This window comes from Tetrao urogallus (assembly GCF_951394365.1).
Source record: "Tetrao urogallus genome assembly, chromosome: 7".
NCBI classification, from domain to species: domain Eukaryota; kingdom Metazoa; phylum Chordata; class Aves; order Galliformes; family Phasianidae; genus Tetrao; species Tetrao urogallus.
This window is the reverse complement of record NC_136820.1, coordinates 9,579,950-9,723,157: the sequence shown is the minus strand read 5'-3', so window position 1 is coordinate 9,723,157 and position 143,208 is coordinate 9,579,950. Positions and strand designations below refer to the sequence as shown.

Here is a 143,208-nt window from a genome sequence, read left to right as displayed (position 1 = left end):
GGGAGGGGGAAGGAAGTTCGGCGGTTCCCACTTGTTGCGGCTGCGGCCCGGCTTCGGGGGGAGGAGCCGCAGGGACGGGGGATCCGTACTGCGGGCCCCCGGGGGGGGGGGGGGGGAGAGCGTAGGGCGGCCGGGCCCGGCGCCGTCGGAGAGGCCCGGTACGGGCGGGGACCGCGGCCTGGCCCGGCTGCCCGGGGTGCCGTCGCCGCACCCCCCGAGCCGTGATTTCGTTCCGGAGTAAACAGCTCCGTCTCGTCGCCCCTAAATGCTACCCCCAAGCAGGCCCTGCCGTTCCCCTGGCCGGTCACCGCTGCTCCCGGAGGAGTCACGGGGCCGGGATAGAAACCAAACACCGGCCTGCGCGGTGCCTCACCGGGTGCGCAGTGCTGACACGCAAATATTTGCCCGGCCCTAATCCCGCTCGCCCTTGTGTCGGCAAATCTCTGTCGGATGACAGGGGCGGTTTTGCCGGACGGGCCTGTCTCCAGACCAGGTACAGGATCGCAGCCGGCCCTCCTCCCGGTACGTTGTGCAACAGGCGGCGAGGAGAATAAGCGAGGCTTTGGCGAAAGGCGTGAGCGCCCGGTGAGTCAGTGCGCAGAAAGGCTGTGCAGCTTGCGGGCTGGTGGGCACGCTGCTGCCCCAGCTGACGGCCAAGGAACGTGGGGCGCTGCCTGTTTGCTGTGCGGGCTGTCGGCTGGTTTTTGCCGGCGCAAAGGTTTGTTTGGCTTACGGAGTTGGTCGGCCGTAGCTGCCACGCTCCCCCTCGGCCTCCCTGTGCACCGAGTTACTTCCCAAGTGTAAACAAAGGAGAAAGAGCAGCAGGCGTTCTGCCTTCACGTTCTAAATAGTGAAAGTGGCTGTTTGGTTTTATTCAGCTCTGATGGAGGCAGACTGCAGTTAAACATCCAGGGTACAGCCTGGACTCGTTCTTGTCAGTAACATGGCAACGAGTCTTCTGTTGGTGTTTTGCTTGTTTTCAGTTCTGATGTTATGTAGCAGGAGCACAGCAAGAAAACACGTTGTCTTCCAACAACAGTGCATGTTGTACATTCCAGATATTGTGTGAAAGGCGTTAATTTCTTCACGTCTTCCAAGGATCCTTGTGGGTGTGCTTAAATTTAGAAGATGTTCCAGATGTTCCAAACAATGTTTCCAAACATTTGCGTTTAGAAAACAGGCTGCACTGCTGTTCCAAAGTTGTATCTGCGTTATCTGTGGTGGAAAACATGCAAGCTGGTTTTCCTTTTCTTTCCTGTCCTAGTACATATATTCAGCAGTGTTTTGTGTGAACGTGGTTTCACTACTTCTTCTCAAGGGCCAGTTCGTTATGAAGCCTGATTTTCTTTTGCACAGGAGCCTCTTTTGTACAGCACCTGACAATAATGAAAGGGTGTATTATATTTGCAGTTCCTCTCTCTGCTGTCAGACCATTACATAAAAGGAATGGGAATTTGTCTTCATGCCCTGTAAGCCAGGCTCTGCTAAGACTTGGTCAGGGAGAGATTGAGACCTGAGGGGAGAAAAAACTATTGAAAATACATTTTACGGAGTGTTTGTAAAATTACAGAAAATATCAAATTGGACTGAAGGAAAAGCAGTGCTGAAAATTATTTATAGCTTGGATTGTTATTTGTTTTGCTTTAGAAATTATAATTACCCCTTCATGGAATGAACACTGAGCCCTCTGGTATTTTTTAGGTATTGTTTAGATTATTGAACCAGAGAGAATTGTAAGAACCCTAAGTGGTTTTATTATTGCATATTATTATTTTTGTATCTTTACACACCGTGTTTATATTTGTTTGGTTTTGCCAATGCGAATATATATATATTTTTAGCAGTTTGAATCTAGTCTGTTTTCTTTTCATGTTTTTCTGTAGCAATTCCAATTTCTCCAGAGACTTTTGGTTGCTTGTGTCCAACAGTGTTGGACATACTAGTAGTAATTTGAAGTTTGTTGTTCAGATATATTCAGAAGGCTTCACATTTTGTAACACTGATAGAAGGAATGGAAAATTACATGCACACTCTCAGCCTCACAATGCACGGAAACCCTGTGAAACCTGCACAGCGCATTTGCTGTTATACCCTCTTGTTAATTTGATATTTTTGTCCATCACAGTGTTCTTCAGTTGCTGATGGAATAGTGACCTAAGCAGAGATGTTTGTTAACCTGCGTGTGTGTCCACCATGACATTTAATTTCCTACTGGGAAGGAGGATGGACACACAAAAGGTCTCCCTACTGCTGCGAGCCAGCGTAGATTTTGAAAGTAAACAGGTTGGATCAGTCTCTCCTCAAATAAATTGTCATCTCTGGGCTTGGCATCTGTCAGCCTGCCTGTTCCCAGCAGGTGTGATGGTTGCAGTATTCTACAGATTTCTCTTCCAAAGGCTTCCTAAGTGTTTGGGGTTCATAACTGCAGTTCCTCCTTTTCCCCCAGAATGATGACCACTGGGAGACTCTGAAGAAAATGGGTAGAGAGGAAATGCTCAGTGTTTCCTGCTGCAGAGGAAAGAAGGCAGGAATCTTTGCTATTGGCCCAAGGGTGGCATGATTCACCCAGCAGCCAGTCAGCCTCTGTTGTCTTAGCCTAGTTTTTGCTTGATGTGCTTGCCTCCTGTTTGATCTGCATTTGCGTGTCCAAAACCTGTAATTTTTAGCATTGCTTGTTGCTCATTTTCTGGGAACTACATAGGTGAGGAGTTGCCCTAAGGAGCTACTGCTCCTGTTGACGGGATGGAGGACAGGTGGAGTGCTACATGTGGGCTGTTCTCAACATCCAGCTGCCACACTTCCCAGAGCTATTAGTTGGAGGCAGCCTTTTTAAGTGCGTCTGAAATCTCTGCTTGGAGGCACAGCGTGGAGCAGTAGATACCGAGGTAAAAAATCCTGCTGAGCCAAGCCCCCATTTGAATGGAGGCAGTTCAGAGTTGTGATGTGATTGTTGCTGTTTTTAACACTCCTAAAGTCTGAGAGGTGCCTTAGACATAATGGTCAGGCCAGGCTTGCTCAGGATGTTAATATGGCATCTGTTTCTCAGAGACCAACTTTGGTGACTTGAAAATGAGGTTTTTGGAAGGCTCCAGGCTTACATGGTGAGCAAGTTGAGCATCATGAATCACTAGCACTCCTCTGCAGCTGGAAGTCCTCTTTCTAATTCTACAGGTAACTTTGTGATGCTCCCCTGAATAGCATCTGAGCATGTGGTGCCTGGCTTGAAGAATGTGTGAGAGAGATCTCAGTAGTTGGGCGAGTTATGGGGAGGAAGAGTGGCTTGGAAGAATGCAACTGTAAAGGGGGAAAAATCTTTTCACTTTTGAATTGTACTTGTCTTTTCAGCTCACCAGCTGAGGTGGGAGGGATGCTTTTCCCAATGAAATAGGTTTGGAGCAGCTGAGGAGAGGCCATGGTATGGGTATGGTTAATTTAGGGGTGCTCGTAAGCAGTGGCATAGCTTTCCTGACATGGGATGAGATGTGGCATGCCTTAGGGAGAAAGGACAGATGAGTTTGTTGAGAGCGATACCAGAGCAATTCCTGTTATCAGAGGAGCACTCTTCTCTTTATGAACTGACTGCTTCCTCAAAAGCCAGTTTCTCCCGTCATGAAACAAGGTTGTCTTTGTGAGATAAACACAAACACATCCTTGTTTTGTAGCTGCTGAAAGCAGTCATTTGGATTCACACTGTTCAACAGTTACCAAAGTGAGGCAATGCACTGTAGTCTCCACATTAGGAAACTGTGTCCCTGGCCTAACACATCCGTCCTGTTTGTCCATTTGGTGTGATGTTTTAGACAGGGTTACATTAAGCCTTAGAGGCCTGATTTGGTAGGTGCAGTGTTAAAAGAAGTTGCTATAGTTACTGGCTTTCCTTACTAAGGGTTAAAGTTTACTGTCTTATGGAGTTTTTAATGCTACTGGCAAACCCAGATGTGTTGTTTGTTTGTTTTCTAAGAACCATTCTGAAATACAATGAGTAAAATAGAGAATGCAGGCCAGTTGTCCATAGCATGGTGAAGTTTGCACAGGGATCATACATATCTTTACTGACTCACTGTTGGCTGTTCTGACAGCGAACAGTATTTTAGGAATGCCATTAATTTGAGTTGTGAACTGAAAATATCTGTGGAGCGCAATGGCTTACCCACCATTGGGCTTTAATGTAAGGAACCCTGTCTACTTTTCAACGATGCATTTGCAAAATATGAGTGTTTTTGTGCATTTCACCTCATCATTTTCACCTCTTTTCTGCTATACTTTGATACTCTGACTTTTTTTTCTGGATGTGCATTTCCTGCAAGATTCTTGTTACTACTGTATGTTTATATGTCCAAACACTTCAGAACAAGGTTTTCATGTTGATGGCAGTGGGAATCCAGCATAGGTTTGCAGTGTATTCTCCAACAACCTGCTTGTAGTACTAGAAGAAGTAAAAAAAAAATATATATATAGTCTAAAAACCATGTTTTTCTAACTGAAAGGTGAAGGTTTGTTGGTGTAGAAAATGAAGGGGGAAGATTCACTTAGAATTTCACTTCTCAGAATGGAACCTAATTTCAAAACTCAGAAACTTCAGCTGGCATTCAGGCTCTGCCTGCCTTTTGCTTTTAGTCATCCGATCCAATGTAGTCCAGCATGCCTTTTGAGCAGCCATGTATCTTTATGTGATACTAAAGCACAAAGGGTTGAGCTTCCCAGCGGAGTTGCAGTTATGTGTGCTTGAGAGCACAGTCATGCTGCCTGTTTTGCAGTTCACCTCAGACTCTTCTTTGCTGCAAACAGTTCTTCAGGTGCCTGTGTGGTACCAAATGAGAAGCTAGCAGCTCAGCTACGGTGAAATCCACTGGGACTACATATTTCTTGCAACATCAAAATAATTTTTCCAGGCAATTACTGGAATGAAATTACTAACTTAAATCAGTGGCATTGCTGTCTTGAGAGGTAGACTTTCTTTTCCCACTTCTTCCCTTGTCTTTGTGATATTTCTGTGCTGTGTTCTTTAACCTGTGTATCTCATAGCCATTGCGTGTAGTTTGTTTTCCTCTGTTATATTCCAGAAGCATTGGAATATAGTCCCACAATCATTGTTCAGTATCTGCTTTTCTTCACGCATTACACAAGGGAATAACACAGTTAAAATTAACGTGACTCATGGACATAGGATTTGGCTCAGTGTCAGCACTTCCCTGTTTTGTTTCATACAGTATTTCTGAGTAACAGGTATAGAATTGCAGACACCAAATAACTGAAGGTCTTGTGATCTCTGTAAGGACAATCTCTGTAAGGGAGATGTGATGAAGGGTCCTTGTTTGGAATGGCTAGATCAGAATAATTAGTTAGCATTTCCCTGAGAAGTTGGAAGTAGTAGAGTTTGGTTTCCAATGAATTTGTCTTGCAGATTTGATGTACTTTTAATCTAGATTACCCTAGGACCTTCATGTTAGCTCTGCTCTTGGTGTGTGCTGAAAATACACTCAACTGAGGTAGGGATTCTCTGACGTCAGGCTGTAACCAAAGTAACAGGCAGCCTCTTAGCCAGGGAAGAGAAACTCTTCTTACTCAGTTCCTCCCAGCCTCTTGGTTGGAGTGCACATGGAGGTGAGTAATATTTTGAAGACTGCTATCTAATGTCAAGGGTGAATAAAAGTGACCAGTGAATTCAAAAAAATGTAGCTTCTGGAGATGTAGGCATGCCCACAGTAATACTAGGAGAGATTTCATGAAATCAGAGTAAAAGTAGGTCACACTAGCTATACACCACTAAGCAATTTAATTATGGTCATTAAGTTTTGCTTGTGGCTTCTTCTGTGTCCCTCTCCCCTTCAGCTAAATCTTTTCCTGTGAGTGGGTTGTTTCCTTTCTGCTTCTTTCCTTAATCTCCAGGACATCCTCCTCTGCAAAGAAGATTGTTACCTCCGCACGGATACTTAAGCCTGCAGGAGATGGAATAACCATCCTCAGATATCAGCAGGCACAGCCCAGGGGACTAGCGATGTGCCTTCCCTTCCCTGCCATACTCTGTGTCTGCTCCGTGTTGCAGCTCCTCTGAGTCCTTTACACTGTTCTGCAAGTTAATGCCCTTGGCCTTAGTCAGATGCTGTTATGTAAGAGGTTGTGATACATCACCTAAAAAGCTTTTGACCCTAAGCAGGTCACTTGTGCCTCACACATATATTATGCTGCTCTGACGGGGCAGATAATTACTGACATACAAAAATAGAATAGGAAATGCTTGGTCCTCTGAGATAATGACCACAGGGTTATGCCCTAAACAATTCTGGGCAAAGTGTTCTGTGATCAGAAAGGACTAGACCAGGTATTTACAGATGTTCTTCCTATTTTGAAGCCTCAGGAAACAAGTTAAGGTACATTGGTCAGCTTTCCTTGCTGATGGGAGGTGAGAACTCTGCACCCTTCTGTGGAATGTGTTGTTTTCTAAGCACATCTCTGGAAGGACCATGGGTAGGAGTGCACCTTTCTCCCTGTTTAGCAGAGAAGAAGGCAGTTAGAAAAGTGTTGGCACATTCTCCTTGTGCAATAGCCCAGGCTGAAAAATACCCTCACAAAGGACAAGCTAGATCCTCCTTCTTGCCCTTGCTCTTTTCTCCTATTGCATGATGGAGAGCATTTGGTTTGGCCATGCCTTTTTGGTTTGCCATCACCCACATTGCAGTCTTTTCTTCTTTCTTATGCTACTTTCTGTAACAGTTGTCAGACTGGACAGATATGGCTGATATTGGAAGAGGAAATGTTGACTCACTGGATTTGTTATTCTTGCCTTTTTTCATTGCTATCTAAACTCAGCAGGTTGCCAGGAAGTTGCATGCTTTACATGATCTCTAAGTAGAACCAAGATAGAAATATTGTATATATGATAAGATTGGTTTTGGTGTCCTGTTTAGATTGCACGTGGAAGAATATAGTATTTTGAAGGTTTCTACCTTCTGTCAGGGTTGGCTTTAAGGTTTGCTATGAGCCACTTCTACCTTGCATCAAAAAGAAAAGAATGCAGTCATTTCCAAACAGCACCATTTTATGTAGCACAGAAAGATGCTTCTTTTCTGATCCATTCAGACACCTGCTCGAGCACTGCCAGTGTAGTTAATTTGGAAGTGAAAGAAAGAGATGAGAAATGAAGTAGGATCGCTTGATGTAATCACATTCATATTTCAAAAGCTCGTTAGCTTTTATTTGCAACTTAATTTCATTGTAGGTCAGTTTGAATGCTAATAAAACCACAGAAGTTGACCTGCAATTTTTCTAAAGGTTCAGTACTCCTGATGTTGTGCTCGCTTGAAAATTTGGCAGTACCATTGCAGGTAGGATTCTGAACAACTTATGAAGGCGTGATACTTGGTAAGACCCCAGTGGCTTTTTTGGAATGATTGTTCCCATGAGCGTTTGAAAAGTTGGGTAACCAGGCATGGTTATTTTACTAAAGTGCCTGAGGCTTTTAGTTGATTTTTTAAATTCATTTATTTTAAATAATGAAATTTCTCTATGAGTGCTAGGTATAACTTACTCATCATTGTTTTGAACAAGGGAAGTGGATGTTCTAATGCATAAGGTATCTTTATCCAGCCAGGGATGCTGTAGCAGAGCTTAAAATAAAGTGGTATCCTCTTACACATGTCGGGAACAGTGGGTTCTGAGGCGGGGATGAGGGTTGTTTCTCCTGATAGAACCAGTCCCAAGTAGTAGCTCTGATTAGTAAAAAACACATCCTGTGGTGCCAGAAGATCATGATGGATCATTTTTGGACACCTTGATCTGTGCCTGCTCTGCATCCCTGTGATGGCAGTGGTGTTGCGTCTTCTAATTTTGCAGGCTGTAGGGAAGGTCAGGCAGAGGATTGTTGCAGGGAAAGTCCCATGTCATCAGAACCTTCCTCAGGGTCACGAGATCAGTTGTGTGAAATGCCAGCCTGATCTGAGCTGTAGGACTGTGTTGTAACTCCAACGAGAGAAAACTGCTCTCTGAGGTTTGCTCAGTAGTTTTGAAAGATGGAAACAGAAATAACTGAAAAGGAAAGTGAAATCTAGAAAGAAATATAGAGGAGGTTCCTGAAAAAGAGTTGACACTCTGAGAATGTATTCCTAAATGGGATTTAAATTCCAAAGCATCTCTGTTCTGGTCATTTGAGGTGATAAAGTCTTGCATTTTTTACAGAATTGCAGGTGTCACAGACAAGAATAATCGTCATCAGCCCAATGATCATCAAGAATATGAACTTTGTTATCTAGATGGAAGAAAAGATTAACAGCCCAGAGGGGGAGCCCTTTTGGTTTTCAAGATGGAGGCAGCTACTGGTGAAAGCCAACTGCAGCGAATTATCAGGGACTTGCAAGGTATGCTGACATAGTGAAACATCCTCCGTGTTTTAGGTAACAGAGCAGCTGTGTTTTTGACTGCATAGTGCTTCTGTGCCGCAGTTGTAACAGCGCAGTCATGGTTTGCTAGGTGCTCATTATAGTTGTGACTGATGTTTTGTGAGAGAGGTGCTGTACTGTTTTCAAAATCCTAAATTCTGGAGTTCTGCATATTTAAATAAACAAGCTTATAAATAAGCCTTACAATTACAAAAAAAAAAAAAAAAAAGTTTGCAGAGTGAAATTAAAATTATTGTGTTGTGTGGTGTGAGCTAGAGCATGTTTGCATGAGTAGAGCTAAGTTATAAGACTTCATGTGAGAATGAAAAGGAGGTCTGATTTTTATGCCATCCCTTGGTGGAAAGCTGGTGTTGAGTTGCTCCTCGTATGTGAGGGCTAAAAAACAAGGGCAACCCAAAGTGGGAATGGAGATCCAGAGGGAGAGTATTGCACAGCTGGATCTGCTCCATGTAGCTAGAGCTACATGCTTTCTGTGCATCCGCCTTATCCTCTACTAGCAGTAGCCAACCTCATTTTTCTCCAGCTCTACTATGGGCAAAATTGGCAGCAGATCCATAACCATTTTTCTGCTCTGTCTCTGTCTCAATCAGCTGCCTATACTGAGATCTGAGTATTTTTCTTTTTCATATGTACTAAAAATAAGGTGTAATATGCACCAAAGCTTGGAATCCGGATCTTCCTGTAGCATAAAAAGGAGATCTACATGCTTGCTAACAACAATAAATTTTAATTTGCAAAGTGGATTTAATGGGATTGGGTGCCAAGGCTCAGTCAGGCATCCAAAAGGAGTACAAAGTCATGTGGACAGCACATTCAGAATCAGTAATTTCTGGTGCTGAGAAGTGAACACTTTGGGGAATAGAGCATCCAAGGACACGGCAGTTTGCTTTGACTTGATGTTTCCTCACCCTCCCATGGTAGTAGGTTTTAGGTGAAGGGAGTTGCTGCATGCTTATTTTTATGTACGTTCTTTTCCCATTTGTGTTTTGTAAGCAGCACAAGCTGAACCTTCCTGAATATTGCATGGAGAAGATAAATGTGCTGACTGAACAACTGTTCTCGTTTTACTGATCCCCTTTAGCAGATTACATGCTTTGTTGTTTCTAATCAGAATTCTGTTGGCATGTGGCAGTAGCAGAACCTTAACGTGCACATGAGACAGTGAAAATGTATTTCCTTCTTCTGCTGAACAACCAGTTAGCAGTTATCTGATAGCGCTTCTTTGGTAAGTGTAAGGAAGAGGTTTTGTTCTTTTTAAGAATAAAATAGTAAGTCAGTGTGCCAGACTGACAAAACCTGAGCTCTAGTTTTTGTTATGTGCGGTATTAAATTGCAAGCACATCAGCAAGCTTTTTGCACTGTGATTAAGACATCTGAGCTGAAACTAAATACACGTGCATGATATCCAGGCGAAAAACCTATTTACTCACTTGCCTGTGAATTCACTGTTATATATTTCTTACATTAGTTAATCATTTTGGTGTCTTGTTTTAAAGATGCTGTGGCTGAATTAAGTAAGGAATTTAAAGAAGGAGGGGAACCAATCACAGATGACAGTGTCAACTTGCAAAAATTCTCCTACAAGCTTGAATATCTTCTACAGGTAAAAAGTGATATGTGTCATTTATAATCAACATTAAAGTGAGGCCTTATTTTCTGTTGTTGCCTCGTTAGTACTTAGGGTTTAACTGAAATGATCACAAGTTTCCATTTGAGTCTCTTTTCAGGACTGCCTGACGTGTGCAGCTTATTGTATATATTTTGAGTGAGAGCAAATAATTGTAATCAAAAGGCAATGCTGACAGGCTGATTGAAGAATAAAGCATTTTTCTATTGATTTGAAGGATTTGAGCTTGATTTTGAAGATGTACACTTCTAAATTATCATGAAAAAATTGTAGTAATGACATCTTGACAACAGCAAAATAAATAGTAGTAGACAGCCGATAATGCAAATACAGTGGCATGAGTAATTTACAATATTTTTAACAATTTCATTGCAGAAATTCATTTTTATTGTATGCAAATCTTAATGCCAAAGGCTGATTTTTTTTAATCTGAAACGCTGCTTATGGGCTAAAATGTCAGTGAAAGGCGACATTGCTGGGCAAGGTGAAATTAAGTTAGCACTGTCTGTGTACACATACGTTGTAATCGTGCCACTGGCAAGGTAGTTCTAATTGGGTTGAGAGGCTTCAGCAGGTGCTGAAGAAAACCCTTGGGATTCGAATGCTCCAAGCTGTGGTCTGTACCCTCACCACATCACTGCTCTCAGTGTGGTTTCACAGCTTGTTCAGGTAGGTGCATGTGTCGTATTGCCACACTTGATTGAAGGGCTCTCAGCAACTCAATTTCTTTTCCTGAACACCTCCTAAAACTGCTGCTAAACTTAATTTGAACAATTTTTAATGGCCATTTGTATTTAAACTTAATCAAGAACTTTACTGTCTGTTACTGTCTGTAAAGCATGTTTAGTAGCCACTGGATTATATCAGTGCTTACTATACAGTGTTACTGTACTTTCTGAATACATTGTCTAAAACTGAAGAGGAGCTCTGAACACAGATATTGGTTGGAAAGGAGTGGAATTCCACAGTAAATATATGTAAGTATATTTATGTTTAAGTTTTGTTCATAGCTTTTTGTTTTCCTTGCTTAAGTTTGACCAGAAAGAAAAAAGCACATTGCTGGGGAACAGAAAAGACTACTGGGATTATTTCTGTGACTGCCTGGCAAAAGTCAAAGGAGCTAATGATGGAATTCGCTTTGTCAAGTCTATTACGGAAGTAAGTGCATCAGTTAATCATCACAATCCATGCTTTGTGTTTTGGTGTGTCTTTGCAGAAAGCAGAGAAATAAAATTTACTCTTTTAACATAGGATAAAATATTTGCACTTTTTTTTTTTAAAGTTCTCAGGTAAAGTATAAAAATGCAAGGTTACATCTTTTTGGTAGAGTACTTATTTATATTTATATTTTGTAGAATTAGATAATCTTTTATTTATTTTGAAGACCACTTACACAAATGAATAGTTCTATTTGTGTCTGGTTGTGCCATGCCTTTTCATTAAATAAGTGTCATTTTCTCTAAAAATGAATGAACAATAAGCCAAGGGTAGAGCCTGTATCTTCAGTATACTCCAAGAAGGGACTTAGTCTAAGTGTAAGAGAGAAGAACCACCATGTTTGAACATTCTTAAGACTTTCTCAGTTGGTCAGCAGAGTTAAAGAGAAATGACTGAGAGCAGAGTTTCATCTTCTGACTCAATTTTCTTCCTTTATGTCAAAAATCATGATACAATGGCTCAGGATTGTTGGCATTATTTCTTTGAGAAAGCTCATAGGAACAAGACAAAAACTTTTATTTTTATTAGAAATAGTAATAAAAGTGTAATTTTCTAACAGCCACATTACATCGTCAGCTCAGTCATTGGGTGAAATAAATGCTGTGAGAAGCTTTCTATGCTGATTCTGTCTTTAGAATTGTTTGAGAGAGAACTTTCCTTCTGGGGAAAAGAAGTGGTGGTGCAAACCAGCCCTGTCCTAACACTCAGTTCTTTTACCTGTAAGCAGTGCTAACTTATATTAGCAAGTTACTATTCACAACATGTTTACCGATTCTCTCAACAATTCCACCACAGCATCATCTCCAAATAGTATTAACTTGAGTCATATGAAAGAGAACCATAGTACTGCAGCAGAGGCAGGCTTTGTATTCCCTGCATCTCTTATTTCTCACAGAATCACAGAGTTGTAGGGATTGGAAGGGACCTCTAGAAAACCTCCTGCTAAGTCCAACCCCCTGCTAAACGATGTCACCTACAGTACATTGCACAGCAGTGTGTCCAGATGGATCTTGAATATCCCTAGAGAAAGAGACTCCACAGCCTGTCTGGGCAGCCTGTTCCAGTGCTGTGTCACTCTCATGTTAAAGAAGTTCTTCCTTGTGTTTATATGGAAGGGGAAGTGTTCCAGTTTCTGCGTGTTGCCTCTTGTTTTATTATTGCACACCATCCAAAAAAGTCTACTCTCATCAATTTGACTGCTGCACTTTTGGTATTTATAAACAGTGATGAGATCCCATCTCATCTCCAGGCATTGATTTTGCCTAAATGATCTTTGACCAGCTCCTCCTCAACCTCCTCTTTTTCTCTGATCATGTGCATTCACTCTAGTATTTCCATGCCTAAAAAATAATTGCTGTTCAAATTGATAAACCAGTGGGAATAAGAAAAGTATTCTTCCAATGGCTTCTGGTGTTGGGGTTTAGTTTTGTTTTTGTTGTTTTTTTTTAAATTCTTCTTAAGAGATTCACTGAATGGAGATGCTCTTGGTCTGACAAATCAGATCTTATCAATTTAAGGGTTAATTATTAATAAAGAATTTGTGCATTTGGGAGGTTATTGTATCCATGGGTATATACATCTTGGTTCTATGGCTAGACTGGCTCTAAGGCTCTTCCAGCTGTGGCCATACACACCGTAAATTACTTGAGCAGTCACTTTCAGATATGGTACGCACACTCAGATTTTGCCTTATATCAGGAATTGCCCTTAGCATAGCCTGTATTCATGTACTTGGAATGTTAGAAGATTTTGTTGCTCTTGTGATGTTTTGACATTATAAAATGGACAACTGCTGATTGCAGTTATAAATCTGTCATTCAAAAAAGATTTGTCCCAGTGACAGTACTGGGAGAATGTATCTATCAGTGGCACTTCTTGTTACTTCCTTCACAACTAGTGGCTTGTTGTGTCTTTTTTGAGTATGTATGTATGTATGTATGTATGTATGTAGACTGTCTTCATCATGCCTCCCTACATGATTGCAACCAGTATTCAGGTGTTTTTCTCTGTGGTTTCTCTCTTCCAGCTGCGAACATCTCTTGGGAAAGGAAGAGCATTTCTGCGTTACTCCCTCGTTCATCAAAGGCTTGCAGATACCTTACAGCAGTGTTTTATGAACACCAAGGTGACCAGGTGAATAGAAGAGTAGCTTGCTAACTGATAACTGTTTGCTCACTGTGAACGAGCAACGTGACCAGGCAGCTACTGAGAGAAATTGAAACCTTTCCAAATGGTTAGCTTACAGGACTGGTAATAGGATACAGAGGATAATAGACCTCTAGCCTGGGTCACTGGCTCATACTTATCTTAGACTGGTAAATACTGAAAGTTGTTACAACTGAATGCTTGTAAAGTGGATGGTGTAGATGCATCTATATGTGGGCTTTGAAGATGACATGTTTATAAGCATTGAAGATCCTTGGCTGGATCTTCTGTACTGTATATCATAAGGGAGGATTAATTTGCTAGCGTTGCACAAAGCTTCAGGAAGCATTTGCACATATTCCTGGCTTGTCAGACAGAGGAGCAGCTTGCTCCAGCCAACGAACACCAAAGACAACTTCTAGTTAATTGGAAGGGACACTTGCAAGGCTTTTAGAAAAAGCCAAGTCATTGTACAGTGTATTTAACTTTGTAAGCTGTTTTCTGTCCTTTATCCTTGACATATTAAGTGTGTGCTTTATGTATTTAGTGTGATTATCCATTGTATAGTAAATATTTTGTCTTGTCAGTGTTTTGCCCAAGCACTAGAGCAAAAAATGTTTTGTACAGGGACTCCTTTAATGATATTTCTGTGAGCTTCATTCAATCTGTTTGGTTTCATTTGTACCAAAGGATCACTTTCAGTTTATACTTAAAGTATCGTGCCAGTTTTTTCTGGGTAAGAGTGAATAATGATGTTTTTTGTTTTTGTTGTGTTTTTGTTTTTTATTTTTTTGCAAGTGAAACTGCTGCTTCTTTTTTACGTATGAATGAATACTACTTCTGTTTTTTTGTGTTTGTTTTCAAGTGACTGGTACTATGCACGAAGCCCATTTCTGAATCCCAAAATGAGTTCTGACATTGTGGGTCAACTCTATGAGCTCACTGATGTTCAGTTTGACTTGGCATCACGAGGCTATGATTTAGATGCTGCTTGGCCAGCATTTGCCAGGTAAGATAATAACACATTGTCATCTTCTGCTTTTAAATGTAGGAAAGATGTGTTGGAGCAGGTATACGCTTTCTCTGTGTAATTAGTCAATGACCAAACTGGTATTTTTTCCAGACCAGAGGAAAGTATAAAAACTTGTAGATTTGATCCAGATTTATGCCTATTAGTGGAAGTTTTCCGGGGCTGCATGCTGCCACCATCTGGTTGAGCATCCACCACACTGTAGTACAGTTTCACAAAGCTAAGTTGCACTGATTCATGTGAATATGGAAAGCCACAGCTCCAACCTCATAATCCTTTATAGGTGCTTTTGACATTCCTGTTTTGTTTTCCATCAGCTTCAGTGGTTTTTAGCCCAGACAACAGGCACAGTTGTGAGTGGTAGTTATAACTAGACAAATCCTACACACAGCAGTAGAAAGATGTGTACATATGATGTCTTTAGTCTTCTCTTACATATTGTATCTCCGTGTGATCGACAGGAGGACGCTGTCCTCACTTGGATCTTCAGCATACTTATGGAAGCCCCCAAGTCGCAGTTCCAGCATGAGCAGCTTAGTGAGCAATTACTTGCAGGTAAGCAAAATACAACTAAATGTGTGGCAAAGGTAATCTTTAAATAATGGCATTATTCCAAAGAGATTGGAGGTTTTATGATAATTATGACTCGTAATGGTAATCTACAGTACTTTAAATAAAGAGTACTTTAAATAAAAGCCAATTAAAATCGGTCCAGTAGCTGATTCAAATGCATGCCAATCTTGTAGATGAAAAAAATAGATACGTTCAGAAGGCAACATAAAGATAGGTATGTTTTCATTCATTTTATGTGAAAACATACCTTTTCTCCTATAAGTTGATGTCTTGTAGTTTTACGAATCCAGCACAGAAGGTCACTGTGCATTAAGAGCCTGAATTTGCTATCACTTGAACATAGCATGTGTAATTCCTCTTGAAGCTGGTAGGTCTACATTTTTTTTTTTTTCTGGGTTAAATTTCATTGCAAACTTACCTTACACTAACAAATGGAAATAATTTTTAAAAAATTGGGTGTTCAGATGTTAAGGTGCTACGTACTATAACAATGCCTCCTCAGTGTTCTTGTCATCACCAAAAAACAAAAGCAAAAAGTTGAGTCATCCTGATTTCTGGAATGTTTGAGTCTTTTTCTTTGAAAAATGCAGCTCTGATTCAGGTTATAAAATCTTTTTTTCACATTCTGCTTGTTTAGGCTCCAGAGTTTCCCTCCAGCCCTGATGCAAATAACTCACTAAATGCTGAACACTTTGAGGGCTTTGAAGAGATGCGTGTAGAACTTGACCAGGCTGAGCTAAGGCAGAAGGAACTTCAGAGAAGTATTCACCAGCTAGAATTGGAAAACCAGGAGCTCCAGGCAGCTGTCAGCCTTCAGAAAGAACAGTTGCAGCTGGAAAAAGAGAAGAGCAATAACTACAGTGAGGAGAACTCCCGGCTGACAAAGATGATCACAGAGTTACAGAAGCAGTGTGAGGTTTCGCACTCCACTCAAAGCACTGTTCATGACCTGCAGAAATGCCTTCAGTCACTGGAACTGAATGCCGCGGAGCAGCAGAAGGAATATTCAACAAAGCTGGCGCAGTTGGCAACCAGTAAGGAGGATTATGCCTCAAAACTGCAGCTGTTGAATGAGGAGTTGGAGGTCTGTAGGGCTTTAGTTGCTATGAAGGAGCTGTGCATCGATGAGCTTAAAGCAAAGCTAAGTTCCACAGAACAGAAGAATCTCAACCTCCTCGCAAAAGTTGATGCTGCCTTAGAGGAAAAAGGACAGCAAGCTATGGCCCAGTGTGACTCTGCCCTACAGATACAGGCATTATTAGAGAAGCTTCAGCAGACAGAAAAGGAAAAGGCAGAGATGCAAATACTCAGTGATGAACACACATATCAGCTGAAAACTGCAAAAGAACAGCTGCAGCTGAAAGAAGAGGCGCAGAAGGAACTGGAGTGCAGATATAATCGCCTTACTGCTGATTCCAGAGAAGAGAGTGAAAAGCTGCTGAGGAGCATGGAAACCATGGAAAAGGAAATGGATGCACTTCAGAAGGCCCTGACCCTGAAAGAAAAGGAGATGGCTGAGCTCCAGACCCAGGTAATGGGGTCGCTGGCTCAGGTGGGGTCACTGGAAAAAGGTCTTGAGGAGGCAAGGAAAGAAAAAGAGAAACTCAAGGAGGAGTATGGTAAGATGGAAGAGGCACTTAAGGAGAAAGCCCAGTCACAAGCAGAAAAATTTGAACAACAGGAGGGTCATTTAAAAAAGGTGAGTGAGACTGTGTGTAGCCTTGAGGAGCAAAAGCAGAAGCTCTTGTATGAGAAAGAGGATCTCAGACAGAAAGTCAAGGAGCTGGAGGATCAGATGAAGCAGCAAAACTCTGCAGTAAATGAAATGAGTGAGGAGAGCAGGAAGCTGAAAACTGAGAATGCAGATTTGCAGCAGTCCAAGAAGAGGATGGAAGAGAAGCTGAAAAATCTGGAAGCCTCTAAAGATTCTCTGGAAGCTGAGGTGGCCAGGCTGAGGGCCTCTGAGAAACAGCTTCAGAGTGAGATAGATGATGCCCTTGTGTCAGTTGATGAAAAAGAGAAGAAGCTTCGAAGCCAGAATAAACAGCTGGATGAAGATTTGCAGAATGCCAGGAGACAAAGCCAAATTCTGGAGGAGAAATTAGAGGCTCTGCATTCAGACTATAGAGAATTAAAGGAAAGAGAAGAGACCACCAAGGAATCTTATGCCTCACTTGAAGGACAGCTGAAGAGTGCTAAACAGCACAGTTTACAAGTAGAAAAAAGCTTAGACACTTTGAAGGAGAGCAAGGAGTCACTCCAGTCACAGCTTGCAGAGAAGGAAGTACAGTTACAAGGCATGGAGTGCCAATGTGAGCAGCTAAGAGAAGAAGCTGAAAGACATAGGAAGAAAGCTGAGACTCTTGAGGTAGAAAAGCTCAGTGTTGAAAATACATGCCTTCAGCAGACAAAGCTTATTGAATCCCTCACATCAGAAAAGGAATCAATGGAAGAGCACCAACTACAGCAGGCAGCTTCTCTGGAGAAAGATGCGAAAGAGCTGGCCTCCAGGCTTACAGTAAGTGAAGAGCAGCTGCAAGTCAACCGAGATGAAGTGTCTAGACTGCAAACAGAACTCCTTGATGTGCGAGTCAAGCTTCAGCAGACCGCTGATGAGAGAGAGCAGTTGAAAAGTGAGCTGGCAATCAAAGAACCTGTCTTGGGGGAGCAGAAAGTGCTTGTCCAGCAGCTGAAAGAGCAAATAGAGTCCCTCAACAGAAACCACGTGCAAGAACTGGTGCAATGGAAAGAAAGAGAAGAAGTGCTGAAAAGAGAACAGGAGACAGTAGCCCTTCAAAAAACTGAGCTGGAAAATAATTTGCTGAGTCTAAAGGAAGAACTCTCCAAGGTTAAGCAGTATTTGGAAGCTGCTAGAATGGAAAATGTAGAAAACAAAGATCTCCTCCATAGGACCAACACAGATATGGCTGAACTCGGTATTCAGATTTGTGCCTTGTCCTCTGAGAAGGTGGATGCAGAAGAGCAGTTAGCCCAGGCCAAAGAGAGGCTCAAAGAATTGGAAGAACAGGCAGCAGCGCAACAGGAGAAACTGAAGCATGACATTTCTAGTCTCACACAGGAGAACAGGAGCCTACAAGAGAAACTAAAGGAGGCTCAGATATGTGTCTCAGCTGTCCCAAGTCTGCAAGCACAACTGGAGACAGCAAAGAAACAGGCACAGAGCTTTCAGGAGACCAGCCAAGAAGAGCTGTCTGCCATAAAATTTCAAATGAGCACAGAGATTCTAAATTATCAGACAAAATTCAAGGTAAATTAATGTGATTATTACAGCTGAAAGAGCTGTGCAGGATTTCCCCTGCTTTACCATCTGCTGCAGAAATCACAGGGCAGAATCCTAGGGTTTATGTTGGCCAGGCTCTGGGACTAGTGTGCAACTAGCCTTAGCCTGGGAATCTAAAAATATCTCAACATGGAATGGCCTGGCTTGAAATGTACCTCAAAGATCATCTATATGGATGAGCTAGGATGGTCTGGAGATAATATAACGTTTGGTATAATGTGCAGATAATTCCCTTGTCTGTTTTTGTGTTCAGTTGCTCAAGGTGGCAGCCAGGAAGACCACGTTTTTTCTTCCATAAAATCAGAAGTTAACTTTGTATATGTGAAATGACATGCCTTGTGGTTAAGGACTTTATTGTGTTCTGCCATTCTGAGATAGAGTCTAAGATTAATCAGTTAATCTGGGCTCTATGCGTGCCACTGGTACTATCCAGAAATCTCACCAGTTTGAGAAAATAGTGTACATTCATTTATGTTTCTTCTTCATAAACACTTCTTAAATCTCAGTACAGAATCATGGATTCATGAGTATGATTTGGGCTACCTCACTCTTTTGAGGCCCATTAGGCTAAGCTGCTTTTTTGCTGACAGCTGTAATAGCCCATAGCAAGTAACATCAAACCACAACTAGTCTGTGATCACAGAGGGTCTTGAGTCCATAAGATGGGTTTCTCATAGCTGTATTTCATGAGTATTGCTTTTATACCATACAGGGCAGTATGGTCATGATTCAGGATTGGAAATTTTTAGGTGAAGTGGGGGCAGCTAGAGGAGTGCTAACTTCTGACTCGATCTCTCTGCTAGGCTGCCAATGAAGAATGTGGGAAACTAAAGGAGCAACTTGAGGAGCAGAAGAGACAACAGCATGCTACAGAGGAAGAGATTGCAGGTTTACAAGTAAGTGCTTGATCTGATTAAGCAAAGACAGAGATTTTTGTGTCAGAATGCATTAGTGTTAAAAAGGGAGAAAGAAGGCAACAGAAATGGGTGTGAGTCTAAGAATGTCCTTGAATAAATACAGGTGTATCAGTCTAAAGTTTTCCATGGAAATGGAAATTATTAAAATCATAATGGCACTTAGGACTTTTTAAAGCTAGTCAGGTTTCATGTAGGACCTGAGCATGTGCACATTAGTTAAATGGGGGATGTGGGATTGGAAGGTATCAGTCTTACACCCATTCCACACAGTCACACATTTGGATCCAACAGTTTGCAGGCTGCAAGGAGCACTGCATCAGAGAATTGATCTGACTGAGAAATAGCCCAGCTGGAAAAAAAAAGCCATGGGATTTTTGTGATGTGTGTATTGAACAGTTGGGATGGGAGTGTCAAGTGTGAGCAAGGGATAGGGAAAGAAGGGAATTAAGATTATTGAACCTGGCCGTGCCTGCTGGCAGGTATTGGTGAACCTACACAGTGACAGTGCTGTGTCAGTATGTGCCTTGAGGACTCGGTTTGGCAGTTTTGTCTGCAGAGGCTAGCCATGAAATAAGTTGTTGGTTTTATTGTCCTTCATGTTCCATATAGCTTTAATGAACAGGACTCTTTTTTTCACTTCTAGGTGGTAAAAAAAAACTTAATAATGGCTTATTCTTTTGCCATTATCTTTGAGAGATTTTGCTTACTATGCGGACAAAAGCTGAAATGGCAGAATAGTAAGAATTGGAGGCACTGCTTAATACCATCTTACTTTTGAGTTTATCCCATACTCAGTGTGACAGAAATAAGCAATCACTAGTACACAAATAATTTATGTCTATGTATACATATCTTAACTGGTGGCTTGGTTTTAACTGTCTCTTTCAAAGCATGATTTAGGTGTGTTGGTAGTAGTCCAGTGCTTGCTGAAGTGTTGTTTTTATATGTCAGTAAATAAAAAATATTTTGCTAGGCTGAAAACACAAGCTTGTCTAGAAAGCTGGATGAAGCAAGAGAGCAGCTGTCTGAATTGCAATCTGCTCGGCTGCAGAAGGAAGAGGAGGTGACATCTCTGAGAGAACTCTTGGAAAGGTGGGAGTTCTAGTTCTTTTACACAAGCCATTAGCTGCTAGCTGAGTGAGGGACCAGTAAGTGAAGTGTACTGAGAATTGCTGTAGTATATTATGTACCCCAGGTTTTATATAGGGGAAATAATGCATGGGTTCTGTGGGGAATATCAAATTGATGCTTCAGACAAGAAACACATAAATTATACAGCACACACGAATGTAAGGTTTAGGTTTTAATACTTGATTAATTTAGCTAATGATGTAAATTTATTGTTTGTCTTCCTTTATCAATCTGCAAGAAATTTCATAAACCTCTTACCTTGGAGTTTAGTTATAACATTTAAAAAATTTTTCTTTTTTTTTTTTTTAAAGAAAAAATCAGCATTTTTTGACAGCTTGTTCTTCTGTCCTTTCCTTGATGCTTCAGGCTCACAGTGAGAATTATTTAAATGGGACCACATCCTGCATGTCTTATCTTAATAGCTTTCTTTGTTTCAATCATCTAAAGCAAGCTACATTTCCAAGGACGTGAGTCAGTGTGATGTGGATTGTCTGGCAGTCCCAAACTGTTCTTGAGTCATGAATACTGATGGGTTAACAAAATCCTATGTATTTATACATTTTTATACTGATATCATCTATTTTCATGAGAAGGCTGGTGATTCTTACCTATGATGGAAATTGTCAGTACAAAACTCAGCAAAATATTTGAATTCAACTGAATTGGCTGAGTCTGTTCAGACTAACTGGGCCCTTTGTGTTACTCTGGTGAAGCATTTTTGGTCCATTGCTAGGACTAAGTACTCAACTTAGAATGTCATCAAGCCACAACCTGCATTCTGCAAGGCTTTCTGGTGACACTTCTTACCACTGACTGTGAGCAAACTGGGGTCTCATAACCTTATGGTTTTTAGTTGTTCTGTGTTTGAAGAACATCTTGAGAAACTGTTTTGCTTTTCTTTTGTGAACAAGAAGGCTATAGAGGGGTGTTAAACGCTTTTTTGAGTGCAAGCTGCAAATGCTGGGCACCCTGTGTCTATAGGACTTTGTCTCTTTCACTCAGCTTGCAGCTGCTAATGACATTAGTTTCAAAGGAGACTGATTTTGTTCCCTGTGTAGCAGCCATTGTAATGTCTGCTATAAGCAGGGCATCCAAGAAATTACTGATTGCTGACTGTGTTCACTGGATAACAAATCTGTGTGCACTGTCAGTGATGCAGAAAACTGGGAACATTCTGGTTAGGTATAAAAAAAAAAATGTGTGTGCTGAGAACAGTTTCATTGATACCACATTCCACGGGAAAGTCTTGAATGCACCCGAACTAATAAAAAGATTTTTAATCACCTTTATATTTGATCAGGACCCAAAAGGAAGCGGATGAAGCAAAAAAGCAGGCCCTGGATTACAGTGAGAAACTCAGCAAGGTGGCAGCAGACAAAGACAGCAATGACCAGAAGTTGTTTGCCGAGCTGGATGACCTGACAAGAACAAAACAGTTCCTTGAAGAACGTTTAATAGAACTTATCAGGTTGGCATAAAAACAAACATCAAGCAGAAGTTAAAATCCTAGTTTAGGATTATAAGGGATACTGCCTGGGTGGTTCACTCTTGTATTCCTGATCTGAAGATGGAGGTAATAGCCAAGATCATAAGAAGATTAAATTTTACATTTCCTTAACAAAGTCAAAAATATAACAAGAGTGCAATCTCCTTCTTAATTTCCTGTCTGTTTGCAAAAGCATGTAATTCTCTGCATCACACGTACTTTTCCTCCATTCCCAACAATTTCAATAGGTTTCTTGATCTATCTTCATTCCTGGAAGTTTCTCAGAAATTACAGAAAAAGCAATTTTTGGTGATGAAGCTTCACTGGCATTCAAATTGAGGTTAGTTAACAGTAAACGAGCATGAATAATTGATATGCTTTTCATTTCTGTAACTGTCTCTCTGTAGAGATAAGGATGCTTTGTGGCAAAAATCAGATGCTCTGGAGTTCCAGCAGAAGCTTAGTGCAGAGCAGAAGTGGCAGGGTGACACAGAGGTTAACCACTGCCTGGACTGCCAGAGGGAGTTCTCGTGGATGGTGCGCCGGCACCACTGCAGGTCAGTTTGCTGAACTCTGTTCAAAACCAAAATCCACTATGAGCATTTACACTGATGGAATACTTCTTGAAATTCGTAGTTCATTTGTCAAAATCATTGATAGGAGTTGTGTCAGAGCCTGAAAGAGCACAAGTCTGTGAAGGGCTGAGGCATTACTGGAAATGTCTCTATTGGGAACATTCAGTAGTGGTTAGTGAACAGTGAAGTGATTTCTAATTAACAACTTTCAAATTGGTCGTTTCTAGTTAAACCTGTGAGATCTGCAAGTGTTTTTACCAGCACCCATTGATGATCTAAATGATTTTGAAAAACAAATCTGTGACAACTTCATAAATGTGAAGTGCGCAGAAAACAGCATGGTCTGTATTATGACCTCTGCTTTGGAGGTGACATTTGGGCTTTTCCAGAGAGTGAGACCATTATGACAAAGCCCCAAGCTGTGTCATGTAAGTGTGTTCCACCTGTATGTGGTACTATTCTAATACCCTTGGCTTTGAATAATTTTTAGAATGTGCGGTCGCATTTTCTGCTACTATTGCTGCAACAACTACATGGTGACAAAACCTGGTGGGAGAAAGGAGCGTTGCTGCAAAGCCTGCTTTAATAAGCCCAGAGTGATTGTGGACAATGCAGATGACTCTGGATCTAGTGCCAACCAGGAAGGATCCCCAGGCTCACTGGAGTCACCAGTGTCACCAGGTGAGAGGGCTATTAGTGTGCTTTTTGCATGCCACAAGTAGGTGGGTGTCTTAGACATTCTCTGCGTAGCCACCTTGGTTCCAGGGACCTTCATATTCATGGACTGTTTTCCATATTAAATTGTTCCCATCACTGTGTTTGAATGGTACTGACAGAATTCTGTATGTATGTTAAACACGTGTCTGTCTGCCTGAGGATTACAGTTGGTTCTTGGTAGTTTCCTAATGCTTCTGCGAAGACAGAGGGATGGCCTAGCCTTACCCTTAAGGATTTAGGTTGCTTTTTGTTTTCTAAATTAGTTAATACTACTAATGTTTCTTTCATGTCCTTTTATGGCACAGTTGCAGGCGAAGCCTCTAAACCGCCAGATGATGCAGCATTTGATATAATCACTGATGAGGAGCTGTGCCAAGTACAAGAATCAGACTCGTTCCACAGTGAAAGTCAGATGGATAGAGATTCTCTGGATCAAAGCGTGACAGATCTGTGAGTAAACACTGTTTTGTGGAGAGGGAGCTCTTCTGAATTTTGCTTGTTAGGTTCTTTTAACCATTCAGTGTAGGTAGCCAACCTCTGCAAAAGGAGAAGACATGTCTGTGCTCAGTCACGTGTTCACTACACAAGATAATTGTGAGCCATTTGTGCAGTCAGCATCAAATCTAGTAAATCCAGACAGCTCCACCATAGCCTTAGAGCTTTCTCCACAGTGCAGAGGAGTAGTCCCAGGTCTGTGCTCTCCCAGACCAGCTATCACCATTAAAATCAGTGTGCAGGCTGCCAAAGGTTGCTGGTTGTTCACACCTGATTTATAGTAAGAGCTAAATGATTCTATTGGATTCACAGATTCGCTGGTGCTTATTATAAAGAGAACAAGAAGGGAAGGGAAATGAGTACATATCTTTTCTTTTTGTGACACTCTTCACTGAATTGAGTGTGAAATAATTGGTCTGTCTCTATAGGATTCCTAAATACTTAAAAGATATTGCTTACAGAGAAGAAAAAGAACTGGAAATGTGCAGCTAAATCTGGCAGAGGTTCTTTTTTTTTTTTTTCCCTCCATAAGAAAATTAGAATAAACACAGCTTTCAGAAAGTTTTTTTTACATCTGTTTCTACAAAAGTTAGCAGCAAAGAGAATCTAAGACCATCTGGATATCTGAACACTTGGTTTGAAAAGTACACTGTAGTACTATAGCTTGATGTATGTCCATGCTTATATAAAGCTATTGTTCAAATATTTTCAAACGTTCTCCAAAAATTTCGTTTTGTATAATGCATCATCTTTCCAAACAGTAATTTTTGCCAATACGTGTTTCTTGAAAAAGCTACAATTGTTATATATCTGAGCAGGGGGGAAATAGAGCAATTTCACCTAATTTTATACTTCTTTTGCTTCTGAGAGGAAAAGCAGCTTGTTTTGAAAGCAAATACCTCACAGCTGAAATCAGATAGGATTACATGTAGAGCTGGCTGTAATCTCAGTGACCCCTAGACAACACAGTATTTAGGATCTCAGGGATAGAGGCTTGCCTGTATTTCTAGTACTGATTGTGATAATCATTGTTGCTACTTGCTGCTGGGGATGGGGCTGAAAAGCACCCCGATAGTCCCAAGTTGCTTATTTTGAAATCTATTTTCTGAACTTCTTGCAAACACTGTATTTGCCTAATGATTGACAGCTGTCTTAATCACAGAGTCTTGCCAAGCTTCTTCCATATCACAACAAAGAAAAAATCTTGAAAGATTTTGTACGCTGTCACTTGTTGTACAGAGATATCTCTTTACTTTGACAATTTCCTAGCTTGCTTTCTCTGGTTCTCTGTTGCTTTCAATGTTACATACAGAGTTTGGCAGTTGTAAGGCAGGGAAGGGCACTTTTTATGTGGGGGGGTGGTTTTTTTCCTTCATACTAGATGTAGCATAGTTAAATCCTAAAAATTCTGAGAAATAGCTGGGATTTCCTGCATACCAATGTGTGGGTCACTCACAGCATGTAGTGGCAGATCTTCAGGTCCATTCATTCTTTTTCCTCAGCTGTCTGCATGTCACTTTCACATGCCCAGCTATGTCATGGGTCTGCCGTGGCCCCTCTGCCCACTTCTGCCCATGTGTACTCCTTCATACAAGGATTCTTGTGTACTCTGTCTCAAATTCAGAGAGCTCCATATCCTCCATGCTTCATCCCAGATCATTCTCTTCCAAGAGTTGTCAGTGCATCCATTCTTCTAACCCTTCTCTGTACTAGGTGTTATTTTTTTCTTTTCTCTTTGATGGGCTGGAAGGGAAGGTAGATAACTAATTTAGACTTCCTGGCTTGGATCTGACCTGCTTGCTAGCAGCAAGCCCAGTAAATCATTTATGCATTCCATGATAACGTCTTCACTTTTTGTCTTGGCATTAGAGGCATTCACAGAGGTGATTCCTGGACTAAGCAGCAATGAGGGGGCTTTGCATATTTTCCACTCTCCATTTCAGGTTTCTGATTTTCAAATAATTCAGTAAGATTCTGACTTTGGTTGACTAAATTTCTTTCCTGAAGTCACTGCACTACTGACAGCAGACAGCTTATGAGTTTTTGGTGCTCAGCTACATGAAACCAGCCACTCAGGCACTTAAGCTGCAGCTATCAGAGCTCAGGTGCTTCTGAGACAGAAAATCTTCAAGAGCGAAGTTGGACCAGCTGTTTTCAGGTTTGAATTCTGAAAAGGTCCTTTAGTTTATAACTCCAAAGCCTTTCATGATGTTGGTCACAGCATTTTTAGTATCATTTGAGAGAAATGCTTTCCACATACAGGAGAGTCCTGCTGTACTAGACCATGCAGCTGGGAGACAGTGACTAACTATAGAGACCTGAGGGTAAGCATAAGAATAGGGTAAGAATGAAGTGATATTTTGTTTTCAAAATGCTCTTCCAGCCTCCAGCAGTCTGTGTCTCAAGGATTCTCTGAATTGTTCTGTTGTTGTAGGCTTTTTCCATGCTTCAGTTCTTCCTCCTTATCAGCCCCAATTCATTTCACTTTTAAAAGAAAAGGAAGTGAAACTGGATTTCAGCAGATCCACCAGAGGTCTGCGCAGTGGTGCATGCTCACAATGCTCATAATGATCCCCTGGCTGCCACCTAGCGGGAAAAAGTCATACAGGAAGAAATGCTACTGTCAGGGGGATGAGAACAACTTGTGGGATTGCATCAAAAGCTGCTCAAGGAATGAGAGAACTTGAATACCACAGATAACAGTGCTTTATCAGTTCAGGAAATGTGTTAGACAGTGGATAAAGTTGAATATGCAGTTTTATTAGCAGTCACAACAGTAAATTCTTCCTAGTTCCAGCCAGTGTTATGGTGTAATGATGTAACAGTATGACTGCAAGTACTGATGCAGTTTATCCAGATGCTGCTAATGACCAGGTGGATGCACTGTTACCTGGGGTTGTTCTTTCCCTTCTCAGTATTGTTTGTAGAGCAAGATCCCTTAGAATTTAAAAAGAATTGCTAAACTGTGTATTGATTTTGAGATTAGTCTACAGGAAGTGTAACAATTCTGCCCTTGCTACATGATTACACCTTATTGTTCAAAAGCACATGTAAGTGATGTCATGTTTTATTAGGTTCCATTGACTTTTGAATGAACCAGCTGTTTGATTCTCCGTATATAAGTGCCTCTGGCATTTTCTGGCAGAATTAGTTAGCCTGTCTTAGTTACCAGCCTGCTGCAATGCAGAGAAGCAAAGCATCAGTTAGAGAAGCTCTAACTCACTTGGAAACTATCAGAATTTGTTTACTGACTCTCAAACTCATTCTTTTCTTTGCTGCTTACACATCTGCCTCAGCCCTGTAATTCATAGTTGGTGGTATTCCAGACTGTATCCAGTGCATCTGCCTTTTTTGAGGTAAGGAGTGGATGAGAGATTCTTCCTCTTACCATGGTGTGTAGCAGGCACACAGCTCTGTCATCATGTGGCGGCTTCTTCAGTGTCTTTGCTTGAATCATCCAATATTTCTTGTATGGGAAGAAGACGTATAACAGTGATTCTAGAATCAGGAATCAGGCTGGAGAATGTATTTGTAAAATGCCTCACCGACTAAATCCAGGACAAATGTCATATCCCAGGGGAGGGTTTGTTTAAGAGATGAGGCCAGACTGTGCTGCTTGTCTCTGCCACCCAACTCTAGATTTTCACCTTTGATGAAAGCTTTTAAACCTGGCAGCATCTCAGTAGGGAGTTTATCTTAAGACTGTTGAAGGGGTGTTCTGGATACATGCATTCCTCTTAGCTCATGAAGCCAGGATGGAAGCTGTTTGCATTTTGCACGGTGATTAGCAGAACAGGGCTGCAGTTCTGCCCTGGCAGTTTTGTCATGAGAATGTGCAAAATAGAAATGACGTAATTTGTCATTGTGGCTATTAAATCATTTCTGTTTAAGGAAGACCTGAGCTTCCAAATAATATTTGACCCCATACTATTGAGAAAATCATCGCTTTCTTTTTTTCTTCTCCTAGAAACAGCACGTGTAATTCTTCAACCTTTGATGAATCAGAAGAGTGGCAGGTTGCTCAAGATGCTGAGATAAGCTTGTTGAAGTCAGGAGAAATCATGTAAGCAGAACAATTTCATTACCACCAAACTGAACAAATAAAGGCTGAACTCAGATATCAGCTATGTGAATTGTGCAGACTTCTGGAAGCTCAGATTGATTGTGTCCCACAGCAGAATTTGGTCTGAGGAGGAGCAGAGAATGTATCTCAACTAAGCAGAGCAGCAGCAATGAGCCAGGTCCTTTCTCTTAAAAAACTTATATGCGAGTGGGGAACAAGAAGGAAAGATTTTGGTCTGTGTCACATCATAAAACCTTCCTTCCTGTTCTCACTGCAGGAGGTGTTGTGAACAGAGAGGGGGCTTAGAGGGAAGTCTGCATAGTTCTGATAATCTCTGAGGAAACTGTAAGGCAAAGGCAGAGTGCTGTGCTACTTGGGCCTTTGTGATGGAGAGGGAATTGGTGAGCTTTTGAAGTATGTGCCTGTTATTTATTGGTAACCCCAACCTATTGCCTCAAAGGAGCCATATTCCTGATTGATTCTTGATTGGCATAAAATGTTCAGCAAATGATCTCTCAAGCTCTGTGAGCGGTGTGCACACAATTCTTGCGTGTACTCTGCTCAGAAATTGACTGTTACGTGCAGAAAGTGACAGAATGTCATTTTCACTGCCACAGAGGGAATCTAATGCACAAAAACGCTCATGACCTGGAGTTACTCCCCTTTGCTCACCATTCTCTTGAGCCTTGCTTGGAAATGCTGGCCTTTTGTGGTGAATGTTTCAAGCTTGTTGCTACTGTTCAGAGAACCAGAAAAATAAGTGGTGGTTGAGCTGCAGAGCAAAACCAGGAGTTATCATTAGTTTGTTAAAATTAAAGATCAGTTGAAACAATGTAGTAGCTATTTCAGTTAAGGGCAAAAGTAACACTGTAAATAAAACTTAGTATAAAGCTTTATCTCTGAACAAATTACAGAAGCTATAGTAAATGAGCTGTCTAGCCACAATGTCTGGAAACTGAACTCTTTAGGACAGGAAATCGTCATGGTGACTGAGTGGTATCTTATGGCAAATGAGTTGATTTTTTGCTTGGGAAGCAATTTATTTGGCCTGAAGGGTGATGTTTTAGATCAGTTTTAGTTAGGATAACATAGGTGAGCTACTCAGCATTTAGAAACTGCTGGTTTCCTCTGAAGAAGGCAAGCAACATTCTTCTGTTAAAGGTCCCCACCGCTTGCTGTCTGAAATAGATATCAAAATGAAGTAGGCTAATGAAATGCTTCAGGAGTCAGGATCACCTAGATGCTGAGTACTTCCTTTTTAATTGGAGGGTTATTAAATCAGCTTTTATCCAGCTTATTTGGGTAAAACAGAGCATGCAGTAAGAGCTCCAGAGGAGCTAGACAAAGCTGTTGTTACATTCCATCCTTCTGCCCTCTCTGAACTCTTGATCCCTGTTTTCTGTGCAAATAATATCTAGATGAGAGCAGTACATTGACAAATTTCTGTTTACATTTCTGTGAAAGGAACAGTAGAGGGCAGCAGACTTTTTTTAAATCACAGGAGCTCTAAAAAGCTTTATTCAATAAAGATTTTTCTAGTTAAAGTGAAACAAACAAGTGAATAATATCCATATTTGATGAAACAGTGAAAGTGCTTTCATCTTTTCTACAGTTCTTGCTTTCTTCTGGGGCTGAATTTTCCTGCGTCTTGTTAGACCTGTTCAAAGTTGCTGTGGAGGCTGCCTCAAATAAACAGAAAATAAAAAATGGCTGTTGTTTTTGTCACAGCTATTAGATTGGATCTCTTCAAGTGACTGTATTTTTCTCTCTTACAGGGTCAAATTACCCCTTACAGTGGAGGAGATTATAAATTTTGGGGAAGGCAACAGAGAACTGTTCATCAAATCCAGCACTTACAGTATCATTCCCATCACTGTTACAGAGATTGGGCTGACAATTAGTTGGGTATTTTCATCGGACCCTAAAAGCATCTCCTTCAGCGTCGTCTACCAAGAATCAGAAGACACACCACTGGATCAGTGCAAAGTAAGGCTGTTATTTCCCTGTGGGATCTTTAGTTTCTTTACTGCCTTAGGAAGTGTAACATACTTCAATAGGCTCCCCAGAGGAATCAGCCAGCACAGCCAACTGATTTCCACAATAGTGCTAATTACTATTGCATTGTAAGGAGTTCTTTTTTCCAATTACGTTTTCCTGGAGGCAGAGCTACATCTTTAATTATTTGACATTGCCTGCAAAAGTTGAGTTGAAAAAGCCTATAGCTTCTACTAGTCTCATCATCACTCACTATTATTAAGCAAAAATAAGTGCTCAAGCTTGCAAAATTCTTCTTTTCTTCCTCCTCAGCATAGCTTGATTTGTAGCTGCTTAGGGCTGATCTTGCCAGGCTCTTAAGCAGAGACTACAAGGAAACAGATAAATGGACTGGGTTGTTTGAATTTCTTAGAGTCAAATGTGTGTTTAAGGGTACTGATGATTTGTGCTGAATTCCAGGTTCTCATTCCTATGACCCGCTGCAATTCTCATAAGGAAACTATCAGAGGGCAGATGAAAGTCAGAAACTCTGGAATTTACACACTGATATTTGACAACACGTTTTCTAGGTAGGTCCCACCTGAGTGTAAAAAGTGAAGTAAACTTGCTTTTACAGGCTGTGCAAATGTTTAGTTGTATCCTTACTCTGCTGTTTAGAAGTAAGTGTGAGAAACTGCTCCCTGCTTGCCAAAAGATCTTCAACCTGAGTTTTGGTTTTTGTTCTTTTTTGTTTTCGTCTCCCCACCGTAGCAGACTTTAACTTGTTTGTCTTGACCTCTGAGAAGATAAATAGAATAGTCAGAAATGTTATCTTTGAAACAAGAGACTTGACAGCCTTTGTGAAAAAAATCTCTTTTTAAAACAAGTCATTTTTTTGCCTGACTGTAATATGAAATAATTTTTAGGACTTTCTGTCCAGTTGATTTCAGCTGACACAGTCATCTTCTTCCTTTTGTTTCTTGACAGATTTATTTCAAAAAGAGTGTTTTATCAGTTGACTGTTGAGCGACCTGTCATCTATGATGGAAGTGATTTTCCATAGCCTTGAATATACTGTGTTATTTTTAATTAAATTTGTAAGAAATGCTATTTATGTAAGCATTGTGGTTACCACTATTTGAAGACTTTGAAACTATGCAATAGTTATAATGCACATAGAGAGCATGTATACACTAGAAAACAAAGCCTTTTTAGGAACACTAATGGTTCTGTACCGTGTACAGATTCCTCAGAAGCCATCTTGTTTGATTCAACAGGGCAAGTAATGTTCCAGCCAAATTTTTTTCAGTGGGGAAAAAAGTAAGTGTGGAAGTGACTGAAATTCTCTGCTGAAAATTAAACATCTCTTACAAAAATATCCTTCAAAAGGAAATTCAAATAAAAATGCATTACTTTTGTTGACTGAGGAATAAACATACCCATTTCCGTTCTGCTCTACTGCTCTCACAGTCCGAACAGCAACTATGCAATCCTTCAGTCTTTGCAGACACATATTCTAATTCATCTAGAATTTTTTATCTCTTTCAAGTTTTATAAGCAGCAACTATAGAGTTTTTTACATTTTGAGCTAAGATTTGGTAAGTCTTAACTGGCTTTTATAAATGCTTTGGTCTTTAATGCCAGTTACGAAGCAATAAAACATGAAGCAACAATTTATTTCACTTTTGCTCTTCGTACTCTGTAAGTTGTTCCACTGAAATCAGCTCATTTGGTGAGTACCAGTGGCAGAATCAGGTGTATAATTTGTAGAATAAAGTACTGCTCACTGTGTGACACTTGGAAGAAGAGCATTTCTGTTCCTGCTGTAGCCCCTTGGTCAGCAGCATTCACAAGAAAGCACAATCTCTGAGGAGGCCAGCAATGTCCTTTCTCTCTGTAGACTAAGTGGAAAGCAGCCATAAGTTTTGAATCGGTCTCCAGAAATCCATTTGAAATTGAATACATACCCAGCACTTATGGAACTCTCCATGGGGTATCTGATTCTACAGCAATAGGCTGGTTGCTAAAAGATGGATGTGAGGCAGTGTTTGACTGTAGGGAAGTTTCTGGGAAAAAAATACTGTAGATAAAGCTAACAGTTGCTAATCATTCATTCCGTTGTTAACAATGTGTAAACACACTGATCCTGAAGAAGATTGTGAAAGAATGACTGCCTTTCATGGATCACCTGGACTTTAAGTTGCATGTTCAGGGCTTTCTAACAAGGACTTGCACCAAGCTGGAATCGGGGCCTTTTCAACGAGGCTGTCTGGCTCCTGGATGGTTTACTCTTCCAACGTCTCTTCCCAGCATGTGTGATGTGCTGTGCTGGGCAGAGGAGTTGGCGAGAGGTGTGCGCTGCCTTACTCCTCCTGAGTAACAGGATGCAGTATGAGACCCTTCCCTGGCTGTGTGCATGAAAAGGAGGTGGACAAGAAACCAAAGTGGGCAATAAATGACACAAATACAGACATAAATGCGCTGCTCTGAATTATGGCATATTTCAGTGTTGAAGCTATGTTTTTATTTAATTGAGCAAGAAGAGTTTATTTATTGCTGAAGAATGGATACTGTATGCCGTTTGCTATGCAATTTCACACAGCTGTTACTGAAGTCTGCTGCAGTTTTCCTTTAAGCTTTCAGGTGTGATTTTTAAAAGCATCTTGTTGCTGTTTTACTTAGAATACTAATCTTACTAGGAGATCTTTATTAAAATGCCAAATGTAAGTTAAAGGGATGCCGTCAAATGTTTTAGGCTAAAATATGACATCTCTGCTCAGAAGTATTTATCTGTAGTCAGAATCGTTTGACAGGCTTGCCTCTGGATTTCTTCTCTGCATCCTTGTTCTTAAGATTTTTTCATTCAATAGCAAATATTTTTAAGGCACCATTTATTCTTAAAGAAACTGGCTCTGTGTAGTAGGCCAAATTTTTCCAAGCAAGTTTTTCATGTAGACAGGCCTGAGGTTTGCCAAAACCTGTGTTTGGAAGGTGGGTAATAAAAACACTGGATGATTTTCTTTTTAGCATTTGAGTCTTTCTGTTAGCTTTTCTTTAGGTTTTCCTGTCACGTGAGAGACAGGAAAACCTGGCTTTTTTGCTCTCCAAAAGAGGACTAAGAGGAGGAGGAGCAAGAACCTATAGGTTCAAGATAACAAATTATTGTTTGCTTCTCACAGAGGAGAGCATTTAAACAGAAGTCATTTCAGAAAAGCAAATATTCCATCAGGTAAAGATGCAACAAGTGGACATGAGCTCAGCTGTTAGAAGGAACTGTTCAAGTAAGGGAACCCACTGTGTCACCTAGATGAGGGAGTCTTTTCCACCTCAGGGGCTGTGCAGAGAACACAGCAAAGAACGTGTTCTTGTTACAGAGCTGTTGTGTGACTGTCCCAGATCATTTATTGCTGGAGTCACGGGGCCCCGGTGTAGGACTGCCCACAAGCATAGGTTTGTGCAAGAGACTTCACTCAAGCACTTTATACCCTCATTTGTAAAGAACCTGTTCATGTGAGGTATGCCTTCAGTGCTGATAAATCTGTTTGCCTACAGAGGTTCAGGTGTGTTGTTGCACTGGGCCTTTGGTTAGAAGACCATCCCCTGCAGTACAATTAAGAGAAATACTTAAAATCAATCACAAAACTGATTTAAGGGGATGTCATGCCTGTGACCTTTATATACAAAGAGTGCATAAAAAGTCAGCATATCTAATTGGGTGTTTTTTTCTGGGTGCTAGAATAAGGAAGGGTAATTTGTTTTTTGCTAGGCAGGGATTTATGCAGAGGAAAGAACACAGTTATTTTAAGAAAATGACATAATTCCTTTATTCAGCATTACTCAATGCTGCTTTATGAGACATCACTGAGATTTGCACAGTAAGAAGTAGCACCGCTTCAAAAGCCTGAATTTGCTCTTTTTAAAAATCAAAATTGCACTATAGTTTTAATTATACTCAGACACTTATATTGTAAGTTGTTCAGAAACGTTTTCTGGTTTTAGCTGCCAAAGAATTGCAAATCCATTCACATCAAATTTCACGTTCCACGAGGGGGAAAAAAAGAGATTTGTGTATCCCAGCATCTGTGCAGTTACAGAGGTGTAGACAGTCATGTACTGGAATGTTTGTTTCTTGATGCTTTTTTTTTTCCTTTTATAACCTCAGGAATTAAAAAAAATAAACTTCTTTATCATCCAGCGTGTATGTCTACTTTGTGCCAGGCAGAGATCACAGAATCACAGAATCACAGAACTGTAGGGGTTGGAAGGGACCTCCTGAGATCATCGAGTCCAACCCCCCTGCCAAAGCAGGTTCCCTACAGCAGGTCGCACAGGTAGGCATCCAGGCAGGTCTTGAACATCTCCAGAGAAGGAGACTCCACCACCTCCCTGGGCAGCCTGTTCCAGTGCTCCGTCACCCTCACTGTACAGAAGTTCTTGTGCACGTTTGTGCGGAACTTCCTATGCTGCAGTTTCTGGCCATTTCCCCTTGTCCTGTCTCCACTCACCACTGAAAAGAGTCCGGCCTCGCCATTCTGCCCCCCACACCTTAGATATTTATAGACCTGGATCAGGTCCCCTCTCAGTCTCCTTTTCTCAAGGCTGAACAGACCCAGTTCACTCAGCCTTTCCTCATAGGGGAGATGCTCCAGGCCCTTCACCATCTTCGTGGCCCTCCGCTGGACTCTTTCCAAGAGATCCCTGTCTTGACTTTGTCATGAAGATAAATCAGATCTACTTCTAGGCTGGAAAAACGTTGGGAAATAAGGAAAAATTAGAAGGTTAGAAAATAAGATTGAGTCCATTTATACTGAACGATTGTGCGAGTGAGAGGCATTTGGAGGGGTTGGAGAAACATCTGTTTGCATTTGTAGACTTGGCCCCATGTAGGCTAACCTGAGCTGCTGGGGCCGTCGGAATGGGGACAGGGGGCCCCACCACCATCAGTCATCACTTCTTCTTTTCAGTTGCTGTGTCCTTGTAGATTTCTTCTGGGGGCTGCAAGAAGAAGCTCAGAGGCACCTCTGGAATCAAGCCTCAGCCATGCTTAGCATGGAATACAAGGGAACTGCAAAGACCAAATACATCCGAGCTGCTGTGCAGCTCTAAAAGGGAGGCTGTAGCTGTTGAAAGTCTCTGTGTAAATCTCCAATAATCAATTCTCAGCCTTATTAAGCAATGCATCCTCCATGCTAAAGGCAAGATAATCTGAGCCCTAATGCTGTCTTACATGGGATTTTAACCCATCTATGTCCTACTGTCAATCCCAGTTACTGACCTTAGCGCACCCAGTACAGCACTGCTGTGTGGACCATGTGAAAGTGTATGGCTGCACGGGGCAATGATATACTCTCCATTAGTCCTTGAATTGTCACTTTGCAGGCCAAATACAAGGTCTCAACATTCCTATAGCCCAGGCTCAGAAAAAAAAAACAGCTCTCAAGGGCATGGAATCTATGGTGTCTGAGCAGTGAAATCACAGAGTGTTGAACCTGGAAATGATGATTTTACGTGTACCAAACTCACATCAGTAGTTCAGGTTTCAGGATGAATACAACCATACTACATAGTGTGACTTTAAGCGATGTTTGCAGCAGCCATGGCGATCCTCACTGTCCCGTAGTTGCTCTGCTCCCTGGAAGAGGCAGGGGCCGTATTCCTGTACCCCCCATCTGCGTTTGAGGTGGGAGCTGCTGTCGGTTGAACAGGTTTGTCTGCAGGAAGTGGCATTTCCTCCCCAGCTCTCATGCGCTTCCTCTCCTCACACCGCAGACAGGCTGCTGCGATGCTACGTGACAGCCTGACGGTCGTGGCCACCTCTGGGGCCTTTGAGACATGGAATTAATGGCAGTTCAGAGCTACTGGCAGCAGTCCCCATTATGGCACGGCTTTGCATGGTCTGAGGAATCTAGGAATGAGGCAGTGGGCTCCTGGCCTGCTTGAGGCTCTTGGAAGCCTGCAGTCATTTCACCGAGACCTCATTTTATGCACACAGATGTTTTTGTGGGTGACTGAGGCAAAACCCAGCTGGCTGACTCACAGGGCCTCAGGAGCACCTGGCTGTGCTGCTCTGCTCTCTGGTAGATGGAGTGCCTCGTCCTCGGCTTGAGGCCTCTGGACTGTAACGCCTAACAGGTGCTGAGGGGTGAAAAGGCGAGGATGGGGCCACACTCCAAAATGTGATGTGACACACAGACAGCACAGAGGCCCCTGAGGAGCAGCACCTCCGTGCTGAGCCCCGCTGGGAGCGCGCACTGCAGGCACTGCCTGACTCAGAGCGGGACGTGACCGGGGGACGACCCGGTGCCCTGACCTGCTGAAAGTTCAGCGCCGTGTCACCAGCCTCAGCAGTTTCACTCGCCGGCCCCGCATGAGAATTTCCCACTGCGCTTTTGCTGCGTGAGGGCACAGCACTCACCTGTGTGCTGAAACACGGGCATCCATCCCTCTTTGCTGCCCGCTGCTCACAGCCACCAGGAATTCCATGGCTGAAGCTTGCACAGCTGTTTTTAAGGAGGACAGCGTTTCGGGTAAGTCCTCTTGCTTTATTGACTTCACTACTTCACTGACACTGCTTCACTATGTTGTGTGTCTGCTGTCAGTTACTGGGAATTGCAAACATAGGGAGGCTATTTGCTTCTCCTCAGACACGGGAGGAAACAGGTTGGGTGTATGGATGCAAAGGTGGAGCGGGTTTGTAGGCAAAGACACTACCAGTCCATCCCCGCGGTGGATGTGTAAGTGACAGTGCTTTATTGAAGGGAATTTCAGCTTCTGCTCAATTTGAGCTCCACACAAATCACAAACGCCGCCTTTACACATACAGGAAAAAAATGCATGTCTCTTTCAGCACTTATTTCTCTAAGGCAAAAATGAAGAACAATAAAAAACCCTCAAAACATGTATGTCAAAGTAGAACCCCATCTACCCACATTTACTGTGTTAGTTAGGAAAGCAGTGCCAAGCCTTGCAGAAAACTGGTGTTTACTCAGATGCTTTAATGAGTGATAGTCACCTAACGCCAAAGCAGATTATTAAAATTGGTTATTTACAAGAAAGCCTCCTGGGCACTAAAACAAGCAGCATAAGCTTGGGGTGCTTGGGGCGGGAATTGGCACTGCTGGGAGCCTTGCGGTGCCGCAGACCTCCCGTACCCTTATGGTGCCAGTGTTGGCCCATCTGCAGTTCCCAAGAAACTGGTAGGTTTGCTGCAGGTCCCACCTAAATGCATCTTGTACCCCACCAGCCCCAAGAGGAGCATCTCAACCGAAATGTGCTAACAATAGGTTTGAGGTCTTATGACTCTCTGTCTCATCAATTCTGGGTTAAACATCTTTTGTTGTCTTTGCAAAGGTGCCGTAATTGATGGCTTGTTGAATCATCAGTTTGGGGTTTAAGTGCTTGGGGACAGAAAACTCAGAGCATCCAGTGGCCTTGAATTCTTACTGCGAGTTGTGGCTTGTCAGTGCAGAGAAATACAAACTGCAGCAAATACATTGCACCTGCTCTCACCCTACACCAAAGAGCTAAAATACAGGAGAAGGATTTAATTCTGTAGTGAGTACAGAATATTAGCTTTCCTTTGACTGTCCCACAAAGCAGCATTGTGTCCATTTGTGCAGGGAGCAGCCTTCACTTTCTGAAACCAGGCAATGGCCAAAAATTGAGTTATCATGGAGCTGTCCTGCAGCAAGGGCCCAGCTCCTTCTCACCACTTCCCATGGATGGCTTCTGAGAGGCTTGCTATTTGGGCTGTGTTTTGAGCAATGGATGGGTTCTAAGAGCTGCCTCAGAGATAGCTCTTATTCCTTGTCAGCTTGGCTCACAACATGCCTGGCTCCAATTTTGCTGCATGGTGCAGAAGGTTTCACTTCTCTATGTGAGCGAGGCCTGGTCTGGCTTGGCAGGGCACGAAGGAAGCACATGTAGGGCCCTCAGTGTCCCAGCTCAGTCCTGGACACAACCAAGGAGGCCAGTCCTCCTCCAAGGCAATCTTTGGGGTGCAGGAGTGATGTCTAAAAGGACATGCTTGATAACCCTCAGGAGACACTGGCTTACACAAAGACTTGGCATGAGGCAGGAACAACAGAGGAGGCCAAATGGGTGCTGAGGGTGAGTGAGTTCCTCACCCGCCGCCGCCCCAGCATGGCAAAGGACCAGTTGGAGCTGTGCTCCTGGCTGTCACCCAAGGAGGAGCACTGCTCCTGGCCTCTAGACCAGTAGCGGCCAGTGCTCCGCACCATTCTGGCCAGTGCCATCCTGAAACGCTCCCCAGCAAAGACATAAAGGAAGGGGTTGAGGCAGCTGTGGAGAAAGGCGATGCTCTGGGTAACCTGCAGCCCAATGTCCAGCCCGTTGATGGTCTGGCAGCTGTACACCGCCCCGGTGTACATGTTGATGGTCTTGATCAGCAAAACAATGTTATACGGGAACTGAGAGAGAAGAAAGGCGGTGATGATCATGGTGATGATCTTTAATGATTTCTGCTTTTGGCATCTTTTGGCTTGGAGGAGGGTGTGGATGATCAGGGTGTAGCAAATAACCATGACCAGAAGCGGGAGGAAGAAGCCTATAGTGACCTTCAGAGCCAGGACGGCAACTCTGAAAGCCATGCCAACGTTGGGTGGGTACGCCATTTTGCACACCGCCACAGAACCGATCTGCTTGCTCTGGCTGTACATTATCTCAGGGAGGCACAGGCTGACAGATGCCAGCCAGACAGCCAAGCACACGAGTTTGCTGTGCAGGATCCGCCTTTGCTTGGAAGATTTAGCTTTTGTTGCTTGAACAATGGTGATGTACCTGTCAAAACTGATGCATGTTAGAAACAAGATGCAGCTGTAGAAGTTGATCTTATACATGCTATTGACGACTTTGCACATGAAATTTCTGAAGATCCATCCACTGGAGGCAGCCGTGGCCCAGAAAGGGAGGGTGAAAAGGAGGAGCAGATCTGCAACAGCTAAGTGCAGCAGGTAGCGGTCCATCATGCTCCTCCTGAAGCGGTATTTGCAGTAGATGAGAACGACCAAGGCATTTCCCACCGTGCCCACAAAGAAGATGAGCCAGAAAAACACGGGCAAGAAAGTTCGAGCAAACTGCCAGACCTGCCTCCTGTCACACATGAGCTCTGTGTCGTTGGCGGGGTTCCCAATGACAGACAGCCCTGCGCTGTCATTCCTGTAGTAATCCAGGCTGGTCTTGCCAGTGTGGGGAACCTGTGGTGGGACACTGGGTAAATTCACATTGAGGTGGCCCATAAGAGCATAAATTCACCAGATGTAGCTTAAGATCCCCAGCATCACCCATTTTAGTTGGGAAAAGCCATCAGCAAAACAGTGGTTTTCAGATGGCTTGTAATGCACCCACGCCCAAGAGAAGATTCAAATACATAAAAAATCCAGACTCAGAAAGACGTGGAGAAGAAAGCTTTGTAACATTGCTATGGTGGGGCAGCACAACTGGCTCTTGGGAGTAGAAAACTGATGTTGGGGGAAGGAAAAAATGAGATTACATAGCAACATTTGTGTGTACTCACTGTGCCTGCAAGTGCCATCTTCACTCGATTTTTTCCTTGTATTGAAGGAGATACTGCACTCTGGAGAGAAAAGATGGGAGCAAAACAAACAATTTGAAATATCTCTAAAATAGGACTGTGACTCTCTTCTTCAATTATTTTATTTTAATGTAAACCTCAGTGGGATTCTCAGCTAGCTTTCTGAACTGAAGCTTTTTAACCCTCTTAGATGTGTCTGGCTGGTAGATGGGCAAACCAAGCAGAAACCAGTGTCTCTGAGATGTTTCCATTTTGCTAAAAGATGGGCAGAAAAGATCCTTAATGCAGGAAAAGCTAAGGGTAAATTAGGGCCTCAGCTTCTCTCTGCTGCTGTGCCGATTACACCCTTTGACTTACTAGGGTCAGTGTGATTTCATTTTTAATAAGACGTACAGTCCCCAGTTCACACATCAAAAAAGAAAGCCATCTCAATGCGCCATAGCTTCATGAGAATGTTTAACGTCTCTCACGAATTGTCTAGCAACTAGCAAGGAAAAGTACCTGCCTTATAAGGGTGGCTTGCAGTACTAAACTATTTGCATCCCCTGCACTCTGCCTGCAGCATCTCCTATCTGTTGACTGCCATGCTCTTCGCTGGGCCCCTCACAGCAGCTTGTTATGCCCCCAGACACTAGAAAGACTGTTTTTTACTGCAGATTGCTTTGTACAGGAGCCGTCACAAAAGTCAAATGAGCCAGGTCACACAGCCACCACTGAGCTCAGCCTTTCCTTGGGGGAACAGCCCACATTCAGATGCTTTCTCTTGGGTTTCTCCCATGCACCAGCCAAAAGTACCGTCCCCAGTGTTAACCAGGGCAGGAGCTGATGCAGCAAGCTGGTCACCTCTGCATCTTGCACTCATGTTGGCTGTGCATTGCCCAGCATAGGATGTTTGCAGCAAACATTTGTGAGGTTCTGGAATTTAGTCTAAAATGTAAAGTGGTTGTTATTGGATATTGAAAGCACAAACTGGGGACCAAGGCTTTTATTTCTGTCTCCATGCAGTAACTCCAGTGAATATGGAATGAGATTTGCAGCACAAGCTCTTTTCAATGAAAGAACAGAGTACTGAGAGGAGATTGAAGAAATAAAAATAGCCACAAGCGTGTGCTCATAGTTTCTTGAGTTTTCTACCAAGACACAGAACTACATGGAGGATTCTGCTGGCCCCTGGAGGATCAAATACAGATATCAATTTGGAACAATGTCATCCATGCCCTGACGCACAATTTTTGAAGTGCAGAGCTCAAGCTATATGCTGTTTGCTGTCTATCCAAAGCAGCCTGCCATGGAAAGTATGTGGCCAAAGCATAACAATGCAACTGCGTGGCTCAGAATTCACACCAGCAAAAACAGGCTGGAAAGAAACGCATGTGTGTAACACATACATTCAAATATTAAGACATAGCAGTAAAGACCAGCTGTAGCTTTGTACATGCAAACGATGATGGGCAGGGCCGCGTTAACTGGAGAAAAATGAAAAATGTTCTCATCCCTGTCGCACATGGCAAAGCCCCCATCCCCATCCCCTTCCCGTCCCCACCTGGCTCCAGCCGTGTTGCAGCACACAGGCTCACTCACATCACAGTAAATGCAGAGGCAGTTGGAAATCAAGCTGGGTTTGTACTGTCTGAGAAGCAAAGCGTTGCGAAGTCGGCTTCAAGGCAGAAGAAGCACTGTGCTAACCACAGCAGTGGCCTCTCACTGGGGTTTTGCCGCTGTGCTTGCCAGAGGTTATATTAATAGTAGCAGTCATTTGGTTTGGGGCATAATGGCCATTCAGATGCTACAGCGAGCACTTGATTTTCTCCTGCAGTGACCTCCTACTTGCTGCAGGCTTCAGAGTTCCTCAACACATCCAGATCTCCTTGCAGAAAAACTGGGAGATTTCACCAAAACTACCCATGACCAGGCCAGACCTCAAGAAATAAGCTCTAAGAGCTCGGTGTGCATTGGTGAGTGCAGGGAGCAAGATGCCTTCTCAAGGCCTTGTTTCCAAAATGTTGCTCTGGCATCTGCTGCCAGAGCCGGTTGGTTGTAGTCACTCTGGGAGCACTGCAAAATACCTGCGTTATCTCCTGCTCATCTTTGTTGCAATAGAAAAGATCCATCCTAACTTTGCGAGGTCAGTGGCTGCTTTTCCAAATTAAAGAGCCTGTTTGTAACACAGATTCCTGTCCACTGAGGAAAGCGAGTTGGCTGAAAGTAGGGCACTCACCGGTGGTCGCTGCGGGGAGGTCGGCCGCACTGCTGCACGCCCTGCTCTGCGCAGCCACGCTGAGCCCCAGGCTTTGTAGGTTGCGTTGGGTGTGTGCTCCTGGACCCAGGCCCAATCAAACCTGTGAGCGGCTGTTCTCTCTGTGGTTTGCATGGTTTAGGTGGCTCAAACACACACGGGTTTTTTGTTGGTTTTTTTTTTTTATTTTTATTTTTTATTGTTGTTGTTGTTGTTTTTGCTGTTGACTTTTCTGGTAAGCTCCTTCAATAACAAAGGGGAGATGACTCTTTTATCACTATTTCCAGCTGAGATGCATCAAGAAAAGCAGGGGCTGCTGCCAACATGGTCACATCCCAATGAACAAAACAATCACCGTGAAAAAAAAATCCCCAAACAAGAAGAGGGTCACCTGGGAGCCACCAGTGTGCCCAGAGAGTGAGCAGCCGGGTCCCATTCTTCTCAATCTGAGTTGGCCCTTGGCCACGGACACTCAGTGATGTAGTGCCACTTGCCAGTGGCATCTGAGTGTGTCCAGAGGATGTGTCTGAACGCATCAGGGTGGCTTGGTGTGTGCAGGAGGGTGCAGAGTCACTTTGTGAAACCAGGGAAGCATAGGGCAGGACTGCAGGTAACAGCAGGATCACTTTGCTGGTGGCACACCTTGTGTGAGGGCACATAGAAATTCTGATGAGAAAAGAAGGGATAAGTGGTAGATAAATGCATGAACCTGCACATCGTGCACATTGGCATACAAATCACATTTATGTTCCCTTCTCTTTAGGACCCCCCAACACTGTGATCTTTGCTGAACTGCTGTACGGCTGATACTGGTTTCACTCATCCCCAGCAAAATTTCCTCAATGCCATTGAGGCCCAGCTCTAATTACTAGCCAGTAATTAAGAGAACAGCAACAACTGGGACAGACTCTGGGCTGAATTCAGCTGTCATAGGTACCATCCTTCAACACTGCCATTATCGTCACCTCAGGGACAAGCGTGGCCACAGGGAAGCACCCGGTGCTGCTAATGCCTTCTGCTCAGCAGCAAAACCTGCCCCAGTGTTCTTCCATCACTAGAAGGAAGAGGGCAAGGACAGGGATTTCCAACCATACAGGAAGTGTGTTAAAATCAGGCAAAGTGCTCAGCTGGTTTGTAGCTGGGAGATGAAAACCCTCAGAGAAGCAAACAGGACCAGGGAAAAAAAATTAAATCTTAAATCTCAGAGACCAGAGCATGGGCTGTTGTTAATCCTGTTGGTTATTTTTTTCCTACCATGCCCCATTTATTGTCATTGCAAACATGACATTTTTGTCCACCACAGTGGGAACTGGGCCATAATGGCTTGAACATTACACATCTTGCCACATTTCTGTCCAATTGCATACATACCCACACTTAGTGCTGTCCACACATAATGAGCCTCAAAGCAAATCCTGTAATTTCCCTTCAGCTCATATCATTATGAAATTGAGAATCACTGCTTTCCTCGCAAACATGCTGCTTTCACTCCTGCCAAAAGAACTCGAATTGCAGAATTTTTGTTTGTTTAACACATGTGGGAAACAAAGACCACTAGCATTGTCTTCTTTCTAACTCCAAGGTGTTTAAGACACAACTTGGTAGAGAGCTTTTAACTCCCAGTTTATCCCACATATTAGCGACTGAGATGTGCTCGGCTTGATACGCTCATCAGTGCTGGAAAGATTTTGCAGAAATAGGCCATAGCTTGGGGTTACACCCTCTTCTGGGGCTGACCTCAAAGTTTCATTTTTCACAGCCAAAACTGTACTGTGCTCACACTGAATCTGAACTGAAATACACACACCCCTCTGGAAAAAAAATACTGATTTTCCCCTGTGCTCTGCTTGGCCTTTTTATGGGAGGCTGTGGCCAGAATTGGCTCTTGGTGCTATAGGTGTCCTCTGGCCAGTAGCTATGCCATGTTCCCGTGGAGCTTCCCATACATCATGTGTCTGCTTCTGGCCTCTGCCATGAGTGCAGAGTAATTAAAATGATCAGACTTGTTTGTGAGTTAGATGTCAATTTTTGACATGTTTATGACCTGCTTGTTTGGGGTTTCTTTGAGGGTGCATCCTGTTTTCACCACTTTCCTCACTAACCCAGTTGCAGGTGGAAGTGCAGGCTGCCTTTCTGTGACTCCGATCCCAGAGACAACGTGCTGGTGCTCCAGAAAACCTGAAACTACCCACTCTGTCCTGTGAATGCATTAAACATCCAGGCTCCCAGGGCAGCAGTCATGGTACTGAGTTCAAGAAACATCTGGACAGCACTCTAAGCCACATTGTCCGATTTTTGGGTGGTGCCATGAGGAGCCAGGAGTTGGATTCAATGATCCTTATGGGTCCCTTCCAACTTAGGATATTCTATTGCAGTTCCAGCTCAGTTCAGACCAAGAGTAGGGTAAGCTGCCACTGTGGGTGCCATGAAATAGGTGATTTTTCCTTTGGTTGATGATCACTCTGGTGCTCTTCATCACTTTTCCTAACCTCAGACCAGCCAAGCTGAATGGGAATAATGTCTGGGCTGTGGCTGTCAAAAGGCAGGCCTGCTATCATGCACCTACCTGCACCATCACCAAAAAGCAACCTTTACCATGTCCAAAAAGTCTCTACCTTCTTTCTATTTACATAGAAATGTAGGGACTCCTTAGCTGAGAACTGAGTTCAAAAGGCACTTGAGTCACTTTGGTCGTCATCACTTTCTCAACACTTACTCAGAACTGCACTCCTCTGCCTCTGCCTAAACTTTTAACCCCTGAGAAGCATTTCTTAGTAGTTTGGAGCGCTATAATGTCAACAAGATAGCATTCAGCTGAAATAAACAGGCCAAGTCTCAGAGAAGTCCATGTATGAAGGCCAAGAAAAACAGCTGTTTGAAGCTAGCTGCAGAGAAATGCCAGGGGAGCAGCAACAGCTGGCTATGACTGCAAGCTGACCAATGTCAGACATACTTATAAGGGTGAAGAAGGTGCAGTCTTCTTAGTGTCCTACAAAGCATCATAAAAACATTCTCTTAGCAAGGTTACTGCTGAAACCCATAGAAGATTTGGTGGCAAAGAAAGCAGACCAGAGAAAGGCTAATTACAGGATCCCCACGGAAACACCAACCCCTGACTCACTGGCCTACCTCCCAGCAGTGCTATGAAGGGGGGCTCTCAGTCAGTGCAGTGCTGAGGTGAATATTTCCAGGAGACAAAGCATTCAGCCTGTAGGTGAGCATCCTCCAGCAAAGCAGGCACCATGACTGCCAGCACACCTTGCTATTGGATGCAGTGGGCCTCAGCACATCGGTGCCTCAATGCAGTTAGGGATCAGAATAACCAGAATTATGAGTTAGATTCTTCACACTCACAGCTGTTTAAGATCTCATATCAGGGAGGAGGGCACATCAAAATACTGATTTGTGTTGATCTTTTTCTTTTCCCTTCCTTAGAGAATTACTTTCACTGGGACAAAGTACAGGTCTTTGGCTTCCTTTGGTACTACACCATTCAATTCAGCCTTCATGCAAGACTCTGGAAGGTGTAGAAGTGAGGTGAATCTGAAAGGGCTTTGTCCTAAATCTGGTAGCCCTGTCACACTACGAAATATTCACTTGCTGAGGGACCTCGTGTGTCCCACAGTAATGCTCAGACTGCATGATTCTGAAATTGGTAGGAGCTCACATAGTCCTCTGGGAACAGTTATCTTCTGAAATACAGTCACAAGCTTTTGAACCCCAAGCATTAAAAAAGTAAAACAAGTAAAACACCAGAAAATGTCAGTAAAGTATCTAGCATTGTGAGTGTAAGGAATGAGATGATCTTTAAATAACCCTTCCAATCCAAACCATCCTATGATTCTATCTTCATGTCAGCTGGATCTCTAGGTGCAGGTATGTGGTTGCATCAGTCCACACTTCTCCCACAATTGGCTGCTTGTTCCCAGCTCCACTCAATCTTTTTCAGGGAGCCAGATGCTGTAACCCAGAACACCATAAATAATCTATTACCTTCCTATTTGTAGTGTAACTTTTTATGAGAGGTCATCACCCTTTTTACCCACTGAAAAAAGCAATTGTGAACTCCCAGATAAAAGGAGTGAGCAATACTGAAAGTAAAGTTACATCTGTGGCTGCATTGGCTGTAGAGCCAGCTCATTTTGCAATTCATCACAGATTCAACTGCATCCTTCACCTGCTCATTAAGCCACAAGCCTTTGAGTGTGGTTATGAGATACAAAGCTTGTGAAACTCCCTCTGTTGCAGGAGAGAGGTGGGGAGAGGAAGGAAGAGCCCCATTTACAGATGAAGTGCCATTTCCTAAATTCACACCATCCAGCAGACGCCCAGCATATAAAATGAGCATTTTGCTTGACAACGTAGAAACCTTCCCAAAATGTTCTCCCCCAGCAGTATCTTCAAAGGCACCACAGTGAGCTAAAGAAGCAGGCTTTTGCTTCTTGGGTCCCCAGGAACTTGGGAGACCACAGTGTGGCTTCCCAGGTGCATCTATGTGTGGGTATCCATAAATACCCTTCACTGTGCAAAACTGAGACAGCAGATTGGAGGAAAACAGAAGAGCCAGGTAAGACTGGACCAAGCTATAAACTCTCCTTAGGATGCTGGATGTACACTTGTTGCCATTCTTTGTCAACATATGTTTTGAATACATATGTGGAATCTTACTGAATGTTTCCACCCGGGAGTGGAATTAAATTTGGCATCCCGTGCCATCACTGTCTGCCTGGTACAGCACAGACAGTTGTGAAGCAGTTTCCACAGAAAAGTCTCTCAGAAAACAAGCACCACGCTCACCATGCTAGAGAGAAGTTGTATCATTTCAACTGCAACCTCTTTGCTGGCTGGATGGCTCTGCTCCTCCCAGGCTTTGGGCACACATTGCAGAAGTCAGTATTCTGTTCTTGCTCCATTAGCTCCTCCTCAACTGCCCAGACGGAACCTGCAGGCTTGGTGCAGAGCTGCCAAGTCCTGCTCAAGTGCAGAAATCTTGATGGTAGTAGCACTTAATACTGATGAGCCATAAGATGCTCATACAAGGTGCTTCCGACAAAGGAATCTCAAAGCATTTTAAAAAATTCAGTAAGTTTCCAAACACCACCTCTGCAAAGTCCTGGAACAGAGTCATTTGTATTTTATGGAGAGAAAACTGAAGCACGGCAATTTGTTCAAGTTGACCCAGTAGGCAACTGACAGATCTAAACACGAGTTGCAATTCCCCACTGACTTCTGAACGCATTAATTAACATCATGAGGGACCAGAAGCTCCCTGGGCATTACTCTATGTAGTCCTGGACATGCAGTTCATCTGTAGGCATCTTCATTCCTTGACTGCAAAACTAAAACAGATCAAAAGTGCAGGTGCATCAGTGCACTAATGTATTCACTATTACAATGTATTTTGAAGATGAAATTGTTGTAGTAACTGAAAAACAAAGATAAAACTGGTGCATTTTATAAGAACAAACACGTCCTGGTAATAGGCATGTTATAAACAGATGCACTAGGTTACATAACATCTAATTTTTACCAGCTTTACAAAAAGAATTGAAGAACTCACAGTTTTTAAATCTACTGTACAAAGATACAGGAAAAAAAGCCATGTTAATAAATGATGACCTATAAATAAATCCCACTAAAAGTGATATGCAAATTCTAGATATGAGTAAGACTGATTATTTCAAGGTTTTTTTTTAAGAATGTTTAAACTCTTTATACCCAAGTACTACCATTTCTGGGAAAACAACGTTTATTTTGTCAGTATATTTTCCATCTGGCTTTAATGACGATCATCAACATGATTTCTGTTTGCTGCTTTGGTTTTGTGTTTGTTTTATGGAAAGCAAGTAAAGCAAAACTTTTAGGAGTGTCCAGGTTTCAGTTTTAGTAAGCACTAACCATCATGTGTGCATCTGTCCAACACAACATTACAAAGTTCCCTGACAGTTTCGGGTTCTTTCATAAAAGAGCTATTAATACGTATTTAAGGGTTACTACTTTTGTGGCAATTATTCACTGTGGCTTCAACAAGAAGAGACTCCAGTAGATCACTAGATCTCAACATTTGTCATGCCAGAATGGTATGAGATTGCTAGGTAGAGAATCAGAGGTACTATGTTTCAGCAGGATTACTTCGGCAACTTAGAATCACAGAATCATTAAGGTTGGACAAGACCACTAAGAACACCACCAACCCACCCCACCATGCCCACTGCCCACGTCCCTCAGTGCCACATCCACACGGTCCTCCAACACCTCCAGGGATGGTGACTGCGCCACCTCCCTGGGCAGCCTGTGCCACTGCCTCACTGCTCGTCCTGAGAAGAAATTCTTCCTCATACCCAACCTGAACCCTCCCTGGTGCAACTGGAGGCCATTCCCTATCACTGTTACCTGGGAGCAGAGGCCGACCCCCACCTCACCACATCTCCTTTCAGGCAGCTGTAGAGAGCAATCAGGTCTCCCCTGAGCCTCCTCTTGAGGCTCCTCCAGACTGAACAATCCCAGCTCCCTCAGCCGCTCCCATAAGACTCGTGCTCCAGATCCCTCACAGTTTCACTGCCCTTCTCTGGTCACACTCCAGGGTCTCGATGTCCTTCTTGTAGTGAGGGCCCAAAACTGAGCACAGCACTTGAGGTGTAGCCTCACCAGAGCTGAGCACAGAGGGACGATCATCTCCCTGCTCCTGATGGCCACACTATTTCTGATACAAGCCAGGATGCCGTTGGCCTTCTTCGCCCCTTGTGCACTCTGCTGACACACTTTCAGCTAGCTGTTCACCAACATCCCCAGCTCCTTTTTTTCCCCAGCTTTCCAGCCGCTCTGCCCCAAGCCTGCAGCCCTGTATGGGGTTGCTGTGGCCAAAGTTCAGGACCCAGCACTTGACCTTGTTGAAGCCCGCACAACTGCTTCAGTCCATCAAACCATCCTGGCCAGAAACCCCTGAAGAGCCTTCCCACCCTCAAGACCAACACTTCCTCTCAGTTTGGTGTCACATGAAAACGTACTGAGGGTTGGTCCCCTTGCCGAGATTCTCAATATACATATTAAATGGGGTCATCCCCAACACAGATCCATGGGGAACATCACTTGTGACTGGACACCAAGTGGATTTAACTCCATTCACCATCACTCCCTGTGCCCAGCCACCCAGCTAGTTTTTTACCCAGAGAAGAGTACACCAAATGGGATGAAATTTGCAGCATGTCACGCTGTAACATGGTGCAAAAATCTCAGTGCCAAACAGGGCTCTTAAAACTGGTTTACCAATTAGAAAGCTTACAAACTCATGTCTGCTTAATTTTTTTTAATCATAACTTCCCACCCATTTTGCACACCTCTACCCACATGCTGTGATTTCTGTTTTCAGGGTTTTTGGACAAGGAGGTGATGTGGCATACAGCACAGCAAGCCAGGAGAGAGGTGGAGGACAAGAAAGATTTGCAGTGGTGCTCAGCAAAGCGTATCGGCTGTGGCAAGGAGAGAATCGGATCAACTTTCGGGTGACAGGTCAGCCTGCTGGTAAGAGGTCAACCTTCCTAACCACAGCCCGATGGCCTTGTTTTCCTTAGCCATGCGCTGTAACTGAGATTAAACTGAGATTAAAAGCATCCCCTAGGAAGACTGAAAAAAACAAAACCAAAAAAATTAAGATGCTCATCGGCAACGCCACCTGGGCTGCGCGGCGATCGGCGCGCATGCGCACAGGGTGACGCGCAGGGGATAGGGCCGGCGGGGCGGCCGGCGCTCGTGACGTATGCGGGCCGCAGCCAATAGGAGAGCGGCGAGGGCGCTCACGAGGCTGCGTTCTCCATGGCAACGGCCGGCCTGTAGTCATAACCGCCCCAACCGCCGCCTGGGCTGCCGCGTCGCCATGGTGAGTGCCGGGCTGTGGCGCTGCCGCGGGGCGCGGAACTCTGGCTGGCCGGCTGACCGCGGAGCTTGCTTTATTTCCCCGCGTTGCCTTTGCTCTCGAGCTCCGTGCTCCGTTTCCAGCCCTGCAGGACACGTTGTCCAGCTGCAGACCTGTACATTCCTTTCTGCTTCTTTCAGTGAGTGCTCTCTATATGCTCCCATCCTTGTCCGCAGGCGGAGCTGGGCCTTAACGAGCACCACCAGAACGAAGCCATCAACTATATGCGCTTTGCTCGTTTCAAGCGTGGCCTGTGTCTCAAAACAGTGGATTCGTGCTTCCAGGACCTTAAGGACAGCAGGTACCTCTGGGGGTCTGTGTTGTGTGGTACGATGGAGCATAAACACAACCAGCTCTAATGGAAACAACCACAGGTTGAGATGCTTTAGGGGATGGCTTTCCTTACCTTACATTTGTATGTTCTTATTGATGAAGGAATGCTTTAATGGTTTAATTGCTTTAATGGTTTTAAGTTGAGGGAGGGAAGATTTAGGTTGGATGTCAGGGGGAAGTTCTTGACTATGAGAGTGGTGAGGTGCTGGAACAGCTGCCCAGAGAGGTTTGGATGCCCTCTCTCTGGAGGTGTTCAAGGCCAGGTTGGATGGGGCCCTGGGCAGCCTGGTCTGGTATTAAATGGGGAGGTCGGTGGCCCTGTCTGCAGCAGGAGGGTTGGATCTTTATGAGGTCCCTTCCAACCCTGGCCATACTGTGGATCTATGAAAAATCACTCAGTGATTTTTCCAAATGTTAAAAATCAAATCTTTTTAAAACTTAGTTATGCGAATTCTTAGAAGTTAACACAGGTAGTGTGACATTTCCTTATACCTTTCTTCTGCTGCGTGCATTTCTGTAAGGAAATAATAGTCATGATTTTAGTGTTACTGACAGAAAATGTAAAGACAACAACTAGCTACTAATCTCATTAATAACTGCTGACAGTGGACATCTTCAGAAGGCTGCTGCGTTACATACAAGTAATATCTAATGTGGTGAGGTCTCATAACAGTGCAAAATCTTTATCTTTGTCAGAGGTGACTCACCTTGACTTCTCCATTCAGGCTTGTTGAGGAGACCTTCACAGTTGATGAGGTGGCAGACATGCTGGATGGGCTGCAGACCATTGTACACAGTGAAGTGGAGTCCGAGCTCATAAATACAACGTACACCAATGTTTTACTTCTGCGCCAGCTCTTTTCACAGGCTGAGAAATGGTACCTTAAGTTACAGACAGACATCTCTGAATTGGAGAATCGGTAATGTATATTTGGCCACATAGAATGTCTTCCAATAACAAAAAGACCTTCCAAATACTGATTATCTGCATGCTTTTCCTAACCATAGAAACCTATGCTTTTTCTCTTATATCAATGACAAATTAGTGTCAAGATTTCTATCAATAAGCTGGGGGGGATACATGAAACTTTCAAATTTGTCAGGTAGATGCTTTTATTGGTTATGTTTGTACTTGTTAATCAGTTGACAGCAGGTGGTAGGATTTAACTAAAAAGTACTTGTTGTGTATATCTTACAGTTCTGGTGCATTTTTCCATACCATTGGATGATGTTATCTATTGCACTTACTGTACCTGCATGGGATTTCTGTACTTCTCACAAGGATCTTATGTGCAACAAAAAGCATTAGCCTGGTAAAATGTTTCTTAGCTTGGTTCATTTATTAAATAAATGCCTCCCTTTGCTTCTGTTTTCAAGAGAACTGTTGGAACAGGTTGCTGAGTTTGAAAAGTCGGAATTTACATCTTCAAACAAGAAGGTAGTTCTATTTTAAAATATAATAATATGGAGTCATGACAGCTGTTTGAAACAGTTATTTAGTATTTCTTCCTCACACTGAAAATAGCAAAAAAGATATTCAGAGTAATCTTAGAAGTCTTCAAATAGCATTTTACAGTTCAGCACCAAGGCTCACACTGAGTTGTCTCAGCTGCTTCCAGACTGCAGATGTTTTGCACTCTGGCGTGCCTCATAATCCTGATCCCAGAGTCAGTCAGACCAGGGATGTGTTGGAGCCTCTGCTCCTGGGTTCCCTTCCCCTGCAGGCTGGGGTGAAACTGGGACAGGTAAGTGTGCTGGGCTTTGTCCCAGCCTGGGGGACCTTCACCCTAACCCTGCAGTACAGGTGTGACTCTAGCTTATTTTGTATGATTAGCAGTGTAGTATATTTGTTTTGTAGCTTAAGTGTATATTTAGTTAATATATATTTGAATACTTAAAATGGTAATTAAGATTATTTTGACATCTGAAATTATTATTATTATTTTTTTACTTACAATCAATAAAAAATTTTTTCTCTCTTCTGAACTCTTCTGTCCTTTAGTGGTTATGGATCAGTAGCCTTTTGTAAATTCAGGTTTGCACACCCTTTCCGACTATGTACAGTATTGTTGTTGAGCTTTAGCTGAATATGTAATTTAAGAGCCAAGGTACCACTAAAAATGAAACTGAAATAAAAGACGGTTCATTTAGTTTGAAAAAGAAAATTGAATGGACTGTTAATAGTTATTTTACAGACTAAATGAATAGTTCTCTTCCTTCTGTATAATTTAATGCTTTAACCTCTATTATTTCTTTAGCCCAATGCAGAGCTCATTAAACCAAAACTGGCTCCCATAAATGAAGGAGGGTCAGAGCTGCTAAACAAGGTAAGAATTTGTCTCTTGATTCAGAGACTGGCTGCCCAGGGCCCCATCCAACCTGGCCTTGAACACCTCCAGGGATGGACAGGGCATCCACAACCTCTCTGGGCAGCTGTTCCAGCACCTCACCATCTCATTGTCAAGAACTTCCCCCTGACATCCAACCTAAATCTCCCCTCCCTCAACTTAAAACCATTTCCCCTTGTCCTGCTGTTATCTACCCTTGTTGGTAGAGTTGGCTCCCCTCCTGTTTGTAGGCTCCCTTTAGGTATTGAAAGGCTGCAAGGGGCTGCAAAATATTTACCTGCCTATTGATTGAAAATACAAGTGATAAGCAGCAATGAGAACTGCGTGTCCAAATGTGCAGTTTGGTTTACTGGGAATCTTGATACTCACAGGAGAGTGACTGCATCATTCCCAATTCAGTAAAATAAGGACTAATTTTAAGTGAGAGGACTTACAGGTTCTTACAGGTTACAGCAGAACTGGAGATTCACATTTCTTGCTGATAAAGACAGGAAACAATGATTTGCAGGATAGGCTTTAGGAAGAAATCTGTAGTCCTTATCAGCAAGGCTATTTTTATAAGCATTTACAAGTGTGATTGCTTTCATAAGCCATGAAACACATTTTCTTACTGGAAGTATTTGGAAAATTCAAAATAGCACGAGTCTGTAAACTCTTTCTTTTTTATTTACCCAAAGACAGTTGCTTGTCTCCAAGAAGAAAACGAAAAATTGAAGACCAGACTTAAGACAATAGAAACACAGGTAAATTTCCTGTAAGCTTGGATGCTTTACTGCTGGTTACATATTATTAAAAAATCTAAATAAGAATTCCATGGCTATTATTTTCATATTTTCAATTAAAATACATATATGAGGCGTTACATTTTCCGTGTGTTACAGGCTACAGCTGCACTAGATGAAAAATCCAAACTAGAGAAGTCCCTGAAGGATCTGCAGATGATCCAGGGAGATCAAAAGGTAAATATAACTAGGATTTGTACCCCAATCACTGCTGTTTTACACTATTGCCCACGTTGGTCTGCGTGGTATGTTTCTTTGCTAGCAGGTACAAAACTTCAGGTTAGTATTGTCGTGTTCCTGCAAGCATTGTCACACTCGTGCTGCTCTGTCAGTCAACAGATAATGCAGTCTGCTGGTTTATTTTATGACATAGGTTTTGTGTCCAATAGACCACGCTACATTCTTACCAAAGTATTATTCCAAGTACTGTCACAAAGTAGTATTCCAGAGTTGATACTCTCAAGAGCAATGCCTGTATTAACAGATACAAATACATTTTTGTGTTCCTTCCCACTTAATCTTTTTTATGGCAACAGCAAAACACTAATTCTTTCAAACATATCAATCAATCAACAATATCAATATCAACATGGACTTGCTTCATCTCAGTTCAGACTTTATAAACCCAAATGCTTACAGATGTGTCCTGATCCCATATTCCTGAAGTTTTACTACAGACGTCAGTGAGCATGGGTCAGATGACAGAGGTTGATCATCTTTCTACTTGAAGCTGTTAGCCTTTTCTATAAATGTTGATTCAGGCATAGTGATTATTTGCTGCAGAAAAACGCCTAAAAAATTAACACTCATGTAAGTTGGCACATAAATCCTTTCATGTCACATTGGTATTTTTGTCTGTACCCTTATTTTGATGATTAGAATTTTCTGAAGTGTGTCAATTTATAGTTGTTTCTTAAATCTAAAGCATTTCAGTGCAAACTTTTAACAAAATTAGAACACTTTAATCCCAGCCTTTTGAGAGCCTTTTTGAATTCCACTGTATTGACAGACTTGAAATTCAGTGTCATGAAACATTTCCACTTTGATTTTTCTCATTTTAATCTTCATTTCTTTTTATTTTGCTTACTCACTGCTTTATGGTATGTACTTATTTTTCTTAGTACTTTTCAGTTATATCTAATAACTTTCAAAATCTGTATTCAGTAATACTGTTTAATAGGGAACTTGATATATCCATCAGGACAAATGTTTTATCTGTTTTCTTACGCCTTACATTATTAAAGGTTTACTATTAAAGGATTTTATTAAATCCTGGACATTGGTGCTTGTCGTTTTAAAAGATTGGAAGCAAATCTCTTCCTACTTTTCTGGTTAAATCTGAATTTGCCTGAATGTCAGGGCAGCCAAGTACCTGCAGCATTCGTGTTCAAACTTACTCTCTCCTCATCTGTCACTTTCTTCTCTAGCTTTCACTCTGTATTGCTGCGTGTGTGTATGTACTTGAAACTAGCTAGGAAATACAGTCCTAATGTATAGAGCTTAATTTAATTAATGAGTGTATTAGTTATTTGGAGAAAATGCTACATTTTGTCTGGTTTCTTCTCATATCTTTACGAGATGGGTGACAGTACAATCATATGAACCCAGATGCACGTTAAGGAGCAGTTCTCAGCTTCTGTAGACAAACAAATGACTGCCGAGTCACAGCTTGTTTTAGTTCAGCAGACTTTTCTTCTGGTTTTTAATAGTTTAATAAGGTTCCACAGGCCAAGTGTGTTCCACACGAGGGGAGCAATGATTCTGGTGGATCAGGTTAGCACAAGGACATAGAATTTTTTGCATCATTGTCTGATTTCAGTGGTACAGTTCAGAACAGATGGGGATCATTCCTGAAACAAAGTGTGGTGCTTTTCAGCATCACAGTTTTGAACTCAGTCCCAAAATTCAAAATTCACTTTTTTCTGTGCAGGTACCATAATCAGTTGGTGTCTTACACTGACTACAAAGGAGCAGAGCTTCCTTAGTTCTAGATTTCTGTTCTTTTTAAGGTTCTGGTAGTTGAGCCTCATCCTGAGTCACTGTATTTTTGAGAGTATGAAGTTTACCTTTTGTACCTGAGAGTGATTTTTCAAATGGAATCCACAGAACAGTTACACAAGTATGTTTTGTTACCTGGGACTGATTGCCAGAAGAGTTTGGGTTGTTTCATGTCAAAAGGATGTGAAGATTCCTCTTGAACAGTGCAGTATCAGTACCTGACTGCTAACATGGTCCTTAACACTTTCATCCTTCCCTTCATGTGGTATGTTTCATCATGTGGTTTCACCTCATGTCTAAAGAAGGGAAACACAAGATCTTGAAACCTCAGCTGGGCAGAGGAGCCATTTCAGCTGTCTGAAAAATGCATTTATTTACAAATTGTTGTTGTTTTTTTGAGTTAAAAATTACCCAGTGCTTTAACCAACTTTGTTAGTTAACTTCCTTTGTTAAATGACTTTCTCACTGTAGCACTTTTAGTTTGTGCTTTAGAGGAACAGGGCAAATGTAAGTCATAAAAATTAAGGCGTACCCATTTCTGTGGAGTTTTGCATCTGACACTTCAAATATTCTTTTTCATCTAATGTACTTTAAATATTTCTTCTTTTGAAGACTGATGTAAACAAGGATATCGTTGAACTGGAGAATAAAGTGGCAGCTTTGAAATGTCAGTTTGAGAAGACTTTGAGTGATTCTACTGCAAACCAAAAGTTCCTGGAAGAGAATTTGGTGACAACAAAACATGACTTGCTTAAGGTTCAGGATCAGCTATCCACAGCTGAGAAGGTTGGCATTTGATTGTAATGTAAAGCTCCTTACTCACTTCTTACCTGATTAATAAGTGAACAAGAACACAGAATTTATTGGGTCATGTTTGTTACTTAATTTTCGTTGTTTACTACACATTTTTGTTACTTCATTGGAAACATGTTATGTGTAGAACAGCAAAACCAGAGTGAACATCATGATTTTAATGAAATAACATTTAAAAATTGTGCATGTGTTTGCATAGAAACTTTTAACTTAGAACAGTGTTCCCAGTCTTCAGAAGATTTGTGTGATTTCCATAGAAAATGAGACTTGTGTTTGTCCTTCCCACTGATGTCCTTTAAATCTACCAGCTGGTTTCATCTACATTTGAATAAGGAATAGAACTGCTGTTTTGAAACTTGAGGAGGAAAAGCTCATATTTTAGAAAATGTATTAACCTGGTTTTAACAATGTGTAAGTAATATGTTGGCACTATTATGTAGGAATTAGAGAAGAAGTTTCAGCAAACAGCTGCCTACCGCAACATGAAGGAAATTCTTACTAAGAAGAACGAGCTGATAAAGGATCTACGAAGAAGGCTTTCCAAGTAAGTGCTGTTCAGTCTGTCTGAACAAGATCCACATTCTGCTCCTTTATGTGCTTTTATAAATACAAAACTCTCTAAAACCAGACTACAAAATTTCCCTTGGATTTCTAGTAGGCTGTTCCCTGGTTTTTGAAAAGCCAGTCCTTTATAGCTAGATGTTAGGCGTGTGGGATTGAGTTGTGCCTGCACGACATTAGTGAGTGTGGTAGCTAACCACAGCAGCAACACAGAGGTACAGGTGGGATATGTACCAGCTACTTTGACATTGTCTTATTTCTTCCACATTTCTTTATGGGAATTATAAATGGCACAGTATGCAAGCAAGGTTAGGCTCATATTGAGTAAATAAGGATATGTGCTGGCCTTGTGTCAGGTAGGAAATTATCCTTCTGCAAATGGCAAGTGAGCACTGGCAACATTGATGCCTTAGATGTGTTCTGTAGGAGGACAGAGGTGGAACTTCTAAACTTCTGTTTGTATACTGGGATTTGTAGATAGAGTCTTATTCATGCTTTCAAGCTACTATTTGGTAAACTGGCCAATTTTAAAAGCAGAAAGTACTCTGGAAAGTATATACTATAATATTGTATTGTCTGTGCCCTTAGGCACTTGTTGAATCTTGACAGGGCTGCACCACTAGTGGGAGCAATTCATTACTTAGGTTTCATATTTTCGTTAGAGACGAAGTGTCTCTCAGCTATTTTCTACTCTGTTTTGATTTGATTTTATTTTTTTATCCTCAGATATGAGCCAGAAGACTGAGCTACCAAAAGCTGACATAGGAAGAGCATGGAGAGTGGTGTTATTTTTAATCAAATTTTGTTTAAAATAATGTACAATTTGCTTCTAGTGCTTAAAATAACTTTCTATTAATACTAAAAGGATGCTGAAACTTCTACCCTTCCTTATAAACCCATAGTTTATTACTCTTAGTTTCTGTAGTCATGTTTTAAGTTAATCATCAACATTCCTTGAGAAATAACAAGCAGCATCTTATTGAAGATCTGAGGCGATTCTTTACAAAGAAAGGAATTTATTTTTGTTAAGAAAAGGGGGGGGAAAAAAAGTATTAGTTTTTTAGTGGTGTCTCTGAGGTGAAAACTGGAGTGGTTTTATGAAGTATGGTTCATGTAGCCATGAAGTGGCATCGTTTGTGAAAACTGTGTTGGTAGCAGTAAAAAGTAGGAGGGAAGAAGAACGAAACGTGCTGATTCTATAGCATAAATTCACACTGAGTGTCTGATCTCTCTGCAAAATGTGACCAGTAACATTTTGCTAGAGGCTATTCATTAGGTAGTGAGAGAAATATGCTTCACAGGAGAAGCAGTGGACTCTTTAAGGGGGGAAAAAAAACCAAAAACAACACTAATTAGAGCTATGCTTTTTCACTTTATTTGAAACAAATATTCACATTAGGATACAGATTCTGATTTTCTTCATTACTTTTGATGTTAAAGTGACAATCTGAAAAAGCATGAGGAAGTGGCTTATAGAACAGCTTTCTTAAGAAATAAGTTATTGTAGATGTTTTCACCTCCTTTCTTATTGTAACCTCACTGGAAAACAGTTTACTCAAGCCTTCAGAGAAGACCTTGTGTTTAGCTGACAGCCTCTTTATAGTGCATTGTACTTACTCGTTTTTTTCTGTTCATATGTATGTTGTATGTTACTCTAAATAAAACCATTATGTTTTAAATTATCCAATCTTTAAGGAGCTTTATTTGGATAGGGTTGCTTTAAATGTATTTTTAAATACTCTTAAATATTTGTAGAAAATAGCAGCAGATCAGTAAAAGCCTTGCTAGTAATATAAAGACGGAAATGACAGGTCCATGCCAAATTGTACAGCCCATCAAACAGCTCCAAGAGAAGCATTTCAGTAGCAGGGCTGGGAAGAAATCTTTGGGTTAGAGATTAGCTGATGTTTACAGTGCTTGTCTCGGGAGCTGCTTGAGCTGAAATGGATCCTTTTCCTCACTCCTTCTCAGTGGCTAGAGCTGTTGACATTGCTCTTGTAGTCATGCCACAGGCAAATCTGCCATGCGAGTTCTTTTGCTGCCCTTTTTCCACAGTGGTTAAGAAAGCCAGGAGTGGGATGGACTTCTGTGTCTGCAGCATACACTGACATACAAGGTCAGTTAAATTCAGGAAGGTATTATTTTGTACAGTAATTAAATGTTATTTTCTTAATAGAGAGCTTCCTGCCTTGTGTTTTCTCAGAGCAGTAATTTTGACACCAACACTTGTGTGGACGAATACTGTATTTTCCTTTGCAATGAAACTCATTTTAACAAGATCAGTTACTACTTCTAAAACAAAAGGGAAGAATGCTGTTTTTGGTGTTTGGGTTTTGTTTTTTTTTGTTTGTTTTTTTTGTACATCCTTTGCTGCTGACTTTGCTAGAATATTGAATATCTGATACGCTTTCTTTATCTGCTTAAAAACTCTTCATTAGGAATGCATGTTCTCAACTGCAGTACACGCATAGGTCTCAGTAAGATTAGTTGGCCATAGGCTATCATGACTACAGACCCGATTATCTCAATGAGAAAGGCAAATCACGCAGAGAATTGTGCAGCGCAGAATCGAAGCACCAGCTTTGATAACTTATCTTGCAGATTTCCAGTTTAGTGAATATGAGGTTAGTGTGATTGCTCAGTTGTTAAGAGAAAGGTTTCATTTGCAGTTCCTGATAAAAATGTATTATCTGTCTGCCTGCCAAATACCTGAGTGTTATACAACAGCAGTTCCCTTTTTGCTGAGATAGGCACAATAATCTGAACATTCTAAATAATAACCAATAATCTAACATTTCTAAAACTTTGTTTCTTTTTCTACAGTGTAAATTCTAATGCTGCTTTCACTAGCCTTTGTTCTTGGAAGTTCATTGTACTGCTCAAGTGTACATTTCCTGTTTCCTTCACTCCAGCTGTTAATCCCCTAGGTATGCCTGAAGGAAATGTTTAAAAAGAGGATTTCTCCATAACTGGCTGATCTGCAGGAATCAACTCTCTTTCAAGTCAGTTGGGGTTTTGGTTTTTTGGGGTATTTTGGGGTTTGTGGTTTTTTTTTTGGTTGGTTGGTTTGGTCTGTTCTGGTTTTTTTGTTTTTTATTTTTTGTGGGTTTTTTTTTTTTTTTGTCTGTGTTGGGTTTTCTTTCTTGCCAAACTGAAGCATGTTTTCTATGGGAAGAAAATCTAGGCAGCTCAGTTTTGCTAGTATTGAGTGTGACAGCCAACAAATAACCCTGCGCTGTAAGCATGATGTGAGCGCAGCAGTTCATCGTTAATAGATGAGCCAGCAGTGCTGCTTGCTACCTTCCTAATGAGACACTAATATTGCAGTGCTCTTTAACTGTTCGTAAAGTAGTCCTTAATCTGTTTCTCTCTTGTGGATAATATACTGGTTTCCTAATGTCATAAAATGAATATTTGTACATAACACTTAAACTGCAATTGCTTCTCTTTCTTTTTTTTTTTTTTTTTTTTTTTTTTTTTAATAGGCTGATGTCAGAACAGCTGCAAGTTGTACATTTCCCACATACCTTGCTTTTGGGATGTGCTGCAGAGATGCAGTGATGAGCTGGAGGAGTAATTGCAATCCTGCCATCCTAATCACTGCCTGGGGGAATAACTGTAATCTCTGACTACACAAAAGACAACCAACCCGCGGTTGTTGTGGCATACAGGTTCTCAAAGATCTAGAAATCCAGCAGGATGCTTTCTCTCTCCAAAAGAAACATGGAGCTTAGAGTAGTAACTGTGAACAGTATATCCAAGCAGAAAGACACTGGAGCCATGTGCTACCACATGTGGGAGCTGCTGCTAGCTTAGCTGTGTACATGCTTGATAGGCTATAGAATGGCTTGGGTTGGAAGGAACCCCAAGGTTCACAAAGTTTAACACTTTGCCACAGACAGGGCCACCAATTTCCAAATCTGGTACCAGACCCTGTCTGTAGAGACTCCTCTGGTGCTTCCTCATGGTAGTCCTCTAACACGCAGCAGGCAGTGTACTCCACTCAGAATGGAGTGCCTCCAGGAAGGGCAGGTACTGAACAGCAGGCATGGCCCTCTCCCACATCTTGCTGACAAAGGAAAGCCCACCACAAGAGATAGTTTTTTAAAATCTATGGGATATTGTCCTAAATGTTGAGTGTAGTTTAATAAAATGCAGACCACCAGGTAGTAGAATTATCTAGGAACTGTTCTATATCAGACTTCTTTAGCTGCTTCTTTTTACTCCTTCCCTGATTTCTGTCTCTTTCAGCAATATAATGAAATAAATCTTCTCTCCCAGTCTAGAATCATGGTTTCCTATGACTAGGAACCTATGACTAGGACACCAGACTCCCTTCTGGTCTGCATTTTAAGGAGCTGGGAGAAGTAATTCTTACTGTACTGGCATTAACAGGTGCAAGCCCGTGGTTGGTACCTTTACCAAGTAAGGTTAATTTTACTGTATGAGAAGTGGGGTTCTCTTCTCTGTTTATCAGTTTGTGATTCGGTTTACATGGGGCAGTTTTCATGTTGTCCCACTAGTCCCTGCACTGCTCTGCAGATGAACCCCTATCCTTTCTCACCTCTCCTCCAGACTCCAAACTCTTGAATCTGTTAGATACAGGGGACATTGTTAATTGTTCTTTTAACAAACGTCAGCAATTAAATAATAAAAAATTCTTGTGTATCTATTAGAGACCTCTGTCCCTCCAGATAAAGCAAGAGACCTCACCCAACCCAAAGAAAGGAAATGCAAAGAAGATAACATTTTGATTGCATAAGAAATAGCATCTGGGTTATCTGAGGTGCATGTGGAAAGTCCTACAGCAAGATATTGAGCTCTGTTTATAATACTGGCATTCAGGAGAGAAGCAATGATACATTTCGTTGCATCTGAACTTTCTGATCTGGCCTGAGCTGTGCTAAGGGCACCACACCTCTTTGCCTGCACAGCCTTTCATGTCAACTAGTTTGAAATGTAATGGGGAGGAGGGGCAGAGCCAAAGAAATGTTTAACTTGATTGTCCTCATCAGTAGCAGTAATCTATTCACACAAAAGCATCCCAAGTGCTAGCAATGTGCTATTTTTAAGGCTCCCCTTCCTGTGAGTTAGTTATTAAATGCTCTAAGTTATTTATAAGAATCATTTGTAATAAACACCACAGGCAGTGAGGGACATTTTGGTTTTCAATCACTTACAGTAGTTTGCATGGTGTGAGATAGTTAACTGTATCTGGAGCTTCTCAGTGTGTCCTTCAGTTTAGTGGCTTTCAGCCCTAATTTTTCCCCAGATTGTTCCTTTCAGCAGAATTTGGAGTTACCATGTAATGTATTTCCAGGGTGGGTCATCGCCTTGCACTTCTGCAGACAAAGCAGGAGCATCAGGGATGTTGCACAAGAAGCATCAGCTCCCTCAAACTGTACTGTGGAAAGGCCTGGCAAAGCCAGACACTAACACAGTGACCACCTCCACTTCCAACAGCACTCAAGCACACCATGCAAGCTGTTTTCTTTCATGTGAGATGCATAAATCTCTCATGGTCACCTTTTGTGGTTGGCTGACAGCAGCCAAGAGGGTGTTACTTGTAAAATGGATCTAAAAGGGGCCCAGTCCTGCCCTGAAAGGAGACACATTTTTAGACATCTGAAGAAGGAAGCTGAGTCCTTGGACTTGTTCAGCCCATTTTTATTGCTGGAGATGCTGCTAGTCGCTTCCTTTGCTGCAGTGCTTGAGCTCAAAGTGTACCTTGGCAGAAGCCCAAGCACACAGGGTTCACCTCCAGGCCTGGCACTTCAGTGCACCTTCTGGCAGCCCAGGGACCTCCTCAGGTCTTCTGCCTCCACAGTGGGCCACGTTTTCCCAGTGGCCTCTCTCTGTCTGCTTAAAAAACTGCTTTAAATTAACAGCCCCTTGGAAACATTCGTCTGCAGCAGAGGGGTTTGGGTGTGAAGGGAGAAGAGCCTGGGCTGTGGCTCAACCGAGTGCTGGACTAAAGGCTGGAGTCTCCCTGGGTGACAAGGACACATCTGGGGCTGCTTCCAGATGCCCAATGACCTCCTGAGGACAACGGACACTTTTAAGTAACAGCCAGCTCTGACAACCACTGCAACCAGCCCTGATGGTGCAGAAACATCTTCCCCATGTGGATCCGGGCACACAGACATCACACCCAGAGAAGGCAGCCATGTGGAGAAGCCCTTTTCACTGTCCCAAACCAAGCTGCAGCCCAACCGTTGCTCCCTTCCACTGTCAAGTCAGCAGGTGAGCAATGAAAATCCCTGGGCTCGCCTCCTTCCCAGAAACGCCCGTCAAAGCCCAGGCAGCTATTCACCCCAAGTATCAATTTTATAGTGCTGTGTGTGTGTCTATAATCTATTTACCAGCATTCCTACTTCAGTATGTGCCTGTTAATAAGATTAGTAATTAAAAAGCTTGATAGGAATTGGCAAGCATGCCTCTGCCTTGCCCTCCCCTCACAGCCAGGCTGGCGTGGAGGCGGTGCATGGCTGGCAGAGCACCTGTGGGCCGGCAGCAGCAACAGGACGGCTGCCCACCTGCAGGACATGGAGAAGGCCCGGCCGCTGTGGGACAACCCCTTGCAGTTTGTTTTCGCCTGCATCTCTTATGCCGTGGGGCTGGGGAATGTCTGGAGGTTCCCATATTTGTGTCAGATGTACGGTGGAGGTAAGTGCAGTTTGCATTTCTCGCTTTCTGCCTCTGGAAGTGTGATGATGAGCTCCAGAGGCGTTTTGTCCTTGCTGACCCCACCAGGGTCCAGAGCAGAGCAGGAGGTCAGGTTTTTCTTCTGCGTGTTTCAGGAGGAAAGTTCCTTGTGCTGTGCAAGAAGGGCACAACATACAGCTGGCTCAGACTTTGTCTGCTTTGTTTTATGTGTTCTTTAGCATAAGATGTTCACCTGACCGCTGCTCCCACACAGCACTCACTTCTCAGAAGTACAGTGGAACAGTGGGAAGCCCCATGTTTTGTAAAAGCAGAGTGAGAACTGTAGGTCCGTAGGATGTTTATGTATTGCTTTCCTGCCCCCTCGAGCCACTCTGAAGGCACCAGAAATGAGCTCAGATCCTCACAATTTCTCTGAGAAGTAGCTGGATCAAGTAAGAGGTGGTAAGATGTTCACGCTGAGTTGATTGAAGGATGTGCTGTAACACATCAAGGAGCTGTCATTAGTGTGTTGTCCTTTATACAAACCTTACTCCAGGAAGTGATAAGTTGTCTGCAAAGCTGCCTTGAATTTGGATGAAAATCCTCAATCAGCAGGAGCTCCTGTGCCAATGCCTCAGAGGAAACTTTGAAAATAGGGAATAAATGGGCTCAAAAATGCCCAATCACCATCTTTGAAAGTCCATCCCTCTCCCAGGTCCAAACAGGAGAAAGATGATATCCAAATCGTATAGCAGCCATGGATGTTATTCCTTAGAAATTGACAGTCAGTTAATTAGTTAACTGAAAAACACCACTAACAATCTCTTTTAGTGTATAACTACCTCTGGTTTTCTGGCATTTACTGAAGAACTACCTGTGCAGAAACTGTCTGTTTTCATAAACCATCCCAGTTTTATATTATTTCCCAAGCTGTATCCGTTGTCAGAGCACTGGACCCATCTTATACATGCATTAAGCAACATGATCAATATCTGCCTTATTTACTGCTGATCTGCTTCTGACCTGTTCCTTTCAGGAAAGAAACACACAGGTGTTTCAGTTCTTCTTATTCATTTTGTGCAATGAACGTTGACTCATGGCTTGCTTTTAAATGCAGAGGTGGTGGGATTTAGTTCATGCTGACTGTTGAGAAGCCAGCTCAGTGCCAGGACCACATCAGAGCTGCCATGAGGGATTGGGTCAGAAAAACTCAGATAATGCAATGGACAAAACTACAGCAGAAGCAAAATGCTGCTGTGTCTGAAGCTTTCTTAACCATTGGTTGGCGACCCTGCACACAGCAGGGGGGTTGAAACTAGATGATCATTGTGGTTCTTTTCAACCCAGGCTATTCTGTGATTCTATGATTTCTGAGATCAGAAGTGATGGAAGGGCTGGATTCTGGGAATACTTATCAAGGCTTTTGGAGAGTAAAGGCTTCATGTCCAACACTGAGTTCTGGCACAACACTCAGGTGCCTGTATGCAATTAAACTGCACGTGATGAGTGCTCCAACAGCTCATCTTGGCAGACACCCTGACAGACAGCAGAACTCAAACACTGACGAGGAGGTTCTGTGGTTTGTCCTTATGTCAATAGTATAGTAGATGGCGAAAATTCTCTGACATGTAACCCAAACTGGAACACTGATCAACCATAGAAAAAGAGTAAATAAAATCAAGTGTTTTCTGACAAGCATGTTTTTCTAAGAGCAGTTTCTCCACTAGTTCTGTCCTCCTGATTAAATTTTCCAGGGGAGCAGCAGTTCTTATTGTTTGTCCAAAACTCCTGACAGCGGGCTTTGCTTCTCCTAATTACTTTCAGTGCCCTCTTAGAAGCATTGAGTGCCCTTCCAGGGGGCCACAAGACTCACACCAAACAAAGCAGTGCTGCAGGAATTCAAGCGCTGGGTATGCCAGGCACCCAGGGATGCTGGCAGCTGCCCCTTGGCCTCCTCTTTGCAGGGAGCACGGCCTGCCCTGTCCGGCCCAACAGATCGATTGCCTCCCTTGTGGCATAGGAAGTTACCTAACAGGCTAACAAAGGCCTTGTTAGCAAAGACAGAGCTGGGCGGTAGGACATTAATTCCGAGAATAAACCGGATTATTGCTCAGTGTTTACTTCCAGTCCTTTGCCTCGGCCACTGCCGGAGCCCATTCTTCTGTGCCACTGCACCAAGCCCATCGTGAAGAATGTTAATGCCACAGATTAAATCCTACATAAGAGATATTTACGTAAATTTTTTGGCACGCTGTAAAAAGAGAGCCAGGAAAGGCTTCAGGAAGAAATCCAGGGTTTGACTCAGTCAGCAGCTCTTTCTTGAAGTGAAGGGGAAGGATTTTGTCTTCCCACCAGAAATTCAAGCTGATGAGCATCCTGCCCCTCACCTTCTTCCCTCCTTCCTGCCAGGCTTCAATACATTACTTAAAATTTCCATTCTATGTGGTTATTGCTGTTGCTTTGCTCCCTATCACAGAATGGTGCATGTAAAGCTCTCTTCTACTTGCCTTCATTTGTCTTAGCACATTCAGAGGTCAGCGTGGCATGTTGTTACCTGTTAACAGCTCTGCACATTGCGCCAGCCGTTGATGACCCACAGTTGAACAACAGAAATCCCAGCCCTGCCAAATGCCCATGGAAAATTCCTGGTCCTGGCCAGGACACCTGCTGAAACCCCAAGAGATGTCCCTCAGGCTGTGTCGTGCTCCTGAACAAATGAGGTGCTGGGACAGGAGCCAGCCAGCCACCACCACTAGGGCAACTTGGCTGCTGAGAGGGCAGTGCGGTATTTACAGGCTGATGGTATGCTGGACACCACCTGTTTTCCCTTGCAGGTGGCTTTTTGATCCCATACGTCATCATGCTGATCGTGGAGGGGATGCCGCTGCTCTACCTGGAGCTGGCGGTGGGGCAGCGCATGCGCAAGGGGAGCATCGGAGCCTGGAAAATAATAAGCCCCTACCTCTGTGGGGTTGGTATGTCCTCTATTTCCATCTTTTGTTTTGTTGCTTTTTTTTTCTTTTTTTTTTCTTTTTTTTTTTTTTTTTAAGTACCTAAGGAACAGAGATAATTTGTCCTTCATAGATGAAAGCAGACAGGAGATGGGTTTCCAGCAGGCTGGGGGCATTTTCCTCCTCCCTTTCCTAGCACTGGTGCTGAACCTTGCTCGGGCACAGAGGCCTGAGTCCCACTGCCCTGGGGCAGGCTGCCAGAATGGTGGCAGCCTGAAGATCAGAGCCAAACTCAGCCCCAGGCTGCCCATGCTGAGCATCAGCCCCACAGAGCAGCAGGATGGGGCTTTGGCTTCCACAATACATCTTTGTGTTTATCAGAGCTCAGATCTTCCAACTTTATTAAGACATTATATCACCCCCATGGCCCAAGTGAGCTTGCTTACATGCATGTTTTGTTGTAACAGTAAATTGAATGTTCACTCTCCAGAGTGACTGAAGCGTAGAGCTCAGTTCAGGCCAGCCCTGACAGGAGGAGGCCATCTTGCCATGACTGGCTTCTGGGCTTCGCCACTGACCGCACACTCTCTCCCACCTGCAGGCGTTGCCAGTGTGGTCGTCTCCTTCTTCCTCTCCATGTACTACAACGTGATTAATGCCTGGGCTTTCTGGTACCTCTTCCACTCCTTCCAGGTAAGTGGGTGCCGGGTGGTATGGCTTAGCCCCATGGAGGACCCCAAGGGCTTTGCACTGCTACTGGATGGACATTGCTCAGCCCTGGGATAGTCCACGTCATGTGCTCCAGGGCAGGAGTTCAGTCCTCTGGGAGAAGCTCAGAGCTAGGAGATATGCTTGGCTCCAGCAGAGATGGCCAGAGAGGTTGGTCACGGGGGAGAGGGTCGGTCCCTGGGGAGAAAGTCATCCTTGGAGATGGAGTTTGCTTCAGGAAAGATGCTCAGTCCTCCCTGGGAGAGAGAGGGCCATCTCCAGAGGAGAGGTTCAGCCCTTGGAGAGTGAGGCCTCGCTACCAAGGGATGGTGTCAGCACAGGGCCAGGTGGTACAACATGGGGACAAGCACCCCCAAGGGAAAAGCTTCCCTAACTTCTATTTCTACTGCTGTCTGTCCTCTCTCCCTTCCAGGACCCACTGCCATGGGCCACCTGCCCCTTGAACAGCAACCGCACGGGGTACGAGGAGGAGTGTGAGAAGACATCTTCCACCCAGTACTTCTGGTACCGGCAGACCCTGAACATCTCCCCCTCACTTGAGACCAGTGGGAACCTGCAGTGGGAGCAGGCACTGTGCCTGACACTGGCCTGGCTGGTGGTCTACCTCTGCATCCTCCGTGGCACCGCGTCCACAGGCAAGGTAAGGGGCAGGCACCACCCCTGATGGTACTGATGGTGGCAGGAGACACCTATTCCTCAGGCTTTGCAAGAGAAAAAGAGAAAAAGAGGTCTACTTGGTCTTTTTGCTTTCTTTTTATCTGCAGCAAAAGTTAGGAGGAGGGGGAGGAAAGAAATGTCCTAAGAGCCTACACTAAGAACAGGGCTGAGTGCTGTAATCCACAAATCGCATTAGAAAAGCACAGAAGCCCAAGAGACTGCTAACTAAGAGTAACCTCTGAAACTTGCTGCAGCTGGGTTTGTGGGCAAAAATGACCCCAATAAAATAGCAAAGATGTACTGACAATGCATAGCAATGGAAGGGGTGCCTCAGTGCAAGAAAGAGGGCAGTACAGATAACAAATACAATAATAGCAGTTCTTCATGTGCACTACTGAGATGTTCCCCTTCCTTCCCATAGGTCGTCTATGTCACAGCCTCCTTGCCATACTGTGTTCTCATCATATACCTCATCAGAGGACTGACACTTCACGGAGCTGTCAACGGGTTGATATACATGTTTACTCCAAAGGTATGGAAAAACAGCACTGAACTTTTAGCTAAATGTTATTGGTGACTGAATGTGTAGGTTTTCAAAAGGTGGCAATGCTGCCTTTCTTCTTCACAGAGTTTTTCCATTGGTAGCCCTGGTGAGATGTCTCAAAGTCCCCAGCAGTGAGCTGCTGGTGGCTTCCCTACCACATCGCCCACTCCTCTTTGCTTTCCTGCAGAGAAGGATGCCCTCTAACGCCACTTGCAGTGTACTGCTTCCAAACTGTGCAGTAAACCTGCTAGAACTACGGCCCTGAGTTAAAAGGAGTGTGCAAAGGGACCCAAGCCAGTTCCCTTCACTCCTGGGTGTGGGCGTAACCTCATCAAGGTCTCTGTCCCGGTCCCCGTCCCTGCAGTCTCCAAGGGGCGGTACAGTGTGCAGCCTCACAGCCCCATCCACCTGTCTGGTTTTGCAGCTGGAGCAGCTGTCGAACCCCAAAACGTGGATCAGCGCCGCCACACAGATCTTCTTCTCACTGGGTCTGGGCTTTGGCAGCCTCATTGCCTTTGCCAGCTACAATGACCCGAGCAACAACTGTGAGCGGCACGCCATCATCGTCTCCCTCATCAACAGCACCACGTCCATATTCGCCAGCATTGTGACTTTCTCCATCTATGGCTTCAAGGCAACATTTAACTACGAAAGCTGCATAAACAAGTAAGAGCTGGGTATTTTGTTTACTTCTTTGCCCCCAGAAGCCATTCCTTGCAAATTAAAGGGGAGGTGAACAAACAACAGCATGCAGCACCAGATCTAGGACTGCTCTAGTAAAGGTGATGATGCTGTTTGGACTGGGCTGTCCCCAGGCAGCACTCCCCAACCTCCTTCCCTCACTTGGCCCTGGCAGCTCCATTCCATCTGCAATGGGCACTAAAACTATGCCATCCACCACAGGGTGATCCTGCTGCTGATGAATACTTTTGATCTGGAGGAAGGCTCCTTGACAGCAGACAACCTTAGTGAGATGAAGGACTACCTCATGGCTGCCCACCCACAGGAGTATGCCCAGTTGTCGCCCCAGCTGAAAAACTGCAGCTTAGAAGCTGAGTTAGACACGGTAAGAATCACAGAATAATTAAGGCTGAAAAAGACCTCTCAGACCACCTAGCGCAACCACCAACCCACCCCCACCATGTCCACTGACCACATCCCTCAGTGCCACATCCCCATGGTTCTTGAAGACCTCCAGGGACGGTGACTGCACCACCTCCCTTAGAAGAAATGTTTTGTAATATCCAACCTGAGCCTCCCTTGGTGCAACTTGAGGCCATTCCCTCTCATCCTATTGCTGTTACCTGGGAGAAGAGGCCAATCCCCACCTCACCATGGCCTCCTTTCAGGCAGCTGTAGAGAGTGATCAGGTCTCCCCTGAGAGACCTCTTTTTCAGAGGTACACTGCTGGCTCATGTGCAGCCAGCTGTCCACTAACACTTCCTGGTCCTTTTCCTCCATGCAGCTTTCCAAAGGGGCTGCTTTGCATTTTGTCTGGGCTCCAGTCCCCCCTTGCTTGGCACATTCTGCATCCCTGGAGCGTCAAATTGAAAGGCACTACAAGGAATTTGACTTCCCTCCCCAGTGAAATTATTCCTTATCATAAGCTTATAGGTAGTCAAGCCCCCAACTCAGTCACTGTCTCCTTCCTGTTGGCAGGCTGTCCAAGGAACTGGGCTGGCATTCATTGTCTACTCAGAAGCCATCAAAAACATGGAGGTGTCTCAGCTGTACTCTGTGCTCTACTTTGCCATGCTGCTAATGCTGGGCATTGGCAGCATGCTGGGCAACATCGCCGCCATCCTTACGCCCCTGACTGACAGCAAGGCCATCACCTCACGCTTCTCTAAGGAAGTGATCTCTGGTAAGTGCCTGCAGTGCGGTACCCTTGGCCACACAGGGAGAGCAGGCATGCATAGCATGGTGTCCCTCAGCATCCCTCTGTCCTCGAGAAGAGAAAGGCGTGGAATCACAGAATTGTTAAGGTTGGAATAGACCTCTAAGATCATCAAGTCCAACTGTCAACCCATCATCTCCATGCCCATTAACCATGTCCCTCAGTGCCACATCCACACGGTTCTTGAACACCTCCAGGGATGTGACAACCAGCTCCCTGGGCAGCCTGTGCCACTGCTCACTGCTCTCTGAATAGACTTTTCGTAATATCCAACTGGAATCCAAGTGCAGGACCAAGCACTTGGTCTTGCTGAAGCTCATGCAATTGGCTTCAGCCCATTGATCCATCCTGTCCAGACCCCTCTATAGGGCCTTTCTACCCTCAGAGAGATCAACACTTCCTCCCAACATGGTGTCATCTGCAAACTTACTAAGGATGCACTCAATCCCCTCATCCAGATAATCAATAAAGATATTAAATCAGTCCAGCCCCAGTACTGACCACTGGAGAACACCGCTCATTGTGTCACCAGCTGGATTTAACTCCACTCACCAGCATCCAGCTGGGCTGCCAGCTTCTGCAGGAGAATACTGAGGAGGACAGTTACAGCCTGTACTAAAATTTAGGTAAATTACATCCACAGCTCTTCCTCAACCAATGGTCATCCAGTCACAGGAGATGAGGCTGGTGTCAGCCAAGACCTGCCTCTTGTGAACCCGTGTTGGCTAGGCCTGGTTCGCTGGCTGTCCCACACATACTGCATGATTGCATTGCACAAAGGGCCAGGAGGAAGGCCAGGACGTGTAGCAAGTGGCTCAGCAGTTTTGCATATGTCACCAGCATCCCTAGATGTGAAACAGTGGTCAAAAGCAGTAGATGCTCCCAATCAAGCATCACATTTAAGAACTGTTTTACCACTGTTAACTGTCAACCAGAATTCAGAGTGCTCCACACAGACAAAAGAGTGCGGGGGGAAGCATTTAAAATCCGTGTTTTCATCAGGCAGAGAAGAAGGATGAGTGCGAATAGCTCAGTAATACACACCGTGCCCAGGAGCTGCAGTAGCTCACAGCTGAAGAGCCCAGCAGGAACAAGGGGCTTGCCAAGGCCATGACAGCACCCAGTTTTCCTCACTCAGTGGTGAGGGTGTGCTGCAACTGTGCAGTAGACTGGCAAATAAAGGATACAGCAGGGCATTTACAAACACGCACATGGGCCATACCTTTGTCAGAGGGCAAAAACTTGCCTCTCTTTTGCAACCTGTGGCACTTTGAGATCTGTATTAAGAGCAAAGAATCACAGAACGGCTTGGGTTGGAATAGACATCAAGGATCTAGTTCCAGCCCCCCTGTCACAGGCAGGGCCTATCAGAGCTCCAGCTCTGATACTAGACCAGGCTGCCCAGGGCCTCATGCAACCTCATCTTAAACACCTCCAGGGATGGTGTTCATGCCTTGTGTGCTGCCATGTTGCTAAGTACTGAAATACAGGCCTGATATATATAGGAAGTCATTCAGGCTTTCTCCAGCCCCTGCAGCAGCAGGCACGCCCATGATAAATACTAATGCCCCTCACGCGGTTTGATTTCCAGGTACAAGGGCAGGGTCTCTGTTTTATCCACGCAGGTTTTGTGTGTTTCATCAACTGCATCATCGGCCTCATATTCACCATGGAGGCTGGGAACTACTGGTTTGACATATTCAATGACTACGCAGCCACCCTCTCGCTGCTGCTCATCGTGCTGGTAGAAACCATTGCTGTGTGCTACATCTACGGGCTAAGAAGGTAACAGCTCAACACCTCCTTTTTTCTCATGGCCTGAGCGAGGTGGGATGGCTGCAGGCCAGCACTATGAACACCACCTGGGGCTGCTTTTTTTTCTGCTAGGTTCTGTGCCCAGCAAGGTGATGGGGCCCCTTCATTCCAACCTCACTCTCTAATCCCCATGAAGCAGTTTTTCAGGCAACAGTTCTTTGCTCGTTACCCCTCCTGGCCAAGTATGCTCTCCACTCCCTCTGCTCGCATTTTCTTCTGTAGGTGCTTCTGAAGTGACATGGATGAGGGTGTGGATTGAACTACGCAGGAATGCCTTGTGTTTTTGTTTCTGTTTTTAAACACAGATTTGAGAAAGATCTTCACATGATGATTGGACGCAAGCTAAACTGGTACTGGAAAACAATGTGGGCTTTTGCTAGCCCTTTGCTCATTATAAGCCTGTTTATATTTTACCTCACGGACTATATCCTCACAGGAACCCTTCAGTACCAAGCATGGGATAGCACACAGGTAACAATTGCTTTGTTTTAAAACAAACAAACAAAAACACTTCCATTAATTCCCTCAAGACCAGAATATCAACTTAAAAAACACACATTAAATATAAAAATAATAAAAAAAGATAGTTTAACTGAACAAAGCTGCTGCTGGCTTTCACAAGCTAAAAGCTTTCAAGATTGGCATAAACATTTTTCTTCATGGCCAAAACATATTTTAAGAATGCTTAACTGTGTATTTATTCCAAAGGAATGACTACTGGGTAAGCAATTGGCTCATAACCTTCTGTGGAAATGTTCCTAGCATGCAGAAACAAATTAGGAACTTTTGGAGCCTGCAGAGGGCCTGCCCTGCTGACCGAGTGTCAGCGTGAGCCCACAGGCCCAGGAGCAGAACGAAGGCACATGTCTACATGGAGCCACCTCATTAAGAGAAGCAAATCAAAGCCAAAAATCACACATAACAGCTACAGCAGCTCTGTTCTCACTATCAGTTTTAAGGCTGTGAGGTAGGAGAAAGAAGAGTGCTGAGGATACTCATGAGCAGTTCCGCCTCAGGCAGCAGTGCCTTTGCTTCTCTGCCGGCCCATTTAAATAAACACGTGGCCAGACTGATTTGGGATGTAGCAAACCAGACCCAACGCTGCTTCTCTCTCTTGTAGGGGCAGCTGGTGACAAGGGACTACCCCAGCTATGCCCTGGCAGTGATAGGGCTGTTGGTGGCCTCATCCACCATGTGCATACCCCTGGGGGCACTCCTAACTTTCGTAAGGAAGAGACTGAAGAGGGAAAGAGTCTCCACTGTCGCATGAACACAGAGAACTGGATTGGGAAAGGCCTCACCCGCACCACCAGTGACCGGGCACTTCTGGAAGCCAGCAGCAACCATTACTTGTAGCAGCTACTTAGAGATTGGAGTATCTTGGTGCTATATTTACCAAAAAGTGCTCTTGGGAGGTCCCTCAGTGGTTCAGAAAACAAGCTCTCCTGTAACAAGATGAAGCTTTAATATGGCCTCTGTAAGAGGGGGAGAAGCAAAACAGCAGCTCACAAACGCTCTAGCTAGCACGAATTAACCAATGCCATCTATTAGGCGATCTTCCCCTCTCTGCTGTAGCACTGCCTGTCTGGAAACAGGAGCAACCAAGCAGGCACGTTCCGGCACTGAAGTACAGGCACACATCCCTACCACTTCAGAAAACCAACACTTAACCACGTGTATTATATCCATGTTCAGCAACACAGTTTATATCCAAGCTGCAGAAGATGTTGTCTCCAGAAGTAAACTTACAATTCCAGTGCGCAGTTCTGCCCCGTGCTGTACATTTTGCTAGGGATGCACTGAAGAAAGTGCCTGTAATTAATAAGCTGCCCTATAAGCCAACCAACACCCAGTATGCCATACAACTAGCTTTGACAAAGGTCATATCCAAGTGTACTTTAATTTTAATCATGAGATGCAACAGTCCAGCAGTTCCACAGAACTGTTTCATTTGCTCGTGTTAATGTTCTATGGAAGTACCATGCTTAAATTTTAAGCATCGTGTAGCAGAAATCAGTAAAATTTTATCTATGAACTTGCAAAGAGGTCAATGAAGAACACAAGAGACACACTCATGGGACACAGGTTCTAAATGCAGTGCCTTGATTATGTAACCATTAGAAGATGGCAAGTGCCTTATAAAAGAGGGATTTTGTTTCAAACGTTTTCAGAGTGCATCAACACAAGTCTATCTCTATGGGGCAAAGAGAAGGAGGTCATTTCACAGCCCTCAGGGGTGGATGAAATCTTGAAAGTCATAATCAACACCAACAGGACACGCTTAGTCTGCAGCAGCCTCTAGAAATGCATGCCTCTTTCCCATACTGAACTAACAAAGGAAAGACACCCGTTTCACTTTTCAGTTTATTAAAAATGGATACCATAAACAAGACCTGTACAAAAAAAAATCCAAAGTCGCCCAGCATTTGGTAACAGTTGCATGCGAGAAGTTATCGTCTTGGGCCTCCTCTTCCTCTTCCGCGGCCCCGGCCTCTTCCACGGCCTCGGCCACGGCCTCTTCCAGCAACTGAGCAAATAAAACAGGAAAGACGAAGCAAGTGAGACCTTGGAATACTTTAATTTATATCAGAACATTCTGCTGCAAGCACGAACAACCTAACATCACATGGAAGCAGTAAGTAAGATATTAAACCTGTTAATTCCCAGAATGTCTTAAGACAGCACTGTCATCTTTTGTGTTAGGTGTTCCAGTGCCCAGCTGCCATGGGCTACTGTCTGTCTCTGACCTGGCTGCAGACAACAAGGAGCTGAAACATCACTGCTTCCAAATACTGTGGGAAGACTGACAATTTCTCTTCTCTGCTTGATAAAACCTTGTTCTTCAGGAATCAGAAAAAGAAATTGCAACATTTTGCTGCACAGAGTATTTTAGTTATTACCCATCTCCCTAGAAAGGTGTTTTTTCTTCTTTCTTTCTTTTTTTTTTTTTTTGCCACAGCTCACACCATTTCATTAAGTACAATGTTTAAGAAAAACATGCTCTAAGATTTCCAAGCCCCTTCTCCCAGGTTGCAGCAGACTAAAAGGCAGCATTTCTAAAGGGACCGAGCACCAGACAGACCATTCTGTTTTCAGAAATGCCTGTGCCAGTTTCAGACATGATTCCCAGCCCACTGCTTCTCAGTGCTGCCATGTTGTGACACACAGAAGGAAGACAGAACCACAGAATGATTCAGGCTGAAGGAAACGCTGGAGGTTCTACGGTCCAGAAGATGGTAACATCATTTTAGCCTATGATGTACACACCCAAGGGCTCCTTATTCCATTTTATTAATGTAAGAAGATTAATTATGATGCATTTTTGAAGCATCAAAGACTGCAGGTCCGTATACTTAGGCATAAATTACAGGAGAAACAGCAAGCAGTTACTTCAGAGCACAATTACCTTTAACTTATTTCTTGAAAGATACACTGATTAACGCTGCTGGGCAAAACTTTTACTGCCTGAGGACACATACAAACTTTGTGGAGTTTACTGGACATTGTTAACGGCGTAGAATAAAAACAGAAGCATTCCCTACTCGGTTAGGCTTCTAAGGAAAAGAAGGAACATGGCCTCAGCTCCTTCTGCATTCTGAAGCCCCTCCAACTCAGTTCTCCAGCAGATTATTTGTATCCACTACCACATGGGATTTCAGTTCAGCACCACTCCTGAGGCTATTCTATACTTTCTTATTAGGCTAAATATGAAGTTACCCACAGAACCAGGGAAGCTGAGTAGACATTTTGAAAACAAGAACTGTACATCTCATTGGTGTTACCTCTGAGAACGTGATAGGTTAAGATTTACTTGCACTTGAAGACATTTACATGTTAAAACAGATGCATGAGAAGCCATATAAACAACTTCTCATGAAAGGAAACTACAGACACAAAGAAGGCAGGCAAGGCAGAGTGAGTGAGTTCAGTACAAACCCTGAGATGAAAGCAGTACAGAAATTAAGATATTCCAATCATATGCCTTCAGACTGAGAGCACAAAAACAAAGACAAGGCAAAACAAGCAGAGATTGGGAAATCACGCACTGACCTGCTTCTCTTTTCTTGGACTTGACTTTTGGTTCAACATCCACCAGCAAAGTGTCCAGGGGCAAACTGTCTGGCAGAATGAAGTATCGGATGTTATTCCCCCGAATGCTCAGCGTCTCCAGCTGTACAGGCTCCCTGTTCTTCAGTGTCATTTTCACAGCCTTGAGATGAGTATTCATACTGACATCCACTCCTGAAATGGCAGAAGTCTGATTTCAGAGAGTGAAAACACACTGGATGACTCCTCTCTGGCTATTAATTGTGCACACGCTTCAAGACTTTGCTAACACGCACTTCTGGATCTGTGCCATTCATTAATTAATCCTCTAACTGGAAGAAGAAACTAGATCTTTTTTTCTCTGTTTAAGTTATGCTGATTTATCAGCTGCTGCCCTCAGCACTTCACTGATATATTTCCAATGGAAGAGCCACTTGCTACCAGCTGTAGGGATCTGTTCCTAGGTCTTAGTCACAGCAACACTGTGCACGCTTAGAATGATTCCTCTGGACAACAAATAAACTGCCACTTATTACAAAAGCATAACAATTGTCTTTTTTACTCCTTTAAAAAGAAGGAAAACAAACTTTTGAGTAGGAAAAAAACACTGCATTTCCTTGTTAAGTTCAACCACTATTTTCTGATCAAATACACCTAATACCAGCATGAGAAGCACCAACTGCAGGTGGCACTGCAGCTGCAAACATGCTTTGTGCACCCATGTACAGGGATGACTGTCATTTTAGAGCCACAGATGACACTGTAAGGTTGTAAAGGTTCTTAGCACAGCATGAGAGAGACTCTGCTCAACAACAAAGGCAGCCAGAACACCAGGGTAGGAGACACACAGACTGCTGCCATCAGAGACAGGTTCTAACAAAGCTGATGGATCTGGCTGCAAAATGACACGCTTTTAACCCTACCACATCTCAGTAGATTGCTGCTGGCCAATGAGAGCACCTAAGCAATCCCCTGCAATACAACTCTGTCATGTTATGCTATTTTTAATAAATCTTTATTATTAGGTGGCTTTTGGGTATCTTTTTAAAGTTAGAGACCAGCAACAAGACCGAGCAGAGTCATCATACATCACAGGCTTTGCTTTACTGAGTACTGCACATCTTGATGTCTTTTGAGCAACTCTAAAATGAGTACTCTTGGAACGCTATCAGGCTCTAATCTTTCTAAAGCAAACAACATCTGCATAATTTTCTGTGCATGAGAAGCAACTAATCAGCTAAAAAGGCTTTTCTCAAAGCCTTCAGCTCAGGGAGGAGGAGTACCCTCACTGTGCAGACCTGCATAAGAGGAGCACTTCCCTACGCAGACACACACAGACCTGTTCTCAGGACAGACCTTAAGCTACTGCAGGAGACCTGGATCTCTTTAACTACACATTCTGAAGCCAATTTAATGAAACCTATGTGTGCACATAGAAATGTGTGTTTCCATACCTTAAGCAGAGTAAAAACATCCTCCTCAAAACCAACTTTCAAGCTTTCAGATTTAAAATCTTGCTCATCTCAAAGCCATAGCCACATTCATCATTTACTATTATCTGAAGGGACCTTCAAGTTCCAGCCCCAAGATGTACTGAAACATCTTACAAACACATAGGCTGTATACCCACTGCCCTTTGATACAGCACTAATGCTGCCTCACCAGTGCCTGCATGCTGTTGCAGTAATTTCAGGTTACCACGCTTATACCAGCAGCGGCAGCACTGGTCTCCTTTACCCCACACAGCTCTGGTCAGTCCGTGGGGCTGCTGGCACACCATACCTGTGATGGTGCCATGCACCTGTGTCCCGTTCTTCAGCTCGATAGTCACAGTCTCGTGACTCAGCTTCATCAGAAACCTAGGAATTAAGCATAGGGTGTTCATTATCACACTAAGCTTTACCCCTATCCAACCACATGCTGCTACAGAGAACTGATATGCACCGAATGCTGCACTCTAAGGCAAACGTTCCCAACTGCCGTCAATTCCACTGAAGGAGCTCATCGGCAAAGGCAAAGCCCCAGACGGCGCCTACTGCCAGGGGCTAGGAAGGCGGCACCGGGCTCAAGCAGTGCTGGGCTTTCAGACACAGGGTTTGGGTTTCGGGCGCCCTGAAAGTTGTGAGTTGTGTTCCCTCGTGCATCCCTTCCAACTCGGGATACTCCGCGACTCCATGGGCTCAGAGCCGCGCTAAGGAGAAGCCATTTTAGAAGTCGGTACCGCGTGAAGGCGCTTCTACCCGGCTCCGCCCCCAGCCGCACGGAGGGGTTTCCCGGGCACCCCGCTCTGCAGGCCCGGCCGCCCGCCGCAGAACCCACAGGGGCACCGAGGCCCCGCTAGGCCGGGCGGCCCGAGGGTGGGAAAGGGCGGGCTGCACGCGCGGGCTCCCCGCCGCCTCTCTCCGCGATCCGCCTCCATCCGCTCACCTGACGAGCTTCATAGCGCCGGCGGAAAGGCGCGGGGGCCGCGGGGCCTTCGGCGGGCAGCGGCGGCCGCCCCTGGGGGCACGGAGAGCCCTCGGCGGGAGCGCCGCGAACGCGGGCAGAGAGGAACGGGGCCTCCGACGAGCGGGCCGCGCCCCAGCAGCTCTAGCGGCCGCCACCGGCTGCGATCAATGGGCGGAAGCTGCGCGGCGGAAGGGGCGGGCCGCAGCGCGCCTGCGCGGGGCTGAGGGCGGGCGGGCGCTGGGGGGGGGCTGCACTGCCGCCATTTTGGAATTGTGAGGTGAAGCTGGGGGAGGACCGCCGGCTCGAGATTATACGGGTCTAAGCACCAAAGCAGTACATGTAGACCGCACCAGGGATGCTTCCATGTTAAGTAGTAGATAAGGACCTCAGGCACAAAACGCAGCTGCCAGGATCTAGAAAAATCAGATTTTTTTTATTGTCATTGATGAGTACACTGTTGTGATTTCAGCAATACAGACTCTTTGCAAAGCACTGAGCTCTGGCTGCCCTCCAGCTTTGAGAATCCACATTAACCTGTCTCTCCCTCCATCCGTACACACACTGCACAGCTGGTCTTTGCCACAACAAATCTGTTATTGTGTTTATTTTTTAAAAAGCTGCAAAGATTCAGTTCTAGACTGCAAGACAACAGAACAGAGTTTCAAGGGGCAGCTGCCCAAGAGCCATAAGAACCGTTACATATTGAGTCTATGGTGTTCCTGCACTTTGTGTCCATGACAGAGGTGACATTGGAAAAAGAAGTCAGAGGAGGTTCCAGTTAACCACCAACTGGTATTCCCAGCACAGCATCTAGAAGCAGACAGAGGCATGGCGAGTACTGGTGTTTATGCACAAGTTATGCTCACAAAGAACCAGAGGCCTCCAGCAACATTCAAGGTTAAATTGAACAGATAACTGCAAGTCTGTACACGGTTTCAGTCATAACACAGTGAAATACTGGAGTATGAGTGCTTTGTGTTCTAACCTCAGTAATGACAACTGTGCTAGCTCTAAGATTCTACACATTTCTCCCCTCATTTACATTTTATAACTGCAATCTGAATATACAGCTGTACTTACAGGAAATATTAAACAATGCGCGGTGCCTTAAGCAAGTTTCATCGCTGGTTTTGAACAAACCATATAAAATAAGTGACAAAATAGTTTAAAATTGGTCCTCGAGTAGGATTACTTATTTTTATACAGCTTGGAAGCACTAAATTTAAAGACACACATTTATTGTTAACCAGCACATGTTATTTTGTAGCTTTAAAAAACTTTTTTCCTTTAAAGTGTGTTACATCATCATGCATGAAAAGCAAGAAGCTGCTCCCAAGTGCAACATGGCATTAGGGTGATATTTCCTCCTCCGATTCATACTCCTTTTTTTGTAAATTATTCCAACAACAAGAACAAAAAGAACAGAGGCAGCTGATTAGGAAAACAATACCAAGTTCACCTTTTGCATTGCGACCATTCTTGAAGTGATGGAGTACTTTGGGCCTTTAGCATAAGGAGGGTTTGATAAACCCCGCAAGGAGTTTTACATTCTTTGATTTCATTTACATCCTTAGAAAAAAAGAAAGAAGTATTTTCATGAGCTAACTAATGAATCATCATCTGGAGACTGCAGTACTGAAACAGTGCAAGACGTTTGCAACTTCAGGAGCATCCAATTACAACTCTCACTCAAACAATGATTAGTAGAATATTGCATCGGTCATAGACAACACAGGACAAAAAGGTCATTCTGGATGAGCGCTAGGATTCAAAAAATCCTGAATATTTAGTGAAAAAACCCCCCACACAAATATGCATGAAGGACTTGGACCTTACCACAGCAAAAGCAATCCAGCTACGAGCCTTGGAACAAGACTTTCTGTTGTTATGAAGCCTTATTTGGTCAGAGAACACAATTAGAAGCTCTTATTACCGCTTTAACATCCGGGTATTTTGACACATGAACAGCAGAGCTCTCTCCTGCCAACCGAAGTTCAGTCAGAACTGCACACACAGACAATGAGCTTAAGCCATTCACTTTACACTCTACAGCATTCCAGAAACCGAAAAGCTGCCCTTAACCATTGAATTCTCAGTAAAGTGGGTGGAGGCCCTTCACTAATGCAATATTCCAAAGACCATTGCAACTGAGACTGTTTCTCTCCCCCTCCAGCGCTGCCAATGAAGAATGTCCATAAGACCACTATTTAGTGTGGAAAGCAGGTCAGTAGAGACTCCAAGTGTGGCTTGAGGAATCCTCAGTACCAAGCCGCTTTCCACACACACAAATTCAGTCCATCTTCTCTTTCTGGACCAGCTTGGGTGCATCTACAAAATCCTTGCCATTGTAAAGGATGATGGCAAAAGTTCCAAAGCTTGCAGTTCCCCAGAAAAGCACATAGGCCAGTGTCTCAGTCCATGTATCACCTGCCAAAGTCAGACAAACACTCTAGTTCATCTCCAACGATCAGACAATCTATGTACAATAACAAAACATTTCAAGCCCTCCCACAGATATCAAATGAAGTTAAGAGCGCTTCACAGGCACTGAGGCTTTTCTTATACCATTTTCTATTTCCTTACCTAGAAGGTGACAAGTCAAAGTCACTTATTTGTAAACTAGCACTGTCTGCCACACAGTTGTTTGTGTACTTTAAGCAGATGGCTATGGAGGTCACAGATGCAAGAACTTTATTGGCACAAACACTCGGAAATTTAAGGAAAAAAGAAGAAAGCCTTTTTTATTCCTAGCACAGATTTAGATTAGAGGAGACATTCATCACCTCAAGCTTATGTCTGTATCTCACCTTTCTGGTCTGCTTTTGTGGAGAAAAAAAAAAAAAAAATCTACTCAGTCAGAATAAAGTTTGGGGGCAATTAATTGTGACTTACCAGCCATTAGCAAACAAATGATGCACATGGAGAAAGCAACCACCATAATAATAGGCAACTGGGAAAAGAAAAAGGTTAGTTAAATGATGCAATAGCACATACATTCCTTAAATTCCTTGAATCTAAGGCTGCAAAGCTATTTACTTGCTTTGCCATCAAGTTGCTTTGAGTTGTCAGGTGCAACTGTAAAATTTTGGATTGTTCCAAATAGTGCTCAATAATAGTGACATTCAGAATTAAAATTTATCTTCTATATATTAGAAGAGATGTGATGTAAAGGACATTTTTCCTTTAAAAAAAAAAGTACACCAGCTACCACTTAAACCCCTCGTGTCCCCAAGTCCCATTTTGCTATAGAGAAGGGAAAGAAGAGAAAAAGGCAGAAAAGTTTTCCTCATGTTACAGTCTATGCCTCTGCATAAAGCATGAGAAAAGATTTTCACAAGCTTCTTCTGCAGAATGAAAGTCATTGATGGTGACTGGTAGGATTTCTCCCTTCCCATCTGAAGCAGATTTTAAAAAAGCAAGCAGCAGTTCTTTCAATACCTCAAGGACACTCCGCTTTCTGTCAAAGGAACGGTCTGTGTTTAGTCCCACAAGCAGGCATCACAGAAACACAGCCACATTATAGGGACACTCAATTACTAAGTAGACAATTTCTACTTAGTTTTATTAATGCAAGTGACTAAAAGGTTTCATGTTTGGAAAAACATGAATTGAAGTCTCCATACTCACAGCTAAGAACTTCCAGTCTTTCTTGACATGTAGAGGACTAGCAGATTCTACTTCATCCACTGAATAATTTCCCAGAAAGAGATCAATAGCATCCTGAGAGAGAAACAGAGCAGAAGTTGAAATGTACAGCAGTATTTATCAAATACATTTTCCCACAGTTAAGAGCATAACTTACTTGTCTAAATCCATCAGAAAAGTTATTTTTGTAGTAACGTATTAATGAGTTCCAGCCATCCATTATTAAGCCCCACTGAGTCCTCTTCCCAGTTCTGAAAAAGAAATTTCAAATATTTATTACATACTTGTGCATTCAGGACAAGTTTTAGATGCAGTCCTTCCACTGTTCAAACGCATTCTATTTAATGAGTGCACATACAGACAGTTACCTAGTGCTGCCTCTACATTATTACCACACACACTTGTTACAAGTTATTGGAAAACAGAATTACACTTCTCTCCATCCTATGATACAAATGTACCTTGAAGATGTGCTTTTCTTGTTTCTATTTCTAGATTGCCTTTTCTCCTTTCACACACACACAAAGAATAGCATTCTTCTGTAGATTCCAGTCTCACCATTTTACCAATTGAATCAAAACACCACAAAGTTCATTAATAGCCTACATCCCAAGTTAATGATCTTTTTGGATGTGAAGACCTAAAGGAAGCCCCAGACATACACAAAAACCCAGAAGACCTTTACAAGAAAGGCAGACTTGCCTTGTGTAATCTGTCTTTAAGGCACCAGTCCCAGCATACTGTTTGGCACAAGCATTAGCATTATCAGCCCATGCTGTAAACAGGAAAACATTGAGAATGTTAAGGAAGTTATGTACTGCTTGGAAAAGTGATTTAGTTAGTGGTTGTTTTTTGGTATTTTTTTAAGCTTTATGAGCAGCATACCATTTTTGTAGATTTTCTCAAAGTCTGCTTGCTCCTCAATTCTCTGTCCAACATGCAAGACACCTAGCCTCTGAAACAAAGCAGATGGAAGCAAGCTAGAAATACATCAGAGATACTAGGATTTGCTTTCAGAAAAATCTGTGTGCAGTAAACTAGAATCCAGTCAGTGCTTTTCACAGTAAATGTTACAGTAACTCAAGTATATAAGCTCTTTAGGATTTCATTGCATTTCAGTTTCAAGTAGAATTCCTTTCTCCTCTTAAGAGCTTGTCAAAAAAGAACTAAGTATTTACCTGAAGCTGGGCTTGAAGAGATCGGCGTGCTAACAAGCTCTGAATCACATTTGTCCTATCCAGGCAGTCCATACAGTTACTGCGGAATATTCCTTCCTGCTGAGTCACGATTTTACCCTCCGAATCAACTAGAAAATAACTAAAACATACAATGTATAAATAGCTAGGTGCATTGGAACAAGTAAATATTCCAGCAGCCAAAATACAGTTTCCAGAGCACGTGAAGAATTGTTAGCTGTGCCTTTTGACATGTGATACCACCCTGCATTCTTCTCCTCCCATGATGAAAAGCAGTATCAATACATGAACATGTGTAAATCTTCGGGCAGTACTCACTGTCATTCAGCAGTATTGAGCTATAGGCCAATGGAAGAGCAGCTACTGGTGCAACAACAGTGACTGAAGTTGTATGTTCCTTTATGTCCACAATTACCACAATCATTAGGAAAGCATAAATATTAAAGTAACCAGCTCTGGGTCTGTATACCTGATTACCAGCCTCAATCCAGTCATCATGACACAGTAAACTGCGAGGAACACTTCTTCCAGAAAGTCGTTCAAATTTTTAAGGCAACTACCAAAAGTCTGCTCCCAGCAGTGCTCATACTCCTCCTCTCCATCATACAGACATCTGCAGGAACATCCCTTCCCCCCAACAACTACACATTTGAATCACCCCAACCTTTTTAACCAACTAAACCATACAGGTTTTTTCTTCGCCACTTAATTGGCATTAAAAAAGCTCCTTTTCAATACTGGATTGGATGAACATATTCTAATAACTGAGCTGATAAAACAAATACACAAATCAAATGATCAGTTGGATGCATGGCTGGGACTTGTCCTACCATAGAATTAAACTTCCAGTTGCCGAAAGATTCACAAATCACATTCTGTAGATTAAGTTACTCCTTCACTTAATTATGAACTCTGAATTTGGACTAGTGTACGATCCACTGTTACTGTACAGCATTTTAAGACAACAATCAACTAAAGATGCATGCAGTACAAAAAAATACCAAAAGCCTGACACAAAAGCATATTTTTACTTTGATCAGCCTTGTGTTGACAAGATCTGGCTTGGTAATTCTTGGAGAACTAGTTTTGTTAAACTGCTTTCCATGTTGAATGATTAAAGTAGAGTTTACACCTATGAAATCCCCACTTTCCACCTTTCTCCCAAGTTTTGCCTAGAATTGGTATTAGGATAATCAGCGTAGATGAGGAGCAGACACTTCTGGTCAATGACAGATTAAGTGATATATCCCCTGCAGCTGCTTAAAAAAAAAGAAATAATGTTTTAAAAAACAAGAGAAGAACAAGCATTCTGTCAGATTTGTCACAACAGGATTCAATCTGCAGAAGAGTTGTTTGCCTCTCACAAGGGTGCAAGAATTTAAGTGCATCGGAACTCATTTTCCTGTTTAAATGGTAACAGAGGTCACTCAAAGTGAAATAAAACATGGCATGATAGAAATGACCTCATCTTGAGAAAGAGCCTTATTTTCTGTGTCTCATTTTTATAGACACATTGCTTCCTTCCTTCGTTTCAAGGAAACTTGCTTATTGTCAGCTGCCATTGGAGGCTGACAAAAGAACCATATGATACAATTCTCAGCATTCACTCTAATGAAGGATTCTTGCTGAATAAAAAGCCTACCCGTGTATTTCCCGTTCTCCCAAGTGCTCTGAAGTTGATTTATCTTTTTGCATTTTAGAAGGCTTTGGGGCTTTCTTTTGGTGGTGAGGAGACTGTACTGGCTATCATATGACTAATTCATACTACTCTGACAGTCTTCATTCCAGGCAAGAGATCAACTCCTCTTCTAATCTGCAGCTCATCATCCTTTTTTGGCTCAACTGAATTGCTGCCAGTTCTGCAGCACCCCTGAAGCACAAACTAAACCAGTTGGCACAAGGCCTTAACGACAAAAGGAAGTAACCAGAAAAACAGAACAAAGTAAACAGTGACCCTATCAATCTGCACATCTGTAAGTGGCAAAGATCAAGATGTGCATAAAACAACATGCTCATGGGAGCAAACACAGACTAAGTTGATGTGGATGCTTAATCCACAAGGAACTAGATTTTATTTTTAGTCATGTAAAATTAGACTAGCCTTGTTAGGTAGTAGCAAGGTATAACAATCAGGACTAATGCAAAACACAAACAGTGTGCAGGAATGTAAATCACAAAGAACAAGCGTGGGGCCAGGAGAGCATGACACCATGTAGCAGAACAGCTTGCTATCAACATATGGAATTACCCTTGGGTAGAAAGATACCACCAAACGAGACAGCTTTTTATAACTTCACAGTTGCATGCATACTGATTTCTTCAAATTGTTTACCCAAAGACACTTCTCAAGGCACAACACAGGGCTGCTGTGATTTTCTGAACCACTTCACTGGGACATGAAGTGGGCTCTGTATCTTACATCCTAACTGATCTCCATCCTTGCACTTGGTATTAGAAAGAGAGAAGAGATATGGAAGTACTAACAGCATGTATAAGAATATGATGCATTTACAAGCTTTACAAGTCTGTTTTAATGTGCCTTATAACAATAGAAACTGTGAGAAAGCAGTCTTATTTTGATTCTTAATTAAGAGAACCACCAAGTCTTACCTAAACTCGTCTTGCTGTTCTGCTAGTTGATCCAGTAAAATCTGCAGCCGATCCCATCTCATCCGACTGCACTCCTTATGGAAGTCAAACGCTATGTATCTGTTCAGAGGAAGAACCACCTTTTTAGAATACTTACTGCAGTGAAGCTCTCAAAGATCCACACATCCATAAAACAAGCAGTGACAGAATTTACACCTGTGCATCTTGTCAGTGCTCTGTAATCTTTCTGTGGCTGCTCCCTTGCTATGCATGGCGACCTCATTTACATTTCGTTACAAGACACCATTAGCCTGAGAGAGCACTAGCTATTCATTCTGAGTTCCAGCTAGTATATTTTCTCCAGAAAGCACACAAAAGAAATGCACCTGATTTCACCTGTGTCATTACCATAACCTTTTGACTTCCTCCTTTGTCCTATTTGTCCCACCTTCAGCCTCACCTGTGCATAAAAGCTGAGGTAGAGGCAATGGTCCATAAATGGTTCATACAAACAAAACATCAACAAATCAGCTATTTAATAAAGGCCTTGAAAGCATGATCACTGCCTCAGAGGCAATGCTCAGTTTTCCAACTCAAGGAAGTATCACATGTACCTGACCATTCCATTTGCCATGCTGTTCACCATTTTTGCAAATGTCTGCTCCAGAGGCAGCTCAGAACCCTTTTGGTTAACCTGGAAAGAAAGGAAAAGACAGCATTATTTGTAAACCTGCTTGAAAGAAGAGCAGCTTTCTCAAGAAGAACAAGGGAAAGCATACCAAGTTAACAATCATCTGCTTTCCATAGCTGATTATTTGTGAGTCAAAATGTCTTTGGAAGCCATCCATCTAGAAAAGAAAGGAAATGCAATGACAGATTTAAGATCTGATCTACAAGAAACCTCCACAATTTTCAGTGATACAGCATACACAGTTTTATAGCAGTGTTTGTTGTTCTCTACTGTGTTTACACACTTGATTTTCACTCCCCCACACACATTTTCTCTTCCTCCTTGCTCCCCCCCATTCAGCTCTCCTTAAACAAGCTATAGATAAGTATTTTCCATCTACTAGAACAAGAACCAAAGAGAAAACACTACCCTCATTCACCCTAGGTGTTCTTTTTCAGGTACTGGACGTCTTCCATAGAACACAAGACTTTTCACCGCTACTCAAAGATCCTCTATCCAATATTGCTGACTTTTATTCTTCTGATTCCAGTCTGTCACACTATCCATCTACACAAGCCCAGAAACGCATTAGAACCCCAAGACAAACACTCACATACATGATTTACTGACTTGCTGATCTGCGGCTTTGGTTTATACTTGAGGTTTGGTCTCTGAGACCAGAAAAAAGGAATTGATCCGCGGGTCTGAAAAAAGAACATAACGGTTTTAAACAACAAAACTTGCTTTCAAATGGCAAGTGAGTCTGTAAATCAGAATGGTTTGGCTGACACGCATTTTTTAAAATGCACATATGCTGTATATTGTAATACAGACAGATTTATCAACACATGTCTTAAGCCAGTCAGCAGCTTGTTACACTGACCTTACCTGAACAAATGATGCTTTGCTCCCCTTGTAATGCACAATTTGTTCTGTTTCAACAAAGTTAGCTGCGTGCCCCTCTGAATCGATACCTAAGCAGGACAAAGACCTTGTAAAGAGCTCAGGGCACAGCAGAACAGCAACAAGGTATCAAGAGACTTTCCACCCTCAACTTCCAAGCCCTCAAAGTAAGCATGAAAACCCCAAAACTGCCTCAAGATGGCAAATTAAAAATGCCTCTGGCAGACCTTTAATATGATCTCTATCAAGTGTAGTTACTGAAGAACCACAGTTGTGCTTATCACATGTTGTGAATTATAGTCCTGATTACAGTCCTAGAAACTGAGTAGCTGAATAGAAAATAAAGCCACTGCTTTGACACTAATAACTACAATTCAGTAGCAAAGGTACTGCAGAAACTGACTTATTTCTTTAAAAGCATGTATTATTGAGACTCACACAGAACAAGCAGTACTTTAAAGCCATTTCCTCTTCTAGTTTTTGACCTTTAATAATTGGAGAACACCACTACTCAGGGCTCCACAGCTGGCACCACCAGTGCTTAGTTTACTGCTAGGCCAGGAAGAGGTTAAATGCAAGTGCTGCCCCATCTAAATGGGAAAGCAGTAAAACTCCCTGCAGAGCTTCCGCAGAAATCTCTAGCAGGAATAAAGGAGAACTTCATCACACGGGGTTACCGGCGTATTTTTTGGAGCAAGGTACTTTTGATATAAGCTACAATTACATGCATTCTGCATTTGAGTCACTGAACAGCAGATGCTTTAAAAGAAAGACGCGTATAGATTGAATGTGCATTATGTTTAAGTAAATCCATTTGCTATTTTACCTCTTACATAATAGCGTACACCAGCTCTGAAACAGCTTCTTCTGGAAACAAGCAGCCAGTCAAAACACTTGCCATTAATAGAACAAGAGTGCATAGAGATAACTGATGAATAACAATAAGGAAAAAAAGCCAAACTTTTCTTACATATCAGCCAGCAGCCAAAGTGAAGGAACCAAAAGATAACATCCAAAGAAAGCTGTAAACATTTCCTGCTCAGAAACAGACACTAAACTTAAGAGAAAGTACCTTTTCTCTATCAGTATATGCATCTCAAAAGACAAGATAGAGGGGATGCACTGATGAACGTGCATTAGAACTGCTATAGTTTTTAGGAAGTGGGACACTACAGAAGATTATCTAGCCTTACTGTTCCACACATATCATTAAATGAACTGTTTTCTGCAGTCCACAGCTGTTACCCTGTTAAGCCATGAACTAACGGATACAGCAGTCTTACTGCTTCTTGCCCGTGCTGCTTTCAATGAAAAGGACACTCCAAAACTTTCTTGAAGTCTTTAAGAAGTGTACTTCAGCTATGGAAGCCTTGCATGTGTGAGTACAACACACATCACATCTACAGATTTCAGAACTATCACAGATGTAGACTGGCTTTCAAATCCACACATAAAAACGAGAACGCATATCAAGCCTTCAGTACGAACTTCTTATGGAAGCATGCTTTTCTGCTTGGGCTAGACACTCACAGTGGCAAATGCACCATAACCTGTGACTAAGTTTAAGCAAGAATTGAACAGGACATTAACAAATACTTCCAAGTTTGGATTCTTGATCTGTGCTGCTTATAATGCCCATTGTTTGGATTAGAGCAATTTATGCAGTCTAAAATAGACCAGCATTCCTCATGAATGATTTCTCCAGGTAGATTCAAAGGCTTTCTTCCTCTGTCATTAACAACCAAAACATAACTCGAGAATATTCATAGGACCAAAATTAGCAATTTTTACAAGCTGCAGCAGTGGCATACTGTATTGAAAGAATAGAATAGAATCCTCAGGAATAGAACCTGAGGATAACATAAATCGTTGGACGTTGGAGCATTAACTTCTTCCAAAGCACTTTATTCCAGAATTGTAACACAATAACTGGCTCATTGTTGTTGGCAACTTGTCACATATACTTAAGAGGAAAAGACATAACTGAGTGTTCTTGGTGGGTGCAATGTTTTCTTTTTGGAGGAGGGCAGGCTGAAGAGGAGGAGGGGGCAGTAGCAAGTCTACAACATTAAAGTTAGCAAGTCTAAAACATTAAAGTCATACAACATTATCAGTTGATTAAAGTCTTCATTACCCAGGTAAGTCTACTATCTCTCATCGCTGCAAGACTAGAACCCCACTCAAGATGCTGAACAAAATATACATAGGTTTCTGTGGAAGAAGATCTGAGCTTAATGAATTAGCCTGTAGTGAGACTATGACAGTTCTGCTTCGGGCTTTTTCTATCATTTTAATCACACACACACAAAAAAGTTTCTTTGAATTCTTGGTTAACGTTAGAATTACAGCACTGCATACAATTCATGCTAATTGTTTATATAATAAAAATAGGACAGAGGAAGGTTAGCTGCAGTCTGCCAATTGCTAATTGCAATCTATCCAGATTCTTCCACCCAGCACCTGGCAGAGGCAGGATATGGGCTGCGCTGTTTTGACAGTTCCCTTTTGCTATCTTCCCTTGACTCTCCACCTACTCCCACAACATTTTCCATTAAATGAAGGCACAGGAAAGAAGAACTGGAGATCTGCCAACTGCTAACAGTCCTACCAGAACAACTGATACTGTCTGGAAGCCATTCTCTGCGCACATCAGAGCAATGTTGGCAACAGAATGCTGCCTAAGTTATTCTTCAGTCTTAGCCACTCCTTTTTGTACTGCCAAGTCAGAACCTGGGACTTGCTGTTGATCACACACTGCATGAAGAATATTGCTGCCAGAGAGCGTTAGGCCTACTTACAAGATTAAATTTTCTCCTTCTCACAAAAGAAAAAACCCCCACACTCAAGACTGATTTGCTAGAAAGGCTGTTAACCCTACATGCATGTGCAGGGAAAGCAACCGGCTAGGAGAATTGCTCCAGGAGCCTTTAGCAGAACTCCTCATCTTTTTTTCCACCACCAGGAAGATTCACAAGCATTCCTCCAAATCAAAACCACTCTCCCTTATTTTAAACTCAAAGGAAATGCTAGCTGAAGGTGTTCTTATAACAAAGTAAGAAGTGCTAAGGTTGATGTAAGAATTTGCTACATTCAACCTAACCTTTACTTCCTTGAAAAGCAGTTAGCTAAATCATGCCTGTAAAAATCAATTACACCAAGTCTTCAAAGTAGAATATTCATACAAGTTAACAAATAATGGGCTATCAAACCTGTAGAGTTCATATCAGAACAAAATACCATTAATTCTAATGTTACATTACCAACATAGCCAATGCAGCAACCCACGCAGCAGTCATTTTGCCACAGACTACTGGATTCAGTACTGGTGTTTACAGCACAAAAGGATACATCCATGCATCACCGGTGTAGCAAATCTATGGATCTGAAACAAACAAGGAAGCCACACAATGCATTTAGAATTAATAAACAATATCAGACAAAAAATGGTAACTAATAATGGTTTCTCTAAATGTTTTTAAATATAGTTCTATGCGCTTGATATTCATTACTTTTTCTTTAGGATGCAGTAATTCCTTCAGAGAGAACAAAATTTGAAGAAAACAGCAGCACTCCAACCCTTACCATACATAAAACTTCTGTAAGAGAGAATTCTTTGAGACTAACACTTGAAATGCCTGTTCCAGGATTTCTCCTACCCCCTCACTCCAGAGTCACTTGGATTTTCAACAAAATTTAAAGTTGAAGTCTTCCAGTACTAGAAGTCAGGTAATATCTCATTACCTGTAACTGTTACTGTAGGAAGCCACCTGTAGTCAGTATTAGGTCATGCTTCCCCTCATGTTGGTTATCTCCACCTTCAACTCTGTTTTGCCTTCTCCTTCTGTTTTCACCAACCAGCCACTCGGCTTTCTTTGCTCTTCCCAACACAGGTTCTCTGATTTCCCCAGCTTTGTTTGCATAGCACCTTCTAAAGCATCTACTCAGTCATATGTCTCTGGAATACACACAACAACCCTGTGCTACTACCTATCTTCACAGTCCAGAAGCAGAGCATAATCCAGCCTTTTCAAACAGTGCTTAACATAAAAGCACAACTCCACAGGATACTGAGCCAGAAACAGAAGCAGCACATCATTCACCTGGATAAATGGCAAGTACTGATAAAGAAAAGGTTGCTGTAGTGTAGACAATCTAGTAGGTTTCATGTACTTCTCAAATCTCTAAGTCTGGCCACTGATGTACGCACTACAGGCACAGCTCATAGTCAGGCACTTGTATTTACTGCACTAAATGAATTCAAATGTTACTTTCTGCCAATCTTCAGTTAAACTGAAAGAATATGAAGTGTTAGTCTTACTCAAGTTTCAGATTTACAACCCGCTCACCAGGCAAACAGTTTAAACTGCACCCACTGAGAAAGATGCTAGCCAGCCTTAGAGTACTGTGCTGAACCTTTCTTACACCTAACGATAAATAAGTAGTTACATTCTAAAAAGTTTAAGTACATGCTGTGCAGTCTAAGTTCTCCTTCAGGTGACACAAGCATGATCTCTGCAAATGCAGACACTTCCAATACTGAATACTGAGGATAATGACATAACATTGGACGTTTGAAAGTAGACTGTCACTGTACTGAACTAAAAGACAAATAGCCAAGCTACCTTAGATCCCAGCTGTATGAAAGAAGAGAATGCTGTATAATTTTATTAAGAGTAAATTCATTCTGTATCAATATAATGATTATAAAATGTTTACCTCTGGTTGAGCAGCAAATTCTCTAAGAAGATGCCCATTCCATACAAACCGTGGATCTGCCTGCAGCAAAAAAAAAAAAAACAAAACAACAAAGCCACGCTTTCACAAACTCTCAGTTCAGTTTAATTGAACATAAGGGCAATTTGGTTTGGAAGCCATGCATTATGCAAATTTAGGTGGGTAAGTGTATACGGAGGTGGAACGCCCTTTGTTCACCAGTACCATTAATAGATCTTCAATTAGAATTCTAGATAAAACTGTTAAAAGAAGAATTATCTGATCTGAAGAGGTTGCCAGACACTTCAGGTATGCTAAACCATTAACAATTCAGCTGAGGTATGAGAAGAACATTCAAGAGTTTGTATTACATAAACAGGGCTCAAAGAGATTATCCAAAACACTGATAGCAATAGCAGTGCAAGACTGCTCAAATGGGCAGAAGGTAAGTGTGTAAGGAGGCCGTATGCAATGATCAACAACTCAGAGAACCAAAAGTTAAACAACAGTTGTAGTTATACAGGAAAGAATTTACTTCCAGCCACATAAATGATCCTCAACTCCATGTTTCTCCTGTTCACAGCTCACCTCAAAAGCATCTTGGCCAGGTTGCTGAACACTTTCTAAAAAGCTACCAGATTAGTCATCAAAGTGACATTTGCTGCAGAACAGTGCAGGCTCTAGGGAGATGACACAGATTTCAACTCTAAGATGAGGCATACAAGACAATGCGTCAGCAAGGACAAGGATAATTCAACCTCAGTGTGAGAAAAAGGATAAACAACCTATTTCTGTTGGACAATACAGCAAGTAGGACTGGAACTACCACAAAAAAAAAAAAAAAAAAAAAAACCATGATGGATTGGTGACCTTATTTTGGGGTTGTTTCATTCTGCTAAAACTACTAAACAGCAACAAAGAAATCCACACCAGCTACCCACTAGACTTCTCTGGAAAAAAAAACTGAAATGCTTAAAATTGCCACCATTCTTTGACTAAGTCACTATATTATAATAATGAATATGAAATTACATTTAAATGGTTTTAGCTAACATTTGTATTTACTTCAAACTCTACTTATTATTATATTATTATTTATATACTGTGCTTTGCCTTACAAACAACCTTGTAGGATGCCAGTTTTAGCACAAACCAATCTTTTCATGTCAGCAACCAGTCTCTCTTACAAGAGTATCTCAAAACAACAAAAAAGCATTTGATAATGCAAAAATGGTCCCCAGCTATCAACTGGAAAATGTGAGCTTTTCATGGTTTTGCTCAAGTCTTGAAAAGAGAAAATGAACTGCTTCCCTAGAGCAGGCATTTTCAGTAACCAAGAAGCTTCAGAGGTTGGATGGTCACAGACAGAGGGTTGAAGTCAACAGATTTACATCTGGGAGGAGGGCGGTCATGAGTGGTGCCTCCAGGTGTCTGTTGCTCTCCAACTTCTTCATCGATGACAGAGGGATCAAGCACACCCTCAGCAAGTGTGCAGATGACACCAAGCTGAGCAGCGCAGGGATACAAAAAAAGGAAGGGATGCCATCCAGAGGGACCTGGACAGCCTAGAGAAGAGGGCCCACAGGAACCTCATGAGGTTCAACAAAGGCAAGTCTGAAGTGTTGCGCTTGAGTTAGGGAAATTCCAGATACGTGCAAACTGGGAGAATAATTCCTGGAGAGCAGCCCTGCTGAGAAGAAGGGTAAGGAAGATGATTGTTTGCCTTCATGAAGCCACATCTGGAATACTGCATCCAGGCCTGGTATCCCCAGCACAAGAATGTGGAACTGTTGGAATGGGTCAAGAAGAGATGGAACATCTCTCTTATGAAGAAAGGAGGAAGAATTTGGGCTTGTTAGCTTGGAGAAGACTTCAAGGGAAATCTCACTGCTTCTAGTACTTGAAGGGAGCTTACATGCAGGAAGGAGACTGACTTTTTATATGGTCTGATAGGCCAAAGGAGAATGGTTTGGAAATGAAAAAGAGGAAGTTTAGATGCTGTGAGGAAGTTCTTCACTCAGAGGGTGGTAATGCACTGGAACAGGCTGCCCAGAGGAACAGTGGATGCTCCATCTCTGGATGCATTCAAGGTGAGTTTGAATGGGACCCCAGGCAGCCTGATCCAGTGGGTGGCAGCCATGCTGATGGCAGAGTTTAGAACTAGGTAATCTTTAACATCTCTTCCAATGTAAGCCATTTTATGGTTTTCTGAAGTCAAAGGCAAACCATCTGAAATTCCTTTTGAATTCATTTGAAACAGACATTTTGAAGTACTTCTAACCTGCTTAATCTCAAAATCTGACATCACAGCTGAATATACTTTCGTAAGATCATGCTACTAACAAGCTGTGAGGCTGAAGGAAGAATGAACTACTATGCTAGCTGCAACCCCCAACAGTTTTGATAGGACACCACAGTACTCAGACTTCTGTACCAAAGCATAATACATGACTTACTTCCACTCTTATTCTAAGCACACCAAAAAGCAAATTAAGTTGATGGAATGTACTTTGCACACCTAACTGGTTGCTTCTTTTTCCTCCTACTGCCAGCTTCTTATTTAAGAGAACTACCCCAGTACAACTGGATTGACAAGCTACTGAGTTTAGCAATCGAGAAATAGGAAGAGAAATAAAAGCACAGTTATAAAGGCTTACATCTAAGTGACACACAAATCCATTTCACTCATTTAGTTTAATGACTGAGATAGTAAAGACATTTTCAGCTTAAGAGGATCATAAACTCTAACACCATCTGCTACGATTTAACATTTCATTATAAAACATTGTAGAAGGTTTAAGCTTGAGAGTAGTAGGCACACTGATCTCATCAACATCACCCTAAAAAGTTTGAGACAGATAGTATTTAAGTGATGTCCAAAAAAACTGAGTAAAATATACTTACATCATGCAGAACTGACAACAGAGACAGATACAAAGCAACAAGAAATCCTTACCCTCTCCAACAGGCTCATCTCCTGGAACTCTGGGCTGGTGTTGGCTAATCGTTGCAGGGTGTGTGTTAGGTCATAAGTTGTTGAGAAGTAAAACCCATCCACACTCAAAACATGACTAATCATTGATAGAAATACCTTATTGTCCTGTAACTGTTAAGAGAAAGGAGAAAAAAATTATCATCAAAATACCTTATTTTTAAGAGCTATCACTACTTTACCTAAAACTATTTAGACTGCAAAAGAAACTTTACTGCCAAAATTACCCCAATTACTAATCTGTGTTCTGATTCCAACTTCAATTAGCCTCACTCCTTTCCTGAAAGAGCATCAGATTCCCTTCCAGCTCTGTCGGTTACACAAACTCATCTACTCTTTATCAATCCACAACACACATATTAAAAAAAGCCTTTGTCCTTTTCCTCCCTCTAAAAACCAATTTGCCCCTGCTGAGTAATCACATGATTGAGTAATTCCTTAGGTTAAGCAAGGTGGATAGCCAGATGTGAGCAAGGCAGTTTACTGTAGAACAGTAAAGCTGTGAGAAATATATAAGAGGAAGAGAGTTGTGATTTTATGGAGTGGCTCAGGAAGACTGTTTTCTAATAGACTGCAAAAGCGTAGCACTAAAACATCTCTGCAGTACACTGCACAGGGAAAGCATTCATTAAGGCCCTCAAAGGGAAAGATGATAGATAGTCAGGAACAAGAACATGCAGCAACATAGGCAACTTCATCCTACCACACTGTACCATCCTAGAAAGGAGAAAAGCACACAACTTATGGATCAAGCTCAGTGAGACTGATATTCCATGTTGTACAACATCAGCTGGTTATCCTGAATGACATAACTTACATGTATTTCAACCCAAATATCCCAACTATTACTGTAGTCTGAACCAACCAGAGGAAAGAAAAATGTAGTTCAGAGAGATTCATAAAACAATAAAACCACTCACTCAAACTAAAAACCAACACACTCTGGTCCACTAACTTTCACAGCTCCATCAAGTTCAGTTCTGTGGTAATGGAGACCAACAGAAGAATTTCCTCCCCACTTCCCCCAGTCAATCCACTTCTACCTGAATATCAGTTAAGTGCAGCATGGTCTTTTTGTAGGAGAGGATGTCAAAGTCTGTCGCTTTCCAGATTGCATGACTGAAAATCTCACCTACTTTCTTCTTTTTTGTTATTACAATAAGATATGTCCCTGTAAATCAGACAAAAGCAACATTTTTTGTAAAGCAGATATACATATGAAGAAGATCAGTCCATAACCATATACCAGAAAACTGAAATCAATGGGAAAGAGTGAGGTTTCTTCAAGTCCCAGATAGAACTTTGTTCATTACAGCAGCAAGCAGCTGGAGTAGAAACAAATGCACTTACAAAGGTACCCACATCTCTATACTAGCAGATCTTGAGCTACTCAAGAAGTGTAAGGAATTCACAGAATAGACAAGGAAAAAGAAGCCATAGTCATGATGCAGAGCAAAGGGGGTTTAAATTCTTAAGATTTCCAATGTAGAATGTAATCAATTGCTCAGTGCTTCCCAAATCATGTTCAAGCATGCAAAAGAAACCATGCTTTGGAATCTAAGAGGTCTAGTCCTGTTATACTCAAAAATATATTTGTCCCATTAGGTTCAAAATAAATGAAACAGGAGGGGTTTTGTTTCTTTGTTTTAATAATTTAAAAGGGTAAGCTTGCTGCTTTCCTGGTTGAATAAATAACAAGCAAAAAAGTATCATGAAGGTATGCTCTAACCAATTAATTTAGATTTGCTGGACAATAACAAAACATAGCTTCATTTCAGTGCCATCTTGCTTTCAAATAAAGATGACTTCACAAAGCTGTATACTGGCAGAAAAAAAAAATCATTCACACATTGTATCACCATTAAACGTGTAGCTGAAGCTTCAGCTGAGCAGACCAATGAGCAGGCCTCAGAGAGGCACAAAAACAAAATACTTTTTTTTATTAATGCCTTAGTAAAAAGCAATCAACTTACTGAAATAGAAAGAGCTCATGTTACAAGCAGTATTTCTACTACTGTACCTAGATACGCACGCGCTTTTAAGGGCAGGTTAATTATTACTGGAGGTATCTAGCCTATGCACTAGACAGAGAACAAGTAGCACTCCCCTACACACCCTTCTTTCTTAAAGAAAAAAACCTCTTCAGCCCTCATTCTCTACCATTTATTTTGATGGAATAATTGAGGCTCTAGGACACTTGCATCTCTAGGTGTAAGCATCACTTTTGGTTGGCATGTCACAAGCATCCAGATATCTTACGAGAACCAGAATTATGTTCACCGCTATGCACAAAAGCACTGTATAAATACGTGTGTTTACACCAACATGAGTTACAACGCTGTCTTTTCCTATTTCAGTAGGTGACATTCAGTTTCAGATGTCAAACACTTTAAATAACATTTCAGCACTTTCCCCCCCGATACTGTAATAGACAAAAATATTAATGCCTGTTAAAGATGCTTCATTGATGGATACTGAATCAGATTTACAGTTATCACATATTAGTGACATGCCTAGCAACTGTTCACCAAACACTAATCAATACAAGGTACATACTAACAGAGCCATGCTTCAGCTGGGAAGAGGAAAAAGGATATTAAAAGAAGCTACATACTTTGGTGCAACACTCAGGTGAAAGAAAGTTATTACCAAATCTACAATTTGGAAAAATGCCACTGGGGCAGTGCAGTTTCAAGACAAGGACTAATGAAAGTACTTAAGACAGGGATGTCCATTACATTACTCTGTGTAAGATGCAGAATTTTAGCTTGGTATGTGAGCTGGTGAAGTTTGAAAGTTTAAGATCCTTTCAGAAGTCACTGTTCTGAACAGTGATACTTCAGTTGAAGAACGCCATAGCACGGTTGAACTTAAATCCTTTATTCGCATGGAGGCTTTCATTCACCTCATTATTACATCATTTTTCAGATTACATTAGTCTGTAGAAGGAACTGCAATTCAAAAGATAGCAATCTCTTCTTAGCTTAAGGCTTGTGAGTCATATTCATTTGTGGCAGTGACTACTGACATCTCACAGTAATTTGGGACATTTGGAAAAATCAGCTTAGTCTTACCTTACCCCATAAATCCCTGAGATGCAGGATTGTTCTAGTCCATTCTTTTTCTTTCAGTGCTGAGTTTTCTTCATGTTTTTAAGTTGCTGGTACACCATCATTACCTACAGAGCCATACCCACTTACCTAACCTCGTCACCTCATTTATTTATCAGCATCACTGAAGTCAAACTGCACAGTACATGACTACTACATCAAGCCCTCCAACTAAGATGAAAACAGTTACAGAGACCTTCATCTAGCAGAACAGCAGATGAAGTTGTTTGCATGCGTTTGAAATACGTTCTTAAAACTCATCAAGCTGGCAGTCAACCTTAGCTTTAGAGCAGCTACAAATTTGACTGTCATGAATATACAAGATGAACTGAATTTGGATACCTCCATACTCCAGCAAAAAGACGAACACCCAAAGAAAAGCCAATCACGCAGATGAAAGTGCAGCATCAGAGACCTGCAAAGACTATTCTTGTCTTTAACGTTACCTTAGCAATATATTTCTCTTAATTTACATAAGCACAGTTTTTTCTTACCTGCCACCAACCGTATTGTTCCCAAAATACCGTATATAGGTCTTGTCACAGCTGAAGGGGGAACATCTTTTTTAACTAAAAAACAAACAAACATGTATATGTAAATTTCAGAATGTTCTGTGAATGCATCAGAGCTACGCTGTCAAAGCTTCTTGGACAAATCAGGTTATGCTTGCATTGGAAGGAATGCAATGAAATTCTAAAGCCTGAGAGGGGACAGGAAAGGGGATTGGGGGGGCAAGGAAGGGATGCAGAAACACTCTAACCTAATCTGGTGTTCTGTTAAATCAAAAGAATCATTCAATTGAACACATTTAAGCTCAATGGTGATAGTTTAGCAAGAAGACTCCTGAACAACATATATTCCTGCCAGCTTCCAGAAGCTTGTTGTTTTAAAACTATCAAGACACCAAGGACAAATAAGCCACAAATGCTTGTGACTGCCATTCTCAATTTCTTCTTCTTAACCTCAGCTTATTTCCACCTCAGAAGCTTTAGCACACTGCTCCATTTCTCTGCAGAATACAACCAAAGCACAGATCTTGCAAGCAATATAATATTCCAAAAAACACACCAAGATCCAGAAGGCATCCAAACATCAATTATAACTGCTAACATGTTAAGCTTTCCTCTACCCACTTCTCTAGAATAGCAGAACAAACATCAAATAACTCCACACAATACAACAAGATACACCCACACAGTTCAGCATTCTCCCAGACTCTCAAGTCTGGACAACAGACAGTGCTCCATTCTTTGTGTGCTTTAAATACCACACAGGTTCATCTGATCAAACGTCAGTAATGGAAACTGATGCAGACTAGCAGAAGACTTTGGGTAGTCACCTCTACTAGCCATCTAGTTTTGTAGGGGTAGCTTTGAAGGAGAAATGGAGGTACTACACTAGAACACTAAAAGCACCAAAGGGATGGGTTCTGATGTGCTCATGTGTGAACATATCTAGTAAAGAATAAAGGAGTTGCTGCTTTTGTATTAATACCAGACAGACAAATGCTAGAATATTACTGAGATACCAACACCTGAAGCATCAAAACAGGGAAGTCACACATCACTGTAACTTCATGTCATCATTTAATGCAAGTCCTTTATTTTTTTTTATTTTTTATTTTTTAAAAGCATTGGGATCCCATACTGAAAGAAATATTAAGCCAGTTAATGTTCTGAAGAACTGACCATCAGCATACTTAAGAGTACCTGCACTGACACTTGAATCCATATTCACAACAGAACTAAGCTTACAGTGAGGTTGTTGCTGGCTTTTGTTTTTGTTTCTTAAAGGTTTTATGAAAAATCCAAGCTTAGTACTAAAATAAACAACTGCACAGCTGATTCAGCAAAAGCTGCAGGAGCCCAGCATTCAGCTCCTCCTTGACTGATCCTGAATTTGGGTTGGTGCAACAAGTCCATTTGGATTAGTCAGTTCTTACTGTTGAGACAGTTTTGCTGAAAACAGACAAGCACCACTACTATAAGATTTTTACAATCTCCTGAGAACACCTCAAACAAGAGAACAGAATGACAAACAGCTTATGCTGGGATGCACTGGGAAGGAAGTACCTGTAAGAGTGACTTCTGTGGAGACTCTATCAATAGCCAGCACATCATCTGCTCCATCATCACAGGCTTCCACATAGAACTTCTCTGGTGTTATATGCCTTTAACAGAATGGAGAGGAAAAAAAATTAAACAAGGTTAACCTTATTTATATTCTGCTCTGTGTTCAGGTGGCAGAGCCCAATCGATTTTGAACTCCATTTCAGCTGCAAGAAATCACCATAACATTCCCATTGGATTACTTCCTAACAGCCAGTGCACGAGAAGCAAATAAATCAGTTACTCAAAAATCCATGGCATGTTTATTAAACACCACCCTCCTTCATTACACTGGAGGTTAAAGACACAAAGCTGGGTTTACCTTCATATTGGTACACTACATAACTCACATAAACTTGAGCTTTGTCACTTCATAAGTCTCAGAGGCCAAAATACAATGACAGAAGTCAAACACTTCTTAATGCATCAGGAACTGAAGCACCACGTCCCTGATGTTGGCCCAGGAAACACAAAGCTGCGCTCAAAGCAGTGAGAGCATCCCACACTGGAGATAAATCAGTTAGAAACGACCCAGGAAACAACTGGAAAACTCAGCCATGCACCAGGGCGGTGTTTTTTTCGTTGGATGGCAGATCTTCTCAGGCTGTTCCTCCCTACACAAACCTCGCCTTCCTTCACATTTTTGTCAGTTTTTTTTCCTTGGCTGTTTTTCAATCCCTTCAAAGAGCCGATGGAGAATAACTCGGATCAGAAGAAACCCTGGCTCCCCTTTTGGCTCCTGCTTCTACTATTCCTCCCACTACAGTTTTTGGTCATCCTCTCTTACACAGTGCCTGTTCATTTCTCCTTTGCCTAAGCCATCATCTCCACAGGCACTTTTGACAGCTTCCACACAGCAGACTATATTCTGCTTTTGTACAACCTTCATTTTTGGCACCAGAGCCTGCCTTGTCCTTGGCTATGCAGTCACTGCTATCTCTAACCTGCCAAAACAGCAACAACTCTTCGCATAAATACTTTGCTTCCATCACAGCTCAAGAGCACAAACCCTCCCAAGATCTGAACTCCTCTCATCTACTTTGCATTACAGAAGGACCACTGCTGTCAGAGACTATTGCTGAGCATAGCTAAGGAACAGTCATAAATGAAAATATTTGGCACTGATAGCATAACTCATTACATTCAAGAACAGGAAAGATGTCAGCGCACTGCAGCCATCAAATTCACATTTCAAGTACTACTAAGGGTGGCTTGTAGCACATTCAGAAAGTCTTCCCCAATTTAGAAATGTGTGCAAACTGCTGCCAAGAGATACAACGATTCATCCTGTAGGATTGATTTCATCTTTACAATTCAAAGCTGAGGGGAAAGCACCTGTAAGAGACTTTGAGAAGACATACAAAGAAAACAAATCTTGGAAATTTTAATTTTATTTTATTTTTTTTTTTTTTTAATAAAAGGTTCTTTTTAATTATTTCACCTCATGTTGCTGAAGAATCACTCAAAAGGGGAAAAAAAAAAAAAAAAAAGGAGCACGGAGGCTACAATCAGAACACTTTCAACAATCTTGCCTTTAAGGTGCAAAACAACAATTCAGTGAAACCTCCATTGAAATGAAGCCTTCAGGTTTTCCAGTTTATCCAGTTGAAGCACTGCCACTTCCAAAATCACCTTGGGCACTGACGGATGAGAACTTCCAGGAGCACAGTAAAAGATGACTAAAAGGCTCAAACCAAATTAGTCCCTGTCCTCCCCAGAGCTGGGCTCAGCCTTGTGTTGTGTTGCAGCGTAGGCTTCAGATGCTAGAGGCATTTTTAATGCCCAGATGAGAGGTCATTCAATGCAGGCTGGAGAAAGGACAAGCTTGCCTATGAACAATTAAGATGTGATGAGTTTTAATTACACGCCCTTGTTGCTGAAGCAATTTCAGTAGAATCCGAGTCATGCGTTTGCATGGGAACAAGTTTGGTGCCACAGGAGGAATGGTTTACCTGCAGATCTTCCTGGAAGCTTCTATAAAAACAAAGATACCTTGAAATTACCCTAAAGGGAGAAAGTTTCAATACTTGCTGTTTTCCTTAGTAGCTAACTGTATTACAAGAGATTCTCTATCCTTCTTCACCGAATTCAAGTTCACCATATTCCTGCGCTTCAGGATAAGCGAGCAAAGAAAGTCATCCTCCCTCAAAAGCCATGAGCTGCAACTCCAGCCTTCACAAGGAAAAAAACACCTCTGTTGTATTTACCAGCTGCTTTGTGAATCACTTTGTGAAGATATTGCTCTTCCTTCCTAAAATCAATATCAAAACAACAGCTGTTCATTTCCCAACCCAAGTCACAAGACTGCACTACAAAAAGCATCGATTCTTACCATAATAGAAACATAGAAGGAAAATAACAACACTTGCTTACACCACTTACAGGGTTGTTTCCACTGACAGTTGAGATGTCTCTTTTGGTTTGTGTATGTTGTGATGCTTCACTTACTCTGTTTTTATTACAAAGCAGTGTTGTACATCATGAATACTAGGCAGAGCTGCATCCTACGTCGTAATTAGGCTGATCTAACAGACAAGAGTATTCCTACATCCAGATTTGGCATGACACAGAAGCCATCTCAGCCTGATGGAACCAAAGACAGAACCTCACTCAATACCACTTCAGCCTTCCATACCTCAACAGCCAAGCCCTTACTTCAGTGATTGATTATTTCACCATAAATACGTAACATTACTCTAATGCAGGAAGCTTTCTGAGAGCAGCCTCTGAACTCTGCAATAAAACAAGCCAAAAGCACATCCTGCACTGCGCAATGCATTTGCTGTGCTCAAGCACCAAAGCAGTCAGCAGTGGGCTACAGGAAAGATGTTAACAAGACACAGCTCCAGCAGCACGTTAAGTAACAGTGCTAACATACTGATGGTTGCAGCACTCCAGAGATTCCAGATTTTCTAGGTGAGCAGGTGTTCTAATTATACACCTACAATAAATATTACTCCTCAAGCACAGACAGCGCAAGAACTGGAGCATTTCCCATGGAGAAATAATTGCTGGGAAGAAAAAAAAAAAAAAAAAAAAAAAAGAGTACAATCCCAGGATTTTATGAAAAACCACCACCAAACCAACAGAAATATCTTTTAAAAGGAATTGTGACATATTAAAGGCACTGTCTCTTAATAATTATTTCCAGTTATATTTCATTTCAGACGACAATTTACTGCGTAACTCATTGCCCTTCTACATCAACAGCCCTGAGCTCCATCGTGGCAGACGAAGCAATGGGAGCACGCAGCAGTTCTTTACAGAGGTGTTACCCAAGTACTGAAAGCTCAGCTTAAGGAAAACAAAACCCAAAAGACAAAAATGCACTTTTGGGCTTCTCTCTCAATGCAGACAGGCAGAAAGCACCGGCTGTATACTACTGTAGTGCTGCAGCACTACTAACCAGCTCGATAACCAGTGCTGCAACTCAAATAGTTACACTGGTAGCAGAGAAGCTTGACAACAACATGTTAACCTGCATTGCTTGCACCTGACTGAAGATGAAGGCTTTGTGTCCTGTCCCTGCTTGTGACAACACAGTGTGCAAGAGGCCTGCATTCAGAGCTGGCTCTTGCAGCAGGGCCCTGCAGCACGCACTACAGCCCACGGGCTCCGTGCAGTGCCCTCTGACCTCCCAGAGACTTTTTACGAGGCCGTATCCAGACAAGTGCTTTTACTTTAAGAAAAAAAAGCCTCGCCAAGAAGGTCTGTGTGTCACAGGATGCACAGCAGCCGCTCACACAACTCACCTTCCCTCTTCCGCAGGCAAAAAGATCACAAGTTCAGCTCAGAGAAAGTCAAGCAGCATTAAGCAACAAGAGCAGCAGCGAGCTCCGTGCCACACGGCAGCGTTCTCAGTCAGCATCGAGGCTTCTGCACACAGGAGACCAGCCGCCTCCAGCATCCTCACACAGAGAGGACCACAACAAGGGGAGAAGCCCAGAGACTGCTGTACGTACAACAGCGTTACGGTAGACTGCGTGCGCTGGTCTCCAAGGACGGAGTCGTGTGCCCTGATCCCAAACACGGCCATTACATGGAACCGTAAGGTCAGGCCTAAGAATCGCTCTCAGACAGCGCTGCACTGAGCGCAGAGCTCGCAGAGCACACGCGGAGCTCAGGCGGCCGGCAGCGCCCTCGGGCTCACAAGGGCACCTCGCAGCCATTTCTGGCCGCCCGCAGGCAGCGCTCACGGCCGCCGGCCCGCGGCTATCAGCCGCTCGGCGGGAGCGCCTCGGCGCCGCCCGGCCGGCATCGCCCCGGTTACGTAACCGCTACCGCGGCACCGAGCGAAGGTCCGCGACCGCAAAGTTCAAAGGTTCGCCCTCCTCCCGGGCGGGCCGAGGGGAGCCGCCCGCCGCCCCGCCCTCGCCTCACGCAGGTGGCGGAGCCGCTCCCTGCCCCCCCCGGCCCTCACTCACAGCTTCAGGTTGGCGTAGGACGCCGCCGCCGCCGCCGGTCCCGCCGCCGCCATCTGTAGCCCTCCGGCCGCCGCCGGTCCCGCTCCGTTCCCAGCCGGCCGCTCCCCGCCTGCCTGCCGGGCTGACGCGTCCCGCCGGCCTGCGGCGACGGAGCCTCACGCGGGACAAACCTCCTCGGGCAAGAGAACGGTCGGGCGCGCCCTATGGGAGGCGGCGGGAGGGCGCGGGCCGAGAGGCCGGCCCCGCCATTGGCCGAGCGCCCGCGCTAATCCCGCCCCGGCGGAGCTCCTCGAGCCGCCGGGGCGTAGCGGAACGGTGACGCCACCCCGGGCAGAGGGGGGCGTGCCAAGGAAACGCGCAGGCATTGGCCGCAGCGGAGTGGGGCGGTCGGCCACGCCCCAGGGAGACTCGGTGGGGCGGCGCGGGGCCGCGGAATCGGCTGTCTTCCAGCCGGCGGCCCCTCCTATGGCCCCGCCCCGCGGGAACGCGGCGCGGGCGGAGAATGTGCTGAACTGCTGCTGGGCAACGGTGGTTTACGAGCAGGGCCAGTGGCGCAATGGATAACGCGTCTGACTACGGATCAGAAGATTCTAGGTTCGACTCCTGGCTGGCTCGGCTGCTCTTTTCTGTTTTTTTTCTTTTTTTTTTTTTTTCCCCCGTTTTCTTCCCTCCCGTATTTTTTCCTTTCCGAGCTAGGAGTGCTGCCCGCCACCCCTACGGCCTCCCCTCCGAGCTCGCAGAGCTGACGGGCTGTTCCAGGAGCTCTCCTCAGGCCAAAAGCTCACCCCATGGCTTATGGCAGCATCTCGCCTCCTCAACCCCATCCCCTCATCTGCTCGATGGAAGAAGCTTCCCCACGGGCCTGGGACTGTGGGGTAAAAGAGGCACTCCAGCAGGGCTCTCCCTGTGAGCCTTCCCTCATCTGCCAGAAGGAAAATGCAGCCCGTGGATTGCAGCGCTGCATCCCTGCTGCTGCCCATCGCAAACAAACCCCAGGCCTCCCCATGGCAGGCAGGGCTGCCCCCCCCGCCAGCCCTGGTTGCAGGTGGGACACCCACCTCACGGCTCACTGCCTCCCACAGTCAGAGACCAGACGTTAGGAAAGACCACGCTGAGCGCTGCTTCACCATATTGCCTTTAATCACTGAAACTACAAGGGTCAGGCCGCTGCTGCTGGCCTCCATTTTGAATAAACACCCAATGGCACTGAACAGAGAGCTGTGCTGCAGGAGGCTGTGCTCAGTGATGCCAGCAGGACACTCTATCCCAATGTCATGCTTTCAAGAAGCCATAACATACAAAATGAGCACCACAAGTACCACTGGCCGGGCTCTGATTTGCTTTCAGGGTGCGTGGCCATGCTGCATGTGTTTCCTTCACATCCTTCCTTCTCCGTGCATCCCTCCGCTTGGTGGTACTTTCAAAGAATCCCCAGGTATGCCTTGCCTGGAACAAAACTGCTCAAACTCTGCTCCAGCACAGATGTGCTCCAGCATGTGCACTGGGGAACGTGGTTAATGGGCACGGGGAGGAGGGGTTACTGCTTGGACTAGATGATCGCAGTGGTCTTTTCCAACTTTACAGTGATTCCAGGATTTGTTTCCTGTTCGCATGGACACTCTGCATCTGAAGTCTGATGCAGGCAGAGCCTGCCTAAAGGATGGAAGGCGTTTGGCATTCCCTTTAAGAAAAGATCTGGTTTTACTGTCACTGAAATAATAAAGAGGCAAAAATTCCAGGGAACTACAGAAGGGCTAAACATGAAAAAAGGACCTGTAATGTTTGGAGGCCAGGAGCTTGTGGAAGGGACAGGTGGAGGTCCCCAAAGACCCAGTGCTAAAACCCAAGGACATGAAATGTTTGCCCGGTGCTAATAATCAGAACAGGGAACACTTTCTTCTCCTGAGGGACAGAGACCCCTCATACTAACCTGCTTCACCTCTACCCTAACACTGCACTGCTGATGAGACTCCACTGCTTCTCTCTGTGACGGCGACAGGGCCCAGGGGAACGGCATGGAGATGTGTCAGGGGAGAGGCAGCTGGGGGTGAGGGACAGAGGATGGTGGGCATGGAGCAGCCTGCCCAGGGCAGTGGGCACGGCCCTGAGTGCTGGAGCTCAGGCAGCCTTTGGACAATGCTCTCAGACACTGGGTTTGGATTTTGGGTGGTCCCGGGTGAGCCAAGGGTTGGATTCAATACGCTTTGTGGGTCCCTTCCAATTCGGGATATTCTGTGATTCTGTGATTCCAAACAGTAGAAATTTAACAGCATGATCTAAACAAAAATCTATTAAACACTGGAAACTATTAAACTCCTGAAAACAAGTTTCAGGGAAATCATCTGAATAACTATTGGGCTACCCCTTACCAGGACAATAGGACTTCCAAGCATCCCTTCCCCTAAAACAAGTCTGAAGTGCAAGCTGAAGTAGGAATTAAAAGCTAGACTAGCACATTTCTTAATAAATAAAGACAACATCCATGTGAATAGCAAACCCCAGTGTGAAGAAGCCAGGTGATAGGCAGAATTTAACATACGTCTTTCGTAGAAGAAGCTGCAAACTGGAACTGTTCCAAATGGCCCAGTTATACCCTGACCTTATTTTCTTGCCAAAATGACCATAGAAGGCCCAGCGGAATCTCTGAAGTCAAACGTGGAAAGGACTTCTCCTGGCCCAGCACTTCACCGTGCTGACAAACGGGACATGGCATCGGCTGCGACTCCCCCACACTGTGCAGGAGGCAGGGATAACACAGAGCTCCAACCAATTCAAATCCTCACACATAAAAGCAGAACGAGTTAAGGCGCACAGGTGAGCAAAAGCAGTGCAGTGTATGCTTTAGCTTCAGAACCATGAACTCAGACACTCAGTTTTCAACAGCTTCACACTGTCATTTCCAGCACTTAGTAAATACATGAAAAGTGAGCATTCACACTTAATAATTTACATGGGACCTCAAACCTGAAAGTAGGACAGCCTGCATTCTCCCAGTCCAGAGGAGCAGAGGGAGGCTGTCAGAAGTAACCAGACACTGTGAAAGCGGAAGCTAAACTTTCCACTGCTTTGCATGAGGCTGCTGTGAGATAGCTCACTGCAAACTGCTGACTGGGGCTTTCTGCAAAGGAAAATCTTTTATTTCTCTAATTCTCCTTTCTTTCTGCTTATCTTAGGGGGATGGGAAAGGCTGTAAGAGTGAAACAGAATTTTAAACCACTGTGGAGAAAGAAAAAAATCAGTCCTGCTATTGTTTTCAGATCTTCCCAAAATGAAGGTCAGAAAATACGTGTTAAGAGCACGCTCCCAAACCAAAGAGCTAGCCAAAGCATCAGCTGTGCAGCAGCTGGCCTCAGAGACAGCAGCATCCAAGCATTTGGAGGCCCAGTTGAAGGCTGTAGGGAGCTCATGTATTTTAGATTAATTCTACCTCTTCTAACATCTCAGGTAAGGCTTCTGCATACTGCAATGGGACACATCCACCACGGGCTTTCGGTCATCACTGAAGGGCCGTAAGTCCCCTGGAGGAATGGAGCCATAGAGCCCAGCTGCCCCAGCTGGCATCCCAAGAAGCATCCCTAAGGGCAGAGATGCTCCCAGCTGGGTGGGACAGAAGGCCAGACCCAGGCAAGTCCACACCAAGATCTTCCAGCTCCTCAACCTAGAGGAGATAAACTGAAGCAGACGTGTAGGAGGTGCTAGCAGGCTACCAGTCTCCATATTAAAGCAGATGCTCGTACTTCTGTTTAATCCTTTGCACAGTACCTTGCACCACTCCAAATGGAGAAGCACAGTATTTATCAGCACTGGCAGAGACAACAGCAAAAGGGCTGCTGAGATGCCTGGGAGGAAAATGCAAGCTGCTGATTGTTGGGGAGAAAAGTCCCATGATGGCAGGGGTAAAGGACAACCCTGCGTCCAGGCCTGAGGTCCATGAGCCAGAGTGCAGAGAGGGTGAGGCAACCTGCAGCCAGGGCTTCACAGGACAGAGCCCTCTGTCCTGCAGTGGTGGTTGAAAAAAGAGGTTTTACCCCTGACAGTTAAAAAGGCAAGTCAGCTGTGCTTCCCTGAAGGACTACTTTGAACACTAGAGGTACAGCTCCAGCTGAGTACTGAAGGTGCTCCGATGACACGGTGTGAATGTCTAGCTACATTTGTGCTATAGGAAAAGATGTATGGTTGAACCACAGCCAGTTCTCAGCAAGAGCTCATTTCTAGAGTCTCAGTGCCGCTGTCAGCCTTTGCTTTTTCAACAGAATAGAAAAAAAGAGCCAAACTCCCAGTCCCTCACTCAGTTAAGCTGACATTATTCGTGTGAGTAAATCTGTTTATACCAGTGGCTGGACTGATGCGAGTACAGGTTGTAGAGCTGGACTCTAAATCCCACTATAACAAAGCCTTTAGAATGATCTTGAGCTTGTTCCCAGAGCTCTAAATAAGCACCACTATAAAATGGCTTTGTGCTGGGTAAACACTGAGGAGTGGCCAGGCTGGGGCTGAGCTGTGGGGACAAACCATGAAAACATCAGGCAAATATCTGTACGTGGAGAACTTCTTTTCCAAAGTGAGCTCTGTAAGCAAGAACAGGGATGCATTTCCCTCACATCCATACTACCAGCATCCCAATTTTTCCAAACATAATCCTCTATTCGCACTGTGACGAAGCAGACGGGTCCCTGTATATTGCTGTGACATTCTACAGCAGCTCGTATCCAGTCATCACAGTAGCTTAGCCCAGCTTGTTCCAGTTTCTTGTTCTGTTCAAAATGGGATATTGTCTCCCGCTGCTAGCCAACACGCCTGGGCTGCGCTTGGAGAGTTGGTGCTTTTACAGCCACATTTGATATACCAGAGTTCGGGGCATGCACTGGGAGGTCTTAGCACACTATTTTGCAAAGACGTCTTTATTTTCTAAAGTATTACTAAGAGAGTGTGTCTAAAACCTCGTATTAATAATATGATGTCCTCTGGAGAATGTGATGAAATGTTCTTGTCAGGAATCACTCAGTAGACTGATGGAGCATTCCCAGCAGGCAGGCAAGCCAGCCTCCCGCTTTTTAACTGTGCATGGCATGATCTGAGTTCATTGGCTTGATAGCAAGTTGTGCTTTCACTGAAGAATCTTCTAAAATGAGCCCAAAGGAATCTCCAAGAAGCAGAAAAAGGCACGTAAGAGTAAACCAATCAGTTCAGATAACATGCCACATTCCTGATCGAGTAGACAGAGTTTGGTACAGCTGGAACTCAAATGCATACAGACTCTGTGACTCCAGCAATACTCTCTCACATCCTTTCACAGCAAAATTGCCGACTGGAGAAAAACTTGCACAGAAAATCAACGGTGGGTAGGCAGGGGGTGATCACACAACAAATGGTCTGCCGGGGCTCCCAGCTGTCAGCCACGTCGGCTAGTAGTGACGCTGGTACACAGCTGCTGGGGTTGTGCCATTCTCTATGTGTTTCAGATGACAGGAGTGACAAAGCAAATGGTCATCCAGAGGGTAACAGCGATGCCCATCTTCGTCATTCAGTTCCATCCCACAGTCCTGCAGAGAGAGGTCATGCAAATTTAATTAGACTATGTGTTTATCTCCCAGTGTTAACTGGGGTCTGCCTTGCAGGAGAATGTTGTGACAAGGACAGGAGCTCCTCGCCAGCAGCTCCCTCCTAATAAGTTCAGTATTTGTTAAGAGCAGGAAAACATCTGACATAGGCATTCTGAAGGGCAGCCTTGTGTACATAGGTCTTAACTAGTTTGACTACATAAGCTTTATCTCATGGTGAGTTGCATCCCTACATGTTTTAAACGTACTCATGTTTCCTTACACTCTCAGGTAGGATTCACCACTTTGCATCAAATTAATTGCAGTTGTACTGGTGTGAAACTCACCTGCAGAGTCAGTCTTCCTTTCCACTGCACTATGAGCACAATGATAGAAGACATGTACATATTTTAATTCACATTACATACGTATGAAGGCTCTCTGGGAAGTCCTGCATGAATATTTAAGAGCTCACCTCTTTTGAGATTTTTGTGGCAGCCATAAAAGCCCTCCTTACCACTGACTGCCCATTCACTTCATTCATAAGTGAAGATAACTTACACCAGACAGGATCACTCATCACCTTAGCATTTCTGAACAGTCTGGCCTGGAAACCAGATACACTAATGTGATCTGGAGCTCAGGGCTTTCAAACAGCAGCAAGAGAACCTTACTGATTCACTACATTTCCTTCATTAACAAATAAACTGGATAGCAAGTGAACTGACATTTGGACCCTTGTCAGCCACTGATATTAAAAGATTTCAGAGTGCAAGGTCTGAATTGCTTATACACTGCCACTGGAAACAGGAAGATTTTAAAAATAACAGTTATTACCACTTTTAAGCACCCCCTACTCCCCTAGAAAGCTGCTGCCCTACCTCGCAGTGATAACACTCCACGTGGTAATCCTTGTCCATAGACACAACCCGAATGGTCTCATCAGACCCCTGTAAGCAAATGAGAAGAAATCACAGAGGATTACGGGAGGATTAGACACATGCACTCTGCAGATTGCTTCCTGTAACAATATCAGTGTTGAACAAATGCATTTTGGCCATTGGATGGAAATCACAAATAAATCCTGCCACCTACAGTTATTTTTACACTAAAGCTTTATCACTGGTGATATCTTCTAAAGCATAACATCAGAAACATAGAATTTTCTCTGCTTACAGGTCACATCTATCCTAAAACATGCCCTGATGATTGGATAGCTTCAATATATCACATTTCTCAGCACTTTAAACTGGCTTTGGCAAAGACCCATCTCCTCCAAATAAGACAATGAGTTTGTCCCAGAGGGCGAGCACGAGCACCACCCCATCTTCTGAAGTGAAGGAATGGTAGCTGTGCACAATGCTAACAGCAGTATATAGTGCAGAAGGTAATAAAGTAGCCTGCCCCGAGGGGAATAAGCTGTGTTATCAAAGGAAAGGTCACATCTCAAGGACAGTGTATGAGCTTCATTTAAAAGGCAGCACTCCAGTGGAAGCAATTGTCTCTCCACGTCCACAGGGACACTCATCTTCACATGGGGTCAAGAAGGGAAGAGGGCAAGACCTGAGACATAATGCCTTCTCCCCAGAGGGGATAAATAATAAAAGGCTCTCACCTCAGACGGCAGAATGGGAAGCCCACATGCTGCACACTTTGGAGCTAGAACTCTGCAAGAAGAACAAGAAATTGAAGGCAAGTTATACATCAACATAAAATGACAGTCCTGTCTGTTGTTGGTGATAAAACACTGAAGCTGTAAATAACTTATCCACAAGAAAGCTTAACATCTCAAGATCACAAATTCAATTAGGATTGATTATAAGTAATGCTTGGCACATGCTGCTCAGTCAGGTAAAGAAAGATTTTACATTTAGTGCCAGTGAAAAAAAAAACAAATAAAACAAAAGCACTGTAAAATTCCTGGCTATTATTAAGAAATTTGGAAGAGAGAATGAGGAGAAAGCGAGCAGAAGTGGCTTCAGAAAAGCATATAATAAGAATGAGTTGCCTTGTACCACAGCAGGAAATTTCAGAGAAAACACTAAGGGACTGCTAGATTCCTCAAGGCCTCGTACAGTAAGTAAATGAAGTTGCAAGGAAATACGAATCATTTCAGAACAACAGTGACGCACGAAGCACAATATAAAACAATTCCAGGGACTGCTTGAGCAATACTTATTATCTGTCTGCTCACAAAACAGGAGCATGTTAGCCAAGCAGGCACTCAAAATGTATGCTGCTCTAATCCCGTAACTACTAGCTAAGAGCAGAGCTCTTCTGTTTCACTGTCAAATGACAAGTGATTTTTCAAGTGAATTCATTAGCCATTTAATTTAAAGCTGATAAAGTTCCCTTTGGATGTTCAGTGGTGATTTCTAAAAACATTCTTTGAAACTCAGCTTTGCAGTTACTCCAAAGCAGCTCGTGTTGACTCCTCACAGTCTTTCTTCAGAGCAGACTAATGTCTCACATCACAGAATGCTTCACAAGCACTCTTTCTCACCTACCTCAGAGACCACTAAACACTCTCTGCTTTGCAGAAGGTGCAGCTTAAGCCTGGGAGTTAAGTGACTTTCTCAGTTACACAGGAAGCCAATAGCAGGGCAACAGGAGAGTCTAGAGTCTAACCGCACTCTCAAACTCCTGGCTTCTAATCCTCTATTTGTTTCACTGATCAGTAGTCCCTAAGTAGCTGAAAAGCTAAATTAGAGGCTTGTTGATCATGTCTCCTCTGATGTTATTTTGTCCTTACTTGTGGTAATCTCTGACACAGTAGATTTTGTTTTCAGTGTCTACAGTGAATGGCACACCATCCAGACACTCGTTGCAGACCACACATCGGAAGCAGCCTGGATGATACGATTTCCCCAGAGCCTGCAGGATCTGCAACAGACCAAGAGACAAGAAAGAAACACGTGAGCAGTCAATACAGGTGAAATAACACACTCATAGCTTTGCATCAGACACTGCTGCACGTTCATCAGCAGTGCTGTGCTGGTTTTTTTCACCTCTTCTAAAAAATGAGTTAACAGGAAAAGAAAGGGCAGCTGGAACCAGTACGGATTGCCTAGAACTGAATTGTTAGCGTGGATAAGAAAGCAATTCATGGAGTCTCTGTGAAGAAAGTTAGCATTACTGGATAAAAGTGACAAGATTTAAAGGGAAGAAAATCATTTCTGAAGCCAACAGGTGGAGAATCCTTAGTATAATCACAAGTTAAGATGTACCAGGCCAAAGAGGAAACACATCTCTATGTTCTTTGTGAGAGGCTGGGATGATTGCTATTGCTAGGTTTTGTATCACCTTAGATTTAGACCTTCGTACTCACTGCTGTGGCCTTCTAATTAACACAGACTACAAAAACCATGTTGAACTCAAACCGCTACATAAAACAGCTTCCAATTTTAATGCTTTTGAGTGTAAGCAGGCAAGCAAAGATAATTAACAACAGGTATCAGAAAGGCTTGGGAGGAGTGCCATGATCAGCCTGAAGGTCTTCATTTCTTTGCTGCAGCTTTAGTTTTACACCCTCAGCTCATGCATTTGTCTCCCTCCCCACCACCCACAGCCAAATGCTGCCTGGTGCAGCTGAAGGCCAGCTGATGCCTTGAGATGTCACCTACTTGCTGCACATCCTGAATGGGTGGCAACCTGCTGCAGGCTGATGGGAGTGCACATCTATTCAGTGGGTTTCAAGGATCTGGACAGATCGGAACTGAAGGTGGTTCACTCGCCCTGGCTCCCCAGAAAGTCAGTCCAGAGCCTTCCATCACACATATGAAGCTGTGACAAGGCAGCAGCTTCATCCTCAAGGTACACGAAACTCACTATACATGGCACACAGAATTGACTGTCAGACAGACAGGCTCAGCAGAGCACGGCTGATGCCCCACAGCAAGGGAGCACTGCAGAGCCTCTCCTTTCTGCACAGGATTATGAAAATAAACCTGTGCACCTAAAGGCACCATTTTCAATTTGCACTGAAAACAGGGAGAGCGAAGTCCTTACATCACATGCAGCAGGATGCCAGCTTTGCTTCCCTGCAAAAGCCAACAAAGGCTTAGCAGATTTTCTTTCTGCTGCCCACCTCTCACTAGGCAGACCAGCAAAGGACAACACACAGTACCAGCTATCAAAATGTTTTGCTGTTGCTACATTCTTCTAAAGAGCCATGGGATTTTTTACCTAAGGCAATAATCACTTACCATGTCCATTATCAAATGACCACAAATGAAACACCTGTCAGCTGACTGCTGGAAACCAGAGTACTGCAAAGACAAAAAAGAAGTGGCTTAACATTTCACAAGGCTAGTAGAGCATAAGCAACAGAACTCTGTAGGGCATTATTTGCTTGGCCTTTTCCTGTGCTCCTTACACAAACTAAACTTTCCACTATTGTTTTTGTTTTCAGTATATGAAGCTGTGGAGGGAATATTCTATTAAGACACCAGATTTGCAGTGTTCAGAAGGAACACATGGTCCTGTAACCTTCAAGTCCTAAGTTTATTTTAGGATATAAGCAAATGCTATAAATGCAGATCCAAATAAGTCACTTACTCGTAAGACTTAATTCTTTATTTGACCACAGGAATCTACAAACCAGGAGCTTAACTGTACTTATCACATGCTCATATCACAACATTTGTCAAATTCTACTTTGAATTACACCTTTCTAGGTCTATTAAAGCTAAATATAAGGAACCGACTGTCATCCCCCAAGAAACAACTCACGCACTACACATTATCTGTCTAAGGTTTCAGACTTTCTGAATGGCAAACTGGAAAAACTGAATACTTTAGATGCATTTAACCAATGGTTCCATTTTCTGCCTGTGCAGAATATACTGGTGAGAGAAAAGAAGACCAATTTACTTCTCTCTGATAGAAATCACCACACTCCTCCAGTAAGTAGGCAAATATGACTTTTTCAAATCTCAATGATGGTTTAATCTACAGGGTCTTGGGGGTGAGGTGAGGGGCTATGGTTTTTTGTATTTTCTGTAATATCACTGCAGTGATGCTTATCTCTACCAGCCTTGGGCCACGGAATTGGTTCACACTTAAATACATTCACACAAAGCCACTGAGGCTAATAGAAAGATATACGTTAGGATGCCAAGCAAAAAGTAGTTCATTGGGAAAGGAAATTCCCTCATTCATTCTTCTGCAGCCATTCATCTCGCTCCTATCTCCTAGGAATGGTAACAAAGACACACTCTGAAGATGCCATCCCAAGAAGCTCCAGCTCTGCTATAGGTTCTGCACTGTGACACCAAGGCCTTCCACTCAGCTACTTGCAGTACCACATGTGGGCAGCCACCATGTCTCAGAGCTGGCCAATTTGCTCAGTCTGGTCTGTCAGTGAGCAGGGGAGAATGGCCAGGCTGTGCAGGAGCTGTGCAAAACACAGGCAGAGCCACCAAGGAGAAAGGCTGTGCGTCTCCTGCGGAGGCTGAGACATGGTGGGGGCGCAAGGGTCAGCTGTGTGCTTACCAGGAAATCTTCCTCGCAGAACACCTTTCCATTGACGAAATAAAAGGCTTTTCCTCTCAGCTTCCGACCTAAGGAAAAAAAAACACAAGCAGAAGGAAAAGGTCAATAGAGAGCAAGGAGAAAAAGTGAGCAAAAATTGGGTGCTGAGAAGTGATAACTGAGAAGTGACCCACAGCAAGGACATCAGAACACAGAAGTCCCACAGCTGGAGCACAGCCTCCACCTCCAGAATGTCCTAACAGAGACAAGATGACAGTTTTCCAAGAAGAGACTCTACGCATGGGAAACATGTGTATATATATACATTTATATTTACTACAATTTTTGTGTTTATGCTTTGCATCTGCATTCTGTTTTCAGTTCCACAAAGTACAGCTACAACTACAGTACAGTAAAACGGCTCCCACTGCTACTCCTAAATGGAGGCTTTGGCTGGCTTGGTTTGCAGATGTGGAAGACATAAGGTCTGGACTCACCCTCTTGGTGCTTTAGGACCGTATGGCAGCCTTCGAGCAATAATCATGCCGGCTGCTGAACATTAAGAAAAGGGAGAAGCCAAGCAGAGTTTCTTCACTAAACTAAAGCCTTTGCCATCTGCTGTCTACACCAGAGGGCACTCTCTGGCTAGGAAACACCTCATAAAGTTACACGGGAAACGGAGGTTCCAAAGCTGCTCCAACTTTGGCAGAGCTCAGAAATGTTTAGCTTCAATCTTAAATTATGTGATAGCGTGGGCTCTGGTGATCTTCCCAAGTGCCTTCCCCTTCGTATGCAACATCTCTCCTTAAAGACAAGTGGGCAGTGGTGAGGGAAAACATGCATGGAGCTGCAGGATGAGGGTATTTCTTTGGGCAGCAGCCCTAAGCGGAGTGTGAGCAGTTGTATGGGGCTGCTGAATCACGGCCTGAACCTCTGATTGATCACCTGAGGCGAGCACTGAGTCAGCCACAGGAGCACAGGTGAAGGTGAGGAAGGGCTGGAGCCTGGCTGCACCTCTCCTAGACCCATTTAAGAGCTGACTGCCAGGAGGGAAGGATCTCTTCTGGAGATTCATTCCACTGGAGTTTCCTACACGAGCCCAGGATAGGGTGAGTGTCCTTTTCTGCTCTAGTATAATAATCACATAAGCCAAGCTCTCAAATATACTATATCACCTGTATGTTCATTGACTGCCCAGCAGTACTCATCCAGCAGAGCAGCTGAAGCCTGGATCGCTGCTGCTGTGCCATTCCTCTGTGGTGACAAAAGAAGCATTTACGGGGCTTTCTGTACCCAGTGTATTTTTAACCTGGTGACATTCAAAGGTCCAGACTGACGGCAACAGGCCTTTGGAGAAGCCATTGCAGCCAGCACTGCAGTCCTCTGTTCAACACAAACCCTTGATGCACCTAGGAACACCAGGGCATGATTCTTCTTTATCAGAAGCAATTGCTCTAATACATGTCCTAAATTGCCAGCTCCTGACTGCATTTCACTTTCACTTCCTCCTGAACTTAGCTAATGTCTCATTGAAAGAAATCAGACAGCTACAGTTCTTCAGCATTTCAACCCTCTCATCCACTCCCCCAACAGGAAGCCTGAGCTGCATGCTTTTATGTTCTGCTCCCTCCTGGACTGACCTACCTAGCAGCAGAGCCTCCAGCATGGCTTCAAGGTCACTTCAGCACCAATTTCAGAACACTGCAAGCTTAGTCACCAGTGCTTTCATGTAAACAAACACACTTAACTTAGCAGCTGACCACAGGATACCACAGGGCTGCACTGCTAGGATGTCAGTGCTTTTGTCCATCTTCTGAAGATGCACAGAGAGAGCTTTACCAGGGACTTGCAGTGGCTAAGGGGGGATGCTGGGCAATCCTTCATTTGCTTGCTAGGGAGCTGGTTCTCTTTTGAAGTTGCTTTTCTATTGTTAGTTAGAACAATGGGGGTCCCAAACCTATGTTTGAAAATGAGATTGCTCTCAATGCGTGTAATGATGCATGGCTGTGTTTGGACTCCAGGGCTCTGCATAGCTAGAGAGGCAGCAAGGACTTCACTTCTCCTTTATCTGAGCACGGAGGAAGTCCTCTGGCATTTGCACAGCAGGTGGGCAAGTCTTACTGTAGGCTGGCAATTGCTACTGCATCCATTCCATGCTGCCAGCCCTGAGCCTCTATCATTATAAACCAGTCCTTCTTGGAGTGCTGCAGATGTAAGATTTGGACATTACCAATGGCAGGTGAATAGGATTTCAGTTTCCAGATCTTGCAGGTGACAAGTCATAGAATCATAGAATCATAGAATCACTAAGGTTGGAAAAGACCTAAAAGATCACCCAGTCCAACCGTTCACCTACTCCCAATAGCTCCTACTAAACCATGTCCCTCAACGCAACATCCAGTCTTTCCTTGAACACCCCCAGGGTCGGTGATTCCACCACCTCCCTGGGATGTCCCCCAGGGGCCTTAGGACCAGAACTCTTTAGCATCTTTATCAGTGACACAGACAATGGGATCAAGTGCACCCTCTGCAAGTTTGCAGATGACACTAAGCTGAGTGGTGCAGCTGATACAGTAGAAGGAAGGGATGCCATCTAAAGGGACACCATCCAAAGGGACATCAAAAGATGTCCCTCAGAAGATGAGCTCATATGGACTTAATGGGGTTCTGCAAGGCCAAATGCACTTAGGTCAAGCCAATCCCAGATATGTATACAGACCGGGAGAAGAACTCGCTGAGAACAGCCCTATGAGAAGGACTTGGGAGTCCTGGTAGATGAAAACCTTAACATGAGCCAGCAGTATGCATTTATGGTCCAGGCCAACAGTACCCTGGGCTGTGTCAAAAGAGGGGTGGCCGGCAGGATGAGGGAGGGGACTGTCTCTCTCCTCTCTGCCCTTGCGAGGCCCCACCTGGATGGAGTACTGCATCCAGGTTTGGGCCTCCAGCACAAGAAAACTGTGGAGCTTTTGGAGGGGGTCCAGAGGAGGACCACAAAAGATGACCAGAGGACTGGAGAACCTCTCCTCCGAAAACAGGATGAGGCAGCTGGGCTTGTTCAGTCTGGAGAAGAGAAGGCTGAGGGCAGACCTCATTATGGTCTTCCAATATTTAAATGGAGCTTATAACAGAAGGGAAATCAGCTTTTTGCATAGGGAGATAGTGATGGAACAAGGGGGGATGGATTTAAACTAAAAGACAGGAGATTTATATCAGATGTCAAAGGAAAGTTTTTCATTGAGAGGCTGGTAAAGTGCTGGACTAGTTGGCCCAAAGAAGCTGTGGATGCTCCATCCCTGGAAGTGTTTAAGGTCAGGTTGGATGGAACCCTGAGCAATCTGATCCAGTGCCTGATTTAGTGGTTGGCAACCCTACCTGCAATAGAGGGACTGGATGGTTTCTGAGGTCCCTTCCCATCCTAGCCATTCTATGATACCATGCTTCGGAGCACAGAAGACCCACTGGGGCCCACCCAGTACATGTTTTTGTGGTGCTTTCTGTGGATGCTGACTTTGACACCACACCGTACGGCTCCTGCTATGTGCCCCACACTAAGCAGAGCATCAGAGCTCTCCTTCATTCCTGGTATCTGTCCCACTTCTACTGGCTACCACCACAGCTGCATGTGGCAGTGAATGTGACACAATGTTTGCCCTGAGACTTTGGCTGCACTAAAGGGTCATTTAGAGGCCAGCACATAGCCTAGTTCAGCTGTGACCAACAGGCAGGTAACCCAGTTCAGATCAAAGTCTTTGTGAACCTGTGGGCAAAAGGGCAGGAAAAACTGTGCCAAGTGAGCAGCCCCATTACCAGTCTGTCTCTCTTGGCTGCATCAGCTGGACTGTAAAACTGCAAAACACTCTCTGCACCCTCACAACATTTCAAGCAGTAAAAACAAACTCAGAGGAAAAACAAAATACCCAAGAGCTGAAAGCCAAAAGCACGCTTTGGAGGATGTAGCAAAAGGTCGACTGCCCATACGAGCAAAGCAACCACAGCCAAAGGCAGAAATGGCTCTTCAAGGGGAAACACTGCAAAACCACAGCGGGCCATGTAACACAGCAGCACCTCTCCTTTGCTAATGGCAAACCATTGTGAGAAGACATTTGAATGCTTCTATTTTAAGGGAACCCCAGCGTTACTCTCTGAGACCTCCAGCACTGGCTTTTGACCCCATGCTCAGTCAGCCTCTGCTCCAGAGACAGCTGCTGTGCCCCCCACAATGCACATGCACTGGGAGCAAGCAGTGATTTCCTCCCAGCCCTGCACCAAAGGACTGCCAAAGTGCTCAAGCATACACAGGAAAAAGGAGGGCAGCCTCTACCTCCCCAAGGAATGCCCTCTGTGAGATGCAGAGGTGATCGTCCCTCTGTACTCAGCTCTGGTGAGGCTGAATCTCTAGTGCTGTGCTCAGTTTTGGGCCCTCAGTACAAGAAGGACATCAAGGCCCTGGACCTGTGACCAGAGAAGAGCAACAAAGCTGTGAAGGGTCTGGAGCACGAGTCTTATGGGAGAGGCTGAGGGAGCTGGGATTGTTCAGTCTGGAGAAGAGGAGGCTCAGGGGAGACCAGATTGCTCTCTACAGCTGCCTGAAAGGAGGAGTGGTGAGGTGGGGGTCGGCCTCTGCTCCCAGGTAACAGTGATAGGGAATGGCCTCCAGTTGCACCAGGGCATGTTCAGGCTGGACATTAGGAAGAATTTCTTCTCAGAGAGAGCAGTGAGGCAGTGGCACAGGCTGCCCAGGGAGGTGGTGCAGTCACCGTGCCTGGAGGTGTTGAAGGACCGTGTGGATGTGGCACTGAGGGACGTGGGCAGTGGGCATGGTGGGGATGGGATGGTGGTTGGTCTAGGTGATCTTAGTGGTCTTTTCCAGCCTTAAAGATTCTGTGACTATGCAGCAAGGTAGGAAGCACTCAGGGAGAAGCCGAAGCTGTGACTGGACAAGGTTTTGAGGTGGGAATTTCATGTCCTCCCCTACGTACTACTCTTGTTCCCAGCACCACAAGCAGTCACAGCAGCAACCTCTCCAGAGTGGCAGAATTAAATGCACCGCTTCACTCTCTGACCACAGAAGTAGCCTTGCATCGAAGCTAGACAAGAGAACAATTTTTCCAAGTACAGAAGGCCACAGTGCAACCTGAGACAGCACCTAGCAAGTTATCCACAGATACTGCTTAAAACATTGAGGAACCTCCTATAATCCTAGAATCGTAGCAACCCAGGTGGAAAGGGACCTCCAAAGATCATCAGGTCCAAGCTTCTACAGGCAAGGGGAACCTGGAGATGATCATCTAGCACTCTATCCCACCACACCTAAATCCTTATGGCACAGCACAACCAACATTATGCTTTTTGTTAACAGGCAGCATTTTTAAGATATCTGCTGGGGACCTCAGGGCTGTGCTGAGCCCTCACAGCAGCACTGCCCTAGGATCTGGCCAGAGGTGGAACACATAGCACTGCCTTGCCATGGTAGCTGCTCTAGATTTTCTCCTGCACAGCAAGTGTGGCTGCCGCACCGCAGGGGTTTCTCACTAGCGAGCTGAGAGCTCAAAGACAGAAAGTCAATAAGAACAAAGCAGCACTCAGACTGGAGCGGAAACAAGCGCTGATGCTGCTCTGTCTCCCAACAGCCTGTACAGCCTGGCACGTCTGAATCTCTTCTGAGATTACTCCTGCTAAAAAAATGCATCATTTCCTGCACGGCCTGTCACATGATAATTTTATTAAAGGGATGCTGAGGGAGGATTCCTGGCAACACCTAACACTCCCCGCTTTGAAGGCCCGCACACTTCTCACACGTGCCGATCAGCGCAGTGGTTTTGTGTTTGGAGCCTGCACGAGCCAGATACAAGCAGCAAGTCTTGCCCACGCTGGAGCAGCTTTTGCATCTAAAGACAAGCACACACACACTGAGGGGAACTCACTTCCCAGGGCTGTCAGTCTGCCTGCCCAGGATTACGCTGCACTTGCTTGCAGCAGTATTTACAGGTGCCAAAGAACACCTTGGCCTTGCTGTTCCAGGAGCTGTACACCAGCACAGGGCACGCTTACACAACATAATGAGCCCAAAGACACCACGAGGTGCACAGCTCCACGTAGCTGTGCTTAATAATCACTGCTGCACGACTAATTAGCCCAAGCAGAGGATGATGCTTGTGGTTAAACTGATGCAATACCTTACTACCTTGTTCAGTAAATGACCCTTGATGCCTCTACACACAACTACATTGTGAAATGTAGTGAGAGGCAGCCAGCTGGTGTTATTTCAAACTCTGCTGCTGGAATAGCAACCTGTTACCCTTACACAGACATCAGTAGAGATCTGAGCTTAAATAGAAGTCATGCAGGCATGCCAAAGGTCAAACCCTGCAATCTGGCAATGTGCAGATCTCCACCTCTCTGCAACAAGGGGACAAAACCTGGTTTTGCTGTAGGTTCTCCTGCTGCAGTTGAATGTCAAACCCTTGTTCAGACCACCTTGCAATCAGTTCTTTCTTTCTGACTTCCGTGCTCGCCTACTGATTTCCTTCATAGTCATCTCTGACACTTCCCTTGCACTTTTTTAGCTTTCAGATTTCCTCTGAGGACCCAACGGCATGAGCACAAGAACCACGTGCTCCCAAGTGCGTGGGGAGCAGAATTGGAGCTGTTGGATCAGAGCCTACCTGAGTCCTAGAAAGAAGTGCTAAAGCAACATAAGGTAAATAACATTTATAAGGGCTCCTTCCTAGCTAAATAATAAATACCAACACCTGGAAATACCTGTGTTCTTCAGTGTTCTGAGTGAGTGATTACACAGAATCTTGAAAGGTTAATGTGTAACAAACCAACTGATAAGTCAAAATGTTTGTCCGACAAACTGAAAGAAAAGCAAGATGCAAGCAGATGCCTCAAACCTGCAGCAAACAGCTGTCTGACTTCTGAGGATGTTTTTTGAATCGACTTTCACAGCCTTCATGTAAGGCAGATATTATGCAGTACCAGAGCAGCAGAGAGACCACATTTTTTTTCCCTCTCCCCCTCCACAGAAAGCTGCCCTGTTTGTGTGCCTGCCTTGTAACAAACAAGAAGATAAACGAGACTCTGATGCCAAAGTAATTATTCTTAATCTGTTGTTTTGACCTCTAAGCCAAATTTTCTGCATTACATGCCTGTGGCTCAGATAATATAGTCCATTTTTTTCCTGACAACTGAACCCTGTAGCATATGCATTACTCTGCTCTACTGATTGCTCTCTTCTACTATTTATCTCTGAACATACACATAGCAGGAAATACAGGGTGTAGGAAATTCGGCACCAGGAGGCATTGGTGCACCCACCCCTTCAGAGCCACTCAGCTTTCTGTGTCTGGGAAACCGAGGCACCATCTGGACACAAACCCAACTACGAACAAAATTAGAAATCCCTGCTAAACTGAAAACAGCAAGAAGGCAGATATAAATATCTGGAGGACAGTATGCTTTACCTTAATAGGTAATTTGGTGTATATTATTTATTGGAGGGGAGATGTTCAGTGTTTCACCAGAGCACAGATTTTAGGATTGAAATCACTTCTCTCAAAGGCAGCCTGCACTGGATGCTGTCCAAGACGAACTCCACTTGACCCTCAGCACACAGCCTAACTACTTACTTTTCAGATAGAAAGCAGAGTTACCACATGTGCTGCTCAGGACGTGGTTTGCAGCCAGGCAGGCGACACTGTCCAGACAAATGTATATTTTTCTGGCAGTAAGAAAAACCTCATCACATTTACCACAGCAGCTTCATGGTGCAGAGCACTGAAGGCACTTTACCCATGATGGAAACCATTTCAATTTGTGCAGGGGGGGGATTCCTCACAGTGGGCTTGTTTTACAACTACAGGGCAGGCTGGCATGCCAACCCAGCCTTCAGCAGAGCAGCTGCAGTCCAATTCAGCCTGGTTACACCTTCACCAACACAGCAGGCCTGAAGGCAAGGCCTGCTGGCAGGAGGGGACATGCAAACATGCTCATGGCTCCCCAGCACCTTGGGGAAGGCTCTGGGACATGGAGCTCAGGTAGGGGCAGGGCAGGAGCACCCTGGTTTGTACGCATGTAAGTTTCAGTAAAGCTGCAGCATCCTAGTCACTGGGAACCCTGCTCTGAGATGTCACTGCGGGCAGAAAAAGGCCAGCATTAAAACTGAGGCACAGCAACAGCATTCACTGGTAGCAACATGCAGCCTGCTCCCTTCTGACATGGCAGATGGGAGACACTTTAGCAGGGCACACCGTGACAGGACAAGAGGAAATGGTTTCAAACTAAAAGAGGGGGGATTTAGACTGGACATGAGGAAGCAATTTTTTACAATAAAGGTGACTCAAGGTCAGGATTGGACAGGGCTCTGAGCACCAGATATAGCTGTAGGTGTCCCTGTTCATTGCAGGTGAGCTGGACTAGGTGACCTCAAAGGGTTCCTTCCAACTCAAACGATCATGTGGCTAGGAAGGACTCAGGAGATGCTAGCAGGCTGACCCAACACGGAGCGCACAACAGTGCGACAGGGAGCGCAGAGGCCGGAAAGAAGGGAGCAGCGCTCTTAGAAACGTGCAGCATTTGAAGTACATTTCCTCTTCTCTTTTACCAACAAATCGCCTGGGAGCAGGGAGGGAAGGGGAGAAGTCATTTCCTTGATCTGCACGGTATGGCCTTTTTGTTATTGTGTGGCTGCCAGTGGCTGGAGTGGGAAGGGAAGAAGCAAACACATCCCTGAAGTCACAATGCGCAACCTGGAGAGCGGACACTCAGCAGATTTCTGGCAATCTGCAGCTCTCTGGATTGTGGCCATTAGTTACGAAGTGCTTTTTACCACAACATTCACAGGAGAAAAAATATTTCTGTCCATCCCCTGCAGCAGACAACTGCTGCCTGAAAGCACATGGAAAATGGCAGACCTTGAGCGTGAGTCAAATGGTAGACTTGTTCTCTCACAGGGACACACAGTATTTTCTATTCAGAGAAACACTGTTATTACTCCTTCCAAGCTTTTTTTGTTTTGTTTTCCCGCTGGCATCTTCCTATTTGAAAGCCCCAGCACAGCTCCATGGAGATCACAGAATCACAGAATATCCTGAATTGGAAGGGACCATAAGGACTGTGAAGACCAACTGCTGGCTCCACACAGGACCACCCAAAAATCAGACCACAGATGTTTCAGACCAGAGATGCTTCAGTTATTCCTGGATAAAAAAGAAACGTAGCTCTGCTTTGCTCATCTCAGCCTCTTTCCATCTTTCTGGCCTTACCTAAAGCACAAACCATTTCATCCTGCACTGGAAAGCTCTGGAGAAGGTTGTGTTTCAGAACAAGAAGCAAACAGCTGTTTTTTCAGCTCTCACTAACACACCTTGTTAGATGTGGAAGAAAGCTACTTCTTAACCAAACATACAGAAAAAGAAGTGACCACTAAAACCTCCACAACCACAAATATCTCTGTTGTGCTCAAGACAATAATATCAGTTCTAAAAGAAGGGCGCAAAGCGTTTATTTTTAAAGCACCAGTTGCACAGCTGTAATTTTAGAAATTTAACACAGGCGTAACCTGCTGCTGGGTTATCTGTCACACAAAAGATGTGTGAGGAAGGGCAGCGTGGAGGCTGCTGGGGCACAAATGGAGAAAGGTCCCTGAAGCTGCAGCCAGGGATTCTTTCTGCAGATTTCAAGTCAGCTCATAAGAAAAAAGGGGCAAGCTGCTGCTGCTGAGCCTATAGGGAAACTCATCCTGTGCTAACACCCATTTTCTTTTCAGTTTTCCTGCTTTCAGCCAGACGACAGCAAAATAGTGCACTGACAGCATAGGTGAGGCAGGGCAGTTGGTGCTGGACAGCTGGGAAATGAGCTGCAGTTCAAGGTTCAGCTACTATTAGAGAGCACACACATCTGTCTATATTTATTCCTGCTTTGCAGCTCCAAATAAAACACGAGGCCTTCCAGTCCTGATGAGTTTACACTTCTAAATACAACACAGGAGAAAAAAACCCACAAAAGCTCATCTTGGAAAACCAAACTGATACATACATGAGCACCAGATGGATTATTATTATTTTTACAACTGCCACATACACAGCAACATTTCTAAAAATATGCTACTAACTGGGGGGAAACATAACAAAACTCAAAACCACCACCTTACAAACACAATTTGAAGTAAGAAGCCCGGTTTCTCAACCCAGCTCCATAGCAAAACTCCTCTTTTTTTATTTATTTATTTATTTTAAACATGTGGTTTCTGGCAGCAGGGGACGGCCAGCTAACAGTGAACTCGGTTGCCCACCATGCAGAGGTGAGTACTAACATGCAGAGAGCATCCTGCCAGCAGCTGGCTGAGAGCTGTCTAATGGGGTGGCACAACAGCTGTAAAGTCTTTCTGGACACCAAAAAGCCCTGAGTCCTAGTTAGGGCAATACTTACTGCCACTTTTGAAACAAAGCACTCACATAAATAAGAAAATGTGGCTATAGTTGAGAGACAAAGGAATGAAAATAACCTCCCCACACACCAGAAAGCAGAAAACAAGCACAATTCGAAATATCTTTCCTAAATGCCTAGCAAGAATCTATTCAAAAACAAGCAGCGAGCGCTGCCACAGAGGCACACAGCTGCAGCAGCCTCCAGCTGGCAGACAAATGGATAACGGCATCCTTCTGTTTTCCTCCTTACACCAGAAAAATATTCGTCAGACGAACCGATTACAGGGCTCGAGCAGCTTGAGCAGCAGCACCAGGCAGGGTTACTTACTGCAGGCTCCACAGGTGAAGCAGCCATCGTGGTAGAGGTTGCCCATGGCCTGGCAGGCCTGGTTGGCTCCATACACCCCTTTGCTGCACTTCACACAGGTTCCTAGAAGAGATAGAGGGCAAGAGAGGTCAGGAGCAGGTCTGAGGAGCACACTGGTTCACATGGGGCTGGGTGCTTCAGTTATGAGGGTCACCACACCTGCCCTGCACTGCTCAGCTGAAGACCAGATACCATGTAGGTGACACGGGTGTCATGAATCCTGAGAAATGCTGCCACCGAGGCCATCCAAACTGTGACCTCAGTCCCAGACTCATCTTACAAAGGGATATGGACAGGAAGGAGCCGTGCTGGGGCTCCCAACATATCAGGCCATATGGGCAGGACAGCCTCCTGGAGATCCTTAGTCATGCTGTGGTTAGCAAAGCTCTGCTGCTTTTGGGTATTGCATGCTCCACAGCAATTGGAAAGGTCTTGTCAGAGCTGGGGAGAAAACTACTGGGGAGCAGTGCTGGAAATCACACCCATGCTGACAGCCCAGGTTTGGTTTTGCAGTCTCTTCTCACTGTCAGAGCGCTGCCCCAAGGCCTACTATGCCCAGAACCTGAGCCCACACCAACCAAAGCCTCCAGGGAGGCTGCAGAGGATGAGAAGTTGCTCTGTTTTGGTCACATCAGACCTGAGGGGAAAGGCTGGCCTGGCCGCAGGCCCATCCCCACATGGTTGGCATGAGGTTTGTGGAACGTGCTCTCTTCAAACTAAGCAGATTTATCTCCATTATCTATTGAAAGAAACACTTTAAGAAAGCAAATATGATCAGCAATGAAAGATGAGATAAATCACGCAAGCATTACCACAAAAAAAAAAAAAAAAGACAAGATAAGAAAAAGTTGGCTTTTTGCATGCCTGTGTTCTCTTCCAGGCATGTAGGATCAGCTCCAGCCCGACATTTGTGCAATGCCCCGGCACAGAAGCAAAGGCCAGCTCACACAGCTCCCTTCTGACTGCAGCAACGCAGAGCTGTGAGCGGAAAAACTGTAGGTTTTGCTGTTTAAAACCTTTCCATTATATCCACCAAGCTTTCCAGAGAAGCAACACGCTGGAAGTGCCTGCATTTTTCCCCTCTCTGTGCCAGGGAGCAGCTGCTGCAGAAAATTATCCGTGTGCTCTGTATATGAGCAGCAATGAGCTCCCTTCCATCCACCCTGTGCCCCGGCCTGTTGAGGTTGTGGAACGCAGGCAGTGGCCGTGTGCAGCCCAAGGACAGATGGCCTGGCCATATCCTGTGGTTGCCCAACATCCACCATCCATACCCACCCCTTGCTGCCCCACACCCCTCTCTGTTATGCTGCCCTTCTTTCACCTTCTGCTTAACCCTCCTATCCACTATTTAGCCCTCCTGGGACATGGAAAATCAAGACAAAGAATGAAAAACCTTGGTTACTTCACCATGCTTACATGAGTGTCAGTTTGAGCAGCAGTCCCCCACCATCAGGCCCCTAGGCTCATGTGGCATTACAGGGGAGGAACAAGAGTTTTCTCCCACAGCACTGGAGCGGTGAGCCTGGAACACATGCGCAGCAGCCAGAAATTCACACTCGAGTGCACAGGCAGAAAGGCAGCCGGATCTGGAAAGGGCACGGGATGCAAACTGCTGATTGCAGTCCAATTTCTGCTGGTCGGGCAGCTCAACCCAAGCAACAAAGAAGCCTCTGTTCCCTGTCACATCGGACGCATCACGTGGAAGGTGACGAGCCCCCAGGGTACAGCATCCCTGTGTCCAGGGAGCCAGAGCTCATCAGTGCCAGCAGCAAGCAGCGTGGCTGCTGGGAAAAGCTACCAGACACCTAACCTATCTGTCTGTCTGTCCAGGATGTCAGTCCCAGCTCCAAAGCTCAACACGTGGACTCGTGCTCCCACAGGACTCAAACATTTCAAACGCGTTTCCTCTGAGTGCTGCTATGTCACATTTGCTGGGAGGTACACACATACTAACACCTCTGAGATCACCTTTCTGTCTGCTTGGGCACACCACAGCCAACCACAAATGCAGCCTTTGGGCCCCAAGGCAACTTGCTCTTACCTTGCTCCCAGCTTGTGCAGGGAGCAGATGCACGAAGTCACATCTTCAGTGTTCCAGACCCCGCTCTTGAAGACCCACCAGAGCTTCCACCACAACAACCACCACGACTCACACACACATTTTTCAAAGACTGCCTGCTGAAATAGACTTCCCTACGTCACACTCAGTGTGATACTTTCGGTTCCTCTGTCTTTACATCACACCATCTCCAAAACCCAATGCCACCTCCCTGTGGCTCTCTGTAACCTCATCACCTCTTCACAAGACCCCACAGTCAGCACTGAGGGGACACGGCCTTCCCACACACTGCATTCCTCAGCAAGCTGCTATTGCCCACCAAGCAACCTCATGTCTCATAGTGCTGGTTTCAAGACCACTGTGAAACCGAGTGCCTGGAAAACAGGGCAGCCTGGCACCCTCATCACTCAGTAGCATCACTGACTTCATTACTTATAGCAATGAGGGACCTAAAGAACCACAAGGTTGATAAATGTAATTTTTTTGCCCTATCTTTGCATGCAATGTTGAACCCCAACTGCACGCAGTGCTGGCAAAGTACAAAGCGCCATCAAACTCCTCTGAGACATTTCAAGTACCTTGCAGGGATGCAAGAGATTATGTGAACTCCAGTGCAAAATGAATGAGACTCCTTACGACTTTCAGTCCACACTGCAACAGCATCCTAGCTGGGATATCTACGGATCTCTGTCTGACCTCCTTCCTTTTTCTTTCCTTTTCTTTTTTGCTTTACAAACCCAGTTGAGCTCCCACAAGGAGGGCTGCGGTGTGCTCCCAACACAATGCACAACACCAACTCCACTGTGCACACAGCTTCCAAGCAGAGCTGCTGCACTCGGGACTGATTCCACCCACTTGTACGCGCTGGGGCTCCAGGTCCACCCAGGACCTCAGCTGCTCACCTACAGCACTGCATCTGCTGAGGGAATGAAACTTGTGGATGTCTTAAGTGGATGGCTGCTGGATGCTGGGGGGGGCAGCCCAGTGCTTTGCTGCCAAACGAGATGTGTGAGGCCCTGCTAACGTACTTGCAGCACATCAGCTCTGCTGTGAGCAATAAGGAAGGAAGTCAAAACACCTAACAAATATTTATAAGCAGAAAATCATTTGTAAGTGTTGTTTAAGAAAACCTCTCGGTAACACTTTGGATAGGCTTTATCAGACGGAGATTTCCATCTAGCTGTACGAAGTGAGCACTGGTCAAAGCACGATACTGCACGCTACAGCTCTAAAGGTATCCTCTCCTGCCCGTGGGTGAAGGAACCCCAGTTATCAGTGATTGCTGTCAAGATCTCTGGCAGTCGCAGCAGGTTGGTGGCAATCAGGCACCTCTCCTTGCTGGATGCTCCCCGGAGTGGACTGTGCAGGCTGTCCTGGCTTGCTCCCAGCAGCAGCCTCAGGCTGGGGCTCTATCTGCTCCTGAGGTCCAGTGGGCAGTGATGGAAGGACTGCCCCCCACCCCTCAGGTGACACCCAAGCCTCCCCACATAAACTATGTCAGCACTTGAGAGCATTTGAGAGCATGCCTGGAGAACCCAGATTCCTCCAAAGGCGCACACAGCCCACATAGCTCGCATTACTAAAAAAAAAAAATCAAAAGAAAAACAACCTTGGCTTTGTTTGCTTCTTTCTCTTCACTTATTCCTATTCTGAACAGATAAATGTGCTGCATATAGTCAGCAAGTGCCGATAGATGACCAGGCTCCCTGCTGCTCTTCAGCAGGGCATCCTATCCACATTATGCCTCGTCACTGCTTTATCCTGTCCTAGGACAAACCTTACAAACGTTCATCTTCACATGGTGAAGAAAAAAGCAGCTCCTTTCCTACAGACAGAGTTGCTCACGATGAATACCTGATCCAGGCAGAGATGGACCAGCAGTCCTCCCATGCAGAGCTGAGGCTCCCACCACCCTCTTGCACACCTGCACCCTACCCCTCACCCCCGGCCCCCTCTGCCTGCTCTCACACACCAGGCGCCGTGCAGAGCCTGTTCCAGAGCCCTGCCAAGCGGCCCGGCTGGGAGCCAGGATTACTGCTCCCTCACTGTAAACGTCCTGTGAGACAAAAGTCTCCCGCTTGCTGCTGCCACCTGTTTTATGACAAAAAGGTACAAATAAATCTAGCCTATTACTCCACCTGCCTGCTTTCTCACCTCGTTCCCACGCGCATTCTGTAGCAGCTATGATCCCACTGGCTTACTGGCAACCAGCAAAATGCTCACATTTTTGCATGCTGTCTCCTACGAGCTTTCTCTCCAAGCCCATGCTCACACAGGGCTCCTCAGAGCAGCACTACAGTGAGGACCCATGAGCTCCTTGGAGCAGCACACTCCCAGCTCAGCATGCAAAGCACCAGAGTGTGCCTGCAGGCTGCAGCAAGCCCCGTAACGCAGCAGGACACATCACTTTTCTGCCAGAGGACAGAAACCTATCTGCCTGCCACAAAGCTAAACTTGATCTCAAGCCCTGAGATAAACAATCACAGCAAAGCCCTCTGCAGGCAAGCGTACTGCTTGATGCCAAGAAACACACTTACTATGCAATTTGCAACTAAATGCTCAGCGTGCCTTCACTGCGCCCACCCTGCTGCTCAATCACAGAGTGGCAGGGAGAAAGGAACGCTCACTGCAGCCATGACTTTTTGCTATTCCATGGTACTAAACCAGTTTGGTAGGACACTCCTATTCTCCTCCAATATCCTCGCATGTAAGTGGACTCTCCACCACAAAGCACCAACACAAACCTGTTGGGCTGTCCAAGCTTTTGGTCCACAAGTCAACTACTCCTCCCAAATACATGCAACCCATTCATCATTTGAGAGCCAGTGAGGACCGACACCTGGGGCACAGAAAATCTGCTGACTATGGGAAACCCTCCTATCCACAAAGCGTCTCCCTGAGGGATCCCTCAAGTGTGTAGTCAGCTCCTTCAGGGCCACTCCAGCAGCAGCTCCCTCGCAGGTCACACAACCAAGGACCACTGCAGCACAGCCACGTCAGGTATCGCTGAGCACTCATCCTCCTACAGGTCTGGTTGCCCCTATGGCCTCTTGTGAGCCCAACCACATTCCTGCCCTACATGGCACATAGGTGTGATGCCATCCTGCTCCTTAGCAGGCTCCTTTCCATCCAAACATGCTCAGGTAACGTACTTTGAGCACATGGAGAATGGTCAATGTTGTGAAGAGAAAACCCTCCTGAAAGGAAGAAATTCCTGGCCAGCAATGGTGGATCCTCCCAAAGATACTGCTAGATCTGGTGCTCAGCACTGTTCTCCCATGGCTGCTGTGCTATGAAACTTAAGGATTAAGAAGAAGGCAACATTGAAATAAGAGTTTCCAGTACCTGTGATGAGAAACTGTTAAATTAAAGAAATTGAAAATGCATAACCCAACAACAGCAGTATTGACACAAAAGGTGAAGGCATGAACCTGCCACCACATACAGCAAGGAGCCATCTCACACCTAGGCATGCATCACATCCTGTCGCAGCTGTGCTTACCAAAGTAGTCAGCCTTGGGCCGCGCATCCATCTCCTGCTCCAGGCGCTGAGTGAGTGCTTCCAGCTTCAGCTCAGCTGCAGACGGCCCCTGCTCCGGCTGTTGGAGGGTCTGGCAGGGCAACTTCACCTTGGCCACACCACAGCCCTCCTGGTGCCCGCCGTCAGGATAGAGGCTGCTCGTGCCCTCCTTGAAAGGCTGCTTTGGCGTATCTGAAGTCAGCGGCCCACGTGCTGCTGCCAGGTGTGAGGCACCCAACTCGGGGCCGCCGTTGGGCCGGTGGTTGTGGCCATGGGCCACAAAATGACTGGAGAGACTGGGGTGGATGCCAGCTTGCTGGTAGTCCACGCTGGGGCCCCCAGGAGCAGAGCTGGGTGGCAAGGGCCGTGAGCCACCCTGGTACCACAGCTGGCCGCCATCTGTGCTTGGCCCATCCACACCGGCTCTTGGCCCGCAGGGCTCAGTGAGGGCCAAAAAACCTGGGCTTGGCTGTGCCGCAGAGGCTGAGAAGGAGGACCTGTGCTGTGGTGTGGCTGCTGGTGCCCCATCTGAGGGACCCGCGGGGCTGCGCACCTGCGAGAAGGAGGAGGACCTCTGCCCGGCTGGCTTCATCTCCTGGCCCTGGCTGCTCCGCCGGTCATCACCGCCATTCTCCTGAGGGTCTCCGCGAGGCTCTGCTTCCCAGCCTCGCCGCACAGCCTGGGAGCCAGGGGACTGCGGCTCCCCAGGCACAGGGAAGGCTCTGCAGGTGCCCGGCCGCCCGCTGCTAGGGCCCTCAGCTGCCACCTGGGGCAGGGGGCCAGCGGCCGAGCCCAGGGGTGGCTTGGCACCGCGAGAAGCGGGCAGGCCGGGCCGGGATGCAGCCAAGCCAGCCCCACCATTGAGGGAAGCGGTGGCCATCAGCATCTCCTGCTGCTGCTGCTGCTGCTGCTGCTGGAGGTGGATCTTGGCCATCTTGGTGGCAAAGACCCGCCGGGTCTCCTCGAACTCCGGGTTGTTGCCGGCCGCTCTGTCCACCCGAAAGAGCCCGTCCTTGGAAGCCTCGTACATATTGAGGTCCTCGATGAACTTGCTGGCCTCCAGGCCCAGGTCGTCGTACTTGTCCATCCCGCCCCGCTCTCCGGCTGCCTCCACCACCACACGCTGGGGCCCGCCGGGGCCGCGCCGTGCCGGGCGGGCCGTCGGCCCGGCTCAAGTTTCTTTCTCCCCTCTTTCTCGTCCCTCTTCCAGCGGCGCACGGGGCGCGGAGCCGGAGCCCTCAGAGTGCCGCGCTCGGCGGCGGCGGCACAGCCACAGCGCGGCCCCGGCCGCCTCCCGCCGCCGCCAGTCCCGCCCGCCGCGCCGGGGGCGGGGGGCGGGGGCCGGGGCGGAGCCGGCGGGGCGGTCCCGCCGCGTTGCAGTGCAGCCCGCCGGGGGCCCGCGGGGTGCTGCCGGCGAGGGACGAAGGCGGGTTGGGGGTGTCGGTGCTGCCGGGATGGGGTGGGGCGGCGCGTGGGGAGCGGGTGTGCGCAGCCCAGGTGCGGCTCCGGTCCCGTCCGGGCGCTTTGGAGATCTCCGAGGAGGAGAGCCCGCGGCCTTTGGGCAGCCTGGCCTCGGGGTACGGGTGGGAAATCACATGGCTAACGAAGGGATTTGAGGAGTTCCGAGAGAGGACTCGGGGATGGTGACAAAATGCACATTGAAGGCAGCGTGGGAAGCGGGCAGCTGCGCCTCCGCGACACTGTGCGCTGCACGAAGCAGGCGGCGGGGCCGGCAGTGGGTCTGTGAAGGGACGGCAGAAGACGCGAGTAAGGCGCACGCAGACCCACGTGCAGATCCAGGCACACGGGTCTGCAGACAGCCTGCTCGGCACAGGATCTGCGCAGCTGGAGCAGAACCGCTGTGTTTAAAGGTCCCAGGTACCGCCGGGACTGCAAGGAGTACGATCTGCTAGGTGGGGATGGAACTGCCCCAAGGCTGGCGCTGGGCGGATGGGGTGAGGACAGGCCCTCCTTCATCTCCTCTGCTCAGCGCTGCCCAGCTGCGGGCACCCTGCTGCCCTGCTACCCTCCAGGGCTGCACCAGCAGCGATAAGCAGAGCTGTGAGTGCCAAGGATAAGGCAGAGCTCTGAGCTGCCAGGGAAATAGTTTGCATTCCTGGAGCAGGAGCTGCAGGAATGCGCTCACCGGCTGAGCCGCCCTAATGTACTGAGGCACAGCACCATCCTGACCTGTCGTGGCTGACAGACCAACCAAAGCCTGAGCGAGTCCCTGCTCCGGACCCTGAGGGCTGCGGTGCCCCTCAGTAAATCCACTGAAAGTTGCCGGCCTGGGTGTGTGTGCTCAGACTTGTAACGCTTCCCAAGCACTCAGGAGGTAGGGCCCAGATGTTAAGGAATGCACTGTGAATCAGGCTGTGACCAAACTGCTAGAAACCAAAAAATCCTCTCCTTTTCTAGCAGCTCCCTCGCAAGAACTCTGCTTAGCAACAAGGACAGCTCACAGGCCAGAACGTGGCACACCCCTTCCAGTGAGCTGCAGCCCCTCCAGGCAGGCACATGTCGCCTGGTGCAGCCACCTCAGCCGGAGCTGAGCTGCTGATAAACACTGGACTCATGGGAGTGAACCCAGGCGGTTGGCGTTTCCATGATCAGTGTGTCTGTGGTCAGTGATTTCGGTGGAGGCAGGCAGCAGCACAGAGCAGGGCTGGGGGACGGGGAGCGGCAGTAAATCACTCAGGAGGCCTTCACTGCCTGCTGAGCTTCTAAGTGATGGATAGCACTGAGGCACAAGGGGAAAACAATCCCGTCTGTCAAACCAGCCCCTCTATCTGGCCTCTCTGAGCCTTGCTTTTCCATGGGGAGGCTGAGGGAAGAAACATCCCCAGGCAGGGCTGGTTTGTGTTCCCTTTGCAGAAAAAATCAGCAGCTGAAATGTGAACTGTTGATGGCTACGACCAGAAGCAGCTCTGAGTGCGGGGATTGCTGTGCTGTGCTGTGTCAGATGGGTCAGGGGATGAGGAGCTGAGGGCAGGACAGTCCCAGCAGGTATTCTGTGCTGAGCAGGTTTCAGCTTGAGCCACCAGTGGCTGACAACAAAAGTAACTGACTCTTAAGGGACTCCATCAAAATCTAGGAGCTATGAGGTTAAGCCCACAGCTCAACTAAAGCCTGAGCCTAAGTGTGTGATTGCCCCGGGAAGGAAACTGCTGGCTGCACCGAGCTCCACGCAAGGGAGAGACAGTGGCACAGCACTGCTCTGAGAGCAACGGAGCCAGCCCAGGACTGGAAACTTCCCTCACTCTTTGCAGTGCAGAAACGAAAAACAAAGAGCAGTGTGAGGTTTTGTTTCCCTTATTTGGCATCGGCTTGTGGAAATCCTCAAGCAAAACCTAGAAGATTGGGTCAGTGCTTGAGCTCAGAGGAAGAGACCTGAAAAGCCATAGATGTGAGGCCAGGTTCCTCCGACCCCAGGACAGCTGGGAAAGGAAGCTCACATAATGCAGTGACTGTGTGCCACGGAGGGTATCCTCAAAGATCTAAGCTGCTGCTCCTGAAAGAGCTCCCTGAGTTCTCCCACTGCTTTGCTGGGAAAGGCCATTTCTTCAGATTGTGGTTGCAGTCAGGAGGACGAGAGGCAGCAGCACTCGGATGGGACTCATTGTTCCATGAAGTCCAGGAATTTCCAGGTGCAAAGCTGCAAATTCCCAGCTCCTTGAGCTGGTGAGCTGGATGCTCGACACCTCTTCTTCCTGCCCACTGGCTTCATTCAGAGCACTGCTGGAAACTGAGCGAGCTGAGATGCTTGGGCTTAGCTTCAGTGGTTACCACTTTTGTTTCAAATGTTAAAACAATAAGCAGCAGAGTTGGTACTGAACAGCAGATCCGCATTTCTTTGGCTTGAGAGAAGAAGAAAACGCAATGGCAAGTAGATGGATGGATGGCAGCATAAACTCCACTGCTTTTCCCTGGGAGGAATCTGTGATGTTCACAGGCAAAGCGCTGTGGAGAAGGGAATCATTCATTGCCCTCGCACCACTTCTCCTCACCCAAGGATGCGCAGTGCGCCTCGTGAAGGCAGGCTCCTACCCAGCACAGTGCAGACCTGGCTCATGCCTGCCATTTCTTCCTGCAGACCACGCTGAGGCCCCTGAGAGCTTTAGGAAACAAACCCTTTGGTGGGACAGAAGTATTTTGGAATGCAAGTATCGACTTTGGTATAGAAGTATCTATTTTCAGCTTTCAAAAACAAAGCAAGGAAGAATCTGTGACTTCGCTCAGATCAGGACTTTTTCCGACTTTCTTTTGTAAGGGTCGTGCACTCATTTTTTGCCACTACGTTTTTATCTGTGAGCTAACATCTGTGCGATGTTTTACCACAGGGCTCGCAGGAGCCCTCACCTCGGGGGAAGCAGCCTTCTTGCTGAGCTGCCGCAGTGACACCCCTGACCTTCACAGCCATGCAAAGTACATTTCCTTCCTATGCCAAAGGATAAAATCAGCTGTGGGAAGAACAATGCATGCAGACAGCAGGCAAAACCCTGCTGAAGACGTTCAGACACTGAACGATGAAGCTGCACTTGGCCTCGCTCCAAACTCTGTACGCATGAGCACGCGCTGTGATTATGAGCTCCTGCGGACAGGAATCACAGCCAAGCAACTTAGAGGCATTTGTTTTGGGGTCTGACATGCCGTGGTTTCGGTGAGTGTAAAGCAGCAAGGTACCGCTCATGTTCTGTGCTCATGTTTATTCTCAGTGGGTTTTAGGCTAGGGATACTCCTAAGCGAACAGATGATTAACTTGAACTTTCTATTAGAATGGAGGTTTAATGCTGCACTGCCTCACACACCCTGATGCTGCAATTAGGTACCAGCCCAATTTGTCATAGTTCTTGTGAGCTTTGCAGCCCGTGCCTATTTAGGAATGAAGGGGCTCGCAACTGATGTCATGCTACAAGGCCAAAATGTGTGTGCTTACTTGAATTGACTATTATAAATACAGTCCCTGGAAGAAAAGCAAGTGCTCATCTATTCCACGTTAGTTCCCATGGGCTAGGCTTATGGATTGCAGTGTATTTGCTCGTGGTGTACAATGCAGACCACTGCAGCACAGCCACCCTCTGCCTGAACACACAGCATGAAGGCAGGCAGATTTGTCGGGAAGATGCCCTGGGAGAATGGCTCAGGCTGAAACACAGCACTGATCCCAGTGGAGTCTTTCTGTGCAGCAGATGAGTTGCTTCCCTCTCCTTGCAGTGGTGCAGCCAGCTTTATCCCTCACAAAGAATGAGGCTGTTGGCTTACTAGCACTGGGTCTGGGGCTCCCTGCAGTGGATGACCTTGGATCAGGTGTGGAAGGACAACACTGAGGGCTGATGGGCAAGTATGTCTCGAGCCTTAGTAGCAATAGAAGCACTGTGCGTTTCAATATGGCAGTGTACCCTTTTCTAGAGAGAAAACAGGTATTTTTTTTCTTTTTCTTTTTTTTTTTTTCTTTCTTCTTCCATGGAAAGCCTTAGGCTCCTCCAGGGTATGTGTGGTGGGGGTGGAAGGAGCTGGTGGCAGCAGGGGAGCTAAGGCCAGAAGACTGTGGGGCAGGAAGGCCGCTGCCAGGAACTTTGTCAGCATGGAGAGCCCATACCTCAGCCTCCACCTTTTGAAAACTCTGCTGGAATGCATCATTTTGGAGATGTTGTTCCCCCTCACAGCTGCCCCAGGGGCCTCTGCATTCCTCTGGGAGGCCTGCCCTGCCTGCCTCTTCTTGCTTCCCTCCAAATTTAACCCCCAAGGAGCTCAGGGCAGGAAGGGCCATGCCAACCCCGGAACCCCATGGCCTGGTGCGGGGCCCTTCATGACAAGCTGCTGCTGTGGGGTGAGCAGTGCTTCTCCATAGACACAGGGCTAAACTCCAGGGCAGGTAAAATTTAGGGCTGTTGAGGTGCCCTGCCTGAGCAGCCACCCTCTGGAGCTGTGTCCTGCTGTGTCACATGTAGCCCAGCTGCTGAATGAGGAAAATGCCTGTGGCAGAAAAAGGAGAAATCACACCACAGGGACAAAGCTGTCCTCTGCCAGGCTCCTTGCCCCTGCCCCAGCCAAGCCCAAGGGGAAGATGAGGAGGCTGTGGCCCACCTGAGTGTGTGCATCCTGAGCCCAGAACAAGGGCAAGAACAGGGCCCAACTGATTTTTTGCTTCCTTTAAACTACAACCGCCTGTTTACAGGGCATGCTCTCTGCAGTAAATTACACTAAGAGCCATTTAATTAGCACTAATGGCACAGAAGAGCCAGCGGCAGCCTAGGGACAGCTTTCTGGGGCTGTAAAAATACTTCAAGCAGCTAGAGTAGAGCTGGGAAATCACTGAGAACCCATCAGGAGCCCTGGCAGAAGCAGATAAAGCAGATACCACGAGCACAGGGTGTGCATGTTGTCTCCGTTTTCCCTCAGCCCAGCAGGCCAAAAGCTTGCTTTTGGTGGCTTCGGAGTTATACCTACATACCATAGGTGGCTTTGTTGGTTTTCTTCTTCCTTACACCTACTTAACAAACATGAGACAATTTGGTTTTTTTTTTTCTGTTCTCTACTAAAAATAGCCTTCCATCGGAACAAAAACTCATCTGGAGACGTTTCTAGCTCCATTTCCCTGCTCTTTATCAGCGCACTAACACAAACAGCATGGTGACCTGCTCAACATGCATGCATGGCCTTTAGTAATCCCAGGCTGGAGGAGCACCACACGCCGACGACATCCTGCCATTAGTCATCAGCTGAGTGTGGCTTTGCAGGGCTGAGTGGATACAGCCAGTGCATCCACCCGCTCTTCCGTGCGTGTCCTAGAAGGATCCCTCTGACTAACAGATGTTTTTGAATACTCTTTCACATGGGAAAATTGGGAAGAACATCTTTTTATTGCACCCTTGCTATTTCATCCAGCCACGTGGATCTCCAGGGATGGAGACGTACTTAAGAAAAATATTCACTTCTGAAAGCTTCTACAATTTTTTCAAAGTACTTTCTTGGCTTAGCCAGCCTAGCAATGCATGCTTGTTTTCTTATTTTGCAGCAATTAGTAAGATTTGCTAATTATTACTGCCGAGTATTTGAAAACAATTGATTTCCCTTTGTAGCAGAAAATAATTTCCTGTTACACCAGTTCTCTTAATTTTCTTCCGGAACAAAACCAGGCCAGCAGTGCCAGCGATGTCATGCTGCTGTTACTAAATCGCTCTATTTTCTGCCTTGGTTATTTGTCCTGTGTTTATTATTCCAAAGCAGTGCGCCTTGGATCCCCTACAGCTGTTCCAACTGTATGTATTCAGCACCCTGCTGGCACCACGCTGAGTGGCTGGAGAGAAACTGCCATTGCTCAGCAGCCTGTGTTTCTTCTGGCAGCGGAAGGTGGATGTCTTGAGAGAACCTTGGACCTTTCATGCTCGCTTCTGGCACATGCAAGCAGCTGCTCACAGATAAGGAAGTTCAGAGCCCTAGGCGTGACTGTAGGCTCTTCTCTTGCGCCCAGCCCAGAGGGTGTAGCTACAGAGCCTCTGGTAAGCTTCAGCAGGACACAAGGTGTGAAGGTCCAAGTTTGCATCTGATTAGCACCACATGCATGCAAAATTAAGACTTGCACAATTCAAGGGAGCGAGCACGAAGGCATGCATTTCTGTCCGTGTAACTATATAGATTCTGTTGAGAATTTTCATTGAAGATGAGGCTCTTAAAAGCACTGTTACATCCCAAATGTCCCAGGCTGCATCACAAGCACAAGCATAAAGAATGTGAATATTCAATAGATTCTACTCCAGCTTTTTCTATTTATATATTCCTTTGCTGAGCGAACGATTAGATAGTCTAAAATGGAATGCAAATTGGCATGGTGCAGGCAGATGAGCACCAAAGGAAAAGACCCCCATGTTCAATATCACAAGGTGTCAGATTCCTGTGATCAAAATCTCTCACAGGTGTGAGCAACACTCAGCTGACAACATCTACAAGAGCTCACTTGTCTGCAAGCTCTCATGGACAACGCAGAGGCTTGTACATACAAGGAAAGCCAGCAGGATTTCTCTCAGTAACTTTGCAACACAGAGGCAAAAATACTCAGAATTGGACACCAACACTTCATAATCCCAGGAAAATGTTTGCTTTCAGCTGTTGAAACACTCTGACACACAGAGAACTGGAGCTAATTTTATAAGGAAGATGGTGCTGGTGAGCAGCTCCCCAGGGCCAAAACCAGACCTGCACTTGCCCAGAACAAATTTGCCCTGCCTAGCGCTTACTTGAATGAGGAAAGAGCTGCAAGAAAATGCTTTGTGTGACTTGGGGCCTCCTGGGACAGGTGGGCTCGGTGAACTGTGAAATGCTTTATGGTACCAGTAGGTCAGTTCATTCAGGAAAAGGGAAAAAATCCCACCTTTCCTCCTCGTGTCATGGATGCAGTCACCATTTGGATTCTGCTGGCGTATCTGCCTTCACATCCAGCATTTCTCTTACAGTGCAGTGCTCTGATACAAAATTAGCTCAGATCATAATAGGGAGGGGGGGGACTAAAAAAAAAAAGTGGAGCAGAAAAAGCATCCAGCAAAACAGTGTGTGCGCTGTGAAAATTCAGTAAATATATAACTATTAAGCCAACACCCTTTCTATAAACTGTAAGAAGTATTGCAAAACAGAAAAAAACGCCTGTGATTTCTCTCCCCTTCCTTGCTTACAGCAAGGCTTTTAGAAAAGCCCTATAAATTGCAGATTTCCCAAGGAAAGAACAACCAGCAAAGTGCTAACATTCTTTCTAGTTCATGTCAATTGCAAAAAGCTTAGAGCAGAGGAATAGTCTGTGAGGCTTCACACTAACCAAAGGCAGACAAAGAAGAGAGACTGCACGACCTACATTATCTGTAGAATTTTTGCCCCCAGAAGAAACGAACAGGCTTTACGAAGTCAGATTAGTAAAAGCTAGATGCTGGTTGTGAGGCATTACTTTAATCTGGTAAATCAGAGACAGATAATGGATTTCATTCTTTCCGTCAAACCTCTGTTTTTGGACTCTGCTGATGGGCATGGAAAAAAGAAACGCTTGTTCAGCAATGCCCCCGCAGAGCCTTTTGTGTGGAGCACAGGTAGGGCACCCTGGCTACAGTGTCTTCAGCTGCAGCACTGATCTTTAATGTGACAGAAAAAGCCCTACTACCACATTGCAAAGCAGCACTGGTGCACAAATATCATCTCAGTCACCACAGAGAGCTACGAACACTCATGCTTAAGAGCACATTTATCTGGGCTGTGATGTCACCCAATACATTGCACTGTCCTATCATGGTTTTGGGGTAGGAAGCGAGTGACACGGTGCAGAAAATACATCTTCCATGTAACGGACCTGTTCCTTGGCTTTCCTGGAGCAGTTTGTGCTGGGCCCATCCCACTGGGTTTAGCAAGTCTCTCACATCTCCCTTGGCTCATCTCTTCATGGAATAACAGCAGCACCCTATCCATTTTAACGTGTGGGATTAGCACTGTGCAATTGGACTGACTGACACCAGCACCTTCCCTTTTTGCTTCTCAAACATCCCCTCTTAGATTTAAAACTCCCATCCTGCTTGCCACAGAACTCTTCAGGTGTGCACAATCTGTGACAATGTTTTACATTGCCTTCAGCACGCAGATACATCTGTACCATAACACAAGTAACAACTGTTAAATAAATGGCAGGCATCTGTGTAAATTATTTTGAAGAGGGTTAACAACAGCTCACAGCCTGTAACAGTCCAATCTAGGCACAGAACAAACTTGTAAGTCCCAATTATCGTAAGACAAATGGCAGTCGTGCTTCAGATCAGGTCAACATCATGAAAAATTTCAGCAGGTGTCAGGACAACCACAAAGCTCTGCAGCTGGCACCTCTGCCATCCTTCAAACACACACTCACTGGGGGATTAGGCTCTGTCAGACTTTCCACATCATCTCTCACATTCCCTTTTTCAAAACCTTGTTGTATCCTCTGGGCCTCACTGAATTTCACCTTACTGTAAACACACTGGTGTGACTTCTGACCGTACACTTCTAGTGCCAACGCTGTTTGTTACTTTTCCTTCCTTAGTGTCGAGAGTCCATTCCACATTTTTCTTTCTGCCTGGATCAAAGTGAAATCTACGATTCTACTTCTTCCTCCTGCAAGAGCAAACATAACCAGTACTAACAGCAGTAAACATTGTGGTCTGCTGCTCAGCCCTGCAGTGACTGCAGCTTTTGTTTAAAGGCATCATAGGGCTGCTGGGCTTACAACATCTTTCTTCATCCTTGAAAATATTACAAGGTGGGGTTTTTTTTACACCAAACATGTCACCTTTCCCCAAAGAAAATCTGTTTGAATGGTTCCATAGGGAGCGTTAAACTTTTATACGGAAAAGGCAGGAATGTGCTTGGGCTACAAATTTTACTTTAAAAGATCCCTTTCACAGGCTTTCAGGGACTTCTGAACAGGAGTTTTATCAATTTATAACAACATATATGTCAGGCAGACATTGGAATTCAAATTATTTTAACTCCAACTAAAGGCCTGTGTTTAAATGTCTGAATGCATTCCTTTGTGGCTAAGATTTAGGGAGTCTTAAAACTGCAAAGACTGTATCTTCATTACAAATATTCTATTTCTTAGTCATTCTTGCGTCAAAGGACTGCTGAAGAGAAAATGTGCAGCAGTGTGGTCCAGAAGGAAGCAGAAGTCAGAAAAGTTTTGTTGCACGTTTAGGAAAGCGTAGCGCCTACTCTGCTCACTGAGCCTGAAATCTCCATTACGTAGCTAGATCTTTGCTACCAAAATGCATAAAACCAAATTAATTTCTGGCATTCCTTAGCGCTGACACTTCCAAGAATCTATCTTGATCTTACTTGCTCAGGATCCATTAGACTTCAGTATTGTTCAGTGGGAGATCTTTGTTGGTTTTCGTTTAGTCTGACACACGGGATGGCTGTTGGACCGGAGGGTTAACAGACCTCTCTATTTGACTAGCTCCTTGTCTTAACTGTTAGAAGGGCTCATAAAGGGCTGATCTTAATAGTTGTTAAAGAAGAGGCGAGCTCACACAGAGAAGCCTGTAATGTCTCTTTTGAAAACCTTTTTCAAGCACTTGCTAAAGACAGTAAGCATTTCCACATGGATGTAACAGTAATGCAGTGCGCAAATAATATGGCTGGAATGAGGCATGAAAAAAGCTTTGTGTTTTACAGACATCTGATTTTTCGAAATGTGTCTGCTAGTTCTACTTAAAGAACCCCTCAGAAATAAAGCAAATGAACAAAAAACCAAACCAACAAATGTTATTTGAAGTTTTACGATCTAGGCACTAGGACAACTAAGGGTGGAATCAAAAAGCACAGCAGCTGCCTGTACGTAGTTGCCTTGTCTCTTTCTCAGCTGCCCCCAAAGTCTCTGGGATGGCTCATGAATGGGAAGTCACTTCATTTGGTCTGTGCAGAAACAATTGTCGGCACTTTGTGAAATTTGACTCTCTCATGTTTGAACCAACAAAAATATGCCAGCAAGTAAGGAGGATCCTGGCTAAGGCAGGGCTCAGCTAAATCATCTGACTGTTTTCT

General features: G+C 44.5%; 7 protein-coding genes across 9 annotated transcripts; 3 read left to right on the top strand and 4 right to left on the bottom strand.

Annotated features, from left to right (window-relative positions):
* Positions 1 to 8,299: 8,299 nt before the first annotated feature.
* Positions 8,300 to 30,711, top strand: FYCO1 (FYVE and coiled-coil domain autophagy adaptor 1; the record flags this gene model as incomplete). 2 transcript variants are annotated; one of them, XM_079538318.1, is made up of 17 exons in its annotated part: positions 8,300 to 8,354; positions 9,893 to 9,999; positions 11,056 to 11,181; positions 13,268 to 13,374; positions 14,252 to 14,395; positions 14,878 to 14,971; positions 15,627 to 16,520; positions 19,094 to 19,186; positions 20,181 to 20,299; positions 21,639 to 21,806; positions 22,232 to 22,381; positions 22,890 to 23,080; positions 23,422 to 23,566; positions 27,579 to 27,674; positions 29,450 to 29,660; positions 30,129 to 30,238; positions 30,636 to 30,711. In XM_079538318.1, 17 exons carry the CDS (start codon positions 8,300 to 8,302, stop codon positions 30,709 to 30,711), a joined length of 2,886 nt encoding a protein of 961 aa, XP_079394444.1. The 2 variants fall into 2 exon arrangements, with proteins under 2 accessions (XP_079394444.1, XP_079394443.1); XM_079538317.1 differs by having other exon boundaries at positions 15,627 to 18,257.
* Positions 30,712 to 37,699: 6,988 nt separating this feature from the next.
* LOC306948781 (C-C chemokine receptor type 9-like) lies at positions 37,700 to 38,905 on the bottom strand (the record flags this gene model as incomplete). The annotated part of the gene is made up of 1 exon (XM_079538478.1): positions 37,700 to 38,905. One exon carries the CDS (start codon positions 38,903 to 38,905, stop codon positions 37,700 to 37,702), a length of 1,206 nt encoding a protein of 401 aa, XP_079394604.1.
* Positions 38,906 to 49,531: 10,626 nt separating this feature from the next.
* On the top strand, positions 49,532 to 56,171 carry LZTFL1 (leucine zipper transcription factor like 1; the record flags this gene model as incomplete). Its single annotated transcript, XM_079538568.1, has 8 exons — positions 49,532 to 49,650; positions 50,408 to 50,602; positions 51,060 to 51,120; positions 51,941 to 52,009; positions 52,708 to 52,773; positions 52,912 to 52,989; positions 55,423 to 55,596; positions 56,064 to 56,171. Exons 1-8 carry the CDS (start codon positions 49,574 to 49,576, stop codon positions 56,169 to 56,171), a joined length of 828 nt encoding a protein of 275 aa, XP_079394694.1. The 5' UTR covers positions 49,532 to 49,573.
* Positions 56,172 to 62,729: 6,558 nt separating this feature from the next.
* SLC6A20 (solute carrier family 6 member 20) lies at positions 62,730 to 72,692 on the top strand (the record flags this gene model as incomplete). The annotated part of the gene is made up of 11 exons (XM_079538567.1): positions 62,730 to 62,850; positions 65,664 to 65,804; positions 66,382 to 66,473; positions 66,922 to 67,149; positions 67,588 to 67,698; positions 68,135 to 68,376; positions 68,614 to 68,776; positions 69,370 to 69,574; positions 71,233 to 71,392; positions 71,728 to 71,893; positions 72,543 to 72,692. 11 exons carry the CDS (start codon positions 62,730 to 62,732, stop codon positions 72,690 to 72,692), a joined length of 1,779 nt encoding a protein of 592 aa, XP_079394693.1.
* A 1,180-nt stretch (positions 72,693 to 73,872) lies between these two features.
* SNRPD1 (small nuclear ribonucleoprotein D1 polypeptide) lies at positions 73,873 to 77,324 on the bottom strand (the record flags this gene model as incomplete). Of its 2 annotated transcripts, none has more annotated exons than XM_079538115.1 (3): positions 77,252 to 77,324; positions 75,473 to 75,664; positions 73,873 to 73,949 (listed from the first exon to the last, which is right to left on the bottom strand). In XM_079538115.1, exons 1-3 carry the CDS (start codon positions 77,319 to 77,321, stop codon positions 73,873 to 73,875), a joined length of 339 nt encoding a protein of 112 aa, XP_079394241.1. In that variant the 5' UTR covers positions 77,322 to 77,324. The 2 variants fall into 2 exon arrangements, with proteins under 2 accessions (XP_079394241.1, XP_079394242.1); XM_079538116.1 differs by having other exon boundaries at positions 75,473 to 75,541.
* A 2,883-nt stretch (positions 77,325 to 80,207) lies between these two features.
* SACM1L (SAC1 like phosphatidylinositide phosphatase) lies at positions 80,208 to 104,320 on the bottom strand (the record flags this gene model as incomplete). The annotated part of the gene is made up of 20 exons (XM_079538039.1): positions 80,208 to 80,344; positions 80,810 to 80,867; positions 81,545 to 81,637; positions 81,720 to 81,813; positions 82,265 to 82,337; positions 82,448 to 82,517; positions 82,741 to 82,879; positions 85,369 to 85,467; positions 85,962 to 86,041; positions 86,127 to 86,195; positions 86,635 to 86,721; positions 86,906 to 86,991; positions 87,747 to 87,848; positions 90,269 to 90,302; positions 91,637 to 91,696; positions 94,590 to 94,739; positions 95,669 to 95,796; positions 98,230 to 98,304; positions 99,808 to 99,905; positions 104,268 to 104,320. The coding sequence occupies 20 exons, from the start codon at positions 104,318 to 104,320 to the stop codon at positions 80,208 to 80,210; spliced, it is 1,785 nt and encodes a 594-aa protein (XP_079394165.1).
* A 5,352-nt stretch (positions 104,321 to 109,672) lies between these two features.
* On the bottom strand, positions 109,673 to 132,745 carry LIMD1 (LIM domain containing 1; the record flags this gene model as incomplete). Its single annotated transcript, XM_079538293.1, has 8 exons — positions 109,673 to 109,810; positions 110,689 to 110,757; positions 111,423 to 111,474; positions 112,560 to 112,690; positions 114,013 to 114,075; positions 115,301 to 115,368; positions 126,041 to 126,142; positions 131,641 to 132,745. 8 exons carry the CDS (start codon positions 132,743 to 132,745, stop codon positions 109,673 to 109,675), a joined length of 1,728 nt encoding a protein of 575 aa, XP_079394419.1.
* Positions 132,746 to 143,208: the final 10,463 nt, after the last annotated feature.